General features: G+C 41.3%; 1 protein-coding gene and 2 long non-coding RNA genes across 3 annotated transcripts; 2 read left to right on the top strand and 1 right to left on the bottom strand.

The window, feature by feature from the left end:
- The first annotated feature begins 33,166 nt into the window (after positions 1-33,166).
- On the top strand, positions 33,167-33,719 carry LOC137030153 (uncharacterized). The gene is made up of 3 exons (XR_010896391.1): positions 33,167-33,217; positions 33,319-33,382; positions 33,655-33,719. It is a non-coding gene; the product is annotated as an uncharacterized lncRNA (long non-coding RNA).
- Positions 33,720-33,757: 38 nt separating this feature from the next.
- On the top strand, positions 33,758-35,036 carry LOC137030152 (uncharacterized). Its single transcript, XR_010896390.1, has 3 exons — positions 33,758-33,888; positions 34,053-34,127; positions 34,946-35,036. It is a non-coding gene; the product is annotated as an uncharacterized lncRNA (long non-coding RNA).
- A 14,144-nt stretch (positions 35,037-49,180) lies between these two features.
- shtn2 (shootin 2) lies at positions 49,181-121,905 on the bottom strand. Its single transcript, XM_067401040.1, has 17 exons — positions 121,802-121,905; positions 121,399-121,448; positions 120,664-120,724; positions 120,408-120,502; positions 119,689-119,857; positions 119,448-119,545; positions 114,924-115,005; positions 114,752-114,846; positions 74,243-74,377; positions 73,782-73,929; positions 70,018-70,174; positions 69,847-69,905; positions 60,875-60,975; positions 60,555-60,584; positions 60,247-60,300; positions 52,040-52,190; positions 49,181-49,554 (listed from the first exon to the last, which is right to left on the bottom strand). The coding sequence occupies exons 1-17, from the start codon at positions 121,833-121,835 to the stop codon at positions 49,406-49,408; spliced, it is 1,668 nt and encodes a 555-aa protein (XP_067257141.1). The 5' UTR covers positions 121,836-121,905; the 3' UTR covers positions 49,181-49,405.
- Positions 121,906-144,179: the final 22,274 nt, after the last annotated feature.

The following is a 144,179-nucleotide window of genomic DNA, read 5'->3' as shown; positions in this document are numbered from 1 at the left end:
CTGTAGCCCCTATTGTAATTGTACGTTTTCCCTTTTATTATTATTATTCTTCCTCCCGAATGGGAGTCTATGGCAGCCCTATCAACGGAACATGAGAAAATGATGAAATTTGGCACAGTTGTAGAGATGCTCATGAATAGTGATTGGACCAAATTTGGAGTCTCTAGAACCAACTCTATAGCGCCACCACCAGTTCAAAATTTCAACATTCTAACGGTTTTAACATTTGAACTGTTTGTCATAGAAAAATTAAATTTAGTTCATCTGATTCGTCTCTTCATGCTGATGCTATTCAACTTCTTACATTAAGTCTCCACCCATTACAGTAGCGGCCATTTTGAAAAGTACAGTATTTGTTTTTTTCGCTTCTCCTCCTTCAAAATTTGTCCAATTTTGTCCAATCTTTGATCAGATTATCTTTGGACTGAGCCACACAGAAATGACTGAACAGATTTTTTTTATTCATCTTTGTTCAAAGGTTATGAGGTCACGAAGTTAATGAGGTCGACCCGAAATTAGTATAGAGGCTGTATCTCGGCCAAACTTTGAGCAATCGAAACAAAAATTGGTACGCTTCATCAGAACCATGGTCTGAGGGACTATGCCAAACTTGGGAACAGCGCCACCTACAGGTCATGAGATATGAAAAATGGCTATTTTGGCCAATAACTTTTGAACAGTTTGTCAGAAAATCAAGATCTTGGTGTCTATGGATTCCTTGGATCATGCCGAATCCGACGATACCGATTCTGTCAATATTGGATGTATCACGTGTCCGCCATTTTGAATTTTGTCATAAATTGCGATATCTTTTAAACAATTTGACATATCTTCACAAAAATTGGTATGTATGACCTTTAGAAGGTCGTGAAGGTACCTGAGAAGTTTCAGCACAGCGCCACCTACTGTTCCACAGATGTAATGATTATTTCAAAAACGCTTATAACTTTTGAAAACACTTTCCAAAATGTGTATGCTTCATGTCATTTTATTCCCTGGCTTATGCCGATTCCGACAATGTATCATTTGCCATTTTCCTTAAATGTACCTGTCTGCCATATTGAAGTAAATGAAAAACAGTTTTTTCGCTACTCCTCCTACAAATTTTGGTCAATTTTGTCCAAAATCAGCTCAGATGATCTTTGGACCGAGCCGCACAGAAATGACTGAACAGATTTTTGATATTCACTACCATTTCCGAGATATTCATCTCTGAATGTGACCTTGCTTGTGTTTGTTGTCTTATGCTAGTTAGCTTAGCACAGTAATTGCTTAGCATGCTAAACTATTGCTATTCTTTCTAATGTGGTCTTCAGTCAACAGGTTAACCAAAACTTAGTTGGCATTAAATAACTTTGCATACTAATATGGTTAACATGCTATGAAGCTTTTTTTTTGTGAACTCTTTCTCACACTGAAACCTCTGCTTAGCATACTGATGAACTTGCATGGCTGATTAGCTCAATGTGTTACGCCACGGATCCCGAATGCTCTGCATCGTGGGTTCGAAACTCAGTGTGACACATGCCCAGACCGCATGAGGTACTGTGGCAGGAAAAGATGCAGAACTTGTGTCTGTTCTAGGCATTCTGCCTAAAACTGGTCTAATCTGAAGCTATCACATGCAATTCCTTTATGTCCAAATTCGTAGTTATTCTTCTTCCCCCTGTATGGTAATCAATGAACCATAAGAAGGAAAATTATCAAATTTGGCATGCTTGTAGTGATAGTAATTAAAATTAATTTGACCAACTTTGGAGTATCTAGGACTAAGTCTATAGTGCCACCACCAGTTCAAATATTCACTTTTGTAAAGGTTATAACTTTTGAACCCTTTGTTCCAGAAAAATGAATGTCAATACAACTGATTCCTCTCTTCATACTGATCACATTCAATATCTTACATTAAGTCTCCACCCAGTACAGTAGTGGCCATTTTGAAAAGTACAGTATTCCGTTTTTTCGCTACTCCTCCTTCAAAATTTGTCCAATTTTGTCCAAACTTTGATCAAGTGATCTTTGGTCTGAGCCGCACAGAAATGACTGAACAGATTTTTTTTTATTCATCTTTGTTCAAAAGTTATGATGTCACGAAGTTAACAAGGTTGACCCAAAATTGCTATAGAGGCTGTATCTCGGCCAAACTTTGAGCAATCAAAACTAAAATTGGTACACTTGATCAAGACCATGATCTGAGGTTCCATGCCAAATTTGGGAACAGCGCCACCTACAAGTCATGAGATCTGAAAAATGGCTATTTTGGCCAATAACTTTTGAACACTTTATTAGAAAATCAAGATCTTGGTGTCTATGGATTCCCTGTGCCATGCCGAATCCGAGGATATCGAATTCGTCAACATCGGATGAACCACGTGTCCGCCATTTTGAATTTTGTCATAAATTGCAATAACTTTTAAACAATTTGACATATCATCACAAAATTTGGTACATATGACCATCAGAGTGTCCTGAAGGTACATGAGAAGTTTCAGCACAGCGCCACCTAGTGTTCCACAGATATAATGATTTTTGCAAAATTGCTTATAACTTTTGAAAACATTATCCAAAATTTGTCTGCTTTATGTCATTTTATTCCCTGGCTTATGCCGATTCCGACAATGTGTCATTTGTCATTTTCCTTAAATGTACCTGTCTGCCATATTGAATTAAATCAAAAACAGTTTTTTCGCTACTCCTCCCACAAATTTTGGTCAATTTTGTCCAAAATCAGCTCAGATGATCTTTGGACCGAGCCGCACAGAAATGACTGAACGGATTTTTGATATTCGCTACCATTCCCAAGATATTCATCTCTGAATGTGACCTTGCTTGTGTTTGTTGTCTTATACTAGTTAGCTTAGCACAGTAATTGCTTAGCATGCTAAACTATTGCTATTCTTTCTAATGTGGTCTTCAGTCAACAGGTTAACCAAAACTTAGTTGGCATTAAATAACTTTGCATACTAATATGGTTAACATGCTATGAAGCTTTTTTTTTTTGTGAACTCTTTCTCACACTGAAACCTCTGCTTAGCATACTGATGAACTTGCATGGCTGATTAGCTCAATGTGTTACGCCACGGATCCCGAATGCTCTGCATCGTGGGTTTGAAACTCAGTGTGACACATGCCCAGACCGCATGAGGTACTGTGGCAGGAAAAGATGCAGAACTTGTGTCTGTTCTAGGCATTCTGCCTAAAACTGGTCTAATCTGAAGCTATCACATGCAATTCCTTTATGTCCAAATTCGTAGTTATTCTTCTTCCCCCTGTATGGTAATCAATGAACCATAAGAAGGAAAATTATCAAATTTGGCATGCTTGTAGTGATAGTAATTAAAAGTAATTTGACCAACTTTGGAGTATCTAGGACTAAGTCTATAGCGCCACCACCAGTTCAAATATTCACTTTTGTAAAGGTTATAACTTTTGAACCCTTTGTTCCAGAAAAATGAATGTCAATACAACTGATTCCTCTCTTCATACTGATCACATTCAATATCTTACATTAAGACTCCACCCAGTACAGTAGTGGCCATTTTGAAAAGTACAGTATTCCATTTTTTCACTACTCCTCCTACAATTTTTGTCCAATTTTGTCCAAAATCAGCTCAGGTGATCTTTGGACCGAGCCGCACAGAAATGACTGAATGGATTTTTGATATTCGCTACCATTCCCAAGATATTCATCTCTGAATGTGACCTTGCTTGTGTTTGTTGTCTTATGCTAGTTAGCTTAGCATGCTAATTGCTTAGCATGCTAACCAGTTGTCATTCTCTTTAATGTGGCTCTTCAGCTATCAAGTTAACCATGAGCTTCATTAGCATTAAGTTAGCTTAGCATGCTAATATGGTTAGCATGCTAAGTAATGCTTTTTTGTAAATTCTTTCTTACACTAAAAGTTCTCTTCCACAGATTGTTGAATGTGCATCCTCAAGTAGCTCAATGTGTAAAGCCAGTTACCTGATGAGCTCTGCACCCCAAGATAGTGGGTTCGAATCCCAGGTGGAGCGGTTTTATGAAATAGTGTGTTTTGATTCCTTTACTGCTTCTTGGATTAGAAATAAATGCTTTTTGTTTCATGCTGTGTTCATTTTCATCTAAGCTTATGTACATAAGTTCTGAGTTCATTTTCGCCCGTAATTCTGAACCAGCTGTTTCATGTTTGTTCATTTTCTGCTGTTTTTCCTCTTCCTGCTCTGTATTGCGCTACAGCATGATGAGCTGCAGAATGATCTAAAGTAGTTATTAAATATAACATTCAGTGCAGTTTTATAAAAATTCTTCATTTTGAGTTCATTTTCACATGAACTAATGAACTTCGGCAGCTGTGCCAACATTCACCTGCACAGTGGCGCAATGAGTTGAGAAATGGACATTGGACCCGGAGGTTGTGGGTTCGAATCCCGTGTGGGGTGCCTTTATACAATTGTGTGTAATGAGTCATTTTGATACCTTTTTTATCCAAATAAGCATTGTACTAATCTTTATTCCTCTTGAATGAGATACAAGTGTTTTTAGTTCATTCCGTGTTCATTCTCTGAACTTCTATTAATTTTCATTTCATTTCCACCTGTCCTTCTGAACGAGCTGTTTAGCATGTACATTCAATTTCTGCTGTTTTTGCTCTTCCTGCTCCGTATTGCGCTACTGCCCCTTCTGGGGCTTGGCCCCGAATTGCTGCTTGCAGCTATATTTAGGGCCCGAGCACCGATGGTGTGAGGACCCTATTGGAATTGCTCCGTTTATTATTATTATTATTATTATTATTATTATTATTAGGGCCCGAGCACCGATGGTGTGAGGACCCTATTGGAATTGCTCCGTTTATTATTATTATTATTATTAGGGCCCGAGCACCGATGGTGTGAGGACCCTATTGGAATTGCTCCGTTTATTATTATTATTATTATTATTATTATTATTATTATTATTAGGGCCCAAGCGAAAATTCGCGCAGGGCCCTCTTGTTCTTCTAAGGATTATTAGGGCCCAAGCGAAAATTCGCGCAGGGCCCTCTTGTTCTTCTAAGGATTATTAGGGCCCAAGCGAAAATTCGCGCAGGGCCCTCTTGTTCTTCTAAGGATTATTATTATTATTATTTTTTTTTTTTTTTTTTTTTTTTTTCCGTCTTCCGGGGCTTTTTGGGGGCCTTAACATGCTCAAAAACTCTTGAAAATTGGCACACACATTGGAATCCGCGGCCATTAGGACGCCGGAGAGGCTGGTACCCGGGCGTGGCAGGGGGGCTCGACAGCGCCCCCTTGAAAAAAGTCTGAAAATTTGGTCCATATATTAAACATGCTTGCACGTATTAGTATGAAACTCGGTACACATATAGACCTCATCGGGCCGAACAACTTTCGCGCTCTAAGTTAATCGCCACGCCAACAGGAAGTCAGCTATTAAGGGTTGTTTGAAAAACGCATGCTCTGGAATTTGATATACTCCTCCTAGACGATTAATCCGATCGCCACCAAACTCGGTCAGCATGAAGTCAAGACACTGATGATTAAAAATTGCCAGGGGATATTTGATATCTCGAACGGTTTGGCCGTGGCGAGGCAACGAATTTATGGCGAGAAAAAGGAAACAGGAAATGTGTTATAATGTCTTAATACATATATTGATCTTTATGAAACTTCACGAGTGTGTTCGTTATAGGAGTCTGATCACATGGATGTGACTATTGTGAGTCAAAGTTATAGCGCCACCAACTGGCAGCAGGAAGTGTATCACTTTTTGAAATGTTTTGAGATCACCCTCTTATTTTTACCTGATTTGCTTCAAACTTCATCAGTGTAATGTCAATACACAGCAGATGTAGACCTATGACAGGATTTTTGATATTTGAAATATTGTTGCCATGGCAACAGGTCAAACTGTAATAATATTCTTGAGTGTTTTTGAGGCTCTTAACATGCTTCAAATTGCATGAAACTCGACACACACATCAATATTGTCAACCAGTAGACATGGACAAAGCCATAGAAATGGGCGTGGTGGAGGGGCTCAGTAGCGCCACCTTTTGACAAAAGTGGGGGTTAGTTTTTCCTACAGTCACCAAACTCGGTACACATATTATTCTCATCAAGCCGGACAATTTTCTAATTTACATTCATTAGCTCCGACCAACAGGAAGTCAGCTATTTTGGTTTGAATGTTAATTTTTTGAAAAAACAGGCTATGAATTTTATACTACTACTCCTACAGGGTTTATCCAATTTACACCAAGCTTTTTTTAACTTGTTGCGAACACATTGAAGTTGTTTAATTGCAAACGGATTTTGGATATCTCAAACGGTTTGGCCGTGGCGAGGCAACGAATTTATGGCGAGAAAAGGGAAACAGGAAATGTGTTATAACTTCTGCATACATTGATTGATGTTTATGAAACTTCAGGAGTGTGTTGGTTGTAGTAGTCTGATCACATGGATGTAACTATTGTGAGTCAAAGTTATAGCGCCACCAAATGGCAGCAAGAAGTGTATCACTTTTAAAATGCTTTGAGATCACCCTCTTATTTTTACCTGATTTGCTTCAAACTTCATCAGTGTAATGTCAATACACAGCAGATGTAGACCTATGACAGGATTTTTGATATTTGAAATATTGTTGCCATGGCAACAGGTCAAACTGTAATAATATTCTTGAGTGTTTTTGAGGCTCTTAACATGCTTCAAATTGCATGAAACTCGACACACACATCAATATTGTCAACCAGTAGACATGGACAAAGCCATAGAAATGGGCGTGGTGGAGGGGCTCAGTAGCGCCACCTTTTGACAAAAGTGGGGGGGTTAGTTTTTCCTACAGTCACCAAACTCGGTACACATATTATTCTCATCAAGCCGGACAATTTTCTAATTTACATTCATTAGCTCCGACCAACAGGAAGTCAGCTATTTTGGTTTGAATGTTAATTTTTTGAAAAAACAGGCTATGAATTTTATACTACTACTCCTACAGGGTTTATCCAATTTACACCAAGCTTTTTTTAACTTGTTGCTAACACATTGAAGTTGTTTAATTGCAAACGGATTTTGGATACCTCAAACGGTTTGGCCGTGGCGAGGCAACGAATTTATGGCAAGAAAAGGGAAACAAAGTGTTATAACTTCTGCATACATTAATTGATTTTGATGAAACTTTGGCTTAGTCTTCGTTGTACAAGGCTGATCACATGGATTTGACTATTGTGATTCAAAGTCATAGCGCCACCAACTGGAAGCAGAAAATGTGTCACTTTCAGCATACATTGAGATCACCCTCTTATTTTTACCTGATTTGCTTCAAAATTCATCAGAATAATGTTAAAACTTGGCACATGTAATCCTTTGAAAATGGGCAGGGAGGAGGGGCTCTATAGCGGCACCTTGTAGTGCAGTAAATGTGGAGTGAATTTGACATAGTCCTTTGATGTTTAACCGTTTTAAGTGCCTATTGCCCGCTGTGCACAGTTGCCCTGAAGCCGCCGGGGTGGCGGTGCCACCGGGCTTGGGCCCGCCATCGCTGCTCGCAGCTATATTTAGGGCCCAAGCGAAAATTCGCGCAGGGCCCTCTTGTTCTTCTAAGGATTATTATTATTATTTTTTTTTTTTTTTTTTTTTCCGTCTTCCGGGGCTTTTTGGGGGCCTTAACATGCTCAAAAACTCTTGAAAATTGGCACACACATTGGAATCCGCGGCCATTAGGACGCCGGAGAGGCTGGTACCCGGGCGTGGCAGGGGGGCTCGACAGCGCCCCCTTGAAAAAAGTCTGAAAATTTGGTCCATATATTAAACATGCTTGCACGTATTAGTATGAAACTCGGTACACATATAGACCTCATCGGGCCGAACAACTTTCGCGCTCTAAGTTAATCGCCACGCCAACAGGAAGTCAGCTATTAAGGGTTGTTTGAAAAACGCATGCTCTGGAATTTGATATACTCCTCCTAGACGATTAATCCGATCGCCACCGAACTCGGTCAGCATGAAGTCAAGACACTGATGATTAAAAATTGCCAGGGGATTTTTGATATCTCGAACGGTTTGGCCGTGGCGAGGCAACGAATTTATGGCGAGAAAAAGGAAACAGGAAATGTGTTATAACGTCTTAATACATATATTGATCTTTATGAAACTTCACGAGTGCGTTCGATATAGGAGTCTGATCACATGGATGTGACTATTGTGAGTCAAAGTTATAGCGCCACCAACTGGCAGCAGGAAGTGTATCACTTTTTGAAATGTTTTGAGATCACCCTCTTATTTTTACCTGATTTGCTTCAAACTTCATCAGTGTAATGTCAATACACAGCAGATGTAGACCTATGACAGGATTTTTGATATTTGAAATATTGTTGCCATGGCAACAGGTCAAACTGTAATAATATTCTTGAGTGTTTTTGAGGCTCTTAACATGCTTAAAATTGCATGAAACTCGACACACACATCAATATTGTCAACCAGTAGACATGGACAAAGCCATAGAAATGGGCGTGGTGGAGGGGCTCAGTAGCGCCACCTTTTGAGTAATGTTTGGTGGTTAGTTTTTCCTACAGTCACCAAACTCGGTACACATATTATTCTCATCAAGCCGGACAATTTTCTAATTTACATTCATTAGCTCCGACCAACAGGAAGTCAGCTATTTTGGTTTGAATGTTAATTTTTTGAAAAAACAGGCTATGAATTTTATACTACTACTCCTACAGGGTTTATCCAATTTACACCAAGCTTTTTTTAACTTGTTGCGAACACATTGAAGTTGTTTAATTGCAAACGGATTTTGGATATCTCAAACGGTTTGGCCGTGGCGAGGCAACGAATTTATGGCGAGAAAAGGGAAACAGGAAATGTGTTATAACTTCTGCATACATTGATTGATGTTTATGAAACTTCAGGAGTGTGTTGGTTGTAGTAGTCTGATCACATGGATGTAACTATTGTGAGTCAAAGTTATAGCGCCACCAAATGGCAGCAAGAAGTGTATCACTTTTAAAATGCTTTGAGATCACCCTCTTATTTTTACCTGATTTGCTTCAAACTTCATCAGTGTAATGTCAATACACAGCAGATGTAGACCTATGACAGGATTTTTGATATTTGAAATATTGTTGCCATGGCAACAGGTCAAACTGTAATAATATTCTTGAGTGTTTTTGAGGCTCTTAACATGCTTCAAATTGCATGAAACTCGACACACACATCAATATTGTCAACCAGTAGACATGGACAAAGCCATAGAAATGGGCGTGGTGGAGGGGCTCAGTAGCGCCACCTTTTGACAAAAGTGGGGGGGTTAGTTTTTCCTACAGTCACCAAACTCGGTACACATATTATTCTCATCAAGCCGGACAATTTTCTAATTTACATTCATTAGCTCCGACCAACAGGAAGTCAGCTATTTTGGTTTGAATGTTAATTTTTTGAAAAAACAGGCTATGAATTTTATACTACTACTCCTACAGGGTTTATCCAATTTACACCAAGCTTTTTTTAACTTGTTGCTAACACATTGAAGTTGTTTAATTGCAAACGGATTTTGGATACCTCAAACGGTTTGGCCGTGGCGAGGCAACGAATTTATGGCAAGAAAAGGGAAACAAAGTGTTATAACTTCTGCATACATTAATTGATTTTGATGAAACTTTGGCTTAGTCTTCGTTGTACAAGGCTGATCACATGGATTTGACTATTGTGATTCAAAGTCATAGCGCCACCAACTGGAAGCAGAAAATGTGTCACTTTCAGCATACATTGAGATCACCCTCTTATTTTTACCTGATTTGCTTCAAAATTCATCAGAATAATGTTAAAACTTGGCACATGTAATCCTTTGAAAATGGGCAGGGAGGAGGGGCTCTATAGCGGCACCTTGTAGTGCAGTAAATGTGGAGTGAATTTGACATAGTCCTTTGATGTTTAACCGTTTTAAGTGCCTATTGCCCGCTGTGCACAGTTGCCCTGAAGCCGCCGGGGTGGCGGTGCCACCGGGCTTGGGCCCGCCATCGCTGCTCGCAGCTATATTTAGGGCCCAAGCGAAAATTCGCGCAGGGCCCTCTTGTTCTTCTAAGGATTATTATTATTATTTTTTTTTTTTTTTTTTTTTCCGTCTTCCGGGGCTTTTTGGGGGCCTTAACATGCTCAAAAACTCTTGAAAATTGGCACACACATTGGAATCCGCGGCCATTAGGACGCCGGAGAGGCTGGTACCCGGGCGTGGCAGGGGGGCTCGACAGCGCCCCCTTGAAAAAAGTCTGAAAATTTGGTCCATATATTAAACATGCTTGCACGTATTAGTATGAAACTCGGTACACATATAGACCTCATCGGGCCGAACAACTTTCGCGCTCTAAGTTAATCGCCACGCCAACAGGAAGTCAGCTATTAAGGGTTGTTTGAAAAACGCATGCTCTGGAATTTGATATACTCCTCCTAGACGATTAATCCGATCGCCACCGAACTCGGTCAGCATGAAGTCAAGACACTGATGATTAAAAATTGCCAGGGGATTTTTGATATCTCGAACGGTTTGGCCGTGGCGAGGCAACGAATTTATGGCGAGAAAAAGGAAACAGGAAATGTGTTATAACGTCTTAATACATATATTGATCTTTATGAAACTTCACGAGTGCGTTCGATATAGGAGTCTGATCACATGGATGTGACTATTGTGAGTCAAAGTTATAGCGCCACCAACTGGCAGCAGGAAGTGTATCACTTTTTGAAATGTTTTGAGATCACCCTCTTATTTTTACCTGATTTGCTTCAAACTTCATCAGTGTAATGTCAATACACAGCAGATGTAGACCTATGACAGGATTTTTGATATTTGAAATATTGTTGCCATGGCAACAGGTCAAACTGTAATAATATTCTTGAGTGTTTTTGAGGCTCTTAACATGCTTAAAATTGCATGAAACTCGACACACACATCAATATTGTCAACCAGTAGACATGGACAAAGCCATAGAAATGGGCGTGGTGGAGGGGCTCAGTAGCGCCACCTTTTGACAAAAGTGGGGTGGTTAGTTTTTCCTACAGTCACCAAACTCGGTACACATATTATTCTCATCAAGCCGGACAATTTTCTAATTTACATTCATTAGCTCCGACCAACAGGAAGTCAGCTATTTTGGTTTGAATGTTAATTTTTTGAAAAAACAGGCTATGAATTTTATACTACTACTCCTACAGGGTTTATCCAATTTACACCAAGCTTTTTTTAACTTGTTGCGAACACATTGAAGTTGTTTAATTGCAAACGGATTTTGGATATCTCAAACGGTTTGGCCGTGGCGAGGCAACGAATTTATGGCGAGAAAAGGGAAACAGGAAATGTGTTATAACTTCTGCATACATTGATTGATGTTTATGAAACTTCAGGAGTGTGTTGGTTGTAGTAGTCTGATCACATGGATGTAACTATTGTGAGTCAAAGTTATAGCGCCACCAAATGGCAGCAAGAAGTGTATCACTTTTAAAATGCTTTGAGATCACCCTCTTATTTTTACCTGATTTGCTTCAAACTTCATCAGTGTAATGTCAATACACAGCAGATGTAGACCTATGACAGGATTTTTGATATTTGAAATATTGTTGCCATGGCAACAGGTCAAACTGTAATAATATTCTTGAGTGTTTTTGAGGCTCTTAACATGCTTCAAATTGCATGAAACTCGACACACACATCAATATTGTCAACCAGTAGACATGGACAAAGCCATAGAAATGGGCGTGGTGGAGGGGCTCAGTAGCGCCACCTTTTGACAAAAGTGGGGGGGTTAGTTTTTCCTACAGTCACCAAACTCGGTACATATATTGATCTCATCAAGTCGGACAATTTTCTAATTTACATTCATTAGCTCCGACCAACAGGAAGTCGGCTATTTTTGTTTGAATGTTAATTTTTTGAAAAAACAGGCTATGAATTTTATACTACTACTCCTACAGGGTTTATCCAATTTACACCAAGCTTTTTTTAACTTGTTGCTAACACATTGAAGTTGTTTAATTGCAAACGGATTTTGGATATCTCAAACGGTTTGGCCGTGGCGAGGCAACGAATTTATGGCAAGAAAAGGGAAACAAAGTGTTATAACTTCTGCATACATTAATTGATTTTGATGAAACTTTGGCTTAGTCTTCGTTGTACAAGGCTGATCACATGGATTTGACTATTGTGATTCAAAGTCATAGCGCCACCAACTGGAAGCAGAAAATGTGTCACTTTCAGCATACATTGAGATCACCCTCTTATTTTTACCTGATTTGCTTCAAAATTCATCAGAATAATGTTAAAACTTGGCACATGTAATCCTTTGAAAATGGGCAGGGAGGAGGGGCTCTATAGCGGCACCTTGTAGTGCAGTAAATGTGGAGTGAATTTGACATAGTCCTTTGATGTTTAACCGTTTTAAGTGCCTATTGCCCGCTGTGCACAGTTGCCCTGAAGCCACCGGGGTGGCGGTGCCACCGGGCTTGGGCCCGCCATCGCTGCTCGCAGCTATATTTATTATTTATTTATTTATTTTTTATTTTTTTTTTATTTTTTTCGTTTTCCGGGGCTTTTTGGGGGCCTTAACATGCTCAAAAACTCTTGAAAATTGGCACACACATTGGAATCCGCGGCCATTAGGACGCCGGAGAGGCTGGTACCCGGGCGTGGCAGGGGGGCTCGACAGCGCCCCCTTGAAAAAAGTCTGAAAATTTGGTCCATATATTAAACATGCTTGCACGTATTAGTATGAAACTCGGTACACATATAGACCTCATCGGGCCGAACAACTTTCGCGCTCTAAGTTAATCGCCACGCCAACAGGAAGTCAGCTATTAAGGGTTGTTTGAAAAACGCATGCTCTGGAATTTGATATACTCCTCCTAGACGATTAATCCGATCGCCACCAAACTCGGTCAGCATGAAGTCAAGACACTGATGATTAAAAATTGCCAGGGGATTTTTGATATCTCGAACGGTTTGGCCGTGGCGAGGCAACGAATTTATGGCGAGAAAAAGGAAACAGGAAATGTGTTATAACGTCTTAATACATATATTGATCTTTATGAAACTTCACGAGTGTGTTCGTTATAGGAGTCTGATCACATGGATGTGACTATTGTGAGTCAAAGTTATAGCGCCACCAACTGGCAGCAGGAAGTGTATCACTTTTTGAAATGTTTTGAGATCACCCTCTTATTTTTACCTGATTTGCTTCAAACTTCATCAGTGTAATGTCAATACACAGCAGATGTAGACCTATGACAGGATTTTTGATATTTGAAATATTGTTGCCATGGCAACAGGTCAAACTGTAATAATATTCTTGAGTGTTTTTGAGGCTCTTAACATGCTTAAAATTGCATGAAACTCGACACACACATCAATATTGTCAACCAGTAGACATGGACAAAGCCATAGAAATGGGCGTGGTGGAGGGGCTCAGTAGCGCCACCTTTTGACAAAAGTGGGGGGTTAGTTTTTCCTACAGTCACCAAACTCGGTACACATATTATTCTCATCAAGCCGGACAATTTTCTAATTTACATTCATTAGCTCCGACCAACAGGAAGTCAGCTATTTTGGTTTGAATGTTAATTTTTTGAAAAAACAGGCTATGAATTTTATACTACTACTCCTACAGGGTTTATCCAATTTACACCAAGCTTTTTTTAACTTGTTGCGAACACATTGAAGTTGTTTAATTGCAAACGGATTTTGGATATCTCAAACGGTTTGGCCGTGGCGAGGCAACGAATTTATGGCGAGAAAAGGGAAACAGGAAATGTGTTATAACTTCTGCATACATTGATTGATGTTTATGAAACTTCAGGAGTGTGTTGGTTGTAGTAGTCTGATCACATGGATGTAACTATTGTGAGTCAAAGTTATAGCGCCACCAAATGGCAGCAAGAAGTGTATCACTTTTAAAATGCTTTGAGATCACCCTCTTATTTTTACCTGATTTGCTTCAAACTTCATCAGTGTAATGTCAATACACAGCAGATGTAGACCTATGACAGGATTTTTGATATTTGAAATATTGTTGCCATGGCAACAGGTCAAACTGTAATAATATTCTTGAGTGTTTTTGAGGCTCTTAACATGCTTCAAATTGCATGAAACTCGACACACACATCAATATTGTCAACCAGTAGACATGGACAAAGCCATAGAAATGGGCGTGGTGGAGGGGCTCAGTAGCGCCACCTTTTGACAAAAGTGGGGGTTAGTTTTTCCTACAGTCACCAAACTCGGTACACATATTATTCTCATCAAGCCGGACAATTTTCTAATTTACATTCATTAGCTCCGACCAACAGGAAGTCAGCTATTTTGGTTTGAATGTTAATTTTTTGAAAAAACAGGCTATGAATTTTATACTACTACTCCTACAGGGTTTATCCAATTTACACCAAGCTTTTTTTAACTTGTTGCTAACACATTGAAGTTGTTTAATTGCAAACGGATTTTGGATATCTCAAACGGTTTGGCCGTGGGGAGGCAACGAATTTATGGCAAGAAAAGGGAAACAAAGTGTTATAACTTCTGCATACATTAATTGATTTTGATGAAACTTTGGCTTAGTCTTCGTTGTACAAGGCTGATCACATGGATTTGACTATTGTGATTCAAAGTCATAGCGCCACCAACTGGAAGCAGAAAATGTGTCACTTTCAGCATACATTGAGATCACCCTCTTATTTTTACCTGATTTGCTTCAAAATTCATCAGAATAATGTTAAAACTTGGCACATGTAATCCTTTGAAAATGGGCAGGGAGGAGGGGCTCTATAACGGCACCTTGTAGTGCAGTAAATGTGGAGTGAATTTGACATAGTCCTTTGATGTTTAACCGTTTTAAGTGCCTATTGCCCGCTGTGCACAGTTGCCCTGAAGCCACCGGGGTGGCGGTGCCACCGGGCTTGGGCCCGCCATCGCTGCTCGCAGCTATATTTATTTTTATTTTTTTCCGTCTTCCGGGGCTTTTTTGGAGCCTTAACATGCTCAAAAACTCTTGAAAATTGGCACACACATTGGAAGCCCCGGCCATTAGGACGCCGCAGAGGCTGGTACCCGGGCGTGGCAGGGGGTTCGACAGCGCCCCCTTGAAAAAAGTCAGAAAATTTGGTCCATATATTAAACACGCTTGCACGTATTAGTATGAAACTCGGTACACATATAGACCTCATCGGGCTGAACAACTTTCGTGCTCTAAGTTATACGTAACCTCAACAGGAAGTCAGCTATTATGGGTTGTTTGAAAAACGCATGCTCTGGAATTTGATATACTCCTCCTAGGAGATTATTCCGATCACCACCAAACTTGGTCAGCATGAAGTCAAGACATTGATGATGAAAAATTGCCAGCGGATTTTTGATATCTGGAACGGTTTGGCCGTGGCGAAGCAACGAATTTATGGCGAGAAAAGGGAAACACGAAGTGTGTTATAACGTCTACATACATTAATTGAAGTTTATGAAACTTCAGCGGTGTGTTCGTTATAGGAGTCTGATCACATGGATGTGACTATTGTGAATCAAACTTATAGCGCCACCAACTGGCAGCAGCAAGTGTGTCACTTTCAAAATGCTTTGAGATCACCCTCTTATTTTCACCCAATTTGCTTCAAACTTCATCACAATAATGAGATGTGACAAGGAAACAACACAATATCACGTATGCAAGACCGGAGTTCTCAAGTGAGACTGGGTTTATTATTAAAAACGGTAACCCGCAAGAAGCTTGCAATACGAATGGCATGTGTGCTGATTTGCAGCGAAAACAAGAAAAAATATAGCTGCGAGCAGCGATGGCGGGCCCAAGCCCGGTGGCACCGCCACCCCGGTGGCTTCAGGGCAACTGTGCACAGCGGGCAATAGGCACTTAAAATGGTTAAACATCAAAGGACTATGTCAAATTCACTCCACATTTACTGCACTACAAGGTGCCGCTATAGAGCCCCTCCTCCCTGCCCATTTTCAAAGGATTACATGTGCCAAGTTTTAACATTATTCTGATGAATTTTGAAGCAAATCAGGTAAAAATAAGAGGGTGATCTCAATGTATGCTGAAAGTGACACATTTTCTGCCTCCAGTTGGTGGCGCTATGACTTTGAATCACAATAGTCAAATCCATGTGATCAGCCTTGTACAACGAAGACTAAGCCAAAGTTTCATCAAAATCAATTAATGTATGCAGAAGTTATAACACTTTGTTTCCCTTTTCTTGCCATAAATTCGTTGCCTCGCCACGGCCAAACCGTTTGAGATATCCAAAATCCGTTTGCAATTAAACAACTTCAATGTGTTAGCAACAAGTTAAAAAAAGCTTGGTGTAAATTGGATAAACCCTGTAGGAGTAGTAGTATAAAATTCATAGCCTGTTTTTTCAAAAAATTAACATTCAAACAAAAATAGCCGACTTCCTGTTGGTCGGAGCTAATGAATGTAAATTAGAAAATTGTCCGGCTTGATGAGATCAATATATGTACCGAGTTTGGTGACTGTAGGAAAAACTAACCCCCCCACTTTTGTCAAAAGGTGGCGCTACTGAGCCCCTCCACCACGCCCATTTCTATGGCTTTGTCCATGTCTACTGGTTGACAATATTGATGTGTGTGTCGAGTTTCATGCAAATTGAAGCATGTTAAGAGCCTCAAAAACACTCAAGAATATTATTACAGTTTGACCTGTCGCCATGGCAACGATATTTCAAATATCAAAAATCCTGTCATAGGTCTACATCTGCTGTGTATTGACATTACACTGATGAAGTTTGAAGCAAATCAGGTAAAAATAAGAGGGTGATCTCAAAGCATTTTAAAAGTGATACACTTCTTGCTGCCATTTGGTGGCGCTATAACTTTGACTCACAATAGTTACATCCATGTGATCAGACTACTACAACCAACACACTCCTGAAGTTTCATAAACATCAATCAATGTATGCAGAAGTTATAACACATTTCCTGTTTCCCTTTTCTCGCCATAAATTCGTTGCCCCGCCACGGCCAAACCGTTTGAGATATCCAAAATCCGTTTGCAATTAAACAACTTCAATGTGTTCGCAACAAGTTAAAAAAAGCTTCGTGTAAATTGGATAAACCCTGTAGGAGTAGTAGTATAAAATTCATAGCCTGTTTTTTCAAAAAATTTACATTCAAACCAAAATAGCTGACTTCCTGTTGGTCGGAGCTAATGAATGTAAATTAGAAAATTGTCCGGCTTGATGAGAACAATATGTGTACCGAGTTTGGTGACTGTAGGAAAAACTAACCCCCCCACTTTTGTCAAAAGGTGGCGCTACTGAGCCCCTCCACCACGCCCATTTCTATGGCTTTGTCCATGTCTACTGGATGACAATATTGATGTGTGTGTCGAGTTTCATGCAATTTGAAGCATGTTAAGAGCCTCAAAAACACTCAAGAATATTATTACAGTTTGACCTGTTGCCATGGCAACAATATTTCAAATATCAAAAATCCTGTCATAGGTCTACATCTGCTGTGTATTGACATTACACTGATGAAGTTTGAAGCAAATCAGGTAAAAATAAGAGGGTGATCTCAAAACATTTCAAAAAGTGATACACTTCCTGCTGCCAGTTGGTGGCGCTATAACTTTGACTCACAATAGTCACATCCATGTGATCAGACTCCTATAACGAACACACTCGTGAAGTTTCATAAAGATCAATATATGTATTAAGACGTTATAACACATTTCCTGTTTCCTTTTTCTCGCCATAAATTCGTTGCCTCGCCACGGCCAAACCGTTCGTGATATCAAAAATCCCCTGGCAATTTTTAATCATCAGTGTCTTGACTTCATGCTGACCGAGTTTGGTGGCGATCGGATTAATCGTCTAGGAGGAGTATATCAAATTCCAGAGCATGCGTTTTTCAAACAACCCTTAATAGCTGACTTCCTGTTGGCGTGGCGATTAACTTAGAGCGCGAAAGTTGTTCGGCCCGATGAGGTCTATATGTGTACCGAGTTTCATACTAATACGTGCAAGCATGTTTAACATATGGACCAAATTTTCAGACTTTTTTCAAGGGGGCGCTGTCGAGCCCCCCTGCCACGCCCGGGTACCAGCCTCTCCGGCGTCCTAATGGCCGCGGATTCCAATGTGTGTGCCAATTTTCAAGAGTTTTTGAGCATGTTAAGGCCCCCAAAAAGCCCCGGAAGACGGAAAAAAATAAATAAAAAATATAGCTGCGAGCAGCGATGGCGGGCCCAAGCCCGGTGGCACCGCCACCCCGGTGGCTTCAGGGCAACTGTGCACAGCGGGCAATAGGCACTTAAAACGGTTAAACATCAAAGGACTATGTCAAATTCACTCCACATTTACTGCACTACAAGGTGCCGTTATAGAGCCCCTCCTCCCTGCCCATTTTCAAAGGATTACATGTGCCAAGTTTTAACATTATTCTGATGAATTTTGAAGCAAATCAGGTAAAAATAAGAGGGTGATCTCAATGTATGCTGAAAGTGACACATTTTCTGCTTCCAGTTGGTGGCGCTATGACTTTGAATCACAATAGTCAAATCCATGTGATCAGCCTTGTACAACGAAGACTAAGCCAAAGTTTCATCAAAATCAATTAATGTATGCAGAAGTTATAACACTTTGTTTCCCTTTTCTTGCCATAAATTCGTTGCCTCGCCACGGCCAAACCGTTTGAGATATCCAAAATCCGTTTGCAATTAAACAACTTCAATGTGTTAGCAACAAGTTAAAAAAAGCTTGGTGTAAATTGGATAAACCCTGTAGGAGTAGTAGTATAAAATTCATAGCCTGTTTTTTCAAAAAATTAACATTCAAACCAAAATAGCTGACTTCCTGTTGGTCGGAGCTAATGAATGTAAATTAGAAAATTGTCCGGCTTGATGAGAATAATATGTGTACCGAGTTTGGTGACTGTAGGAAAAACTAACCCCCACTTTTGTCAAAAGGTGGCGCTACTGAGCCCCTCCACCACGCCCATTTCTATGGCTTTGTCCATGTCTACTGGTTGACAATATTGATGTGTGTGTCGAGTTTCATGCAATTTGAAGCATGTTAAGAGCCTCAAAAACACTCAAGAATATTATTACAGTTTGACCTGTTGCCATGGCAACAATATTTCAAATATCAAAAATCCTGTCATAGGTCTACATCTGCTGTGTATTGACATTACACTGATGAAGTTTGAAGCAAATCAGGTAAAAATAAGAGGGTGATCTCAAAGCATTTTAAAAGTGATACACTTCTTGCTGCCATTTGGTGGCGCTATAACTTTGACTCACAATAGTTACATCCATGTGATCAGACTACTACAACCAACACACTCCTGAAGTTTCATAAACATCAATCAATGTATGCAGAAGTTATAACACATTTCCTGTTTCCCTTTTCTCGCCATAAATTCGTTGCCTCGCCACGGCCAAACCGTTTGAGATATCCAAAATCCGTTTGCAATTAAACAACTTCAATGTGTTCGCAACAAGTTAAAAAAGCTTGGTGTAAATTGGATAAACCCTGTAGGAGTAGTAGTATAAAATTCATAGCCTGTTTTTTCAAAAAATTAACATTCAAACCAAAATAGCTGACTTCCTGTTGGTCGGAGCTAATGAATGTAAATTAGAAAATTGTCCGGCTTGATGAGAATAATATGTGTACCGAGTTTGGTGACTGTAGGAAAAACTAACCCCCCCACTTTTGTCAAAAGGTGGCGCTACTGAGCCCCTCCACCACGCCCATTTCTATGGCTCTGTCCATGTCTACTGGTTGACAATATTGATGTGTGTGTCGAGTTTCATGCAATTTGAAGCATGTTAAGAGCCTCAAAAACACTCAAGAATATTATTACAGTTTGACCTGTTGCCATGGCAACAATATTTCAAATATCAAAAATCCTGTCATAGGTCTACATCTGCTGTGTATTGACATTACACTGATGAAGTTTGAAGCAAATCAGGTAAAAATAAGAGGGTGATCTCAAAACATTTCAAAAAGTGATACACTTCCTGCTGCCAGTTGGTGGCGCTATAACTTTGACTCACAATAGTCACATCCATGTGATCAGACTCCTATAACGAACACACTCGTGAAGTTTCATAAAGATCAATATATGTATTAAGACGTTATAACACATTTCCTGTTTCCTTTTTCTCGCCATAAATTCGTTGCCTCGCCACGGCCAAACCGTTCGAGATATCAAAAATCCCCTGGCAATTTTTAATCATCAGTGTCTTGACTTCATGCTGACCGAGTTTGGTGGCGATCGGATTAATCGTCTAGGAGGAGTATATCAAATTCCAGAGCATGCGTTTTTCAAACAACCCTTAATAGCTGACTTCCTGTTGGCGTGGCGATTAACTTAGAGCGCGAAAGTTGTTCGGCCCGATGAGGTCTATATGTGTACCGAGTTTCATACTAATACGTGCAAGCATGTTTAATATATGGACCAAATTTTCAGACTTTTTTCAAGGGGGCGCTGTCGAGCCCCCCTGCCACGCCCGGGTACCAGCCTCTCCGGCGTCCTAATGGCCGCGGATTCCAATGTGTGTGCCAATTTTCAAGAGTTTTTGAGCATGTTAAGGCCCCCAAAAAGCCCCGGAAGACGGAAAAAAAAAAAAAAAAAATAAATAAATAATAATAATCCTTAGAAGAACAAGAGGGCCCTGCGCGAATTTTCGCTTGGGCCCTAAAAAAATAATAATAATCCTTAGAAGAACAAGAGGGCCCTGCGCGAATTTTCGCTTGGGCCCTAATAATAATCCTTAGAAGAACAAGAGGGCCCTGCGCGAATTTTCGCTTGGGCCCTAATAATAATCCTTAGAAGAACAAGAGGGCCCTGCGCGAATTTTCGCTTGGGCCCTAATAAAAGAAGAATATGGAGGAGAAAATGGTTGGAGAGACTGTGACAGAGCACTCGCATAACAGAGCACTGATTTGCCTGTGATTTCGGGCATTTGTCTGCGATTTCACAAAACCTGTTTGCGAGCTAAAATCGGGGCTAAAATCATGCAGCCTGAACTCGCAATGAGAAAAAACCCAGACATTTCAGATTATGATGATATTCTGCACTCATTTGAAATAGACTTATAACATTCTGTGACATGAAAGTCATCTCAATTTAAACGATCTCATGCATGTGGCTTTTGTGGTTTGTCATCATAGGAGCATCAGCCGCTGCAGTAAATGTGGTTTGAAATTGACATAGTCCTTTTATGTTTAATCGTTTTAAATGCACATTGCCCGGCGTGCACAGCTGACCTGAAGCAACCCGGGTGGCGGTGCCACCGGGCTTTGGCCCGTCATCGCTTCTCGCAGCTATATATATATATTTTTTTTCCAACTATTCGGGCATTTTTGGGGCCCTTACCATGCTCGAAAACTCTTGAAAATTTGCACACACATTGGAATCCGCGGCCAACAGGGCCGCGCAGAAGCTGGTACCCGGGCATGGCAGGGAGGCTCGACAGCGCCCCCTTGAATGAGGTCCGAAAACATGGTCCATATATCAAACATGCTTGCACATACAAATATAAAACTCAGTACACGTATAGACCTCATCAGGCCAAACAACTTTCGTACTCTAAGTTAAACGCCACCTCAACAGGAAGTCAGTTATTACGGGTTGTTTGAAAAACGCATGCTCTGGAATTTGATATACTCCTCCTAGACGATTAATCCGATCGCCACCAAACTCGGTCAGTCAAGATAAAATGATTAAAAATGAAATGATGATTAAAAATTGCCAGGGGATTTTTGATATCTCGAACAGTTTGGCAGTGGCGAGGCAACGAATTTATGGCGAGAAAAAGGAAACAGGAAATGTGTTATAACGTCTGCATACATATATTGATCTTTATGAAACTTCACGAGTGTGTTGGTTGTAGTAGTCTGATCACATGGATGTGAGTCAAAGTTATAGCGCCACCAACTGGCAGCAGGAAGTGTATCACTTTTTGAAATGCTTTGAGATCACCCTCTTATTTTTACCTGATTTGCTTCAGACTTCATCAGTGTAATGTCAATACACAGCAGATGTAGAACTATGACAGGATTTTTGATATTTGAAATATTGTTGCCATGGCGACAGGTCAAACTGTAATAATATTCTTGAGTGTTTTTGAGGCTCTTAACATGCTTCAAATTGCATGAAATTCGACACACACATCAATATTGTCAACCAGTAGACATGGACAAAGCCATAGAAATGGGCGTGGTGGAGGGGCTCAGTAGCACCACCTTTTGACAAAAGTGGGGGGGTTATTTTTTCCTTCAGTCACCAAACTTGGTACACATATTGATCTCATCAAGCCGGACAATTTTCTAATTTACATTCATTAGCTCCGACCAACAGGAAGTCGGCTATTTTTGTTTGAATGTTAATTTTTTGAAAAAACAGGCTATGAATTTTATACTACTAATCCTACAGGGTTTATCCAATTTACACCAAGCTTTTTTAACTTGTTGCTAACATATTGAAGTTGTTTAATTGCAAACGGATTTTGGATATCTCAAACGGTTTGGCCGTGGTGAGGCAACGAATTTATGGCAAGAAAAGGGAAACAAAGTGTTATAACTTCTGCATACATTAATTGATTTTGATGAAACTTCGGCTTAGTCTTCGTTGTACAAGGCTGATCACATGGATTTGACTATTGTGATTCAAAGTCATAGCGCCACCAACTGGAAGCAGAAAATGTGTCACTTTCAATATACATTGAGATCTCCCTCTTATTTTTATCCGATTTGCTTCAAAATTCATCAGAATAATGTTAAAACTTGGCACATGTAATCCTTTGAAAATGGGCAGGGAGGAGGGGCTCTATAGCGGCACCTTGTAGTGCAGTAAATGTGGAGTGAATTTGACATAGTCCTTTGATGTTTAACCGTTTTAAGTGCCTATTGCCCGCTGTGCACAGTTGCCCTGAAGCCACCGGGGTGGCGGTGCCACCGGGCTTGGGCCCGCCATCGCTGCTCGCAGCTATATTTTATCATTATTATCTCGATTTTTTATTTGTTGAACATCAATTAAATTTTTTCCATTAAATGGGTTTGGAAGTTTTTTGTTTTTATTAATTTGGGGTACAGACACAGTCTCTATGTGATAATATCTAGGTGTAAGAGTTTCTATGTGTTGGGATTTATCTGACTTCTGTAACGTGATGCAGCTAGCAGACGGTCAGTTTAGCCAGTCTGTCTGCTTCCTGACCTGAGCCGTAGTTTGTCATGTTTCAGCTCTAAGACTATGTGCCATATTACTAGAGAGAAGAGCAGCACCATCCCGGGAGGGATGAATACCATCTCTTTTCAACAGGTCAGGTCTGCCCCAAAAACTTTTCCAATTGTCTATGAAACCTATGTTATTCTGCGGACACCACTTAGACAGCCAGCCATTGAGTGATGATAATCTGCTAACTATCTCATCACCCCGACGAACATGAAGGGGATCAGAGCAAATTACTTCTCCTAACATTGTACTTGCGAGTTCACACACCTCTTTAATGTTAATTTTAGTGATCTCCGACTGGCGAAGTCGAACATCATTTGTGCCAACGTGAATAATAATTTTAGAGTATTTACGATTAGCATTAGCCAGCACTTTTAAATTTGCTTTGATGTCGGGTGCTCTGGCTCCCGGCAAACATGTGACTATGGTGGCTGGTGTCTCTATTTTCACGTTCCGTATAATAGAATCGCCAATTGCTAGGGCACTTTCAACAGGATTCTCAGTGGGTGCTTCACTGAGTGGGGAGAAACCTGTTTGATGTTCTTAAGTCTAGCTCATAATCTTTTTGAAAAATGCAACTTAAATGGGCGTGGTGGCTGTGAGAAGAGGGGAGGGGAGAGGAGAGGAGAGGAGAGGAGAGGAGAGGAGAGAAAACTCTCATCACCAGTAGCCCATGAATATCGACTCTCACTAAAAATCAGTGGTAAAACGTGAGGAAATACTACATTTTTTTAAAAAAAACTGGAAAAGTTCAAATCTAATGAAATACACTGACACTTTATTTTTGTCTTTTCAAGAGTTACTGAATGTCCTGCTACATATATCCTACAGTAATCGTAATTCTATTTAAAACATATTAATGTACATGTGTAATTACAGTCATTATAAAATATATAGTTGTTTATATACACACTATACATGCATATATTTGAAAAAAAAAAATAACGCTTAAAAAAAACCTTGCGTACATAGCATAGATCCACGCGCCGAACCTGCAACACGCTCAGTCAGTCAGGCTGCGTGTCGACTGGAGCAGAGCAAGCGACCAGAGCATTTTTAGATTCATTCCTAAGGAAGTTGAGCGTCACATTTAACTTACGCGCGGCTCAACTTCCATAGGAATGAACCGAAAACACTCGCGCTTACCCGCTCGCTCCGCGCCAACGGACACACACCGTCAGTCAGTCAGTCTCTCTCGCTGTTTAGTGCCGTTAACCGTCCTCGTCATTGGAAAGATCCACGTGGTGTCATGAATAATTAAGAGAGTGGTGTCATGAATAATTAAGAGAGTCTTCTCATTGGATAAAAAACTCAGTCTCCTTAATAATTATGAAACACCGATGAGTCATCAAAGTACTATCGTGCTCTGCCACATCACAGCCTGTGACGTGGACATGATGAAGATTTTAAACCCGGAAAACGAAAATAGCGTATAAAAACTAAAATTTAACCATTTCCCCCCTACTATGAAATCTAACAGATGCTAACATTGTCTTCAATGGTGTTCAACACACAAACGTCTGTTAAAATCTCAGAAATTTTGGTTTAGGGTTTCATGACCCTTTAATGGAACGGAAGAGTGGTGTTTTCCGCGACTAGGCCGCCTCACCGTTACCCAAGTGCACTGCTGCGCGGGCTCTACAGCTGGAACCGAACAATGTACAGAGTTCACTAAGCTAGTCGCATCCAAAACAGTATCTGAAGCCCCTGCATTCTTACTATCCTCGATTAAAGTTTGGATGCGTGTCTCTAATTCTGAGATTCTCTCTGTCAGCCTGACTATTTGCCTACATTTATGACATGTAAATCCCTCATCGCTGACAGAAAGGGCTATGCTAAACATGTGACAGATGGAACACGATATAACACTGGGAAAGGATGACATAACTCACCGTGTTTGTAGACTGATCCGAGTTGCCAAAGCTGTTTGATGAACGCGTTGGAAGAGGAGCGCGCAAGACTGATGACAAGTTAAACAAGCTAGCGAGATGCAAACGCGTTGTAACAGCGATATAGATTAAAAGATTACAAGCTGGCGACGTCAGATTGTGGTGGGCAATAGTATATATATATATATAAAGTAATGATAATATAAGCAACAAAAAGTATGAGATTCAATAAAAGTAAGAGAAAACAAAGCTATACGGAGATACAAAACACTGAGCAGCGAGGCAGACAGGAGCAATCGCAATCGTTTGCAATCGCCTAACCGTAAAACAAGGAAAATTAACGCCTGGTTTAAATTTTTTGGTTTTGCATTTGCATTGTATGGTCTGAAAACTGAATTGTGAAGCGTTAAATTTGCCTAAAAACCTCCTTTGCCATTGCCAGTTTGTCCACAGTTCTGAGCACTTAAAAACATCACGCTCTTATTTGAATATTAACAAGCAGTCGTCATTACTATGCACATATCCTAAACGGAATTCATGATATCTGTAATAATAATTTTTACTAGTGAAAATTACATTTTAACATGTAAGAATTAAGTTACAGATAACAAGTAGTATGTTTTTTACTAGTTGTGATTTCATTTTTAATATCATAAATGTATTTCTGCGAGTGATGACGTCATTGTTGATATCAGGAATTACATTTCTTGATATCAACAATCAGCATTTCCACTAGTGAAAATTGCATTTCTGATATCAAGAATTGAATTGTTGATATCAACAATTCATGTTTTTAAATGTTAAAAGGGTGAAAAAACCATTACAGATATCAAGAATTGAGTTCTTACTAGTTGAAATTCCAATTTCACATATCAGAAATAAATTCTTACTAGTAAAAATGCATTTTTGAATTCATTTTTGAATTCATTAATTACTTTGTTACTAGTGCAAATGTCTAGTCTTGATATCAACAATTGAATTCCTACTAGTAACAATGTTCATTTTTGATATCAATAATTTGATTGTCACTAGTGACAATGTTAGTTTCTGATATCATGAATGTGATTGTTACTAGTAAGAAAGCCATTTTACATATCTGAAATTATGTTGATATCAGAAATACATTTTCAGATATCAAAAATGAACATTTTTACTAGTAGCAATTCAATTATTGATATCAAGAACTGACATTTCAACTAGTGACAATTGAATTCTTGATATCAAAAATTTGCATTTTACTAGTAGCAATGTAATTTGTATTTTTACTAGTAGAAACTGCATTTCTGATATGTGAAATTGGGATTTCAACAAGTAAGAACTCAATTCTTGATATCAACAATTGAATTTGAATGGCAGCCTATGGCGACATTTCACTAGTGAAAATACAATTACAGATATCAAGAATTCTTGTTTTTACTAGTGTAAATTCAAATGTTGATATCAAGAATGAACATTGTTACTAGTGAAAATGTAATTCCTGATATCAAGAACTGAATTGTTGATATCAATAATTAAATTGTTGATATAAAGAAGTAACATTGTTACTAGTGTAAATGTAATTCCTTATATCAAGAACTGAATTGTTGATATCAAGAATTCATATACTGAGATGTGAATAAAAGTCAAAACGGCTTGCCATAAATGACATCATTGTTGATATCAAGCATTAACATTTTTACTAGTGGAAATGTAATTCTTTATATCAACAATTGTCATTGTTACTAGTAGAAATATAATTCCAGATATCAAGAATTAACATTTTAACTAGTGAAAATTGAATTGTTGATATCAAAATTTCATATCCTGGGAATGATTAAAGGTCAAAATGGCTTGCCTATTGCCTTTCCCAGGATATAAATTGCTGATATCAAGAATTCTAGTTTTTACTAGTGGAAATGTAATTCTTGATATCAAAAATTGCCATTGTTACTAGTGGAAATGTAATTCCTGATATCAAGAATTAGCATTTTAACTAGTGAAAACTGAATTGTTGATATCAAGAATTCATATCCTGAGAATGAATAAAAGTCAAAACGGCTTGCCATATCTACTTCCTTTCTAAGCTAATGCTGGGCTGCGTTCAGCCCTGACAAAACGTTGCGAAACGTTTTTTAAAACGGAAACGATGGTGCGTTGAACACCCCGTTCTGATTATAGGGAAAACACCCTAGGAAGTAAAATTAGCTCAAATGAAATATTTAGGGAATTATAAAGAGTTGTTTAGATTACGACCGAGCAACTGATTCGTCCAGCGTTCATTTGCTCGAGCCGTAATAAGCTCTTGTAACGGATATAAATATCCAACAATCGTGAAAACACTGATTAGAGCACGGTAACTTGATCACAGTTTAAGACATTAAATCATAAAGCACATAATACAAGACACTTTCCTTTTAAAATCTACAAGAGATTTTATTTATTCTAACACAAACTAATCTAACACAAAGGCACGCACATACACACACACACACACATTCATACGCGTTGCAGTAAGAAGGAAATGAGAGAGAAAGAGTTTTGAAAGAGAGAGAGAGAGACAGAGAGAGAGAGAGTGATCTGATTAACCGAATTCCTATCAATGCATTTCAAGGACCAGAACGAACCATGAATCATTCATTTATGCACCAGTTCAGTTTTGGTCTGGAGGTACTTGCTTGCGTTGACTTAAAGGTGAATTTCCCTCGTCGTGCAGAGAGGGGTTTCCCAAGTCGATGATTGGTCCAGATCAGGTCCGTGTGGAACAATGAAGGAAGTCTCTTTGTCGCTGGAGTTGAAGCGGCAAAAGTCGTTGGTTGAACTTTGCGGCGAAACGTAGGACACGAGACTTTCAGCGGTAAAGGAAAATTAAGTAAAGACAAGAAAAGTGAGTGAAGGTTGGATGGCTTGAATGGGCGGCTGGTCTGTTCTTCTTGTTACTCCATTGTTCTTGGTACTCTGGTCATGGTTTCTCTTACCAGAACTAACCAACTCCAGTTCGTTTACTAACCAACTTCAGTTCGTTTACTAACCAACTTCTCTCCTTCACTATCTTGCCATATGATTATTTAAACTGAGTTGTTTGTCACACCTCTGAGGAGTCTTGGCCAATCAGACATTGTCCTGTTTCAAGAGGGCCTTCCTCTGCCCCCAATAAAACATAAGTGTCACATCCCGGTCTGTCTCTGCTTTAGCAGATTGCCATTTTAACCTAATTGCTGTTAAATGGGATACAATACATTTTTAAACTGATTTCATTCAAGTCAGGATATAGGAAAGGGGGAAAGAATCAAATTAAGTCCAAATAAGGCATACTTTCAATCATTCAGTCAAGAGTTAACACATTTACATGAATTGTGAGTGTTTCTAAAGCCTAACTGTTTACAGGTAGTATTTGTGGACACATAATGCAAAATGTATGTAGTTAAAAGATGTTTGATAAGTCCGTTAAAATTGTTGGAACAATTTTGAAGCAGATTTATTTGTTCAACAGTCTCTTTGGCTCTCCTGTGAAGTAAGGAAACAAAAGGGTCTGGATTGTCTCTCTGTCTTCTTGGGTGACCCTTTGGTATGTCGCTTCTGCTATCAGGAAGCATGTGTCGTAAAAGTAATCAGCCTGGCTTTATCTGCAGACGGTTCGGAGCCGGAACCTCAATTCTGAATTAGAATTATGTTTTGAAAGAATCATCTAAATGATTCATTTGTCTGGTTCGTCCACAGTTCTTACAGATGACGCAAGAGATGCAACTATGGCAGCATAGATGGACATTCTTTGTGTTCTTTTTGAAGAATTTTCGGAGCCTGATGAAGTCGGTAAATACATGTTTAATACTGCAAAATACACTCGATGTTACAGTCACTGCCCCTTGCTGTCCAGAATAAAACATATCAAAAGAGTGAAGGGATTTGTGAAAACTGTGGTTTCTAATTATTGTGATCCAACATTTGTCTTTATGTTTATAAAAGTTTATGAAAGTATCTCTCCACAGTACAGTAACAAAATATATAAGTATAGAATTTTTTATGTTTATCACATTAATCAGTGTCTAGCACTAGAGGTGTGCGATACCGCTAGATTTGGTATCGATCCGATACCAAGTAAATACAGGGCCAGTATCGCCGATACCGATACCAATACCGATACTTTTTAATAATTAAGGTGGATGCGTCTTCAACCTAAATCTAAATGAATTTTCATGACTTTTAATTTGTTTTTGTGATTTGCATTTTGGGTTATTAATCAGTACTACAAAAGCTTTTGTTCAGAAACAACTTTTGGTTACTTCTGTTTTATTTAAATAAACAAAGTTACAAAATGATTAGTTCACAAATATAAAAAATGTAAAAACAAATTCTCTTTTCAAGTAGCATGTTAACAAAAAATGTTTCTCCTCTTTAGTGCACTTCTTTTCAGGATTTTTTTCTTAAATAAACAAAGTCACAAAGTTTTACTTCACAATAAATATAAAAAATGTAAAACAAATTCTCCTTGTAATACGATATGAGTACAAAATAACGTTTCTCCTCTTTAGTGCACTTCTTTTCAGGGTTTAAAAAAAAAAAAAATCATAAATAAAAACCAATTACTGTAAATACAAAATATAAAATGTAAAAATTAAGCAACACCCAAAGCCTTCAGTTCAAAGAAATACTCCCAGAATGCCCTGTGGTCCCTGTTCCCCTGTGCAGAAAAGAGGTTTTGGTTAGAGGTTTTTGTTCAGGAACAGAATCATGTTCACATTTTTTGCCTTTATTGCAGATCGCCTGTGACTAATTAACTGTCCTGCCTTTGAAAAAATCCTCTCAGCTGGCATTTGCGTTGCCTGCGTTGTAACTGCTGTTAGAAATGCGCGCCTGACTGCTGGTGGTAGCGCTAGTGGTGAGGGCCGGGGAAGCAGTGTCGAGCACGAGCAGCACTCTTGAGAGCTTGCTCTGCTCTGTGACAGCAGCAGCATTTTGACAAACACGGCCAGGTCGCATAACGAGAGAAACTGAAACTTAAGGATCGATATTTTCACGTTGGTATCGATCAATACCGATACCAACGTTGGTATCGATACTATCGATATTAGTATCGATCTGCCCACCTCTATCTAGCACACCTTCCTAAGGAAAGGATATGGACCAGAAGACATTGCAATTACTAAATGATATTTAGAAAGACTTAAAGAAGTTCCAGATCTATACTTGTGCTTTTATTATTTAAGTTTTGCCATTAATGTAAATAAACGTGCAAACAATATACTTGCTCTTGTAAATTTTGATGTTAATTACATTCACGAGCTGTTTCTTTAATACCGAGTGGTTTATATGCATGTTGATGCTGATTGGGCTAACATTTTTGACACACCCACCAAAAAAGAGAAAAGGTATCTCAAACCTGTTGCACACCGTTGCACACCGTTTCCAGGAAACATGTCGTTCAACCCGGAAACCGTAGCAAAACGTTGCGCACCGGTTTGAGCTTGAATGTGCCCCAGGAAAGCACTGTCCCGATTGTAAAGCAAAAAGTGCTTGGTTGTAGCGAGAGTGTGCTACGATTGTTCAGCGCCACGTGGCCGTTATCTGATTGGCTTGAGTAGTCGGTGGGTGGAGTCGACCTATTTGTGGATTTGTCTGAGGTCTTGAAGCTAGAATTGTGTCAGAATCCACAAATGCACAGGAAGAGATCTACAAATGCACAGAAAGCAATTCACAATTGCACAGGTGGTGATTCACAAATAAATGCAGGCAGAGTTGTGCTTGTGACATAAAAACATATTTGTGAATATGTTTTTTATTAGCAAATTTCATTTTATTTATTTGTGAATTTAATTAATTTTGTGAAACTCCTAACATATATTTGTGGATCTCATTCTATTCATTTGTGTATATGATTATTTTTTGTGAATATCTTTACATTTATTTGTGGATCATAATCTATTTATTTGGTATTTTGCTACAATTCTATTTCCATACCTTACAGTTAGCAAGTTTGTCAAGTTTAGCCAAGTGTCCAGACTCAAATCCACAGGGCCGACGACCCAGCTATTCCCTAAAATAATGTGGGAAAAAAACGCCAAAAAATGATCAAGACTGCTCATATACAGTCCGTCAAATTTACTATGAGTCCAAGCTCTGGATGAAGTTGTTGGCTTCCGCAACAGAAGCCAGCCATTTCTTCTCACTGTTTGGAAGTGTTATTCGCCGTCTAGCAGGGAACAGAAGCGCTGGCTTGAGTCCACATTTGTACAATGACGACATAACATCTTTATACTCAGCGCAAAGTTTCAAAACCTCAGGGCAGTAATCCTCAAAGATACAAATTTTGTGTCCTTCATACAGCAACTCACCTTTTTTTGCAAGATTCGCAGATGACCAGGTCCTTCACTTGAAAGCGATGAAATTGCAAGATGACGGGTCGCGGTCTCTGCCCAGGCGCTGGTTTAGGTACGAGGCTACGATGAGCTGTCTAGCTCGGGCGGCGAGGTTAACACCTGAGATCCAAGGACATAGACCAGAAGCTGAGAAAAAAAATGTACTCGGCCACAGCCCCTCGATTGACTCAGGTAAGCCCAGGATTCGAATATTTTGATTACCGTATTATTCAAGATTACAGATGCAAAGATCACGATCTGGCTTCGTTATCTAGCTTCATTGCCAAACTTTCGAAAGATGCTTTGAAGTCCGCGGCGATAGATGCTCTGAGATCATCATGTAAAGCACTGATAAGGTAATAGCGTAACGCTAACACCCGGTGAAGAGGCGCCTTCTCTGTCTTTATCGACTTGTTTGCCCTTTCGACATTTCAAGATCGGTTGAAGTCGCGAAACGGTTATAAAAACAAATGCTGTCAGATGCCAATGAAAAGGTTGAGGTTTATAAGGATAAACTTAAATGTTTTGGGAGCGAGTCGCGCACACGTCTACTTACCCTGCTGGAAAAACCAGCATAGACCAGCATAATTCCCATGCTGGTCTATGCTGGTATGTGCTGGTCCATGCTGGTTTTAGCTGGTGGACCAGCAAGACATTGCTGGTCTACCAGCATGGTCTTGCTGGTGATGCTGGTCTACCAGCATGGTCTCGCTGGTGATGCTGGTCTACCAGCATGGTCTCGCTGGTGATGCTGGTCAACCATCATGGTCTCGCTGGTGATGCTGGTCAACCATCATGGTCTCGCTGGTGATGCTGGTCAACCATCATGGTCTCGCTGGTGATGCTGGTCTACCAGCATGGTCTTGTTGGTGATGCTGGTCAACCATCATGGTCTCGCTGGTGATGCTGGTCTACCAGCATGGTCTTGTTGGTGATGCTGGTCTACCAGCATGGTCCTGCTGGTGATGCTGGTCTACCAGCATTTTCTTGTTTTATTTTAGCTCATTACCCAGCTAATGACCTGCCGGTCCGCCAGCGTTTTTTGGGCGGCACAAAGTCAGCGGCTTGAAACGGTCGGACCACCGTCGGCACACCATCGGCAAGCCGACCAATCTGAAAATGCCGTTGATCTGACAGCGTTTTTTGGGTGGCACGTCACCAGCGGTTTGCCGCTGCTGGGCCACCGTTGGTGCACCAGTGGCAAGCCGATAATCGGTCCAGTTTCTACTAAGCGCTTACAGGACATCTTTTTTGATAAGTGTGTATTTATTTTAGATTATTTTTTACAGTTAAAAAGAATCTGAAAGTCTGAATAAAAAATATTAATACTGACTTAATATCTATATCAAAAACTTGGTATAAAAAAACTGCCTATGGGCACGCTTTCAAATAAAATAACGTGGTTGAATGTTTGTAAAAAAATAAAAATAAATAAATAAATAAATAATTAAGTTATAAAAGTTACACACTTATTAAGTTATAAAAGTGCCACAATTGTCCCACTATGCTGGGGTGGCATTTTGCTCCTATAGGGTCATAAAACTTCAAAATGAGTTTTAAATTCATGATTTAATATTAATGAGATTTTTTTATGTAATGTTTTAATTCTAGATGTTTATTTATGTAAGTGCTGCATGACTGTGACGTGTTTTAATGCGTGTGCGCGCCGAACCGCTTTCAAACACTGGAGCGGCGCGGAGTTGCCATGGAAACGGAGAAACAACAACTGACAAGCAGCAAAAACAGCAGCCTCTCGCTGCTGTTTTCACTTCTTTCAGGTGAGTTTAGTCGCTAAAATCACACGAATAACACACACAACTGTTATTGACACTTCTCTAACATGTAATTGACACACTTATGTTGAATATTTACTTTACAGAAACAGTTTAGTGTCTTCGAAAAACTCCGTTATCATCTCCGTTAGCATCCCGTTTTCAGAAGAGGTAACTTAGGCTAACTCTAACGATCGATTTGTTTATAATAGTATAGACTTTTAATCACATCTTTAGATGATGTGTAGAGGTTTATGTGTAGAGGTTTTGATAGTTTTGTAAAGGTTTTGCTGTCAATGGGTGATTAGAAGCTGGCTAATTTATAAACGTAAATGTAGCCTACTGTTAATCGGTGACGTAACTTGCAGGGAGCACAAGTTTTCAAAAGCGTTTTGATCTCTCATGGTAAACAAATATTGATAAACATTGTTCTGTGATTTCAGCAGCGACAAAATAACCCCTCTACAACAGAGGGAAAGCTCCCAAGATTTCAGCATTTCTGAAGGAACCTGCTGACAGAAGAAGGAAACACAGTTGAAACTCACCAATTAACTCCATATGCATTTTTTCCACAATATTTTTTACCTACCATGCATCTGTTATTTTCTTCTTTTATTTTCTCAAATTTACAGTTTTTATTTATTTAATTTGTTTTAAGAAGGCTTTGACATCCAAATGTAAGTGACACTGTATGAGCAATATTTAATGAATAAGTAAACAAAAAAACATAAATTCAGTTTTCTGTGTATTCCATTTTCCTGCTGTAGCTTCTTTTCTTTTAATAAACCTGGCATTGAATAATAATATTGATGGCTCTGTGACAAATTGTTTATGTTCCTAGATCCTTCCCTGTTGATGCCCTGCACCATAGCAGAGTTGGAGCGGATAAAAAAGTTCCTGTCGGACCACATGACTAGTAAGTAAAGCCTCTTAAACATACACTAATGTTCAAAAGTGTGGAGTCGATAAGATTTTTAATGTTTTTAAAGTATCTTCTGTTCACAAAGGCTGCGTTCATTGGATCAACATACAGTAAAAACTTAAAAAAAAAATTAAAATACTTTTTATTATGTGAATATATAGTAAAGTGTAATTTATTCCTGTGATCAAAGCTGAATTTTCAGCATCATTACTCCAGTCTTCAGTGTCACGTGATCCTTCAGAAATCATTCTATTATGCTGATTTGATGCTCAAGAAACATTTCTAATTATTATCAATGTTGAAAACAGTTCAAACAGTTGAAAACAGTTGCTGCTTCGTTTTTTTTTTTTTCAGGATTCTTTGTTTAATAGAAGTTAAAAAAGAACAACATTTTTTTGAAACGGAAATATTTCCTCTCACTTTTGGTCAATTGAATGCATCCTTGCTGAATAAAAATGTGAATTTCTTTAAAAAAAAAAAAAAAAAAATATATATATATATATATATATATATATATATATATATATATATATATATATATATATATATATATATTGACCCCATTAGAGTACACTACAGTTTATAGGTTTGGGATCAACAAATCCTGTGGGGGAAAAAAAAAATAATAATAATAAAAATGGGTTTAAACTGTTAAAACAATTTTCACACCAATATTAATCAGCACAACTGTTTTCAGCATTGATAATAATCTGAAATGTTTCTTGAGCAGCAAATCATCATATCAAAGTCCATTAAAAGAGGAAGTTCTAATCTTTCTCTTGTTGCTGTTGCTGTTTTTCTTTCTATCTCAGGATGCCCAGCAAGGTTACTAGAGGTTACAACAGCTCCACTTTGGATCCAGCCTCACTTGTGAAGACTTCAGATGATGGAAACTATAGATGGACTTACAAAACTAACAGACAGGGTTCCTACGCGGTTTGGAAAAGTATGGAAAAGTATGGAATTTGATTTGAGTAATTTCCAGGTCTGGAAAAGTATGGAAAAAAGAAATCAGAGTATGGAAAAATATTTGTGTTTCCAGACTTTTGTCTCTATTCAGTTTTCTAATTTATTATACCTGCAAACTAGACACTTTACAGCGAAATTAGCACTTTTGAAACAAAATACATAATTTATGTGAATTGTGTAGATCCAAAGAGTTTTTTTTCAGGGCGAGTGCGTGTCTCAGGATTCTCACAAGAATGGAAAATGGGCTACTTTCCCATAGACTGGAGTGAGTCGTGATCTTTCTTGGTGCTCTGTGGCGTGATAGATCGCTGTAGTGCTCGTGAACCGACCATCTCTTCTGCTTTACTAGTTACAGCACAAAATAAACATGATTGAACATCTGAAGGTATGTTGAAAGATAAAGTACAACTTACTGAATTCTGTATCACATGCAATTGATCAATCATTGTTTCAACTGCAGAAAGGCATCAATAAAACAGCATGTAAAAATAACACATTTAGCCTACCTCAGAAAAGCCATTCAATGGCCAAAAACTCATTATTCAGCTACAAAAATGAACTTCAAGAGGAGCATTTTGCTAAATATGTGCACTATAGGCTATTGCATATTCATTGTATTTGTACTTAACATTTGCTTCGATATTAAATGTATAAATCATGACAGCCACCATTTAAATGTTTAGGCCTAAATAAAAAAAGAGTAGAAAAATAATTGTCATTAAACTTCCTTATGTGTAATTTAGCCTATATGAAAGTAGCTTGCAAATCAGTTTTAATCTAATATTATAATGATGTACCAGCTGTGGTTCCTTGTATAATTTACAGCATTAGTTGAGAGAGTTTTTTTTTTTCTTTGAGGAAATTTGCCATGTACCTGATAGGCCCCAAATAAATCAATATTGAATCGAAGTTAATCAAATCAAAATCAAAATTTTCAAAATCAAGCAAGCTTCTGAATCAAAATCGCATTCAATTGTGAAATTTGTGTCAATTCTCAGCCCTACTGTCAATAATTTATTATTATTTTTATTTATTTATTTATTTTTTTCTTGAAGCAAATGTTGGTTGTCCCATTTATTTTCTTGTCAGAGTGCACCAGAATGCTTAATTTACATGTTAAAATCACAAAAATCTTCTCCTGGGGGAGGATGCCCCCAGACCCCCCTACACATCACCTTTTACACCTTTTCACTTTTTACAGATGTTTATGAACTTATGCATTTCTAAAATATTACGGAAACTGATACTGCGCTTGTGTAGGCTACTCATACTCATAGGCTACTCTATAGAAATGTTTTGATACCAACAAATACTGACAACAGAACAGAATGGATAAATCAGAGAAGGATGTCTATGAAGTAAATGTGTCGAATTATTAGAATGTTAAACAAAATAAAATATTTACGCCTATGTAGCGAGTGGTATGGTCAGAAAGGGAAACAAAGTCACTAGAGAATGACGATCAGTGATGAACACTTAACTTAGATATTATGGAAGACACTGCTGGATTCGGTGGTCGAACGGTCCGTTGTCCAGTTTGAATAGGTCAAATGATAATATCTTACTGTACAGCCACAGCTGCAGGAGGTGTTGATGTCGTGTGAAGGATCTTCAAACAATTACCATTTGAAGGATATATTTTGAGGAAAACGGTAAGATTTGCATGTTTTCTTTTTAAAATACTTTGTCAGTGACGCGCCGAATCAGACAATTGTATTTACACTGCAATAAATAAGTAGTCCGATCTGTTTCCACTAAAAATAGCCTTTAAACTTCCTGAAAGATATGTTCACCTCATCAGCAAAACTGCATAAATTTGATTTGAATTGTTTAAAACGATTAAAATACTATCTGGCCAGTGGAAATGAATGAATCAACTCTATCCTAAAACCTTTATCTGAAGTATTTTATACAATTTTGTTTTTATGGATATTTTGATAAATTTATTCTAAAACATGAAGAGGATATTGGATGATCTTTATCTGTGTGGCACAAATGGCATTTATAGTCCATATCTAATATTTTCCAATGTCTTGTACCTTTGACGGTGTTAACCATGGTGTCACGTGGTTGGGAAAGCGTATAGAAATGATATGCAGATGAGGTTATGCATAGTAAAACTAGGCGTCGTAAGCTCCATATATGGTGATTTCGGGGAGGACACAGGGTGGAGATGCACGTACGCACAATCTTCCGCTGACTGGGATTTATAAAGGGATTTGTGCGTCGGTTCTGGCGTACGCATGGTTTTATAAATCTGATTTTTTTTGTGCATACGCAAAATCTAGCTTTTGCGCGTACGTACACTTTTAGTAGGGATCCTACGCACAGTTTTATAAATGAGACCCCAGAGCCGTACAGCTCTGACAAGCTGCGTATTAAATACACAGCCTTTGCCGGATCGCGTGCGATTTAATCACGATAAATCGTGCAGCCCTAGGTAATTGCGACTTTCTATCACACAATTCTGACTTTATCTCGCAATTCTGACTTTATAACTCACAATTCTGACTTTATATCTCGCAATTCTGATTTTATACCTCGCAATTCTGACTTTATATCTCGCAATTCTGACTTTATAACTCACAATTCTGACTTTATATCTCGCAATTCTGATTTTATACCTCGCAATTCTGACTTTATAACTCGCAATTCTGACTTTATAACTCGCAATTCTGACTTTATAACTCACAATTCTGACTTTATAACTCACAATTCTGACTTTATAACTCGCAATTCTGACTTTATTTCTCACAATTCTGACTTTATATCATGCAATTCTGACTTTATATCTCGCAATTCTGACTTTACAACACAATTTTGACTATATATCTCACAATTCTGACTTTATATCCCGCAATTCTGACTTTATAACACAATTTTGACTATATATCTCACAATTCTGACTTTATAACTTGCAATTCTGACTTTATAACTCGCAATTCTTACTTTATTTCTCACAATTCTGACTTTATATCATGCAATTCTGACTATAACTCGCAACTCAACAGACCAAAAAAACATAAAATCCTTAAAAATTTGAGCACTTACAATGAATTATTGTTGAATTAATGTTTTATTGTAATTTTCTTGCGGAGCCAGATGACTGTTGTTTTTGTTAAAAAATTATTATTATTGTGTTAATGTTGTTTACTGAACATTATATTATTATTAAATTAACTTATGTGTATTAATAAAAGCTTGTATTTTCATGATTTTCATCATAACAAAATTCAATGTAGTTGTAAATAGAATAAAATAAAACTGTATACCAGCACCAGCATCCCATTCCAGCAAGACCAGCATATGTTGTGTTTTGGTGCTGGTATGATGATGACCAGCATACCAGCACCAGCATCCCATGCTGGTGGTCACCAGCAAACCAGCACCAAAACACAACATATGCTGGTGACCAGCATACCAGCACCAGCAAACCAGCACCAGCATCCCATTCTGGTGGTGACCAGCATACCAGCACCAAAACACAACATATGCTGGTGACCAGCATACCAGTAACAGCAAACCAGCACCAAAACACAACATATGCTGGTCTGTGCTGGTCACCAGCATACCAGCACCAGCATCCCATGCTGGTGGTGACCAGTATACCAGCACCAAAACACAACATATGCTGGTGACCAGCATACCAGTACCAGCAAACCAGCACCAGCATCCCATGCTGGTGGTGACCAGCATTCCAGCACCAAAACACAACATATGCTGGTCTGTGCTGGTCACCAGCATACCAGCACCAGCATCCCATGCTGGTGGTCACCAGCAAACCAGCACGAAAACACAACATATGCTGGTCTGTGCTGGTCACCAGCAAACCAGCACCAAAACACAACATATGCTGGTCTGTGCTGGTCACCAGCAAACCAGCACGAAAACACAACATATGCTGGTCTGTGCTGGTCACCAGCAAACCAGCACCAAAACACAACTTATGCTGGTCTTGCTGGAATGGGATGCTGGTGCTGGTATGCTGGTTTTTCCAGCATGCGCCATAACCGGAAACCCCCAGCATCATATTAAAGATTTATTTTTTTGGTGTTTTTGCCTTTTATTGTGATAGGATAGTATGTAGACAGGAAGCAAGAGGGAAAGAGAAAGAGGGACGGGATCAGGAAATGTCCACGTGCCGGGACTTCATAAAAAATCAGTTTGCCTAAAGCACAAAAGCATTATATGTCAACTTACTGCCCACTAGGCTATTGGTGCCAACGATTCTGCCTCAGTTTGATAAATAATAGAACCTCATTATGTAAGATCCATGGGGGGAATAGAATCTGATGGCAAACAATCCAGCTGTCAGAATCCATTCCCCCAATCCCCATAATGAGAGATGTTTGGGTTGTGGATTAAAAAACACTGATTCTATTCTGGGTGTGGATGGAGTTTAACCAGCTTCAGTTTAAAGATTTATTTTTTTGGTGTTTTTGCCTTTTATTGTGATAGGACAGTATGTAGATAGGAAGCAAAGAAGGAGAGAGAGAGAGGGGGACGGGATCAGGAAAAGTCCATGAGCCAAGAGTATTATATGTCAGCATGCTACCCACTAGACTATTAGTGCCAACTACTTATCCTCAGTTTGATAAATATTATAACCTCATTGTGTAAGAAATATGGGGGAACAGAGTCCAATTGCAAAAATCCAGTTGTCAGAATCCTTTCCCCCAGCCCTATAATGGGAGATGTTTATGTAGTGGATTAAAAGATGCTGATTCTATTCTGAGTGTGAATGGAGTTTAACTAGCATCAATTTAAAGATGTATTTTTTGGCATTTCTTTTTTCTTTTATTGTAATAGGACAGTATGTAGACAGCAAGCAAAGTGAGAGAGAGGGGATCAGAAAAAAGTCCACGAGCCAGGACTTGAATTCGGGTTGCCCAAAGCACAAGGGTACTATATGTCAGCATACCCATTAGGCTATTGGCATTAACTAACCATCCTCAGTTTGATAAATATTAGAACATCATTGTGTTAGATCCATGTGGGGAAAAGAAATCTGACGGCAAACATTCCTGCTGTCAGAATCCGTTCCCCCAACCCCATAATGAGAGATGTTGATGTAGTGAATTAAAAGACGCTGATTCCATTCTTTGTGTGGATGGAGATTAACCAGCATCAGTTTAAAGATTTATTTTTTTGGCATTTTGCCTTTAATTGTGATAGGATGTTGGGAGTAAGTATCAACGTTATAAAAGTAATAAAACCTACTACACTTTTTGATACTGGTGTTCCCATCATGCACTGGGGTATGAACAATTAATAAGGTTGCATTTTTCACTGTTTTCCAGTTGTATTTACACTGTTCTATCTTTGCTTTTGTTGTTAGGTTACTGTTCTATCTTTGCTTTTGTTGTTAGGTTTAGTAACTTAGTAATTTGTGGCATTTTCTGTTAATTTTTATTATTTACTCAAAATGACACATTCATACTCAAAAACTATCCACTGATTGTTATCGTTATTGTGTACCAAGTATTGAAGTCTCTGTGTTCGATTGGGTACCTCCATACCTATAGCCTATTGTGTATATATGTTGTCTTATATGAAATGTAACATGAAATCTACCGCATTGTTTACTTAAATGTTTCTAAGTAAATCATATGCTTTAAAACATGGCTTAATGTAGTGCTACATTGTTTGAGTAAATTTTACAAACAAAGAGTGAGTAAAATGTACTTGATACAGAGTATTACAAAAGTAAACTTTATGGCCCGGTTTCACAGACAGGGTTTAGGCTAAGCCAGGATTAGGCTTTATTTCAATTAAGGTATTTAAGTAGCTTTTATAAACATACCCTAGACAAAACAACGGTTCTTGACATTTTTTAAGATATGTCAGTGCAAATTACTTTCAGTTAAAGCAGCTCAAACATGCATTTTAGTCTAGGACTAGCTTAATCCTTGACTGTGAAACCGGGGGTAAATGAGTAAATAGAATTACTCAAACTCTATCTGGCTCTAAGTTTCAAACTCTAAGTTTAATTAGCTTATTCTCTTTGTTAATTAACTTAGTAGTTTTTACTTAAAAGGTGCCCTAGAATTAAAAATTGAATTTATATAGGCATAGTTAAATAACAGTACATGGAAATGACATACAGTGAGTCTCAAACTCCATTGTTCCCTTTCGATACTTCACTCGTACTGCGTATGGGGAAAGGTCTCCCTTTTTCCCCGCTGCTGAAGCCTTTTTCAATAACGCAGTGTAACTGCACCGTCATTGGTTCACTCATAGACAAGTTGTTGAACCAATGGCGGCGCGGCATAGCTGCGCGGCCTATGGCGACAAAGCGCGCGAATATTCCCGCCGAAATGGGCGGGGTATAGGGCTATATAAGCAGGCGTTTCGCCATAGGATTTCAGTGTTTTCTCCTTCAGCGACGACATCTACTTCTCTTCGCTGATCTCCGCCTGAAGCCGAAGAAGCTCGCCGCCTTCTGCTCTCGCCGCCGTCTGAAGAGGCTCCCGCAGCGGACTCGCCTGGACTCGCCGGTGGAAGAAAGCGCCGGCGCCCTCGTGGACTGCAGCTTCTAGCGCCGTCGCCGAGCCGCCGCCTCCCGCTTCCCGCTTCCGGCCGCTTCCTGTGCGTCCCCTGCCGCCATCCGGCGCGCCGCCTGAGAGCTTCATCCGCGGCTTAAACGCCGCTCTAAAAGAGCGATTTCCAGCGGTTTTCACCGCTTTAAGAGCTTCCGCGGCCCTCGCCGCTCTAAAAGAGCCACCCAATTGCCGTTTTCACGGCAGCGGCGTCTCACGATGCCCCGCCACTCATGTGGTACTTGCAGGGCCCCCCTGCACGACGACGATGGACACAGCGAGTGTGTCGCTTGCCTGGGCAAGCCCCACGCAGACGAGCGCGCTCGCTGGAGACTCATGCCCGCACTGCGAGTGTATGGAGTCTCGCTTCCCTGCGCTCGCGGGTCGCCTTCTTCACTGAGGGCGATCTCGCCGCTCGCGCCCTCCCGTCTCCTTCCTCCCGCGGTCCGGCGAGGAAAAGACAGCGGGGTAGAGCGACTCAGCGCCAGGAGTTGAGCGAGCTCACGCCGGCCCCAGCCCCGCGTGCCTCGCCCTCTCCTCCCAGGGAACTCTCTCCAGTTCTGTTCTCTCGCCCTGAGCAGCGTCCCTCCGCAGAAGCGAGTGACCTCGTCTCATTCGGGGGAACAGACGACGAACAAGACGACTCCATGTCTCTTGCGGCTTCCGAAGCGGAAGGATGGGCTGGCGAGCCGGAAGACCCCGCTCCACCGCCTCCCTTGGAACCCATCGAGCATGGCCAGGGCATGGATGCCGAGCTCTTCCGCATCCTGTCTAGAGCCGTTGAAGAGCTGGACCTCGAGTGGGCCCCTCCAGAGGAGCCGTCTCGCAGCCGCCTGGACGAATGGTTTCTGCCAGGCCGCCGCCAAGCACCTCGCCAGCGTTCAGCGCCCTTCTTTCCTGAGGTCCACGAAGAGCTGACGAAGTCGTGGCGCGCTCCTTACTCTGCCCGCCTCCACACTACGCACCGCTCCGCCCTCACCGCCGTCGACGGCGCCGAGGAGAAGGGATACGAGCGCTTGCCACCCCTAGATGAAGCGGTGGCTGCTCACCTCTGTCCTCCCGCGGCTGTGGGTTGGAAGACGAAGAGGGCCCTTCCTTCCAAGCCCTGTCGGACCACCTCTACTCTGGCTGGACGGGCTTACACCTCGGCGGGCCAAGCTGCCTCTGCGCTCCACACCATGGCCATATTTCAAGCATTCCAGGCCAAACTCCTCCGCTCTCTGGATGAGTCTGGAATCGACGCGCCAGCCTTCAAAGATCTCCGCAGCGCCACGGATCTTGCCCTGCGAGCTACGAAGGCTACGGCCCAGGCCATCGGTCGTTCCATGGCCAGCCTGGTCGTGTTGGAGCGCCACCTGTGGCTCAACCTAACGGAGATCAAAGACCTAGACAAGACGGCCTTCTTAGACGCCCCGGTCTCGCCTTCTGGTCTCTTCGGGCCTGCAGTGGATGGCTTCACTGAGCGCTTTACTGCCGCGCAGAAATCGTCTCAGGCTATGAGGCATTTCTTGCCTAAGCGCTCCAGCTCCGCTTCTGCGTCTAGCCGCCCCAGGACTGCGCCGGCTCAGCAGAACAAACCAGCCCCACCTGCAACACAGGCAGCGCCGCCCCAGGAGCATCGCCAGCGCTCGCGCCTGCGAAGCGCCCTCCCTTCCCGAGGCGCCAGGGACCCCGGCCCAGGATTGTGCTGGACCCGGTGCCTCCGAAGTCGTCCTGATTCGTCGGACAGGAAGAGGATGGGGACCGTCCCGTTACGACCGGACCACCCCAAAAGCTCCCACGGGTAATTTCCCCTCCGCCTCGTTTATTTCCGGGCGTGGGAAACATACTTCAAGTGACAGCTGGGCCCACACCTGTTGCGCCCACTCCAAACGCCGTTTTCACGGCGGAAAAATTTTACCTCATCACAAAAAGAGCAAATTTCCTCTTCCACCCCTCGCGGTGTACGACCCTCTCAACGGCGGTCTGTCACCCAACATTATTCAACCCCTAGCCACTCGGGCCGAGGCCTGGCAGGCCATCCCCGATGTGTCAGAATGGGTCATGGGGATCGTAAACCAGGGCTACTCGCTCCAGTTTGCACGACGGCCCCCCGCTTCGCCGGGGTGCTTCAAACATCGGTCAATCCGGACGACGCTCATGTCCTCCGGGCCGAAGTCATGTCGTTGCTGGAAAAAGGAGCTGTGGAAATGGTTCCTCCGTCAGAGAGCGAGACAGGCTTTTACAGCCGCTACTTTCTGGTCCCCAAAAAGGATGGCGGTCTCAGACCCATCCTAGACCTCAGGCTTTTGAATCACTCCCTCACGAGACGGAAGTTCAAAATGCTGACGCTGAAGCAGATCCTCGCGCACATTTGCCCCGAGGACTGGTTCTGCTCGCTGGACCTGAAGGATGCGTATTTTCACATCCAGATAGCCCCCCGTCACAGACGATTCTTGAGATTCACATACGAAGGGGTGGCATACCAATATACGGTCCTGCCCTTCGGGCTGTCTCTGGCTCCCCGCACTTTCACCAAGTGCATGGACGCGGCGCTTTCCCCTCTGAGACAGATGGGAATCCGGGTTCTGAATTATCTCGACGACTGGCTCATCTTAGCCCGTTCGCGAGACGAGCTGGAACGCCACAGATCCGTGCTCCTCAGCCATCTACAATGCCTGGGTCTCAGGGTCAACTTAGCCAAGAGCTCGCTATGCCCCACTCAACGAATCTCGTTTCTGGGAGCAGTTTTCGACTCGGTCCGTATGACGGCAGTAGTCTCGCCAGAGCGCGCCCTGGCAATTCAGCAGCTCACGGCATCTGTCACGAACAAAGCCTATCTCCCTCTGAAGTTTTTCCAGAGGCTGCTAGGGCTGATGGCTTCCGCCTCCCCGGTGCTGCAGCTAGGCCTTCTTCGGATGCGGCCTCTTCAGTACTGGTTGAAGTTCCGGGTTCCTCCCAGCGCATGGCGGCACGGCCGCCTATGTCTCAAGGTCAATCGGGCCTGTCTTCTAGCCCTGAAACCTTGGATGGATCCAGTATGGTTCCAACGCGGAGTCCCTTTACAGGCGGTCTCACGGAGGACGGTGCTCTCAACAGACGCCTCCAACTTGGGCTGGGGCGCTGTGTGCGAGGGCAGACCGGCCTTCGGCTCGTGGAGCCACGAGGAAAGCCATTTACACATCAACTGTCTAGAGATGCTAGCAGTGATGAAAGCCCTTCAGTTCTTTCAGGCTTACTTGACGGGACGTCATGTTCTAGTTCGGTCAGACAGTATGACGGTGGTGTCATACCTGAACCACCAAGGCGGTCTTTCGTCCAGCCGCTTATGCGCTCTGGCGAAACGTCTGCTGGAATGGGCTCTTCCGAGGCTTCAGTCGCTCAGAGCGACTCATGTTCCTGGCAGGAACAATCTGGGTGCGGACATGTTGTCACGGAGCAACATCCCCTCCGACGAGTGGATGCTCTACCCCCAAGTGGTCCTCACGATCTGGGAGTTCTTCGGGAAGGCAGAGGTAGACCTCTTCGCCTCAGAAGACAACTCTCATTGCCCAACATTTTCTCGAAGGAAGTAGATGCTCTGGCCCACACATGGCCCAGCACGCTCCTTTATGCTTTCCCTCCGATCGCACTGATCCCCCAGGTCATCAGGCGTATCAGAGAAGACCAGCACAGAGTCCTTCTGGTGGCCCCGCTCTGGAGGAACCAGGTTTGGTCCTCAGAGCTATTCAGGCTCTCTCTAAGAGCCCCGTGGCCGATTCCCCTGAGACGGGACCTCCTCTCTCAGGCAAACAGAACAATCTGGCACCCACAGCCGCAGCTCTGGGCTCTGCACCTCTGGTCCCTCGATGGGAGCCGACTAGCCTCCCCGAGGACGTCCTAAATACCATTTCTCAGGCTAGAGCCCCATCTACGAGGCGCCTCTACGACCAGAAGTGGTCAGTCTTTGTTGATTGGTGTTCAACACGCAACATAGACCCTGTGGAGAGTGACGTATCTTCCATACTGTCTTTCCTCCAAGAACGCTTGGAAATGGGGCGCTCCCCTTCCACGCTTAAGGTTTACGTAGCAGCCATTGCAGCGTTCCACGCTCCTATTGCTGGCCAATCGGTGGGACGAAACGGGCTCGTGATCCGTTTTTTGAGAGGTGCTAGGCGTTTGAATCCTCCTCGCCCTCTCACTATTCCCTCCTGGGACCTCTCGTTGGTCCTCAGGGCCTTGAAAAGGAGCCCCATTTGAACCAATGGGTTCAGCCGACCTCAGGCCCCTAACGCTAAAACCGCTCTGCTACTAGCACTAGCATCGGTAAAGCGTGTTGGCGATTTGCAGGCCCTCTCCGTGAACCGTGCGTGCCTCGGGTTCGGGCCTGGTGACTCTAAGGTCGTTCTGAAACCTAGGCATGGCTACGTCCCTAAAGTGCTCTCAACTCCGTTTAGAGCTCAGGTCATCTCGCTCTCTGCTCTTCCTCCCTCGGCGGACGAACCAGAGCTGCAGCTACTCTGCCCAGTCAGGGCATTGAGGACCTACATAGACCGATCACAGTCTTTCAGACAGTCAGATCAGCTCTTTGTTTGTTTTGGCGGCCGCACCAAAGGGTCTCCGGTCTCGAAACAACGCATTTCCCGTTGGATAGTGGATGCTATTAACCTGTGCTACTCCTCACTGGGCACTAATTGCCCCATAGGAGTCAGGGCCCACTCCACTAGAGGAATGGCTTCCTCGTGGGCTTGGTCCAACGGAGTTTCCATCCAAGACATCTGTGAGGCGGCCGGCTGGTCTTCGCCGTCCACCTTTGTCAGGTTCTATCACCTCGATGTCCCGACCTTACAAGCTCGGGTCCTGTCGGTGTGATTAGCGGCTTCCAACAGGTCCCGCTTCACGCCACCATAGGAAGTATCTTCCTTCAGTGTAACCATGGGTTCGGTTAGGCTTTGCCTCCGCTTGTCCTTTTGCCCCCTCTGGGTGGCCAAATGCAAGCTATATCGTTCCCAGCCGTGGCACGGCGTGGTTGAATTCGTTCCCCATACGCAGTACGAGTGAAGTATCGAAAGGAACGTACTCGGTTACTAACGTAACCTCGGTTCCCTGAGATACGGAACGAGTACTGCGTCACTTGCCGTGCCACGAGGCTGCGGCTCAGGGTCGTCGCTTCAGTCGATTGACACTGAAATCCTATGGCGAAACGCCTGCTTATATAGCCCTATACCCCGCCCATTTCGGCGGGAATATTCGCGCGCTTTGTCGCCATAGGCCGCGCAGCTATGCCGCGCCGCCATTGGTTCAACAACTTGTCTATGAGTGAACCAATGACGGTGCAGTTACACTGCGTTATTGAAAAAGGCTTCAGCAGCGGGGAAAAAGGGAGACCTTTCCCCATACGCAGTACTCGTTCCGTATCTCAGGGAACCGAGGTTACGTTAGTAACCGAGTACGTTTCCTCCTTCTTATATAAATCTTATTTGTTTAAAAGACCTCCAAAGAACAGGCGAATCTCAACATAACATCGACTGTTATGTAACAGTCGGGGTGTACGCCCCCAATATTTGCATATGTCAGCCCAATGAGCCCATGATCGAGGCATTACACAAGGGCAGCCAGTAACGTCTGGATGTGCACAGCTGAATCGTCAGACTAGGTAAGCAAGCAAGGACAACAACGAAAAATGGCAGATGGAGCAATAATAACTGACATGATCCATGAGATTATGATATTTTAGTGATATTTGTAAATTGTCTTTCTAAATGTTTCGTTAGCATGTTGCTAATGTACTGTTAAATGTGCTTAAAGTTACCATTGTTTCTTACTGTATTCATGGAGACAAGAGCCGTCGCTATTTTCATTTTTAAACACTTGCAGTCTGTATAATTCATAAACACAACTTAATTCTTTACAAACAGTGTGTAATGTTAGCTTTAGCCACGGAGCAAAACCTCGAACTCATTTAGAATCAAATATAAACATCCAAATAAATACAATACTCACATAATCCGACGCATGCATGCAGTATGCATGACGAACACTTTGTAAAGATCCATTTTGAGGGTTATATTAGCAGCGTAAACTTTGTTTATGCTGGTTAAAGCAAGCACGAGCTCTGTGGGCGGGGGAGCACAAGAATTAAAGGGGCCGCAACCTATATATCGGTGCATAGTTAATAATGCCCCAAAATAGGCAGTTAAAGGTCCCGTTCTTCGTGATCCCATGTTTCAAACTTTAGTTAGTGTGTATTGTTGTTGTGATAATAAATAAAATCTGTAAAATTTTAAAGCTCAAAGTGCAATGCCAAGCAAGATATTTTATTTAACAGAAGTCGCCTACATCGAACGGCCAGTTTGGACTACATCCCTCTACTTCCTTCTTTAATGACATCACTAAAACAGTTTTTTGACTAACCTCCGCCCACAGGAATACACAAAAAAGGGGGCGTGGTCTTGTTGCGCTCCCACGGAGAAGAGCAAGAATTGCGTTTGTAGTGTGTTTGTCGCCATGTCGTCGAAACTGTGTTATTTTCATCCCGCAGTCCAATCACCTTTGTTTGGCCTTCCCAGGGACGCTGTACTTAGAGATCAATGGTTACAATTTATGTTTAACTCGGTTCCCGAAAATTATAATTGTGGTATCCTTACTGCAATAGTTAATGTTGGACTGCAGTGCACATAATGGCCACAAGAGGGGACTATGTTTATGTATATGGCTGTTTTCCGTATGAGGTCGAATCACAACACAGGAACCTCTGGCACAATCAGAACTCGTTATGTATTTCAGAAGGAGGGACTTCATAGAACAAGGAAGTCATCAGCCCGTTTTTATGACAGTGGAAACAGCGGTATACAGATAAGTAAATAATGTGAAAAATACTGTGTTTTTTTACACGCGAAACATGAACACATGTTATATTGCACACTATAAACACAATCAAAGCTTCAAAAAAAAACACAAAAAACGGGACCTTTAAAAAAATTAATAAAAAAAATCTATGGGGTATTTTGAGCTGAAACTTCACAGACACATTCAGGGGAAACCTTAGACTTATATTACATCTTGTAAAAAAAAAAAAAAAAACGTTCGATGGCACCTTAAATTCCATACATGTGAAATGTACTTAAAAAATAGTAGTGCAAAAAATTTGCAATAGAAAAAATAAATTAAATTGTCTGTTTTTTCAGTGTTGACTACATTATATTCTTTAATGATTGAGTTGTAGCCTTGATTCTAATCCAAATTAGATTCTTTGGTATTATTATAACATTGCTGAACGTGAGCAACAGACTCACCAAGAATGGTACACAATCACACCAGAGTGCAATGCTGGTTTTATGAATATAAAACAATGCCATGTTAAAGTAATTTTGAGTTTCAATGCTTTGAAAATGTCAGTGTCTGATTTGTGATTCAATAAAATGAAAGAATCATTTAAAGGTCCACATACTTGAGCAAATCAAGTATTCAAGCAATAGAATGGAAGAATTCATGCCTCAAAAGAACAAACGTCCAACACAACAGCAAACATAGACCAAGGGTAAAGAAAAGACAGTCTGAATATGTGCAGAATGTCTTTTATTTCTTTCATAATTCATTTTTGAATGCAAGGGTCCTTGGTTTTTCCATGGCTGCTTTCATACCATAGTTAACAGGGTTAACGTTTTATTCAGCATTTATGTGACATTTACTCTAAACAAACTCCAAAAGGCATATGACAGAAGAAAATAGGTGTTGAAGTCATACTTAGTTCAACATCGTGTTTCTCAAAAGTGCAGAAGGTCAAAATAAAAGACCCCTCAAATCTCACTTTTCTTCCCATATAATGGACTCCGAAGCCTTTATGCGAGAGACTCTCTTCTCGCGGTTCTGCTGAAGTCTGCGGAGGACAGGGGCGCTTCCACTCTCCCCCGCCCAGGGTGAAGAGCTCGAGACCGGCACGGCAGCGAGAGAATCTGAGGAAACATTGACTTAAAGTTTTAGTTAAGTGGCTGTGTTGTAATGCAGCTCACACAAACATTCATAACCGATCAATAAATGAGGAGGCAGCTTTTAAGCACCACTGTGAAGGATAATTGCTTCGAAGTGCAACCAATTTAACCAGTAAATCTGATTCTGATACAAAAACCCTTTTAAAGTTTACTTATAAACTGTACGATACTAATAAACTTCTATTTATTTATTTTTTTATCTTTTTATCCCAAAATACCCTACGGTGGGCGAGAGAGCTCAACGTGCTGCAAACGAAGAAAACACGCAAATAGAAAAAACACCAGCAAATAAAGAAACATCTTCATCAGTTTGACAACACATGCGCTGCAAACTCCACAACACTTAAAAATAGTGAAACGCGCTGCAAACTCCACAACACTTACAAATAGACAATCGCGCTGCAAACTCCACAACACTTACAAATAGTGAAACGCGCTGCAAACTCCACAACACTTACAAATAGACAAACGCGCTGCAAACTCCACAACACTTACAAATAGTGAAACGCGCTGCAAACTACACAACACTTACAAAAAGACAAACGCGCTGCAAACTCCACAACAAACGCGTTTGTCTTTTTGTAAGTGTTGTGGAGTTTGCAGCGCATTTCACTATTTGTAAGTGTTGTGGAATTTGCAGTGCGTTTGTCTTTTTGTAAGTGTTGTGGAATTTGCAGCGCATGTGTTGTCAAACTGATGAAAATGTTTTTTTTATTTGCTGGTGTTTTTTCTATTTGCATGTGTTTTCTTCATTTGCAGCGCGTTGAGCTCTCTCGGCCACTGTAAAATACAGTAAAAATATCGGAAAATTCTAAGATAACCTAAGAAGCAAAATTGCATAAAACATTATTAACTTGTTTTCAGAGAGTGTATTTTAAGTTTGGAATATATTTTTCAGTTGTTTTAAGCATAAAACTCACTTCATGTGGACTTATTTTATTTCCCCTGTGGAATAATTTATTTCTTATTTACTTGAAGACACTTCTGTCATTTGTGGGTTTAGCCTACTAATGAACTCTTTATGTCGAAATTAAGACTAGTAAATTTTTTAGCTTTAGACTAGCTTCCGTAAACATCCATTTACGGTGAAAGAGTAACCTCTGACCCAACACATGATGTATTGATGAATGCGGAAGCACAGAGGATAGAGTAAAACAAAACGCTGGTCATGAGTTAGAAGTATAAAATAAGAATTTTTAAAGAGAATTGTTGGAGGATTTCGATATAAGAGAAGAGGAGCTTGAGTTTGTTGCCCAGCCCTATTTGTTTGAACCGCGTGAGGCGTCTAAGCTTACGATACTCCTACATCCCACGTCACGTCAGAGGTCACTCTTTTGGTGTAAAACGATGAGTACGGCCGTCTGCCGGAAGCAAGTTATTATAGTTTATAAGGTTTTAAATATAGATATTTTTCTTACAAAAACGCATCGCTTCAGAAGGCATTTATGAACCATCTAGTATGGATTATTTTATGATGGATGGATGCACTTTTTGGGCTTCAAAATCTCATGCCCCTTTACTAACATTATCAAGCTTGGAAGATCCAGGATATATTTTAATATAACTCCGATTGTGTTTGTCTGAATGAAGACAGTGATATACACCTAGGATGGCTTGAGTGTGAGTAAATCATGAGATAATTTAATTTTTTGGGTGAACTATACCTTTAACTGAAAAATCACCTGTATATTTACATTTACATTTATGCCAGATGCTTTTATCCAAAGACACTTATGTTGCATTGAAGGTACACATTTTATAAAATTAGATCATCTGCAAATAAATTCAGAATTCACTGTTTTCATCTGTGTGTGCTGATTTTTTTCAGTAGTAAACTGTAGGATTGACCTAGTACATTTAAATGAATTAGCAGTTTAAAGGGTTAGTTCACCCAAAAATGAAATTTCGTTCTTTAAGTACTCGTCCTCATGTCGTTCCACACTCGTAAGACCTTCGTTCATCTTCGGAGCACAAATTAAAATATTTTTGATAAAATCCAAGGGTTTCTGAACCACACATAGGCAGCAATGTCATTACACCTTTTGAGTTTGAGAAAAGTATTAAAGACATTGTTAAAATAATCCATGTGACTACAGTGGTTCCAATTAATGTTTTGAAGCGACGAGAATACTTTTTGTGCACAAAAACAAAACAAATATAACAACTTTATTTAACAATTTATTCTCTCCCCTGTCAGTCTCCTACACAGTTGACGCAGTGAACGCAATGCAGCGCTTCTGTGTTTACGTCCGAATGCCGGCTCAGTATTGGCCAACGCTGTACATGTGAGCACCAAAAATATCTTAATTTGTTTTCTGAAGACGAAGGTCTTACTGGTTTGGAACGAAATGAGGGTGAGTAAATAATGACAGAATTTTAATTTTTGGGTGAACTAACCCTTTAAATTAAGCTGTTCAGGTCTGTGATGGAGTAAAGGAAGAAACAGTACCTTTGGGTTTAGTTGGAGGAGGTGGGGTCCCTTTTTCGTCCCCCATGGCCCGCCTCCTTCTCTGAAGCACCATCTGAAGCTCCGCCTCCCCAACATTACGGCTGAAGCGTTTCGATTCCACCCTTCGAGGGCCAGGCCTCCTCATGGAAACCTGAGGAGAACCAGCCAATAAAGTAACATTAATACAATAAGCCATCATGAGAGTTGATGATAGTGATTTTACAGCGGTTAAAGAGTCCCAAGAATTCCCTTAATTGTGATAAAATCACCAACACATGACCCTTTTATAAAATGAATACAAACAGTACTATGATTAAATGTACCAATATTTAATAAATCACAGTATAGTTTATTAGCTTATGATGTTTGCTACATGTACAGTTCAAAAGGTTGGGGTCAGTAAGATTTTTTTAAGGAAAAAAAATACTTTTGTTCAGCAAGGATGAAGAATTGATGACAGTGACAGTAAAGTAAAAGTGACAGTAAAGACATTTATAATGTAGAATTTTTTTTTTTTTTTTTTTTTAATAAATTATGTTGTTTTGAACTTTCTATTCATCTAACAGTCCTGAAAAAAAATGCATCACGGTTTCCACAAAAATATTAAAAGAGCAGCACAACTCTTTTTAATACTGATAATAATTATAAGAAATGTTTTTTGAGCAGCAAATCAGCAGTGACACTGAAGACTGGAGTAATGATGCTGAAAATTCGGCTTTACATCATAGAAATGAATTATATTAAAACAGAAGACATTTATTTTAATTTGTAATAATATTTCACAATTTTTTACTGTATTTTTGATCAAATAAATGCAGCCTTGATGAGACTTCTTTTAAAATAAACATGAAAAAAATCATACTAACCATGGAAATTTTAACTGATGCATCAAATGTGTGTATGTGGACTTTTTAAATCAATAGTTTAATCCCAGATTTTATTTCCTATTTGAAAGTATATGAACTATGTATAACGCCCCGGGTTACTTCACTGTAACCCTGTTCCCTGAAAAGGCGGGAACGAGAAGCTGCGCTTTTTTCAGCGCTATGGGAACGTCTTTTAGTCGTGACCAGCTGTGAATATATGTGTAAAACAACATCAATGAAACTGACCTATATTTATAGCCTTGCATGACTTCATTGGAATGCATCGTAGCGAGGCTATAATTAGATGATCCACCTGTGCATCAGCAGATATTTTGTCTGAAGAGCAGTCCTGGGACATCTCAGTGCGGCAAAGAAGCGCAGCTTCTCGTTCCCGCCTTTTCAGGGAGCAGGGTTACAGTGAAGTAACCCGGGGCGTTCCCTTTCAAAGGCTACACTCTAAGCTGCACTTTATTTAGCGCTATGGGAAAGAGAATACCCACGCCGCTGCACTGTGTGTCCGGACCCCCTGGCTGTGAAGTGTGTCTCAAGCACAGAGAGTCTCAGACACTAGCTTGCGATGTCGACTCAAGGACATGAGAGCCCGGAGTACCATGACCATCCAAACTATAAAACCTTATGAATGTGTGCGGAGAGGACCAACCTGCCGCATCACAAACATTTTGTAAGGGGGGCGCCCCCCGCCAAAGCTCTAGAAGAGGCAACTCCCCTGGTGGAATGAGCCCTGATGACTGTTGGCGAAGTATGACCACCTCATAAGCCTCATAAGCAAGGGCAATAGCATCTCTCACCCAAAGTGACATGGTCTGTTTCGTGGCGGCTGCACCCCTGTTATGGCCGCCATGACAAACAAACATGGCGTCTGTGAAGTCTCTCCTGATCCGGCCTTGTGAACGGCGGAGGGCAGAAGGCTTCAAGAGTGACCAGATGCAAGTTCGAGAAAGGAACCATAGGCAGATAGTCAGGATGAGGATGCAAAATAGCTTTCCCCATTCCTGAGGCAAAGTCTAAGCAGGATGGCACAACCGACAGAGCCTGCAAATCCCCAATTCTTTTGAGAGAAGTTATAGCCATAAGAAAAACCATTTTCAGAGTTAACAGCTTGTCAGAAACTGACTTCAAATGGTTCAAAAGGGGTCTCAACCAGGCCCTCCAGGACTATTGCTGGGTCCCATGAAGGGATCCTGGTTCTAGAAGGAGGCTTAAGCCGCCTAGCTCCTCGAATAAAGTGAGAGAGAAGGACATGCTTGCCCAAAAAGCACCCCATCAATCAGAGTGTGGTAAGCCGAGAGAGCAGCTACATAAACCCTGAGAGTGGCGGGGCATGTACCTGTCAAATTTTTCCTGCAGGAAGTCCAGAACTGTAGCAGTTTGGCAGTTTACTGGATCTGCATTGTGTGCAGTACACCATCTTACAAAGACACCCCATTTGTTTGTATAACTTGCTCTAGTAGAGGGAGCTCTAGCATTTAAAATAATCTCGATAACTTCAGGTGAAAGCCCTGTGTCCCTCAGTTGGTTCCCCTCAGGGGCCAAACATGAAGATTCAACATCTCTGGCCGGGGATGAAATATTGTCCCCTGCACCTGAGACAGTAGGTCCCTCCTGCTCGGTATCGCCCAAGGCGAGCCGTCGAGGAGAGATATCTCTGAGAACCATATTCCATTCAGCCAACAAGGCACTATCAGAAAGAGGCAAGTCACTTGTTGGCGAAATTGGCTAGAACTTCTGGGAGCACAGAAACTGGAGTAAACGCATACAGGCACATTCTGGGCCACATATGCTCATCACATCCAGACCCAGGGGAAGCTGGGTGACAGAAATAAAGTGGACATAGCGCTGCCTGTTGGGGCGAAGAGGTCCATCTGTTTCATAAAATCTTTACCAGATTTGATTCTCTGTCTGGACCGATATCTGGGGATATAAATCGCCATGAGGTACAGAAACTTGTCCTGAGCCCAGAGCAGAACGCGCTGCACTAGCCTGTCTAAGACGTTGCAACGCAGGCCACCCTGGCGATTCATATTAGAGGCTACCGCAGTAATGTCCACCCGCACTTGGACATGGTAACCCCTTAACTGGTGGAGGAAGCACTTCAGGGCCAGAAATACAGCCATCAATTCGAGGCAATTGATGTGCCAATGGAGATGATGACCTCACCATATCCCTTTGGACTGGACGGCCACCTAAGGCCGCTCCCCAACCTGTACGGGAAGCTTCTTTTGTTGGCATCTTGCAACATCAACGCGGCTAGAGTGGGACCCAGGGTAAAGAACCGAGGTCTGAGCCACATAGAAAGGGAACGAAGCCGCAGTGCGTAACCCTTACCATAAACATGGATTTTAGAAAGTGCACGAAGCGTTAGCACGTGACTTACCATAACATGGATTTTAGAAAGGGCACAAAGCACTCAGCGTGTGCCCTTGCCCTTATTTGCCGTAGAGAATTGCCTAGACAAAACCTCTCGGCTCTGAGCTACAACTGAAACTTAACATTTCTTGATATTGCAGAACAGTGGAATCTTGGCCTAGCCTGACATTGTTCAGGGTGGTTAGAATGGTCTCGACTTGAGCGGAAGACATTTGTGCCCGCATCATGGTCGAATCCCATATGACCCCTAAATATGTCGTTCTCTGGGTAGGACAGAGAACACTTTCTCTTGTTTAATCTCAAACCTAGAGAAACTAGATGGGCTAGTACGACGCCTGTGTTGTAATGCCATCTCTTGCGACTGTGCTAGTATTAACCAGTCGTCTATGTAGTTCAAAATACAAATGCCCTGGAGTCGCAACGGAGCCAGTGTGTTACGGATGCTGGTAGAGATGAGGCTGATACGGATTTCCACAATACGAATGATACGTTTATTCAACAGAAAGCAGGGAACACCAAACATACATCTTAACAAAACAGAGAACGGACCAGGAGTGAAGGGAGTGAGTGCAATATATGGGGAGTGCTGACAATAGAGTCCAGGTGCAGGTGATCTGTGATGATGAGGAGCTGATGAGGGAAGTGAGTGCAGGTGACGAAACAGGAGGATCATGGGAAATGGAGTCCAGGGAAACAAGGGATCTGTAACAGTACCTCCCCCTCCCGGTAGGCGCGTCCTCGCGCCGTAGATGTAACAACCGGGAGGGGGGCGGGCGCCCTGGAGACCTCAAACCGGAGCAGGGGGATGAGTAGACTGGAGTGGAGGTCTCCAGGGCGGGCTCAAAAGCCATGGCGGGTCAGGAGCCAAAGGCAGCCATGGCGGGTCAGGGGTTGAAGGCAGCCATGGCGGGTCAGGAGCCGAAGGCAGCCATGGCGGGTCAGGTGCAGCGGGCAGCCATGGCGGGTCAGGTGCAGCGGGCAGACATGCAGCGGGCATACATGGCGGGTCAGGTGCAGCGGGCAGCCATGGCGGGTCAGGTGCAGCGGGCAGCCATGGCGGGTCAGGAGCCGAAGCCTTCGAGGCGTTGAGCCCAGGCGGCGCTGAAGGACTGGCGGGTGATGGCGGAACCGAAGGCTCTGCCGACCGAAGCGCAGCCGGGACTCCAGAAGGCCGCAGTAGAAGCAGTAGGACAGCCAACAAAAAGAACACCGGGGGGAGTGAGGAAGCCAACTGAAACTGAGGGACGGAGTGACGGAGCGGAGACGGAGGAGTGTAGTCCAGAGGGAAGGGCAGGCTGACGAGTGCACAAGGTGTGAGTGGAGGCAGGATGGATACTGGTGACGCTGGTGGACTGATGGGTAACGGTGGAGCAGAGGGAGGTTGGAGCCGGGGTGTAGGTAATCGCCCAGAGGTCCGAGGTGGAGATCTGGGCGAGGGGGCTTGAGGTGAAGGTTCAGTGCTGAGACATATGGACGGAGGCGGGAGAGGGAGGCAGGGAGGGGAAACAGTCTTTGGGCTGGAGGTTTCTAAAACACAGTTCATAGGAGCAGTAGGTTCGGCGGCGGCGGCGGCTGGAGCGGCTGGCTCGGCGGCGGCGGCTGGAGCGGCTGGCTCGGCGGCGGCGGCTGGAGCGGCTGGCTCGGCGGCCGGGGCTGGAGCGGCTGGCTCGGCGGCGGAGACTGGAGAACTTTGCTCGGCGGCGGAGACTGGAGAACTTTGCTCGGCGGCGGAGACTGGCGCTGCTTGCTCGGCGGAGACTGGAGAACTTGGCTCGGAGGAGACTGGAGAACTTGGCTCGGAGGAGACTGGAGAACTTGGCTCGGAGGAGACTGGAGAACTTGGCTCGGAGGAGACTGGAGAACTTGGCTCGGAGGAGACTGGGGTTGAGGGCCATTTCATCCCCTCAAATACAATTAAAATCCCCACAGGCACTGGAGCTGGCTCTGTGGGGACTGGAGCTGGCTCTGGAGATACTGGAGCGGGCTCTGGAGATACTGGAGCGGGCTCTGGAGACACTGGAGCGGGCTCTGGAGACACTGGAGCGGGCTCTGGAGACACTGGAGCGGGCTCTGGAGACACTGGAGCGGGCTCTGGAGATACTGGAGCGGGCTCTGGAGATACTGGAGCGGGCTCTGGAGACACTGGAGCGGGCTCTGGAGACACTGGAGCGGGCTCTGGAGACACTGGAGCGGGCTCTGGAGACACTGGGGCCGCTTTCTTCCTCCTCCTCCGCTTACTGGGCCCAGTAGCGGAATATGGGTCCAGCCTGGGGCAGGCAGGGAGTTCGCTGGAGCGGTATGCGGAGGAAGCCGGAGGTTGACTGACTGGCCCGGCCAACCGTGTTTCTGGATGGACCGGACGACAACACTGATCCTGAACCTCTTCTACTAAGAATTTGAAGCCATTCAACCACAAAATTAAATTGATAGTATCGCTTAAGGAGAAACAAAAAACAGGTTCATCAAAACGGATAGTGTCGTCATCCAATCCATCCAAAAACAAGGAGATCAACTGAGCATCAGGCCAGTCAGACAAGAAAGCAAGCTCCACGAACTCCTCCACATACCTCTCCAGCGAACGACCCACCTGTAGGAGCCCGATGAGGCGATCGCCGGTTGTCAGGAGAGTGAGAGGCGCTGGAGGAGCAGGAGCCAGGGAGCTGGTGGAAGTCTCCATATTTTTTTTTTGTGGAAAATCCGGTCGTATAAGGTCCGTTCTTCTGTTACGGATGCTGGTAGAGATGAGGCTGATACGGATTTCCACAATACGAATGATACGTTTATTCAACAGAAAGCAGGGAACACCAAACATACATCTTAACAAAACAGAGAACGGACCAGGAGTGAAGGGAGTGAGTGCAATATATGGGGAGTGCTGACAATAGAGTCCAGGTGCAGGTGATCTGTGATGATGAGGAGCTGACGAGGGAAGTGAGTGCAGGTGACGAAACAGGAGGATCATGGGAAATGGAGTCCAGGGAAACAAGGGATCTGTAACACAGTGCTGCATCCATACATTTTGGCTAGGCCGAATGGAAGAACCTGATATTGGTAAGCTTTGCCCCCGAAAGCGAACCTCAGGAACCTCCTGTGTTGTGGCAAAATTTCTATGTGAAAATATCTTGTGATTGATCGTGACAAACCAATCATGATGTTGGATTTGCGACATGATCATTTTTACGGTTAACATCTTGAACTTGAGAGCTTTGACTGAACGGTTTAAACCTTGAAGATCTAAGATTGGACGCAGCCCCCCGTCCTTCTTGGGAACTAAAAAGTATCTGCTGTAGTAACCTGACACTCTCTCTAGAGGGTTAACATGCTCTATGGCCCTTTTCTCCAGCAGAGATTGCAGTTCTTATGACAGTAAAGTCGCTTCCCCCGGCTTCACGGTAATGGAGACCACACTGTTTAAACGCAGAGGACGACAAATAAATTGGATTCTGTATCCTAATTCTACTGTCTTTAGAACCCACACAGGCACCCCTGGCAGTAGTTTCCATGCTGCCAGGTTCTCTGAAATGGGCACTGATTTTGATACTTCCCTTGAGGGGATGTTAGTCCACGTCCTGATATGTTACAGAAATCAACGGAACACCTAACATGTCCCTGAAAACCGCTGCCCCCCCTGCTTCTCCAGAGGTGGCGGGGAAGGAGGGTTTATGTGAAGATATTGAAAAGGGGCGGGTGTTAGATATTAGGCTGTTGAACGTGACGAGCTGGTCCCTAGATTTATAAGGGGAAGCACAACTCGCCACAGCCTTCTTAGCAGGTCAGCCTGGTCCACCTTCAACACTGCCATAGTGTGCAGCAGTACCAGTCTGATACACTGATCAAAACACCTTCCCACCAGTATGGATGTTATTATGCATAGCTTGGTGGGGAGTGCTGTCTCTTTAAGTAACTATGAGCTCAAGAGAAGAGATAGCTCGCAAGCGTCTCTTCAAACTGGAGCATCATTGTTTAAATCACATGCCCTTGCACCCACGATAGTCCAATAGAGTGCCTCAGGGATGACGCAATTTTGTAGGCAAAACCCAGAAGCGAGTTAGCATTTTAGGACTTCCGGTTCAAACGCCGTAAAGTCTATGGGTTTTTTGAATGGGTTTTTGCTAAATCGCCTGAAATAAGGTCTGTGGTTAACAAAGCCTCTAAATGCTTTCACGTTTTGATCTATGACATAAAACACACCAGTTATAACCCACTTGTGATTTTTTTAAACTATTACTGTGTCTTAAAATCGGTGGTTGCTAACAATATGCTCGTTTAAGCATCATTTAAATAAATGAATCGACTTTCTCAGTGTGTTAATCACATAAATTTATTTGGATATTCATACGATGGCTGAAGCAGAGCGTCCAGTGTGTGACACAGTAAACAGATCAACGTTGTAAACGAAATTCTACAAAACTTCAGTGAAAATAAATAAATAAATAAGATTATGCGACGCGTGCAAACGATACCATTAAAAATGTTAACGTTCCACTTAATGGCAGAAACAAAACAAAAGGTAGGCAAGAATCCATATTAATTTCGGTATGAGTAATAGAGGACGATCCTGTCAAAATGGCGGCGCCGCCCCGGCATGCAACGAGGCGTGACGTCGGTTCGTATTCTCTATATATATATATATCATATATTTTGCAGTATTCATATATGACCTAAAAATCCCATATAAGTTTTATGTGTGCATTTTAGTATGAAAGTGGCCATAATCTGTCTGATTTTGTATATGACATGTATTGACTTATATGAAACACATAAGGAAATTCTGGCTGATTTGAGTAAAGAATATATATGGTTGCTGTATATGAAACATACAGGTTTTTTTTTCATATGGGAGGGAACCACTAGTATATTTCATTTTTGACCTTGCAAACAGCTAAAGCCTGACTAATAACAGTTGCTGTTGTAATCATACAGTAGTTCAGGTTTTAAAAGATATTATTTTACCAGCATCCCCTGTAATTCCAGCACAGCTGACTTCCGGTTCTCAGACCTCTGCTCCTGTTATACAAATGTCAATATTTTTTATTAATAATATTTTGTCATTTCTGAACAGTTACACTGTGAACATATAATTCACAAGCAATGTAGCAAGTGGTTAGGCATGAACTAGTTTCACAGAGAGAGAAAATAGGAAACCTCTTCATTCTTTAAAATTCATTAGTTCAAGGGCACTGTGCATTGCAGGATGACCTGATAGACCATTATAATGTGCAATTGCAGAAAACAATCTGAAATAGTGTAGTATCACTAACCTTCCATGCAGTTTCATCCTCTGTTACAACCTATAGAGAAGAGAAACCAAATGTCAAATATTTCAGTTTGTACTTCTATCAAAATTAAATGTCTCCATTGGCACTGGCACAATCAAGCACAATATTTAAGGCATATTATCTTTGAAAAAAAAAGGTCTATTTTCATATATAATTGAAATGATTGCCCTACTGTATATTTGTTGTGCACATTCTCATACTGTTTCATTTCCTTCACACGTTTATTGTCATACAGATGGTGCCTTGCTCCCCGACAATTTATTTCAGCAAAACATGTTATAATTCAACTGTGACAAACCCACCTGTGGTGGTTTGAGAATAGGTTTAAGAACAATGCCTTTCTTGATTCTTTCCATCATTTCATCCACAGCTCTGGACTTCATGTCCTCCATAATTGCAGGTTCTGTAAGAAAATCAACACAGTATTCATTGAGGATTGAAGAGCAGGGTTTACTTTCCTTGATTCAGCGTCAACTTCTAAATTACTCTATTGTTTCGGTAACACTTTAGATTACAGCCCGGAAAGTACTGCGTAATTACAACAAATTTACAGCGTAACTTTCAATAATTATAGTGTAACTATACAGTAAGTATGTGTAAGTATAGGGGAACAATATGTGAAGTATTGGGAATAAAGGGGTAACAACCAGGAAAAATAACAAATTATTCATACTTTTAATATTTTATAACTAAGGGGTACGTATGACATAACTAAGGGGTAAATATGACATTACGGGCCGTAAATTAAAGTGGTGCTTGTTACCCTCTTATTTCATGTAGTTACAGGGTAAGTATGACATTACGGGCCGTAAATTAAAGTGGTGCTTGTTACCCTCTTATTTCATGTAGTTACAGGGTAAGTATGACATTACGGGCCGTAGTGGAGCTTGTTACCCTCTTATTTCATATAGTTACAGGGTAAGTATGACATTACGGGCCGTAAATTAAAGTGGTGCTTGTTACCCCCTTATTTCATGTAGTTACAGGGTAAGTATGACATTACGGGCCGTAAATTAAAGTGGAGCTTGTTACCCTCTTATTTCATGTAGTTACAGGGTAAGTATGACATTACGGGCCGTAAATTAAAGTGGAGCTTGTTACCCTCTTATTTCATGTAGTTACAGGGTAAGTAATTAATAAAAAAATAAAAAAATAAAAACGCAAACAGTCATATCACTTGGAAAACTTTATTTGAAAAACAACTTATTTCAAAACAGATTTAAAGTTACAACACTTCTTATTTGTTTCTCTTGCTTGGCTTCCTCCTCCTCTTGTTCCTCTTCGTTCGTTCTTACCACTGATGAATCTTAAGAGGGAATCCCATTTGCTATTCTGTATTTAAAAATTACAGAACACCCGGAAATGTGCTCACCGTTTACTCATCTTTTACCCTCATGCCATCTGAGATGTATACGACTTTCCTTCTTAAGATGAACACAAAAAGGATTTTAGGAAAAAAATAAATCATCTGGGAACGCTTTATAATGCAAGCTCACGTGTTCCTAAAAGTCGAAGCATCAAACAGCACAAACAGCAATAACTACAGTAATCCATACGACCCTAATGGATGAATCGATGTCTTCTGAAGTGAAACGATACGTATTTGTAATAAAAATGCCAAATATTTGAATATTTTTAAAACTTTCGACCAACTGTCTCCTTGCGCGTGCATGCGAGGGTTGAGAGTTCATGCGTGACGTAACTTGAAGCGTGACGTAGGCATGCCGAGAAACTCACGCAGATGTTGGATGCCGTCAGTTTTTTTTTTTTTTCATTATTATTATTTTAGTAATGCTCACAACAAAATACACAGAATAACAGATAATGAAAATGAGAAACAAACAAGACAGAATAACAGAGACGGCAGTTCTCGCGCGAGTTTCACACGAATCTCCCGCGAGAACGTCATGAAAGCTTCACGCTGCTTCATCGAACCGCATCGAACGCAAAGTTGACTCTCATGCAGGCGCTGGTGACAGTTGGTCAGAAGCGAAAAGATGAATAGCCTAAACCATGAGAAAATTTCGGGGTGTACTGTATTTTCTTATAATACAGAATAGCAACGGGATTCCTTCTTAAGATTCATCAGCTGAGAAACAAGAGCATGTGGAAGCCAAGCGAGAAAAAACAACAACCAAAAAACGGACAAAACTTGTTACTTTCTGTCAGGACTTTAGAGTTTGAAATGAAAAGTTGATTTAAAAAAATGAATAATAAGTTATGGAAGTAAATTAATGCCAAATGTTTTTGAAATAAAAAGCTTGTTGAATTGCTCTAACTGAAAAAAAAATATGCATTACATTAGCTGTACTTGCATTTAGATGCACTGTATTTTTAAGGCTTGCATTTTTATGGGATGAAATTCAACACAGTCGTATATTTAAGCTGTGAATATTTCAATTAAAAATATTTCACACACATTTTCATTATTAAAAATTAAATAATTCATATTCACATTTCAAATTTCACTTCCAAGATATTTATTCTGTTTAAAAATACAACCTATAAAATTCGACTAGCAATTTTCAGTCCATTTTATTTCACTTTACAAATTCGCTTCCACAAATTCAGTGGCTCAAATTCGGCAGAAAATTCAACATTTCACATCCGGGAACTGCAGGAAGAGCAGTAGAGTGCCGATGCATCATCTCTATCTGCTGTTGGTCTTCTTCACCAGCAGGTGCCGCTAGCGGCTGTTTAGGAGGACCAAAGCAACGCTAGTAAGTCATTCATTCATAAAAACGGATTTACAGAATTAGAGCAAGCGGTAAGTGAATGTGTGATGATTATCAGGGCCAGTATAAATGCAGAAAAGCTGATAAAGACACAAAAGCTGCATTTATGTTTAATTCAGTGTATTTACGCTTACTTTCCCTGTGTAGCTACAGCTTTCTCTACAGTGAACAAGATAACGTTATTGCCCGATGCTGGTGTATAGATCAAACGTTAAATCTGAGATAGACATATATTTCTCTCTGTTGTTTAGTTTCCTTAACTTTGTATCGCAGCCCCAGCTAACCAAAATACGTGACTGTTACGTAACTGCAACGTAATTTGGTGACCAAACTTTCGTCGTGGCGACGTAACTAGTTACGTCGTGGCAACCGGAAAAGTGAAAGGTGCCTATACGTCGCCACAACGTAACTTTGTGACGTTGCCAGTTAGTAACTGCGACGTCGTGGCAACGTTGTGTATCAATAGTTGTGTGTTGGTCATCAGTTGGTAATTCTTATAGGGCAATTCCAGCGTTATGGACGTGACATTTGGAGTCAAAACTTGAAATATAAACGCTCAAAGAATGCATTTAATAGTAACATATTGAACCGTCTATTTATATATTCATAATCCCTTACTAAAGGAGTCCAGACATTAGAAAAATGTCAGTCTATTCAACTGTTTTATATTTTAGATGAGGGAAATATACAGCGTTACGGACGTGACAAAAAAAGTCACTAAGATTTGGGTGACAACATATTTTTTAAGAATTCTGTGAATTACATTGAGCAAACCAAAAGTAATACTGCCCACTGAATGAAGAAGGGTTGGCTCTCCACAGAGCATAAAATAATAATTTTATTTAATTTTTCATGTTCGCATTAATGAGGAAAAAACAATGTTACGGATGTGACAGTTTTCCGTTACGGATGTGACCGGTCTGAAAGCGGCACAAAAGACTTGGTTTAAAACTGCTTTAAAACTTTCACAGAGACCTCAAGCAAGCATTTAAACCACCAAATACTGAAATCTGGGATACCAGTATGGTAAGACTCCACAATTTATCAAGTTTTTACTAAACTTTATACAAATGTAACGTTATACTCTGTAGTGCAAAAGGTTATGGATTAGACCTATTTCTCATGTTGACCAGCATGTGCGTTGTTCAAGAATCAATTTAGAGACCATGATTTTCCTTCTTACAGAACTGCTTGCTAAAATACATTGACAAATATTTATGTTTATCATAAAGCAGTTTAAAATCGCATGTTTTCCCCACAGTCAGGTGAACCGATTGACACTATTGCCAATCGCAATCATGTCAGTTTTATGTTTTGTGTCTAAATGACCACACGGTTTTTCGTCTAGTTTTCAGAGTTTAAAGCGGAGTCTTGAGTCAAAATGATCAAACTTTATTTCAAGTCAAAATTATTGCAATCTTATTATTTTCATTTTGTCAGCTTGATCGCGCGGATTGTGATCAATATAGGCTAGGCTATTCATTTTTAACCAACCGGTAACGCGACATCCCAATTCTCGAGGGAAGTGTCCTATGAGACACAATGCTCTTCTATAAGTTGTACTGTATCATATAGGCCTACCTTTTGATGTTCATATTTCGTTCTCTGGCAAGAGGAAGAGAAGATCGGTTCATGTGCACCTGATCCGCCGCTTACAGGCGCTGCAGTAGCTAATCTGTCACGCGCCGTAGGCTATTAAAGAGCGACATCTATTGTTTAAATTTTGTTATAAAATCGACTGAATTTGAAAGTTAAACCTTTTTCATATTAAAACTAACAAAGCACAAAGAGTATTGCGATTATTGGATATGTTCTGATATGGTAAGCCTGAAACAGATGATAGCAATATAAAGAAGCAAACTCATAGGATTTAATATGAAGCGTCCGTAACGGTCACGTCCGTAACGCTTATTATGGTTGTTCAGAGCAACGTAGTGAAATGAATTGTTGATCCTAATAAGCATAAACATAATTTAGCTTTGCATATAAAGTTTCAAGTTATTTGCATTTATAATTGTTATATGACATAAACTTAATCTTTAAAACGTTACGGACGTGACAGAGTTCTGAAGCGTCCTGACCTCTTTATTCTAGCTCTTATAAATTCATCAGGCAGTGCTGTTATGACTAAATGAGTGTATTTATTTCTCAGGCATGCCTCCATCTTTCTACACAATGCTTACTGCTAAAATAAAGTTTAAAAAATGGGGTCTTTGATCCCTTTTTTGAAAGCATGAAATATGGTTGGTTGAAAATTTAATTTAAGCATTGTTGCTTACCACATATATTGTGGATAAACAAGGCAATTTTCTTAAAATTTCTGTTAGAGCACATTAATACAGTATATTACAGACCTAAATGGACAATTTAAAAAGGGTTTTGTTCTTTTGGTTAAAACTTTTTTTTTTCATGGTAAAGATGACCTTTGCGTGGAATTGCCCTATATTTATTTATTTTTCTATGGGTGGACATGCAGTAGTTTAACCTAATTTATGTCCTCATTTGCCCAAACTAATGTAAAGGCTATTCCAACAGCTGTGAACGATGAATGCAGACTCGAAATTAATTCAATTCATTTATTTTGAAAAACACAGAACATGAACAAAACTCCAAATAAAAATAATGAAATACACTCAAACTATAAATAAAAACATATAGCCTACAGCGAAACATAAAATAAAAGCATTCAAGACGTTTTGCTCTCAGTATCATTAAAAACATATGTTATGCTAACGTAACATTTTGCATAACATATATTTCAGACGATCAAGGAAATCACAAAGGTAAAAATATTAACAAAAGTACTTAAAGTAGACTGTGGGTAATGTTACTTAACCAATCTGACGCAGTTGTTGAACTTTATTGCTATAAAACTGACGAGAAACACGGAGAAACTTCGACGCTGTCCTCTCCAGCAGCTTGAATGTTTTCCCGGTTGCCATGGCAACTCTAACGGCCACCTGCACTAACGTAAACATAACAATAAAAAAAGGTTTTGCGTCTTTCCAAAGTTAACTTTATACATTTTTATAAAAGCCATTTATTCGTTGTCACCTCGGAAAAATAAATTCTTCTCTCAGAAAAATTAACTTTACACTCTTATCAACATACTGTGGGCACGCGCGCACTACATTTGTGGAGGCGCGCGCTGTATGTCACGTCACTATATATAAAAAACAGTCATCCATACTCTGATTTGGTGAAAAGAAACATTTTTTTTCTTAAGGGGACATTTCAGTCTTGTGTCTGACATTTAATTGCACGTTTTATATTGCAAATTCTGGTAATAATAACATATAAAGAATGTGTAAATGATGGTAATGAAATTACGAGCACATGACGTTGCTGTTACGTTGCCAGTAAGTCATGGAATGACCATTATATTACGAATAGAGGACGTATCTGGAACGTCCTTGGTAATCTTGTAACGTTTGGAGAACGTACTGACGACGTTGTGATATGGTAATTTGATGGTAATATTATTACGGGCATACAACGTTGTAGTTACGTTACTAGTAAGTCATGGAATTACCAATATATCACGAATAGAGGACGTATCTGGAACGTTCTGGGTAATCTTATAACGTTAGGAGAACGTACTGACGACGTTGTGAGATGGTAATCTGAAGGTAATGAAATTACTGGCATGCGACGTCGTAGTTACGTTGTCAGTTAGTAAGTCATGACATTACCAAAAAGTACGAATACATTACGTAACTCTTACGTCGTGTGTTAGCTGGGGCGCTGTGTTGTAATACTAGGGCTTCCCTCATCCGTCATAGCTGCCATCAGGACATATAAACTCTTAACACAGCTTAATGGACTCGTACAGTGATATAAAAGACCAAACTCGCACCTCATTTGTGATGTAGGTTAGACTATATAGGCTCCAAGAAAGCAGATACTGGCATAAAGTTGATTTGACGCTGAACGTTTGATTATGATATTCGCAAATTTAGGGACTGTCTCTAAAGTTACGACATTCTGTATTCACGTTTCTACCTTCTACCAAACTCTTGTAGACACACATGCACATATACATATTCAAACACACCCCACTCAAAGTACATGCATATATACTATTTCTTTTTTTTTCTTTTTTTACACGTTCATCACACAATTTTTTTTTTACTTTGTTCATTTTTTATTTTACCTGATCATAGATTATCCTGCTTATACAAATTTTAAATTAAATTTAGAAATAAAATTAACTAAGTAGAACTAATTGTGTGATGAATGTGTAAAAAAAAGAAAAAGTATATGTGCATGTACTTTGAGTTGAGTGTGTTTGAATATGTGTGTGTGTGTGTGTGTGTGTGTGTGTGTGTGTGTGAGAGAGAGAGAGAGAGAGAGAGAGAGAGAGAGAGAGAGAGAGAGAGAAGGGTGCATCACTCTTCGACCTGGCACCTATAGATGAACACTTCACAGGTAGTTTTGGTGATTGTAAATCATTCTCATCAAATGCTATTGAGCTTTAAATTATGGCATTTTTTTGTATGATCCAATACAGTAGTGAAATACATAGCAATCTTTACATATTACTTGACAGATTATTTGGAAACACTTTACAGTAAGGTTCATAATGTATTAACTAATGTGAACTATCCATGAGCAACACATTTGTTGTTGTATTTGTTAATCTTTGTTAACGTTAATAAAAATACAGCAGTTCATTGTTCATGTTACTTCACTGTGCATTAACTAAAGTTGACAAATACAACTCTTGATTTTAATAATGTATTAGTAAATGCTGGAATTAACATTAACAAAGATTAGTAAGTGCTGTAGAAGTGCAGTTCATTGTTCGTTCATATCAACTATTTAATATAAAGTGTTACCTTTTATTTTAATAAACATCAAAAATCTAAAAGGTTTGCATTATACCTGACACCTAGATGAACAATTTACAGTTGGTTTTGTGACTAAGTCATTCTCTTTAAATGCTATTGAAGGTAGAAACGTGAATATATAATGTTGTAACTTTAGAGACAGTCCCTAAATTTGCGAATATCATAATCAAACGTTCAGCGTCAAATCAACTTAATGCCAGTATCTGCTTTCTTGGAGCCTATATAGTCTAACCTACATCACAAATGAGGTGCGAGTTTGGTCTTTTATATCACTGTACGAGTCCATTAAGCTGTGTTAAGAGTTTATATGTCCTGATGGCAGCTATGACGGATGAGGGAAGCCCTAGTATTACAACACAGCGCTGCGATATAAAGTTAAGGAAACTAAACAACAGAGAAAAATATATGTCTATCTCAGATTTAACGTTTGATCTATACACCAGCATCGGGCAATAACGTTATCTTGTTCACTGGAGAGAAAGCTGTAGCTACACAGGGAAAGTAAGCGTAAATACACTGAATTAAACATAAATGCAGCTTTTGTGTCTTTATCAGCTTTTCTGCATTTATACTGGCCCTGATAATCATCACACATTCACTTACCGCTTGCTCCATTTCTGTAAATCTGTTTTTATGAATGAATGATGACTTACTAGCCGTGATCTCGTCTTAAACAGCCGCTAGCGGCACCTGCTGGTGAAGAAGACCAACAGCAGATAGAGATGATGCATCGGCACTCTACTGCTCTTCCTGCAGTTCCCGGATGTGAAATGTTGAATTTTCTGCCGAATTTGAGCCACTGAATTTGTGGAAGCGAATTTGTAAAGCGAAATAAAATGGACTGAAAATTGCTAGTTGAATTTTATAGGTTGTATTTTTAAACAGAATGAATATTTTGGAAGTGAAATCTAAAAGGTGAATATAAATTATTGAATTTTTAATAATGAAAATGTGTGTGAAATATTTTTAATTGAAATATTCACAGCCTAAATATACGACCATGTTGAATTTCAGCCCATAAAAATGCAAGCCTTAAAAATACAGTGCATCTAAATGCAAGTACAGCTAATGTAATGCATATTTTTTTTCAAATAGTGCAATTCAACAAGCTTTTTATTTCAAAAACATTTGGCATTATTTTACTTCCATAATAAGTGTTGTAGACCTGTTTTTAATAAAGTTGTTTTTCAAATAAAGGTTTCGGAGTCAGTGATATCAGATTGTTTGCATTTTATTAATAACTTACCCTGTAACTAAATGAAATAAGAGGGTAACAAGCACCACTTTAATTTACGGCCCGTAATGTCATACTTACCCTGTAACTACATGAAATAAGAGGGTAACAAGCACCACTTTAATTTACGGCCCGTAATGTCATACTTACCCCTTAGTTATATGTCATAGGTACCCCTTAGATATAAAATATTTACAGTATAAATAATTTGTTATTTTCCTGGTTGTTCCCCCTTTATTCCCAATACTTTACATATTGTTCCCCTATACTTACACATACTTACTGTATAGTTACACTATAATTATTGAAAGTTATGCTGTAAATTCGTTGTAATTACGCAGTACTTTCCGGGCTGTAATCTAAAGCGTTACCATTGTTTCTTCCTGTCTGCCATGATGATTTTGCATCTTTCTATCTGGAATCACATAGTTGAACATAAGGTATGATTGTCTTACTCGCAGTTTGAGTGGTGCTGTCTCCATCCTTTTTTCTATTCCTCAAGGCCTTCAGCGGGCTAAATATACAATTGATTTGCCATTAATAATATTTTGAAGAATTTATGTTGTATATGCTGTAACATTTTTATGTTTGGAATATCTCAATATCAAAAGGTATTGAAGACTCACTCAGTGACAGCTGAAGATGGAGGAGGAGGTGGAGGTGGTGGAGGAGGTGGTGGCAGTGATGGTGGATCAGCTGGATTTTCATTCGCCTCTTTCGATTGGTCATATTGGATTGAAGGAATTTGCTCCATTTCTCTCAGTTTATCATGAAGCACAATGACTAGTTTAAAAATAAACATTCCGATTAAAATATATATATATTTTTTTATAAATAAAATTCAGTCTGTTCAACAAAATATAGCACTATAGAACACTGTAAACCTAATAAGTTGGCAGAAGTTAACAAACTCCAAGACTAAGCTAGTGGAACCTAAATATTTGGATTTTTACTACACAAACATGCCAAATGCAATATAACTAAAATGTTAACTAAGCTAACTCATTCAATTGATTTAAATGTCATTAACTCACATCTTTTACAATTAGCTGCTAGCTAGCAATAGCACACTTGCTATTCTAATTTTATTATAACTTAATATAATTAGCAAAGAAATTAACACTATACATGTGCATGCATGCAGCAGTCTTTAAATTATGCAGTCCATCCTTGACCTAATCACAGGCTCTACTGTTCACCACAAAGTTAACATTAAAAACTGCAACATAACATAATCCCAAATCCCTTCATAACAGAAGTTTCACCAACACATCTGTCTGTCCCTATATTAATGGGTCAATGATGTGACGGGTCATTTTTTATCCAAAGGCCTTAATAATAATAAAAAACAAAGATCTGACATCCAAAATGTTTTAATTATATTTTGCTACATATAAAGTTATTTTTTTGAAGTGTCAAAAGGTCATTCGGTTTAAAATTAAAAGTCCAATACATTTCATTTGTGATTAAAATATCTTAAAATGTAATAAATGTATATATGTTTTATTCTGGCATGATTTTATAACATCATATATCAGCAAAATGGTATTAAAATTTGGTGGAGAAGTCATTGCTTTGTTATGAGAAAGAATGTCAGGAAAAATACATTTCATTGATGTCATTCGGAGTAACCAATATAAAGGGATCATTTTGGATCAAGTCATGCGGTCAGTATCATGTGACAGGATGTGACATCATTCAGACATCTGCAAAGGACCACATGGTCGTGAAGTAAAGTAACTAACTCTCTCTTAACTATTTGTTAATAATTAATGTTTTCACTTGCTCATACACATGTCCCAAAACATCATGTCATTCGGTACAACCGCTATAAAACATGGAAAATGTCGTAATATTTTAAAAACTTGTACTAAATATCAGTCTGTTAGCATTGTTTGAAAACATTTTCATTAAGTGTCATTTGGTAAAACCGAAATTTTGGTTAAACTCAATTACTTTTTTGGTGACAAATTTTGTCCGTCTTGTAAAAAATGACAAAAGCAATGTTAATTGATATAAAAAAATTACATTGTTAACACTTAATCTCCAATATGATTTTTTTTTTGCAATTTTAAAAAACCTATTCGTCAATGACCCTAATATTGTGCAAAAACATACAAACTCGATTCCAAAAAAGTTGGGACACTGTACAAATTGTGAATAAAAAAGGAATGCAGTAATTTACTAATCTCATAAACTTATATTTTATTCACAATAGAATATAGGTAACATATCAAATGTTGAAAGTGAGACATTTTGAAATGTCATGCCAAATATTGGCTCATTTTCATGAGAGCTAAACATTCCAAAAAAGTTGGGACAGGTAGCAATAAGAGGCCAGAAAAGTTAAATGTACATATAAGGAACAGCTGGAGGACCAATCTGCAACTTATTAGGTCAATTGGCAACAAAACGAGCCTCTCAGAGTGGCAGTGTCTCTCAGAAGTCAAGATGGGCAGAGGATCACCAATTCCCCCAATGCTGCGGCGAAAAATAGTGGAGCAATATCAGAAAGGAGTTTCTCAGAGAAAAATTGCAAAGAGTTTGAAGTTATCATCATTAACAGTGCATAATATTATCCAAAGATTCAGAGAATCTGGAACAATCTCTGTGCATAAGGGTCCAGGCTGGAAAACCATACTGGATGCCCGTGATCTTCGGGCCCTTAGACGGCACTGCATCTCAAACAGGAATGCTACTGTAATGGAAATCACAACATGGGTTCAGGAATACTTCCAGAAAACACTGTCGGTGAACACAATCCACCGTGCCATTCGCCGTTGCCTGCTAAAACTCTATAGGTCAAAAAAGAAGCCACATCTAAACATGATCCAGAAGCACAGGCGTTTTCTCTGGGCCAAGGCTCATTTAAAATGGACTGTGGCAAAGTGGAAAACTGTTCTGTGGTCAGACTAATCAAAATTTGAAGTTCTTTTTGGAAAACTGGGACGCTGTGTCATCTGGACTAAAGAAGACAAGGACAACCCAAGTTGTTAACAGCGCTCAGTTCAGAAGCCTGCATCGCTGATGGTATGGGGTTGTATGAGTGCGTGTGGCATGGGCTGCTTACACATCTGGAAAAGCACCATCAATGCTGAAAGGTATATCCAAGTTCTAGAACAACATATGCTCCCATCCAGACGTTGTCTCTTTCAGGGAAGACCTTGTATTTTCCAACATGACAATGCCAGACCACATACTGCATCAATTACAACATCATGGCTGCGTAGAAGAAGGATCCGGGTACTGAAATAGCCAGCCTGCAGTCCAGATCTTTCACCCATAGAAAACATTTGTTGCATCATAAAGAGGAAGATGCGACAAAGAAGACCTAAGACAGTTGAGCAACTAGAAGCCTGTATTAGACAAGAATGGGACAACATTCCTATTCCTAAACTTGAGCAACTTGTCTCCTCAGTCCCCAGACGTTTGCAGACTGTTATAAAAAGAAGAGGGAATGCCACACAGTGGTAAACATGGCCTTGTCCCAACTTTTTTGAGATGTGTTGATGCCATGAAATTTAAAATCAACTTATTTTTCCCTTAAAATTATACATTTTCTCAGTTTAAACATTTGATATGCCATCTATGTTGTATTCTGAAAAAAAAAAAAATAAATTAAATTTGAAACTTCCACATCATTGCATTCTGATTTATTCACAATTTGTACAGTGTCCCAACTTTTTTGGAATCGGGTTTGTAAAAGAACACCTAATTTCAACATTAATTCTCCTTACACAGTCTGATGCAAAGCATGCTTGGAACTAAAACTCTGCTGCACTCATTTTGTTTAAGTTTAGCATAATAAAATCAGTTACTGAGTTCATTTAAATTTTTCTATTAAGTACAATGAACTTTCAGTAATATTTTAGCTAAATAAACTCATTTAATTTGGTTTATGTCAGTGTTTGGGTTTACAGCAATGGAAAATTCAGTTGTTCAGCAATGGCTCTTTCAAAGCTCTGGATACATGATAGATGTCTCAAACATGTTTAATGTAAGCATCAACTTATATTTCTCAAATTGTCTCAGATGTTTCTCGTAAAATTCCATAAAAAAATCATTTGGTAAGAACATGATGAAAAATGTTTGAGTTCACATGAAACTTTGGCTGCAGACTTTAATATCTCGGCCAATTTGAGTTCGAGACATTATTGAGATCTCTTCTGAAACTTATGAGGAGACAGATGTGAGATGACATGGGCCTTTACTCAGGTGAAAAATCTGAGTAGCAAGAGAGCAAAAGTCTGCCTCCATTTCAACTCACTGATGTCTTGGTGAAACATTTGAGATCTCAAGTGTTTTTTGTCTTTTCATTTGGGGACCCTTTCATGAAATTTAAGGTACTTTTTCAGCATTATAATGTAGATAACTTTAATATAAGACCTACTTTCCTTCTGAAGTGCAGTAACAGATTGCTGTGAGTCTCTCAGCTGAGACTCAATCTCGCTCCTCTCTTTCTCACTGATCTCCAGCTTTGTTCTTACTGCAGTCAGATCTGTCAGAGCATTAAGATCCTCAGCTGCTGTCTGTGACATCTATATTGTGTCAAATTAGAAAAAAGACACCATTAAAGCTAATTTTTTTTATTAAAAAAAAAAATAATATATATATATATATATATATATATATATATATATATATATATATATTTTTTTTTTTTTTTTTTTTTTTTTTTTTTTAATGCACAGCTGTTATTTATTTGCACATGATGTAAAGAACAGGGGAAACTGGATTGGGTAACTTCATGAGCTGGAGTCAAACATTTGCCACCCACATAATCATCACAACTTCCTGTCTCCAACACAAAATCTGGAGTGTTATCATGCGCAGATACACTGAAACACTCACCTGGTTTTGGTAAGAGAGTCGTATCTCTTCCAGAGCTTTGCTGATGTCAGTCACTTGACTCAGGGCCTGTTGTAGTTGTTTCTCGGTCTCTGCGTTTTGTATCTGTCTCTGGGTTTCTCTCTGTTTCACCAGCATCTGTAGAGGTTGACCAATCAATTGATAAATCACCTGATCAATTGATCAATATCCATACAGCAAATCTAATATTCTACTAAACAAATAATACAAATGACTGTCTGTCTATCCATCTCTCTTTAAATAACCTTCCAGACATTTTTCCTCATTTTTAAACATGCTAACATTCAATGCTCATTTTGACAACCTTTCCTACTTTTCCTTTTACAGGGCTCTCAAGTGTCACGCATTGAGCGTGACAGTCACTCATTTCGGTCTTTTGTCACGCACTCCCGCCACACATTGTATTTCTCACGCAGAAAAACTATTTATCATATATTTAATATTCCGCAGCGCCCAAAATGTATCTGGCCGCGCCGGCCGCTCTCTCTGGAACCGGGAAGGAATCAAGCGCGTCTCGAACCTGCCACTTATCAGCCAATCAAAAAAAAAAAGAAAGAGGCTACACAATAGCCAATCAGAAAATAGCACTATTGTATCTGGGTAAGATTTAACGCAACAACCAATGAAAAAAAGCATATCCTGGAATTGTTCACCATCATCCTCGTTCACCCACAGAGGAAACCACTGGAGCTCTGAGCATCACTTTGAGCACAGAGTAAGTCATGATCTCCTGTTTTAATGTTACAACAAATTCACAACTTGTTTGACACAAACAATGACAACTTGACTGCTGTTAGATAATCAGATAATCAGAATCAGTTTGTGTCTGAACTTAGCCAACAGTTTTACTTTTTTAGTTCATTGACACCTGCTCAGAACAAGTAGTCTAGGCCTAGTTCCCTTTCGATACTTCACTCGTACTGCGTATGGGGAAAGGTCTCCCTTTTTCCCCGCTGCTGAAGCCTTTTTCAATAACGCAGTGTAACTGCACCGTCATTGGTTCACTCATAGACAAGTTGTTGAACCAATGGCGGCGCGGCATAGCTGCGCGGCCTATGGCGACAAAGCGCGCGAATATTCCCGCCGAAATGGGCGGGGTATAGGGCTATATAAGCAGGCGTTTCGCCATAGGATTTCAGTGTTTTCTCCTTCAGCGACGACATCTACTTCTCTTCGCTGATCTCCGCCTGAAGCCGAAGAAGCTCGCCGCCTTCTGCTCTCGCCGCCGTCTGAAGAGGCTCCCGCAGCGGACTCGCCTGGACTCGCCGGTGGAAGAAAGCGCCGGCGCCCTCGCGGACTGCAGCTTCTAGCGCCGTCGCCGAGCCGCCGCCTCCCGCTTCCCGCTTCCGGCCGCTTCCTGTGCGTCCCCTGCCGCCATCCGGCGCGCCGCCTGAGAGCTTCATCCGCGGCTTAAACGCCGCTCTAAAAGAGCGATTTCCAGCGGTTTTCACCGCTTTAAGAGCTTCCGCGGCCCTCGCCGCTCTAAAAGAGCCACCCAATTGCCGTTTTCACGGCAGCGGCGTCTCACGATGCCCCGCCACTCATGTGGTACTTGCAGGGCCCCCTGCACGACGACGATGGACACAGCGAGTGTGTCGCTTGCCTGGGCAAGCCCCACGCAGACGGCGCGCTCGCTGGAGACTCATGCCCGCACTGCGAGTGTATGAGTCTCGCTTCCCTGCGCTCGCGGGTCGCCTTCTTCACTGAGGGCGATCTCGCCGCTCGCGCCCTCCCGTCTCCTTCCTCCCGCGGTCCGGCGAGGAAAAGACAGCGGGGTAGAGCGACTCAGCGCCAGGAGTTGAGCGAGCTCACGCCGGCCCAGCCCCCGCGTGCCTCGCCCTCTCCTCCCAGGGAACTCTCTCCAGTTCTGTTCTCTCGCCCTGAGCAGCGTCCCTCCGCAGAAGCGAGTGACCTCGTCTCATTCGGGGGAACAGACGACGAACAAGACGACTCCATGTCTCTTGCGGCTTCCGAAGCGGAAGGATGGGCTGGCGAGCCGGAAGACCCCGCTCCACCGCCTCCCTTGGAACCCATCGAGCATGGCCAGGGCATGGATGCCGAGCTCTTCCGCATCCTGTCTAGAGCCGTTGAAGAGCTGGACCTCGAGTGGGCCCCTCCAGAGGAGCCGTCTCGCAGCCGCCTGGACGAATGGTTTCTGCCAGGCCGCCGCCAAGCACCTCGCCAGCGTTCAGCGCCCTTCTTTCCTGAGGTCCACGAAGAGCTGACGAAGTCGTGGCGCGCTCCTTACTCTGCCCGCCTCCACACTACGCACCGCTCCGCCCTCACCGCCGTCGACGGCGCCGAGGAGAAGGGATACGAGCGCTTGCCACCCCTAGATGAAGCGGTGGCTGCTCACCTCTGTCCTCCCGCGGCTGTGGGTTGGAAGACGAAGAGGGCCCTTCCTTCCAAGCCCTGTCGGACCACCTCTACTCTGGCTGGACGGGCTTACACCTCGGCGGGCCAAGCTGCCTCTGCGCTCCACACCATGGCCATATTTCAAGCATTCCAGGCCAAACTCCTCCGCTCTCTGGATGAGTCTGGAATCGACGCGCCAGCCTTCAAAGATCTCCGCAGCGCCACGGATCTTGCCCTGCGAGCTACGAAGGCTACGGCCCAGGCCATCGGTCGTTCCATGGCCAGCCTGGTCGTGTTGGAGCGCCACCTGTGGCTCAACCTAACGGAGATCAAAGACCTAGACAAGACGGCCTTCTTAGACGCCCCGGTCTCGCCTTCTGGTCTCTTCGGGCCTGCAGTGGATGGCTTCACTGAGCGCTTTACTGCCGCGCAGAAATCGTCTCAGGCTATGAGGCATTTCTTGCCTAAGCGCTCCAGCTCCGCTTCTGCGTCTAGCCGCCCCAGGACTGCGCCGGCTCAGCAGAACAAACCAGCCCCACCTGCAACACAGGCAGCGCCGCCCCAGGAGCATCGCCAGCGCTCGCGCCCTGCGAAGCGCCCTCCCTTCCCGAGGCGCCAGGGACCCCGGCCCAGGATTGTGCTGGACCCGGTGCCTCCGAAGTCGTCCTGATTCGTCGGACAGGAAGAGGATGGGGGACCGTCCCGTTACGACCGGACCACCCCAAAAGCTCCCACGGGTAATTTCCCCTCCGCCTCGTTTATTTCCGGGCGTGGGAAACATACTCCAAGTGACAGCTGGGCCCACACCTGTTGCGCCCACTCCAAACGCCGTTTTCACGGCGGACAAATTTTTACCTCATCACAAAAAGAGCAAATTTCCTCTTCCACCCCTCGCGGTGTACGACCCTCTCAACGGCGGTCTGTCACCCAACATTATTCAACCCCTAGCCACTCGGGCCGAGGCCTGGCAGGCCATCCCCGATGTGTCAGAATGGGTCATGGGGATCGTAAACCAGGGCTACTCGCTCCAGTTTGCACGACGGCCCCCCGCTTCGCCGGGGTGCTTCAAACATCGGTCAATCCGGACGACGCTCATGTCCTCCGGGCCGAAGTCATGTCGTTGCTGGAAAAAGGAGCTGTGGAAATGGTTCCTCCGTCAGAGAGCGAGACAGGCTTTTACAGCCGCTACTTTCTGGTCCCCAAAAAGGATGGCGGTCTCAGACCCATCCTAGACCTCAGGCTTTTGAATCACTCCCTCATGAGACGGAAGTTCAAAATGCTGACGCTGAAGCAGATCCTCGCGCACATTTGCCCCGAGGACTGGTTCTGCTCGCTGGACCTGAAGGATGCGTATTTTCACATCCAGATAGCCCCCGTCACAGACGATTCTTGAGATTCGCATACGAAGGGGTGGCATACCAATATACGGTCCTGCCCTTCGGGCTGTCTCTGGCTCCCCGCACTTTCACCAAGTGCATGGACGCGGCGCTTTCCCCTCTGAGACAGATGGGAATCCGGGTTCTGAATTATCTCGACGACTGGCTCATCTTAGCCCGTTCGCGAGACGAGCTGGAACGCCACAGATCCGTGCTCCTCAGCCATCTACAATGCCTGGGTCTCAGGGTCAACTTAGCCAAGAGCTCGCTATGCCCCACTCAACGAATCTCGTTTCTGGGAGCAGTTTTCGACTCGGTCCGTATGACGGCAGTAGTCTCGCCAGAGCGCGCCCTGGCAATTCAGCAGCTCACGGCATCTGTCACGAACAAAGCCTATCTCCCTCTGAAGTTTTTCCAGAGGCTGCTAGGGCTGATGGCTTCCGCCTCCCCGGTGCTGCAGCTAGGCCTTCTTCGGATGCGGCCTCTTCAGTACTGGTTGAAGTTCCGGGTTCCTCCCAGCGCATGGCGGCACGGCCGCCTATGTCTCAAGGTCAATCGGGCCTGTCTTCTAGCCCTGAAACCTTGGATGGATCCAGTATGGTTCCAACGCGGAGTCCCTTTACAGGCGGTCTCACGGAGGACGGTGCTCTCAACAGACGCCTCCAACTTGGGCTGGGGCGCTGTGTGCGAGGGCAGACCGGCCTTCGGCTCGTGGAGCCACGAGGAAAGCCATCTACACATCAACTGTCTAGAGATGCTAGCAGTGATGAAAGCCCTTCAGTTCTTTCAGGCTTACTTGACGGGACGTCATGTTCTAGTTCGGTCAGACAGTATGACGGTGGTGTCATACCTGAACCACCAAGGCGGTCTTTCGTCCAGCCGCTTATGCGCTCTGGCGAAACGTCTGCTGGAATGGGCTCTTCCGAGGCTTCAGTCGCTCAGAGCGACTCATGTTCCTGGCAGGAACAATCTGGGTGCGGACATGTTGTCACGGAGCAACATCCCCTCCGACGAGTGGATGCTCCACCCCCAAGTGGTCCTCACGATCTGGGAGTTCTTCGGGAAGGCAGAGGTAGACCTCTTCGCCTCAGAAGACAACTCTCATTGCCCAACATTTTTCTCGAAGGAAGTAGATGCTCTGGCCCACACATGGCCCAGCACGCTCCTTTATGCTTTCCCTCCGATCGCACTGATCCCCCAGGTCATCAGGCGTATCAGAGAAGACCAGCACAGAGTCCTTCTGGTGGCCCCGCTCTGGAGGAACCAGGTTTGGTCCTCAGAGCTATTCAGGCTCTCTCTAAGAGCCCCGTGGCCGATTCCCCTGAGACGGGACCTCCTCTCTCAGGCAAACAGAACAATCTGGCACCCACAGCCGCAGCTCTGGGCTCTGCACCTCTGGTCCCTCGATGGGAGCCGACTAGCCTCCCCGAGGACGTCCTAAATACCATTTCTCAGGCTAGAGCCCCATCTACGAGGCGCCTCTACGACCAGAAGTGGTCAGTCTTTGTTGATTGGTGTTCAACACGCAACATAGACCCTGTGGAGAGTGACGTATCTTCCATACTGTCTTTCCTCCAAGAACGCTTGGAAATGGGGCGCTCCCCTTCCACGCTTAAGGTTTACGTAGCAGCCATTGCAGCGTTCCACGCTCCTATTGCTGGCCAATCGGTGGGACGAAACGGGCTCGTGATCCGTTTTTTGAGAGGTGCTAGGCGTTTGAATCCTCCTCGCCCTCTCACTATTCCCTCCTGGGACCTCTCGTTGGTCCTCAGGGCCTTGAAAGGAGCCCCATTTGAACCAATGGGTTCAGCCGACCTCAGGCCCCTAACGCTAAAAACCGCTCTGCTACTAGCACTAGCATCGGTAAAGCGTGTTGGCGATTTGCAGGCCCTCTCCGTGAACCCTGCGTGCCTCGAATTCGGGCCTGGTGACTCTAAGGTCGTTCTGAAACCTAGGCATGGCTACGTCCCTAAAGTGCTCTCAACTCCGTTTAGAGCTCAGGTCATCTCGCTCTCTGCTCTTCCTCCCTCGGCGGACGAACCAGAGCTGCAGCTACTCTGCCCAGTCAGGGCATTGAGGACCTACATAGACCGATCACAGTCTTTCAGACAGTCGGATCAGCTCTTTGTTTGTTTTGGCGGCCGCACCAAAGGGTCTCCGGTCTCGAAACAACGCATTTCCCGTTGGATAGTGGATGCTATTAACCTGTGCTACTCCTCACTGGGCACTAATTGCCCCATAGGAGTCAGGGCCCACTCCACTAGAGGAATGGCTTCCTCGTGGGCTTGGTCCAACGGAGTTTCCATCCAAGACATCTGTGAGGCGGCCGGCTGGTCTTCGCCGTCCACCTTTGTCAGGTTCTATCACCTCGATGTCCCGACCTTACAAGCTCGGGTCCTGTCGGTGTGATTAGCGGCTTCCAACAGGTCCCGCTTCACGCCACCATAGGAAGTATCTTCCTTCAGTGTAACCATGGGTTCGGTTAGGCTTTGCCTCCGCTTGTCCTTTTTGCCCCCCTCTGGGTGGCCAAATGCAAGCTATATCGTTCCCAGCCGTGGCACGGCGTGGTTGAATTCGTTCCCCATACGCAGTACGAGTGAAGTATCGAAAGGGAACGTACTCGGTTACTAACGTAACCTCGGTTCCCTGAGATACGGAACGAGTACTGCGTCACTTGCCGTGCCACGAGGCTGCGGCTCAGGGTCGTCGCTTCAGTCGATTGACACTGAAATCCTATGGCGAAACGCCTGCTTATATAGCCCTATACCCCGCCCATTTCGGCGGGAATATTCGCGCGCTTTGTCGCCATAGGCCGCGCAGCTATGCCGCGCCGCCATTGGTTCAACAACTTGTCTATGAGTGAACCAATGACGGTGCAGTTACACTGCGTTATTGAAAAAGGCTTCAGCAGCGGGGAAAAAGGGAGACCTTTCCCCATACGCAGTACTCGTTCCGTATCTCAGGGAACCGAGGTTACGTTAGTAACCGAGTACGTTATATTTTGCTATCACACGATGACTGACATTTTGTTACATTAAACATCTCTCTCTCCAAATAGTTTTAATAATTTTATTTTGAATTACCATTGTGTATGAAATGTGCTATACAAATAAATTGTCTTGCCTTGCCTATATTCAAAGTCATCTGAAGCCATTCCATAGCTTTTTTTCTTCTTCCAAGAATTAGGCTAGAATACTTTTTGCTGCTGAATTATATACTCACCTAGTTTACGTATTTATTTATTGGTCAGCTTATGATTATATATTTTTATTCATTTGTTATTTTTATCTATAATGAGATGTTGTGTTTAGTGCATTCTGTATTGGTTAACAAATCAAAGATACAGGCTCCCACAAATAAATTAATTCAACAAAGGTAACCTCTTTTGCTACATATTTTTAATGGTTTAAATGTGTACTCTACATGTTTGACCACTTACGAACTCTCATTTAGCCTACTATATGTTGTGTACATGACTATGTGCCCAACCATCAGCTATTAATTAATTACTTTTAGAGCACAAAATTGTTTACAAGAGAACACATTTCTTCATTGATCTAGTCACTTAATTTTGCTCTTAGAATGCACTAGATTCATGCATTTAAATTTAAAATGTACAAATTTTTCCTCCGGGGGGCCATGCCCCCGGACCTCCCTAGAGGAACCGATGTCCACCCACTACAGTCTCACAAAATCCTGTGGGAAACACTGTGGATGCATTAATCATTGCATCTGTCTTTCAAAGATGTCAGGTAAAAGGCAACTAATAAACATCATCTCATTCACCCTGAGGTTACAGGATGCTGGCCCAGATAAGGTGGCGAAAGTTTTTTTTTTTTTTTTTAATGTGGGGGTTTCACTCTTGCCTGTCTCCAAAACTTGAGAGCCCTGCTTTTAATTGTTGAGCTTAGTGGGCATGTTAATTATTCATGCAGTGATTCATCTGAAAGACTTTCATTCAACAGAACAAAACATCAATTGAATCAATTCACACAGCAATTAAAAAAATATATATATATTGGTTTGGGAAACCAAAAATCAAACCATCCATTATCCATTATAATTTTAGATAACAAGAAGCATGCTTGCTTGCTGAACAGCAGAAATGGCGAGCAGGAAAGGGAAGTGAAAGTTTGTCATGCATCGGACTGTTTGGACTCTCACTTCTCACCTCCATTTACTGCCCTTTCGTTCAGCTTGCAAGAAACGCAGACCTACACCACCAGGCACCCAACCCCTGTGGAGGTACGATTATAGGAAAAGCGCATGTACTTGATGAGTAAACGGGCGAGTCTCTTTGTTCAATGACGGCTACTTTTTTCTCCCTTTCGAATTATTCCGTCATTTAGACTCTCTGTGACTAGAGAAAAACACTGAACAAGGAAAAGATGAATGTGTTTTCAAAACAGAGGGAAAACAGACAAATGGAAGGGGTGGTGATAAAGAATGTCATTCAAGCTGTGTGGTGTGTGGCCACACATTCAGACTGAGTTTGAGTGGTGCACGAACCGTCGGGGGTCCCTTTCACAGGTGAAGGCCCCCTGTTGGGACCCCCATTATGTCTGTGTCTGCAAATGGGGAACAATATACACAAAGCCGACAAAAGAGAAGGCAGATAGGAAGTGTCAAACAAGGACAGGGGTTTAAACAGCTGCCGATTTTCAAACTGCCATCTCGATGGGTGCTAATTACCACAGGAAGAGATGAGGGATGTAAAGACAGATGCCACTTTTATGCGGAGATGCTCATTTAGATTGAATGAACGTTAAATCTACTAGTATTAACAGAGCCAGTGAGACTGGCATGGTCAGTGAATGTGTGCTTGTCTGTGTTATCTCAATCCAGTGTTTTCTTTTCTTTGTTTCATTAATGCAAGTCCATAGTCGTAAGTATGAATTGACCCGTTCCAGCCCAAAACTCCCATGGCCCTTGTACACACTCGACTAAATCGGAAGATACTGCACTTCCTTCCATCGACTGTCTATTGATTCAGATATTGCCGTGTTGTCTGCCAGGGCTCTTAGGCCTATGAGTGAGAAGTGTGTTTTTATGTCCTGTCTTGAGAACAAACATTTGATAATTGTGATTAGATTATGTTAAATTAACATACCTTGTCAGTATCTGCTTTGCCTCTTGCTTTGTAGACTATCACCATTTCTATTTGTTTTGTTTTTTTCTACATTTGAAATCTATTTTATTTTCTACTTTATTTCTTATGTATCTGTTATGATTAGCTATTTTGTGATTATTTTGAAGTCCTTTTATGTAAATCACTTTATATTACCTTTGTGTAGCCTATGAAATGTAGTAGCCTATATGAATAAACTTTGCCTTTAAAAACTTGAATAAAGTCCTTGTCAGCAGCTTCAGAGTTAGGTGTGAAATTCGCCGCGGAATCAATCCAGGAAAATTTATGTCAGGAAAACAGGTCTTGTCGCATCGGCTTGTCTGAGAAAGTGTTATGCAGCAGTATGAATGGCGATATCTATTGAAGTTTAAGGTAATCAGCTAGCCTAGCTTGCTAGTTTTTATTGTTAATATTTTATTAAATTTTAATATCCAAAAGTTAGTAGGAAGAATAAAAATAATCTTTTAGATATCAATCTGCATGCAATGGATGTCGGTTCAGCTCATATTTGGTTGCTCCTTTGAAGGCATCTTCTTCTTGTATGATTTAAAGTCCGCGTGAACTGGAAGTTGCAAACAACTTTTCTACAGTGTTGTGACATATTTTCCAAGTGAAGTGGAATATTGAATAGAGGGCAGAGTTTTACTTCAGCGCTCCTCCTCCTGCAAGGAAAAGATGGAAGTCCTGCAACTTTATATTCATGAGTTCTTTCATTCTTCCTTTTATTTCTGCTTTACATAGTGCAAGTTGTACCTCAATGTTCACATGTTTTATTGCATGTTTGGCCAGTTCATCTACTATTTAATTTTCTTGTACTTGTACATGTTCAGGAACCCGAACCTCAGGACTATACCCATTTCCTGAATCCTAAGCAGATTTATAAGTACCTCATAGATTAAATCCTTTCTTGATGTTGATGTTCACTAACTATTTAAAGCTGACAAAGAATCAGAACAAATTACTACCCTTGAAGGCTTAACTTCCTCCACCCATTGAATAGCTAATAAAATTGCTATTAGCTCTGTTGTAAATACAAATACAGAATTAGTTATCCTTTTCTGAATGTTGATCTGTAATTTGAAGGCATCTTGAGTAGCTAAAACAGCTTTATATTTAATGAAGCATATAAAAGACCTGAACCGGAAGCAATGCAACCCGTTTTACAGAATAAGGAAGTTTGTTGCGCATAACCCCCTTCCCTAGTTTCGGTTGAGAGAGAAATGGTTCCCAATGCAGATTTCGCTCATGTTCACGCGAAATCATATCATTCACCAACAGGTTTGAAACTGATCTCTGTGTGGACCTTCTTCCCTACAAAATCTCTTTGAAATTTCTTGAATGTGACAGCAGCTATAAATTGTTATTTTTAAATGCTGGTAACCCTTATACTATCATGCCGTTATTGTTTTCATGCAACCAAACAATAAGAATGATTAATTACCATTTAAAAAATGCACCGTTTCCTGTTGGTCGCGCGCTCTTTTGAACGGCCTACACACGAGAGTCATTTCTACAAGATGGTGTCAAGCGTTTCTGCCTAAACAGAAGATAATGTGATTTCTGGTTCGTTTCCGCAATTTAATTACGGTCAAATAATGATTAATTTACGCGGAACTCAACCCAAAGCCCAAAGTATATCTATAAAACACTCAAGTTTTTTATTTTTAAATTTAATCAGATTTACCAACTGCCACTGCGTGTGGAATTGATGTCTTGTCTCTTGTTTCAAATAACGGGTGAGTAGTTTGCTCCATTTTTGTTTGTTGCTTTCTTCATAAAACCTTATGTTGCAAAATATTGTTTAAAGTGCTTTTTCAATTAGTTATCTGCTGGGTTCACTGTCTTCACCGCAGCAAAAATAGGCTCTGCTTCGTGAATGAATTTGCAGCGCTATTTGCACACCACAGATGTGCAGCTATGTAAAACAAGTGAACACATCGGGTGTTTCTCTAACGCAAGGCTGTGTCCAGTCCTTTGGAGACATAGGCTATCTCTTCAGCATTAAACGCTAGATTGACACTGACGGTTTAGTAAGTGTGCATGGCTATATAATAAGTTTTCCGCCCCACGAAGATTCTATTAAAATTATAATTTGAAAAACACTTTTATTAAAACCTTTAGTTTAACTGCCTTTATATTAAATCATTAGTTCACTTTGAAATGAAAATTAGCCCAAGCTTTACTCATCATTTCTTCTTTCTGATGAACACAATCGCAGAAATATTATCCTGATGCATCCGAGCTTTATAATGGCAGTGATAGGGATTAATAAGTATGAGATGAAGAAGTGCTTCCATCCACATCCATCCATGATAAATGTGTGCTCCACACGCCTCCGGAGGGTTAATAAATTAATTATGTAAAAAAAAAAATTCCATATTTAACAAGATATGAAGTAAAATATTTAGCTTCCGCACAAGCCGCCTTCTGTATTCAACGTACACAGAAAGTGTAAAACTCTTGCAGTTCACAAAGCTTACGCTATGTCCTACGCCTTCCCTATTCAACTTATGGAAAAAGTGTAACTGAAGTGACGTCAGTTTACACTTTCTTCGTAACTTCAATGCAGAAGGTGGATTGTTTGGAAGCAGGATATTTTACTTCATAACTTGTTAAATATGGATATTTTTTTAACAAAAATGCATCGTTTCACTTCAAAAGGCCTTTATTAATCCTCCAGAGCCATGGAGCACATATTTATGATGGGTGGATGTGGACCGAAGCACTTTCTCTGAAAGCCAACTCATACGTAAACATGGAAGCCTGCACTGTGCTTACTGAGTCAACTGCGTAAAGGTGATGATACACAGAGCAACTTTTTGTACAATGTTGGGCAATTTCCCATTGAGAATGAGCAACAAATTTATATCTGGATTGGAGATTTCAGAAAAAAAATCAAACAAGATGGCGGCCTCTCAGCGACAGTAGAACGAAGAACAAGAGAGTGAACTTGTATCTTTTTACGCAGGTAAGTTGTCATGTGTCAACCCAAAACAGGTTACCTAATTTAATGCTTAAAATACCAACAGGTGTCCAATTTAATGTGCATTGGCTGTAATTTAGTCATTGACTGTTTTCAGTTAAATAATAAAAATGTGCATTCTGTTAAATGTCTGTAGTGGCGTAGGCTGTAGGGCGTATGGCACGTACAAAGTAGCTTTTGACATGATCGACGTGGATTCGAATCTGCCTTATGCCAAACACGCTCTTCTCCCTTTTCTCATCACAAATCAGATCGGAAAGGCAGTTATATTTAATAAAAATTAAGAAAATATTTGAAAAGTTGAAATAAAGTGTCTAACTAGTGTTTTTTATAAAGTATTTATTGGGTTGGCAATAGATTTGCTCCTCTCTGACTGGTTGCTGCCAACTGTCTGTTGCCCTAATTAGTTGACCTGTGTCACACCAGGTTGCCCGTTGATGGCAACATTGCCCAGCAGCATTGCACAAAAAGTTGCCATTTGTATCATCACTTTAAGAGACTGACAGGGAAGAGATTGTTAAATAAATTTGTTATTTTTGTTTTGTTTTTGCGCACAAAAAGTATTCTCATCACTTCATAAAATTAAGGTTGAACCACTGTAGCCATGTAGGCTATTTAAAGAATGTCTTTAGTATTTTTCTGGACCTTGAAAGTGGTAATTAAATTGCTGTCTATTGAGAAGTCAGAGAGCTCATGAATTTCATCAAAATGTCATAATTTGTTTTCCGAAGATGAACGAAGGTCTTACGTGTTTAGAATGACATGAGGGTGAGTAATTTATGACAGAATTAAAATTTTTGGGTGAATTAACTCTTTAAATTGAGACGTCCTTTGACAGAGCTTGATGACATGGCAGTTGAGAAATGCAGCCTAAAGGTGATGATACACGTGGCAACTTTTTGAGCAAAGTTGCTGGGCAATGTTGCCATCAACGGGCAACCTGATGAGACACAGGGCAACTAATTAGGGCAACGGACAGTTGGCTGCAACTAATCAGAAAGGAGAAAATCTATTGCCAACCCAATAAATACTTTATTATAAACACTTGTTAGGCACTTTATTTCAACTTTTCAAATATTTTCTTCATTTTTATTAAAAATAAATGCCTTTCCGATCTGATTTGTGATAGGAAAAGGGAGAAGAGCGAGTTCAGCAAAAGGCGGATTCGAACCCGCGTTGATCGCATCAAAAGCTACATTCATGTTCCTTACGCCCTACAGCCTATGCTACTACAGACGTTAAATAACTCTCGTCTTTTTAGTATTTAATTGAAAACATTCAATAGTTTAATTACAGCTTATATGCATTACATTGGATGGTTGTTGGTATTTTTAGCAATATATGATGTAAATTCCCTGTTTTAAGTTGACGCATGACAATTTGCTAGCGTAAAAAGATATAAGTTCACACTCCTTTTCTCTGCTTCACTGCCGCTGAGAGGCCGCCATCTTGTTTGAATTTTTTCTGAAATCTCCGAACTGGTCACATGATCGGCTGCTAACATTCTGATTGGAGGATCTCAAAATATTGCCCCCAACTGATCTAACGTATTCAGATATAAATTTGTTGCTCATTCTCAGTGGGAAAGTGCCCAAGCAACGTTGCTTGGCAACATTGCCTGACAACATTGCTCAAAAAGTTGCCACGTGTATCATCACATTAACTAGGGCCCTGTCCAAAAAAAACACCCTAAACCCTTACGGTCTTCCTCTGAGTCCGCTCTTTCACAACGTAATGCCACTTTGACTGCTGGGTAAAGTCCTCTGCGTAGCTCACAGAATTTTTCTCTCCAGACACTGTAAGGGCCAGATACTCGTAATATAATATAAAATTCGAATTGTATCCTAATATGTTATTATTTGATATACTAATTCTAATTCCAAATTTATGTTATTTTTTACATATTAGCTGTACTGCAGCAAGCCACCAGGGGGCGATAGCGATATTTTAGGCTTCATATTTGTGAAGCTGTCAAGCTGTCCATCACTGTCACGCAATTGTGCGCAAATCACAGGCAAGGAAAATTTTGAAATTTGTGAAAAAATGAGCATGTGAAACAATAAAAGATGTTCAATGAGAGCAACGCGTTTATCGTCATTCTTGACTGAAGGCAGGCTATGGCACAAGCTACTTTTCAGAAGGCTTTTTTTTTTTTTTTTTTTTTTTTTAGATTTAAGAATAAATAAATATGGAACGGACCCGAATATTAATTCGGTGGGTTGGTATTCGATTTTAAAATTTGACATTCGAATAATCTTCTTTTTTTTTTTTTTTGCACACCTGGGATCCCCCGCGAAACGGTTCTCATTCCCCCTTGAATAAGGCACACTGGCTTCGTGAGCGTCTCAGCTGCGTGGCATGTCAGTTTTTATTTCGGCTCCCATATTTAACAGGTTGGAGTTTGCACACTGAGACACGTGTCTCAGGTGCGCTCGAGCCACGCGGAAATGCGTGCATGCTAGAAATAGGCCCGACGCGTGTTCCAGCAACGGGAGTGTTCTCTGGCTAGAGCGCAGAACAGCGGAGTTTGTATGGACCGAAGTGCATGTCTGAGCTTGTGTTTTGTTGCTTTGACATTGTGGAAAATAGAATAATAGAAACAAAATGTATTAGCATTTTTACCCGTTATTATCAATCTAAATTAATCTCGTTTTTAATTTAACTTAATTTCGTTTTTCTTTAGGCCTATTTAAATTTAGTTTTTTCTTTATTTAAATTTAGTTTTTTCTTTACTTAAATTTTGTTTTTCTTTATTTAAATCTACCCTTACTGTGCCAATTTGTTAGTCAGAAAAATATTAGACTACCTTAAAAGTATTGCTTAATTTAACAGACCTGTGTGTGTGCGTTTTATATCACTAGTGCAGTGTCCGTTTTCGGAGCATAAGCCCTGCCCGTGTGAGGTGCGCCGCTTCCCGCTCGCGCTGTTCTGACCGTAGTTTACTAAAAGTTTATTTATTCTGAATGTGTCGTGTCACGCGTGTCCATCTATATTGCATCAAATGCGGCACTGCACTCCCTTGTGAAGGACCAGCCCTAAACTTTTTCCTCTTACAAGGCTATTCCTGAATTCAGTATTATTCTGGGGGCCGGATGGAAATCTCTGGCGGGCCGGATTTGGCCCGCGGGCCGCCAGTTGACGTTGCATGCCCTACGGTCTTGTGAACTTAACGGACATGCGCATGCAGTGGCCATTGTGAGTCCACAAGGCTGAAAGTGCACATGAAGTGTGCCATTTGGGACAGGGCCTAGGACACAGGCTTCTTTACTCATGAAAACTGCCAGACTGACCACATCTTTTATTCATGTATTCAGTGGCTTGCTGTCTTTTATCAGACAGGTGTATTTCATCATACTTTACAACAAAACTGTGTGGATTTATTGCATCAGCTCCTTCATAAAATAGACCGTATTCAGGTTAGACACCGTACTGAATTTAACATGGATGAAAACAAGGCTGTGAGGGATAGACTAGACTAAAGTCTTTACAATGGCGGGCACTGCATAAAGGTCATTAGGGCCCAATTCGCGCAGGGCCCTCTTGTTCTTCTAAGGATTATTAGGGCCCAAGTGAAAATTCGCGCAGGGCCCTCTTGTTCTTCTAAGGATTATTATTAGGGCCCAAGCGAAAATTCGCGCAGGGCCCTCTTGTTCTTCTAAGGATTATTAGGGCCCAAGCGAAAATTCGCGCAGGGCCCTCTTGTTCTTCTAAGGATTATTATTATTAGGGCCCAAGCGAAAATTCGCGCAGGGCCCTCTTGTTCTTCTAAGGATTATTAGGGCCCAAGCGAAAATTTGCGCAGGGCCCTCTTGTTCTTCTAAGGATTATTAGGGCCCAAGCGAAAATTCGCGCAGGGCCCTCTTGTTCTTCTAAGGATTATTAGGGCCCAAGCGAAAATTCGCGCAGGGCCCTCTTGTTCTTCTAAGGATTATTATTATTAGGGCCCAAGCGAAAATTCGCGCAGGGCCCTCTTGTTCTTCTAAGGATTATTTTTTTTTTTTTTTTTTTTTTTTACGTCTTCCGGGGCTTTTTGGGGGCCTTAACATGCTCAAAAACTCTTGAAAATTGGCACACACATTGGAATCCGCGGCCATTAGGACGCCGGAGAGGCTGGTACCCGGGCGTGGCAGGGGGGCTCGACAGCGCCCCCTTGAAAAAAGTCTGAAAATTTGGTCCATATATTAAACATGCTTGCACGTATTAGTATGAAACTCGGTACACATATAGACCTCATCGGGCCGAACAACTTTCGCGCTCTAAGTTAATCGCCACGCCAACAGGAAGTCAGCTATTAAGGGTTGTTTGAAAAACGCATGCTCTGGAATTTGATATACTCCTCCTAGACGATTAATCCGATCGCCACCAAACTCGGTCAGCATGAAGTCAAGACACTGATGATTAAAAATTGCCAGGGGATTTTTGATATCTCGAACGGTTTGGCCGTGGCGAGGCAACGAATTTATGGCGAGAAAAAGGAAACAGGAAATGTGTTATAACGTCTTAATACATATATTGATCTTTATGAAACTTCACGAGTGTGTTCGTTATAGGAGTCTGATCACATGGATGTGACTATTGTGAGTCAAAGTTATAGCGCCATCAACTGGCAGCAGGAAGTGTATCACTTTTTGAAATGTTTTGAGATCACCCTCTTATTTTTACCTGATTTGCTTCAAACTTCATCAGTGTAATGTCAATACACAGCAGATGTAGACCTATGACAGGATTTTTGATATTTGAAATATTGTTGCCATGGCAACAGGTCAAACTGTAATAATATTCTTGAGTGTTTTTGAGGCTCTTAACATGCTTCAAATTGCATGAAACTCGACACACACATCAATATTGTCAACCAGTAGACATGGACAAAGCCATAGAAATGGGCGTGGTGGAGGGGCTCAGTAGCGCCACCTTTTGACAAAAGTGGGGGTTAGTTTTTCCTACAGTCACCAAACTCGGTACACATATTATTCTCATCAAGCCGGACAATTTTCTAATTTACATTCATTAGCTCCGACCAACAGGAAGTCAGCTATTTTGGTTTGAATGTTAATTTTTTGAAAAAACAGGCTATGAATTTTATACTACTACTCCTACAGGGTTTATCCAATTTACACCAAGCTTTTTTTAACTTGTTGCGAACACATTGAAGTTGTTTAATTGCAAACGGATTTTGGATATCTCAAACGGTTTGGCCGTGGCGAGGCAACGAATTTATGGCGAGAAAAGGGAAACAGGAAATGTGTTATAACTTCTGCATACATTGATTGATGTTTATGAAACTTCAGGAGTGTGTTGGTTGTAGTAGTCTGATCACATGGATGTAACTATTGTGAGTCAAAGTTATAGCGCCACCAAATGGCAGCAAGAAGTGTATCACTTTTAAAATGCTTTGAGATCACCCTCTTATTTTTACCTGATTTGCTTCAAACTTCATCAGTGTAATGTCAATACACAGCAGATGTAGACCTATGACAGGATTTTTGATATTTGAAATATTGTTGCCATGGCAACAGGTCAAACTGTAATAATATTCTTGAGTGTTTTTGAGGCTCTTAACATGCTTCAAATTGCATGAAACTCGACACACACATCAATATTGTCATCCAGTAGACATGGACAAAGCCATAGAAATGGGCGTGGTGGAGGGGCTCAGTAGCGCCACCTTTTGACAAAAGTGGGGGTTAGTTTTTCCTACAGTCACCAAACTCGGTACACATATTATTCTCATCAAGCCGGACAATTTTCTAATTTACATTCATTAGCTCCGACCAACAGGAAGTCAGCTATTTTGGTTTGAATGTTAATTTTTTGAAAAAACAGGCTATGAATTTTATACTACTACTCCTACAGGGTTTATCCAATTTACACCAAGCTTTTTTTAACTTGTTGCTAACACATTGAAGTTGTTTAATTGCAAACGGATTTTGGATATCTCAAACGGTCTGGCCGTGGCGAGGCAACGAATTTATGGCAAGAAAAGGAAACAAAGTGTTATAACTTCTGCATACATTAATTGATTTTGATGAAACTTCGGCTTAGTCTTCGTTGTACAAGGCTGATCACATGGATGTGACTATTGTGATTCAAAGTCATAGCGCCACCAACTGGAAGCAGAAAATGTGTCACTTTCAGCATACATTGAGATCACCCTCTTATTTTTACCTGATTTGCTTCAAAATTCATCAGAATAATGTTAAAACTTGGCACATGTAATCCTTTGAAAATGGGCAGGGAGGAGGGGCTCTATAACGGCACCTTGTAGTGCAGTAAATGTGGAGTGAATTTGACATAGTCCTTTGATGTTTAACCGTTTTAAGTGCCTATTGCCCGCTGTGCACAGTTGCCCTGAAGCCACCGGGGTGGCGGTGCCACCGGGCTTGGGCCCGCCATCGCTGCTCGCAGCTATATTTAGGGCCCAAGCGAAAATTCGCGCAGGGCCCTCTTGTTCTTCTAAGGATTATTATTTAGGGCCCAAGCGAAAATTCGCGCAGGGCCCTCTTGTTCTTCTAAGGATTATTATTTTTTTTTTTTTTTTTTTTTTTTTTTTTTCCGTCTTCCGGGGCTTTTTGGGGGCCTTAACATGCTCAAAAACTCTTGAAAATTGGCACACACATTGGAATCCGCGGCCATTAGGACGCCGGAGAGGCTGGTACCCGGGCGTGGCAGGGGGGCTCGACAGCGCCCCCTTGAAAAAAGTCTGAAAATTTGGTCCATATATTAAACATGCTTGCACGTATTAGTATGAAACTCGGTACACATATAGACCTCATCGGGCCGAACAACTTTCACGCTCTAGTTAATCGCCACGCCAACAGGAAGTCAGCTATTAAGGGTTGTTTGAAAAACGCATGCTCTGGAATTTGATATACTCCTCCTAGACGATTAATCCGATCGCCACCAAACTCGGTCAGCATGAAGTCAAGACACTGATGATTAAAAATTGCCAGGGGATTTTTGATATCTCGAACGGTTTGGCCGTGGCGAGGCAACGAATTTATGGCGAGAAAAAGGAAACAGGAAATGTGTTATAACGTCTTAATACATATATTGATCTTTATGAAACTTCACGAGTGTGTTCGTTATAGGAGTCTGATCACATGGATGTGACTATTGTGAGTCAAAGTTATAGCGCCACCAACTGGCAGCAGGAAGTGTATCACTTTTTGAAATGTTTTGAGATCACCCTCTTATTTTTACCTGATTTGCTTCAAACTTCATCAGTGTAATGTCAATACACAGCAGATGTAGACCTATGACAGGATTTTTGATATTTGAAATATTGTTGCCATGGCAACAGGTCAAACTGTAATAATATTCTTGAGTGTTTTTGAGGCTCTTAACATGCTTCAAATTGCATGAAACTCGACACACACATCAATATTGTCAACCAGTAGACATGGACAGAGCCATAGAAATGGGCGTGGTGGAGGGGCTCAGTAGCGCCACCTTTTGACAAAAGTGGGTGTTAGTTTGTCCTACAGTCACCAAACTCGGTACACATATTATTCTCATCAAGCCGGACAATTTTCTAATTTACATTCATTAGCTCCGACCAACAGGAAGTCAGCTATTTTGGTTTGAATGTTAATTTTTTGAAAAAACAGGCTATGAATTTTATACTACTACTCCTACAGGCTTTATCCAATTTACACCAAGCTGATTTGAACTTGTTGCGAACACATTGAAGTTGTTTAATTGCAAACGGATTTTGGATATCTCAAACGGTTTGGCCGTGGCGAGGCAACGAATTTATGGCGAGAAAAGGGAAACAGGAAATGTGTTATAACTTCTGCATACATTGATTGATGTTTATGAAACTTCAGGAGTGTGTTGGTTGTAGTAGTCTGATCACATGGATGTAACTATTGTGAGTCAAAGTTATAGCGCCACCAAATGGCAGCAAGAAGTGTATCACTTTTAAAATGCTTTGAGATCACCCTCTTATTTTTACCTGATTTGCTTCAAACTTCATCAGTGTAATGTCAATACACAGCAGATGTAGACCTATGACAGGATTTTTGATATTTGAAATATTGTTGCCATGGCAACAGGTCAAACTGTAATAATATTCTTGAGTGTTTTTGAGGCTCTTAACATGCTTCAAATTGCATGAAACTCGACACACACATCAATATTGTCAACCAGTAGACATGGACAAAGCCATAGAAATGGGCGTGGTGGAGGGGCTCAGTAGCGCCACCTTTTGACAAAAGTGGGGGTTAGTTTTTCCTACAGTCACCAAACTCGGTACACATATTATTCTCATCAAGCCGGACAATTTTCTAATTTACATTCATTAGCTCCGACCAACAGGAAGTCAGCTATTTTGGTTTGAATGTTAATTTTTTGAAAAAACAGGCTATGAATTTTATACTACTACTCCTACAGGGTTTATCCAATTTACACCAAGCTTTTTTTAACTTGTTGCTAACACATTGAAGTTGTTTAATTGCAAACGGATTTTGGATATCTCAAACGGTTTGGCCGTGGCGAGGCAACGAATTTATGGCAAGAAAAGGGAAACAAAGTGTTATAACTTCTGCATACATTAATTGATTTTGATGAAACTTTGGCTTAGTCTTCGTTGTACAAGGCTGATCACATGGATTTGAGTATTGTGATTCAAAGTCATAGCGCCACCAACTGGAAGCAGAAAATGTGTCACTTTCAGCATACATTGAGATCACCCTCTTATTTTTACCTGATTTGCTTCAAAATTCATCAGAATAATGTTAAAACTTGGCACATGTAATCCTTTGAAAATGGGCAGGGAGGAGGGGCTCTATAACGGCACCTTGTAGTGCAGTAAATGTGGAGTGAATTTGACATAGTCCTTTGATGTTTAACCGTTTTAAGTGCCTATTGCCCGCTGTGCACAGTTGCCCTGAAGCCACCGGGGTGGCGGTGCCACCGGGCTTGGGCCCGCCATCGCTGCTCGCAGCTATATTTATTATTATTTTTTTTATTTATTTTTTTTTTTTTTCCGTCTTCCGGGGCTTTTTGGGGGCCTTAACATGCTCAAAAACTCTTGAAAATTGGCACACACATTGGAATCCGCGGCCATTAGGACGCCGGAGAGGCTGGTACCCGGGCGTGGCAGGGGGGCTCGACAGCGCCCCCTTGAAAAAAGTCTGAAAATTTGGTCCATATATTAAACATGCTTGCACGTATTAGTATGAAACTCGGTACACATATAGACCTCATCGGGCCGAACAACTTTCGCGCTCTAAGTTAATCGCCACGCCAACAGGAAGTCAGCTATTAAGGGTTGTTTGAAAAACGCATGCTCTGGAATTTGATATACTCCTCCTAGACGATTAATCCGATCGCCACCAAACTCGGTCAGCATGAAGTCAAGACACTGATGATTAAAAATTGCCAGGGGATTTTTGATATCTCGAACGGTTTGGCCGTGGCGAGGCAACGAATTTATGGCGAGAAAAAGGAAACAGGAAATGTGTTATAACGTCTTAATACATATATTGATCTTTATGAAACTTCACGAGTGTGTTCGTTATAGGAGTCTGATCACATGGATGTGACTATTGTGAGTCAAAGTTATAGCGCCACCAACTGGCAGCAGGAAGTGTATCACTTTTTGAAATGTTTTGAGATCACCCTCTTATTTTTACCTGATTTGCTTCAAACTTCATCAGTGTAATGTCAATACACAGCAGATGTAGACCTATGACAGGATTTTTGATATTTGAAATATTGTTGCCATGGCAACAGGTCAAACTGTAATAATATTCTTGAGTGTTTTTGAGGCTCTTAACATGCTTCAAATTGCATGAAACTCGACACACACATCAATATTGTCAACCAGTAGACATGGACAAAGCCATAGAAATGGGCGTGGTGGAGGGGCTCAGTAGCGCCACCTTTTGACAAAAGTGGGGGTTAGTTTTTCCTACAGTCACCAAACTCGGTACACATATTATTCTCATCAAGCCGGACAATTTTCTAATTTACATTCATTAGCTCCGACCAACAGGAAGTCAGCTATTTTGGTTTGAATGTTAATTTTTTGAAAAAACAGGCTATGAATTTTATACTACTACTCCTACAGGGTTTATCCAATTTACACCAAGCTTTTTTTAACTTGTTGCTAACACATTGAAGTTGTTTAATTGCAAACGGATTTTGGATATCTCAAACGGTTTGGCCGTGGCGAGGCAACGAATTTATGGCAAGAAAAGGGAAACAAAGTGTTATAACTTCTGCATACATTAATTGATTTTGATGAAACTTTGGCTTAGTCTTCGTTGTACAAGGCTGATCACATGGATTTGACTATTGTGATTCAAAGTCATAGCGCCACCAACTGGAAGCAGAAAATGTGTCACTTTCAGCATACATTGAGATCACCCTCTTATTTTTACCTGATTTGCTTCAAAATTCATCAGAATAATGTTAAAACTTGGCACATGTAATCCTTTGAAAATGGGCAGGGAGGAGGGGCTCTATAACGGCACCTTGTAGTGCAGTAAATGTGGAGTGAATTTGACATAGTCCTTTGATGTTTAACCGTTTTAAGTGCCTATTGCCCGCTGTGCACAGTTGCCCTGAAGCCACCGGGTGGCGGTGCCACCGGGCTTGGGCCCGCCATCGCTGCTCGCAGCTATATTTATTATTATTATTTTTTATTTTTATTTTTTTTTTTCCGTCTTCCGGGGCTTTTTGGGGGCCTTAACATGCTCAAAAACTCTTGAAAATTGGCACACACATTGGAATCCGCGGCCATTAGGACGCCGGAGAGGCTGGTACCCGGGCGTGGCAGGGGGGCTCGACAGCGCCCCCTTGAAAAAAGTCTGAAAATTTGGTCCATATATTAAACATGCTTGCACGTATTAGTATGAAACTCGGTACACATATAGACCTCATCGGGCCGAACAACTTTCGCGCTCTAAGTTAATCGCCACGCCAACAGGAAGTCAGCTATTAAGGGTTGTTTGAAAAACGCATGCTCTGGAATTTGATATACTCCTCCTAGACGATTAATCCGATCGCCACCAAACTCGGTCAGCATGAAGTCAAGACACTGATGATTAAAAATTGCCAGGGGATTTTTGATATCTCGAACGGTTTGGCCGTGGCGAGGCAACGAATTTATGGCGAGAAAAAGGAAACAGGAAATGTGTTATAACGTCTTAATACATATATTGATCTTTATGAAACTTCACGAGTGTGTTCGTTATAGGAGTCTGATCACATGGATGTGACTATTGTGAGTCAAAGTTATAGCGCCACCAACTGGCAGCAGGAAGTGTATCACTTTTTGAAATGTTTTGAGATCACCCTCTTATTTTTACCTGATTTGCTTCAAACTTCATCAGTGTAATGTCAATACACAGCAGATGTAGACCTATGACAGGATTTTTGATATTTGAAATATTGTTGCCATGGCAACAGGTCAAACTGTAATAATATTCTTGAGTGTTTTTGAGGCTCTTAACATGCTTCAAATTGCATGAAACTCGACACACACATCAATATTGTCAACCAGTAGACATGGACAAAGCCATAGAAATGGGCGTGGTGGAGGGGCTCAGTAGCGCCACCTTTTGACAAAAGTGGGGGTTAGTTTTTCCTACAGTCACCAAACTCGGTACACATATTATTCTCATCAAGCCGGACAATTTTCTAATTTACATTCATTAGCTCCGACCAACAGGAAGTCAGCTATTTTGGTTTGAATGTTAATTTTTTGAAAAAACAGGCTATGAATTTTATACTACTACTCCTACAGGGTTTATCCAATTTACACCAAGCTTTTTTTAACTTGTTGCGAACACATTGAAGTTGTTTAATTGCAAACGGATTTTGGATATCTCAAACGGTTTGGCCGTGGCGAGGCAACGAATTTATGGCAAGAAAAGGGAAACAAAGTGTTATAACTTCTGCATACATTAATTGATTTTGATGAAACTTTGGCTTAGTCTTCGTTGTACAAGGCTGATCACATGGATTTGAGTATTGTGATTCAAAGTCATAGCGCCACCAACTGGAAGCAGAAAATGTGTCACTTTCAGCATACATTGAGATCACCCTCTTATTTTTACCTGATTTGCTTCAAAATTCATCAGAATAATGTTAAAACTTGGCACATGTAATCCTTTGAAAATGGGCAGGGAGGAGGGGCTCTATAGCGGCACCTTGTAGTGCAGTAAATGTGGAGTGAATTTGACATAGTCCTTTGTTTAACCGTTTTAAGTGCCTATTGCCCGCTGTGCACAGTTGCCCTGAAGCCACCGGGGTGGCGGTGCCACCGGGCTTGGGCCCGCCATCGCTGCTCGCAGCTATATTTATTATTAGGGCCCAAGCGAAAATTCGCGCAGGGCCCTCTTGTTCTTCTAAGGATTATTATTATTATTTTTTTTTTTTTTTTTTTTTTTTCCGTCTTCCGGGGCTTTTTGGGGGCCTTAACATGCTCAAAAACTCTTGAAAATTGGCACACACATTGGAATCCGCGGCCATTAGGACGCCGGAGAGGCTGGTACCCGGGCGTGGCAGGGGGGCTCGACAGCGCCCCCTTGAAAAAAGTCTGAAAATTTGGTCCATATATTAAACATGCTTGCACGTATTAGTATGAAACTCGGTACACATATAGACCTCATCGGGCCGAACAACTTTCGCGCTCTAAGTTAATCGCCACGCCAACAGGAAGTCAGCTATTAAGGGTTGTTTGAAAAACGCATGCTCTGGAATTTGATATACTCCTCCTAGACGATTAATCCGATCGCCACCAAACTCGGTCAGCATGAAGTCAAGACACTGATGATTAAAAATTGCCAGGGGATTTTTGATATCTCGAACGGTTTGGCCGTGGCGAGGCAACTAATTTATGGCGAGAAAAGGGAAACAGGAAATGTGTTATAACTTCTGCATACATTGATTGATGTTTATGAAACTTCAGGAGTGTGTTGGTTGTAGTAGTCTGATCACATGGATGTAACTATTGTGAGTCAAAGTTATAGCGCCACCAACTGGCAGCAGGAAGTGTATCACTTTTTGAAATGTTTTGAGATCACCCTCTTATTTTTACCTGATTTGCTTCAAACTTCATCAGTGTAATGTCAATACACAGCAGATGTAGACCTATGACAGGATTTTTGATATTTGAAATATTGTTGCCATGGCAACAGGTCAAACTGTAATAATATTCTTGAGTGTTTTTGAGGCTCTTAACATGCTTCAAATTGCATGAAACTCGACACACACATCAATATTGTCAACCAGTAGACATGGACAAAGCCATAGAAATGGGCGTGGTGGAGGGGCTCAGTAGCGCCACCTTTTGACAAAAGTGGGGGGTTAGTTTTTCCTACAGTCACCAAACTCGGTACACATATTATTCTCATCAAGCCGGACAATTTTCTAATTTACATTCATTAGCTCCGACCAACAGGAAGTCAGCTATTTTGGTTTGAATGTTAATTTTTTGAAAAAACAGGCTATGAATTTTATACTACTACTCCTACAGGGTTTATCCAATTTACACCAAGCTTTTTTTAACTTGTTGCTAACACATTGAAGTTGTTTAATTGCAAACGGATTTTGGATATCTCAAACGGTCTGGCCGTGGCGAGGCAACGAATTTATGGCAAGAAAAGGAAACAAAGTGTTATAACTTCTGCATACATTAATTGATTTTGATGAAACTTCGGCTTAGTCTTCGTTGTACAAGGCTGATCACATGGATGTGACTATTGTGATTCAAAGTCATAGCGCCACCAACTGGAAGCAGAAAATGTGTCACTTTCAGCATACATTGAGATCACCCTCTTATTTTTACCTGATTTGCTTCAAAATTCATCAGAATAATGTTAAAACTTGGCACATGTAATCCTTTGAAAATGGGCAGGGAGGAGGGGCTCTATAACGGCACCTTGTAGTGCAGTAAATGTGGAGTGAATTTGACATAGTCCTTTGATGTTTAACCGTTTTAAGTGCCTATTGCCCGCTGTGCACAGTTGCCCTGAAGCCACCGGGGTGGCGGTGCCACCGGGCTTGGGCCCGCCATCGCTGCTCGCAGCTATATTTATTATTATTTTATTTTTTTTTTTTTTTTTTTTTCCGTCTTCCGGGGCTTTTTGGGGGCCTTAACATGCTCAAAAACTCTTGAAAATTGGCACACACATTGGAATCCGCGGCCATTAGGACGCCGGAGAGGCTGGTACCCGGGCGTGGCAGGGGGGCTCGACAGCGCCCCCTTGAAAAAAGTCTGAAAATTTGGTCCATATATTAAACATGCTTGCACGTATTAGTATGAAACTCGGTACACATATAGACCTCATCGGGCCGAACAACTTTCGCGCTCTAAGTTAATCGCCACGCCAACAGGAAGTCAGCTATTAAGGGTTGTTTGAAAAACGCATGCTCTGGAATTTGATATACTCCTCCTAGACGATTAATCCGATCGCCACCAAACTCGGTCAGCATGAAGTCAAGACACTGATGATTAAAAATTGCCAGGGGATTTTTGATATCTCGAACGGTTTGGCCGTGGCGAGGCAACGAATTTATGGCGAGAAAAAGGAAACAGGAAATGTGTTATAACGTCTTAATACATATATTGATCTTTATGAAACTTCACGAGTGTGTTCGTTATAGGAGTCTGATCACATGGATGTGACTATTGTGAGTCAAAGTTATAGCGCCACCAACTGGCAGCAGGAAGTGTATCACTTTTTGAAATGTTTTGAGATCACCCTCTTATTTTTACCTGATTTGCTTCAAACTTCATCAGTGTAATGTCAATACACAGCAGATGTAGACCTATGACAGGATTTTTGATATTTGAAATATTGTTGCCATGGCAACAGGTCAAACTGTAATAATATTCTTGAGTGTTTTTGAGGCTCTTAACATGCTTCAAATTGCATGAAACTCGACACACACATCAATATTGTCAACCAGTAGACATGGACAAAGCCATAGAAATGGGCGTGGTGGAGGGGCTCAGTAGCGCCACCTTTTGACAAAAGTGGGGGGGGTTAGTTTTTCCTACAGTCACCAAACTCGGTACACATATTATTCTCATCAAGCCGGACAATTTTCTAATTTACATTCATTAGCTCCGACCAACAGGAAGTCAGCTATTTTGGTTTGAATGTTAATTTTTTGAAAAAACAGGCTATGAATTTTATACTACTACTCCTACAGGGTTTATCCAATTTACACCAAGCTTTTTTTAACTTGTTGCTAACACATTGAAGTTGTTTAATTGCAAACGGATTTTGGATATCTCAAACGGTTTGGCCGTGGCGAGGCTACGAATTTATGGCAAGAAAAGGGCAACAAAGTGTTATAACTTCTGCATACATTAATTGATTTTGATGAAACTTTGGCTTAGTCTTCGTTGTACAAGGCTGATCACATGGATTTGACTATTGTGATTCAAAGTCATAGCGCCACCAACTGGAAGCAGAAAATGTGTCACTTTCAGCATACATTGAGATCACCCTCTTATTTTTACCTGATTTGCTTCAAAATTCATCAGAATAATGTTAAAACTTGGCACATGTAATCCTTTGAAAATGGGCAGGGAGGAGGGGCTCTATAACGGCACCTTGTAGTGCAGTAAATGTGGAGTGAATTTGACATAGTCCTTTGATGTTTAACCGTTTTAAGTGCCTATTGCCCGCTGTGCGCAGTTGCCCTGAAGCCACCGGGGTGGCGGTGCCACCGGGCTTGGGCCCGCCATCGCTGCTCGCAGCTATATATATATATTTTTTTTTTTTTTTTTTTTTTTTTTTTTCGTCTTCCGGGGCTTTTTGGGGGCCTTAACATGCTCAAAAACTCTTGAAAATTGGCACACACATTAGAATCCGCGGCCATTAGGACGCCGGAGAGGCTGGTACCCGGGCGTGGCAGGGGGGCTCGACAGCGCCCCCTTGAAAAAAGTCTGAAAATTTGGTCCATATATTAAACATGCTTGCACGTATTAGTATGAAACTCGGTACACATATAGACCTCATCGGGCCGAACAACTTTCGCGCTCTAAGTTAATCGCCACGCCAACAGGAAGTCAGCTATTAAGGGTTGTTTGAAAAACGCATGCTCTGGAATTTGATATACTCCTCCTAGACGATTAATCCGATCGCCACCAAACTCGGTCAGCATGAAGTCAAGACACTGATGATTAAAAATTGCCAGGGGATTTTTGATATCTCGAACGGTTTGGCCGTGGCGAGGCAACGAATTTATGGCGAGAAAAAGGAAACAGGAAATGTGTTATAACGTCTTAATACATATATTGATCTTTATGAAACTTCACGAGTGTGTTCGTTATAGGAGTCTGATCACATGGATGTGACTATTGTGAGTCAAAGTTATAGCGCCACCAACTGGCAGCAGGAAGTGTATCACTTTTTGAAATGTTTTGAGATCACCCTCTTATTTTTACCTGATTTGCTTCAAACTTCATCAGTGTAATGTCAATACACAGCAGATGTAGACCTATGACAGGATTTTTGATATTTGAAATATTGCTGCCATGGCAACAGGTCAAACTGTAATAATATTCTTGAGTGTTTTTGAGGCTCTTAACATGCTTCAAATTGCATGAAACTCGACACACACATCAATATTGTCAACCAGTAGACATGGACAAAGCCATAGAAATGGGCGTGGTGGAGGGGCTCAGTAGCGCCACCTTTTGACAAAAGTGGGGGTTAGTTTTTCCTACAGTCACCAAACTCGGTACACATATTATTCTCATCAAGCCGGACAATTTTCTAATTTACATTCATTAGCTCCGACCAACAGGAAGTCAGCTATTTTGGTTTGAATGTTAATTTTTTGAAAAAACAGGCTATGAATTTTATACTACTACTCCTACAGGGTTTATCCAATTTACACCAAGCTTTTTTTAACTTGTTGCGAACACATTGAAGTTGTTTAATTGCAAACGGATTTTGGATATCTCAAACGGTTTGGCCGTGGCGAGGCAACGAATTTATGGCGAGAAAAGGGAAACAGGAAATGTGTTATAACTTCTGCATACATTGATTGATGTTTATGAAACTTCAGGAGTGTGTTGGTTGTAGTAGTCTGATCACATGGATGTAACTATTGTGAGTCAAAGTTATAGCGCCACCAACTGGCAGCAGGAAGTGTATCACTTTTAAAATGCTTTGAGATCACCCTCTTATTTTTACCTGATTTGCTTCAAACTTCATCAGTGTAATGTCAATACACAGCAGATGTAGACCTATGACAGGATTTTTGATATTTGAAATATTGTTGCCATGGCAACAGGTCAAACTGTAATAATATTCTTGAGTGTTTTTGAGGCTCTTAACATGCTTCAAATTGCATGAAACTCGACACACACATCAATATTGTCAACCAGTAGACATGGACAAAGCCATAGAAATGGGCGTGATGGAGGGGCTCAGTAGCGCCACCTTTTGACAAAAGTGGGGGTTAGTTTTTCCTACAGTCACCAAACTCGGTACACATATTATTCTCATCAAGCCGGACAATTTTCTAATTTACATTCATTAGCTCCGACCAACAGGAAGTCAGCTATTTTGGTTTGAATGTTAATTTTTTGAAAAAACAGGCTATGAATTTTATACTACTACTCCTACAGGGTTTATCCAATTTACACCAAGCTTTTTTTAACTTGTTGCGAACACATTGAAGTTGTTTAATTGCAAACGGATTTTGGATATCTCAAACGGTTTGGCCGTGGCGAGGCAACGAATTTATGGCGAGAAAAGGGAAACAGGAAATGTTATAACTTCTGCATACATTGATTGATGTTTATGAAACTTCAGGAGTGTGTTGGTTGTAGTAGTCTGATCACATGGATGTAACTATTGTGAGTCAAAGTTATAGCGCCACCAAATGGCAGCAAGAAGTGTATCACTTTTAAAATGCTTTGAGATCACCCTCTTATTTTTACCTGATTTGCTTCAAACTTCATCAGTGTAATGTCAATACACAGCAGATGTAGACCTATGACAGGATTTTTGATATTTGAAATATTGTTGCCATGGCAACAGGTCAAACTGTAATAATATTCTTGAGTGTTTTTGAGGCTCTTAACATGCTTCAAATTGCATGAAACTCGACACACACATCAATATTGTCAACCAGTAGACATGGACAAAGCCATAGAAATGGGCGTGGTGAAGGGGCTCAGTAGCGCCACCTTTTGTCAAAAGTGGGGGTTAGTTTTTCCTACAGTCACCAAACTCGGTACACATATTGTTCTCATCAAGCTGGACAATTTTCTAATTTACATTCATTAGCTCCGACCAACAGGAAGTCGGCTATTTTTGTTTGAATGTTAATTTTTTGAAAAAACAGGCTATGAATTTTATACTACTACTCCTACAGGGTTTATCCAATTTACACCAAGCTTTTTTTAACTTGTTGCTAACACATTGAAGTTGTTTAATTGCAAACGGATTTTGGATATCTCAAACGGTTTGGCCGTGGCGAGGCAACGAATTTATGGCAAGAAAAGGGAAACAAAGTGTTATAACTTCTGCATACATTAATTGATTTTGATGAAACTTTGGCTTAGTCTTCGTTGTACGAGGCTGATCACATGGATTTGACTATTGTGATTCAAAGTCATAGCGCCACCAACTGGAAGCAGAAAATGTGTCACTTTCAGCATACATTGAGATCACCCTCTTATTTTTACCTGATTTGCTTCAAAATTCATCAGAATAATGTTAAAACTTGGCACATGTAATCCTTTGAAAATGGGCAGGGAGGAGGGGCTCTATAGCGGCACCTTGTAGTGCAGTAAATGTGGAGTGAATTTGACATAGTCCTTTGATGTTTAACCGTTTTAAGTGCCTATTGCCCGCTGTGCACAGTTGCCCTGAAGCCACCGGGGTGGCGGTGCCACCGGGCTTGGGCCCGCCATCGCTGCTCGCAGCTATATTTATTATTATTATTATTATTATTATTTTTTTTTTTTTTTTTCGTCTTCCGGGGCTTTTTGGGGGCCTTAACATGCTCAAAAACTCTTGAAAATTGGCACACACATTGGAATCCGCGGCCATTAGGACGCCGGAGAGGCTGGTACCCGGGCGTGGCAGGGGGGCTCAACAGCGCCCCCTTGAAAAAAGTCTGAAAATTTGGTCCATATATTAAACACGCTTGCACGTATTAGTATGAAACTCGGTACACATATAGACCTCATCGGGCCGAACAACTTTCGCGCTCTAAGTTAATCGCCACACCAACAGGAAGTCAGCTATTAAGGGTTGTTTGAAAAACGCATGCTCTGGAATTTGATATACTCCTCCTAGACGATTAATCCGATCGCCACCAAACTCGGTCAGCATGAAGTCAAGACACTGATGATTAAAAATTGCCAGGGGATTTTTGATATCTCGAACGGTTTGGCCGTGGCGAGGCAACGAATTTATGGCGAGAAAAAGGAAACAGGAAATGTGTTATAACGTCTTAATACATATATTGATCTTTATGAAACTTCACGAGTGTGTTCGTTATAGGAGTCTGATCACATGGATGTGACTATTGTGAGTCAAAGTTATAGCGCCACCAACTGGCAGCAGGAAGTGTATCACTTTTTGAAATGTTTTGAGATCACCCTCTTATTTTTACCTGATTTGCTTCAAACTTCATCAGTGTAATGTCAATACACAGCAGATGTAGACCTATGACAGGATTTTTGATATTTGAAATATTGTTGCCATGGCAACAGGTCAAACTGTAATAATATTCTTGAGTGTTTTTGAAGCTCTTAACATGCTTCAAATTGCATGAAACTCGACACACACATCAATATTGTCATCCAGTAGACATGGACAAAGCCATAGAAATGGGCGTGGTGGAGGGGCTCAGTAGCGCCACCTTTTGACAAAAGTGGGGGGGTTAGTTTTTCCTACAGTCACCAAACTCGGTACACATATTGTTCTCATCAAGCCGGACAATTTTCTAATTTACATTCATTAGCTCCGACCAACAGGAAGTCAGCTATTTTGGTTTGAATGTTAATTTTTTGAAAAAACAGGCTATGAATTTTATACTACTACTCCTACAGGGTTTATCCAATTTACACCAAGCTTTTTTTAACTTGTTGCGAACACATTGAAGTTGTTTAATTGCAAACGGATTTTGGATATCTCAAACGGTTTGGCCGTGGCGAGGCAACGAATTTATGGCGAGAAAAGGGAAACAGGAAATGTGTTATAACTTCTGCATACATTGATTGATGTTTATGAAACTTCAGGAGTGTGTTGGTTGTAGTAGTCTGATCACATGGATGTAACTATTGTGAGTCAAAGTTATAGCGCCACCAAATGGCAGCAAGAAGTGTATCACTTTTAAAATGCTTTGAGATCACCCTCTTATTTTTACCTGATTTGCTTCAAACTTCATCAGTGTAATGTCAATACACAGCAGATGTAGACCTATGACAGGATTTTTGATATTTGAAATATCGTTGCCATGGCGACAGGTCAAACTGTAATAATATTCTTGAGTGTTTTTGAGGCTCTTAACATGCTTCAAATTGCATGAAACTCGACACACACATCAATATTGTCAACCAGTAGACATGGACAAAGCCATAGAAATGGGCGTGGTGGAGGGGCTCAGTAGCGCCACCTTTTGACAAAAGTGGGGGTTAGTTTTTCCTACAGTCACCAAACTTGGTACATATATTGATCTCATCAAGCCGGACAATTTTCTAATTTACATTCATTAGCTCCGACCAACAGGAAGTCGGCTATTTTTGTTTGAATGTTAATTTTTTGAAAAAACAGGCTATGAATTTTATACTACTACTCCTACAGGGTTTATCCAATTTACACCAAGCTTTTTTAACTTGTTGCTAACACATTGAAGTTGTTTAATTGCAAACGGATTTTGGATATCTCAAACGGTTTGGCCGTGGCGAGGCAACGAATTTATGACAAGAAAAGGGAAACAAAGTGTTATAACTTCTGCATACATTAATTGATTTTGATGAAACTTTGGCTTAGTCTTCGTTGTACAAGGCTGATCACATGGATTTGACTATTGTGATTCAAAGTCATAGCGCCACCAACTGGAAGCAGAAAATGTGTCACTTTCAGCATACATTGAGATCACCCTCTTATTTTTACCTGATTTGCTTCAAAATTCATCAGAATAATGTTAAAACTTGGCACATGTAATCCTTTGAAAATGGGCAGGGAGGAGGGGCTCTATAGCGGCACCTTGTAGTGCAGTAAATGTGGAGTGAATTTGACATAGTCCTTTGATGTTTAACCGTTTTAAGTGCCTATTGCCCGCTGTGCACAGTTGCTCTGAAGCCACCGGGGTGGCGGTGCCACCGGGCTTGGGCCCGCCATCGCTGCTCGCAGCTATATTTATTTTTTTTTTATTTTTTTTATTTTTTTTTTTTTCGTCTTCCGGGGCTTTTTGGGGGCCTTAACATGCTCAAAAACTCTTGAAAATTGGCACACACATTGGAATCCGCGGCCATTAGGACGCCGGAGAGGCTGGTACCCGGGCGTGGCAGGGGGGCTCAACAGCGCCCCCTTGAAAAAAGTCTGAAAATTTGGTCCATATATTAAACACGCTTGCACGTATTAGTATGAAACTCGGTACACATATAGACCTCATCGGGCCGAACAACTTTCGTGCTCTAAGTTAATCGCCACACCAACAGGAAGTCAGCTATTAAGGGTTGTTTGAAAAACGCATGCTCTGGAATTTGATATACTCCTCCTAGACGATTAATCCGATCGCCACCAAACTCGGTCAGCATGAAGTCAAGACACTGATGATTAAAAATTGCCAGGGGATTTTTGATATCTCGAACGGTTTGGCCGTGGCGAGGCAACGAATTTATGGCGAGAAAAAGGAAACAGGAAATGTGTTATAACGTCTTAATACATATATTGATCTTTATGAAACTTCACGAGTGTGTTCGTTATAGGAGTCTGATCACATGGATGTGACTATTGTGAGTCAAAGTTATAGCGCCACCAACTGGCAGCAGGAAGTGTATCACTTTTTGAAATGTTTTGAGATCACCCTCTTATTTTTACCTGATTTGCTTCAAACTTCATCAGTGTAATGTCAATACACAGCAGATGTAGACCTATGACAGGATTTTTGATATTTAAAATATTGTTGCCATGGCAACAGGTCAAACTGTAATAATATTCTTGAGTGTTTTTGAGGCTCTTAACATGCTTCAAATTGCATGAAACTCGACACACACATCAATATTGTCATCCAGTAGACATGGACAAAGCCATAGAAATGGGCGTGGTGGAGGGGCTCAGTAGCGCCACCTTTTGACAAAAGTGGGGGGGTTAGTTTTTCCTACAGTCACCAAACTCGGTACACATATTGTTCTCATCAAGCCGGACAATTTTCTAATTTACATTCATTAGCTCCGACCAACAGGAAGTCAGCTATTTTGGTTTGAATGTTAATTTTTTGAAAAAACAGGCTATGAATTTTATACTACTACTCCTACAGGGTTTATCCAATTTACACCAAGCTTTTTTTAACTTGTTGCGAACACATTGAAGTTGTTTAATTGCAAACGGATTTTGGATATCTCAAACGGTTTGGCCGTGGCGAGGCAACGAATTTATGGCGAGAAAAGGGAAACAGGAAATGTGTTATAACTTCTGCATACATTGATTGATGTTTATGAAACTTCAGGAGTGTGTTGGTTGTAGTAGTCTGATCACATGGATGTAACTATTGTGAGTCAAAGTTATAGCGCCACCAAATGGCAGCAAGAAGTGTATCACTTTTAAAATGCTTTGAGATCACCCTCTTATTTTTACCTGATTTGCTTCAAACTTCATCAGTGTAATGTCAATACACAGCAGATGTAGACCTATGACAGGATTTTTGATATTTGAAAAATCGTTGCCATGGCGACAGGTCAAACTGTAATAATATTCTTGAGTGTTTTTGAGGCTCTTAACATGCTTCAAATTGCATGAAACTCGACACACACATCAATATTGTCAACCAGTAGACATGGACAAAGCCATAGAAATGGGCGTGGTGGAGGGGCTCAGTAGCGCCACCTTTTGACAAAAGTGGGGGGGTTAGTTTTTCCTACAGTCACCAAACTCGGTACATATATTGATCTCATCAAGTCGGACAATTTTCTAATTTACATTCATTAGCTCCGACCAACAGGAAGTCGGCTATTTTTGTTTGAATGTTAATTTTTTGAAAAAACAGGCTATGAATTTTATACTACTACTCCTACAGGGTTTATCCAATTTACACCAAGCTTTTTTAACTTGTTGCTAACACATTGAAGTTGTTTAATTGCAAACGGATTTTGGATATCTCAAACGGTTTGGCCGTGGCGAGGCAACGAATTTATGGCAAGAAAAGGGAAACAAAGTGTTATAACTTCTGCATACATTAATTGATTTTGATGAAACTTTGGCTTAGTCTTCGTTGTACAAGGCTGATCACATGGATTTGACTATTGTGATTCAAAGTCATAGCGCCACCAACTGGAAGCAGAAAATGTGTCACTTTCAGCATACATTGAGATCACCCTCTTATTTTTACCTGATTTGCTTCAAAATTCATCAGAATAATGTTAAAACTTGGCACATGTAATCCTTTGAAAATGGGCAGGGAGGAGGGGCTCTATAGCGGCACCTTGTAGTGCAGTAAATGTGGAGTGAATTTGACATAGTCCTTTGATGTTTAACCGTTTTAAGTGCCTATTGCCCGCTGTGCACAGTTGCCCTGAAGCCACCGGGGTGGCGGTGCCACCGGGCTTGGGCCCGCCATCGCTGCTCGCAGCTATATTTAGGGCCCAAGCGAAAATTCGCGCAGGGCCCTCTTGTTCTTCTAAGGATTATTATTTTTTTTTTTTTTTTTTTTCCGTCTTCCGGGGCTTTTTGGGGGCCTTAACATGCTCAAAAACTCTTGAAAATTGGCACACACATTGGAATCCGCGGCCATTAGGACGCCGGAGAGGCTGGTACCCGGGCGTGGCAGGGGGGCTCGACAGCGCCCCCTTGAAAAAAGTCTGAAAATTTGGTCCATATATTAAACATGCTTGCACGTATTAGTATGAAACTCGGTACACATATAGACCTCATCGGGCCGAACAACTTTCGCGCTCTAAGTTGATCGCCACGCCAACAGGAAGTCAGCTATTAAGGGTTGTTTGAAAAACGCATGCTCTGGAATTTGATATACTCCTCCTAGACGATTAATCCAATCGCCACCAAACTCGGTCAGCATGAAGTCAAGACACTGATGATTAAAAATTGCCAGGGGATTTTTGATATCTCGAACGGTTTGGCCGTGGCGAGGCAACGAATTTATGGCGAGAAAAAGGAAACAGGAAATGTGTTATAACGTCTTAATACATATATTGATCTTTATGAAACTTCACGAGTGTGTTCGTTATAGGAGTCTGATCACATGGATGTGACTATTGTGAGTCAAAGTTATAGCGCCACCAACTGGCAGCAGGAAGTGTATCACTTTTTGAAATGTTTTGAGATCACCCTCTTATTTTTACCTGATTTGCTTCAAACTTCATCAGTGTAATGTCAATACACAGCAGATGTAGACCTATGACAGGATTTTTGATATTTGAAATATTGTTGCCATGGCAACAGGTCAAACTGTAATAATATTCTTGAGTGTTTTTGAGGCTCTTAACATGCTTCAAATTGCATGAAACTCAACACACATCAATATTGTCAACCAGTAGACATGGACAAAGCCATAGAAATGGGCGTGGTGGAGGGGCTCAGTAGCGCCACCTTTTGACAAAAGTGGGGGGGTTAGTTTTTCCTACAGTCACCAAACTCGGTACACATATTATTCTCATCAAGCCGGACAATTTTCTAATTTACATTCATTAGCTCCGACCAACAGGAAGTCAGCTATTTTGGTTTGAATGTTAATTTTTTGAAAAAACAGGCTATGAATTTTATACTACTACTCCTACAGGGTTTATCCAATTTACACCAAGCTTTTTTTAACTTGTTGCGAACACATTGAAGTTGTTTAATTGCAAACGGATTTTGGATATCTCAAACGGTTTGGCCGTGGCGAGGCAACGAATTTATGGCGAGAAAAGGGAAACAGGAAATGTGTTATAACTTCTGCATACATTGATTGATGTTTATGAAACTTCAGGAGTGTGTTGGTTGTAGTAGTCTGATCACATGGATGTAACTATTGTGAGTCAAAGTTATAGCGCCCCCAAATGGCAGCAAGAAGTGTATCACTTTTAAAATGCTTTGAGATCACCCTCTTATTTTTACCTGATTTGCTTCAAACTTCATCAGTGTAATGTCAATACACAGCAGATGTAGACCTATGACAGGATTTTTGATATTTGAAATATTGTTGCCATGGCAACAGGTCAAACTGTAATAATATTCTTGAGTGTTTTTGAGGCTCTTAACATGCTTCAAATTGCATGAAACTCAACACACATCAATATTGTCAACCAGTAGACATGGACAAAGCCATAGAAATGGGCGTGGTGGAGGGGCTCAGTAGCGCCACCTTTTGACAAAAGTGGGGGGGTTAGTTTTTCCTACAGTCACCAAACTCGGTACACATATTATTCTCATCAAGCCGGACAATTTTCTAATTTACATTCATTAGCTCCGACCAACAGGAAGTCAGCTATTTTGGTTTGAATGTTAATTTTTTGAAAAAACAGGCTATGAATTTTATACTACTACTCCTACAGGGTTTATCCAATTTACACCAAGCTTTTTTTAACTTGTTGCTAACACATTGAAGTTGTTTAATTGCAAACGGATTTTGGATATCTCAAACGGTTTGGCCGTGGCGAGGCAACGAATTTATGGCAAGAAAAGGGAAACAAAGTGTTATAACTTCTGCATACATTAATTGATTTTGATGAAACTTTGGCTTAGTCTTCGTTGTACAAGGCTGATCACATGGATTTGAGTATTGTGATTCAAAGTCATAGCGCCACCAACTGGAAGCAGAAAATGTGTCACTTTCAGCATACATTGAGATCACCCTCTTATTTTTACCTGATTTGCTTCAAAATTCATCAGAATAATGTTAAAACTTGGCACATGTAATCCTTTGAAAATGGGCAGGGAGGAGGGGCTCTATAGCGGCACCTTGTAGTGCAGTAAATGTGGAGTGAATTTGACATAGTCCTTTGATGTTTAACCGTTTTAAGTGCCTATTGCCCGCTGTGCACAGTTGCCCTGAAGCCACCGGGGTGGCGGTGCCACCGGGCTTGGGCCCGCCATCGCTGCTCGCAGCTATATTTATTTATTTATTTTTTTATTTTTTTTTATTTTTTTTCCGTCTTCCGGGGCTTTTTGGGGGCCTTAACATGCTCAAAAACTCTTGAAAATTGGCACACACATTGGAATCCGCGGCCATTAGGACGCCGGAGAGGCTGGTACCCGGGCGTGGCAGGGGGGCTCGACAGCGCCCCCTTGAAAAAAGTCTGAAAATTTGGTCCATATATTAAACATGCTTGCACGTATTAGTATGAAACTCGGTACACATATAGACCTCATCAGGCCGAACAACTGTCGCACTCTAAGTTAATCGCCACGCCAACAGGAAGTCAGCTATTAAGGGTTGTTTGAAAAACGCATGCTCTGGAATTTGATATACTCCTCCTAGACGATTAATCCGATCGCCACCAAACTCGGTCAGCATGAAGTCAAGACACTGATGATTAAAAATTGCCAGGGGATTTTTGATATCTCGAACGGTTTGGCCGTGGCGAGGCAACGAATTTATGGCGAGAAAAAGGAAACAGGAAATGTGTTATAACGTCTTAATACATATATTGATCTTTATGAAACTTCACGAGTGTGTTCGTTATAGGAGTCTGATCACATGGATGTGACTATTGTGAGTCAAAGTTATAGCGCCACCAACTGGCAGCAGGAAGTGTATCACTTTTTGAAATGTTTTGAGATCACCCTCTTATTTTTACCTGATTTGCTTCAAACTTCATCAGTGTAATGTCAATACACAGCAGATGTAGACCTATGACAGGATTTTTGATATTTGAAATATTGTTGCCATGGCAACAGGTCAAACTGTAATAATATTCCTGAGTGTTTTTGAGGCTCTTAACATGCTTCAAATTGCATGAAACTCGACACACACATCAATATTGTCAACCAGTAGACATGGACAAAGCCATAGAAATGGGCGTGGTGGAGGGGCTCAGTAGCGCCACCTTTTGACAAAAGTGGGGGTTAGTTTTTCCTACAGTCACCAAACTCGGTACACATATTATTCTCATCAAGCCGGACAATTTTCTAATTTACATTCATTAGCTCCGACCAACAGGAAGTCAGCTATTTTGGTTTGAATGTTAATTTTTTGAAAAAACAGGCTATGAATTTTATACTACTACTCCTACAGGGTTTATCCAATTTACACCAAGCTTTTTTTAACTTGTTGCGAACACATTGAAGTTGTTTAATTGCAAACGGATTTTGGATATCTCAAACGGTTTGGCCGTGGCGAGGCAACGAATTTATGGCAAGAAAAGGGAAACAAAGTGTTATAACTTCTGCATACATTAATTGATTTTGATGAAACTTTGGCTTAGTCTTCGTTGTACAAGGCTGATCACATGGATTTGACTATTGTGATTCAAAGTCATAGCGCCACCAACTGGAAGCAGAAAATGTGTCACTTTCAGCATACATTGAGATCACCCTCTTATTTTTACCTGATTTGCTTCAAAATTCATCAGAATAATGTTAAAACTTGGCACATGTAATCCTTTGAAAATGGGCAGGGAGGAGGGGCTCTATAGCGGCACCTTGTAGTGCAGTAAATGTGGAGTGAATTTGACATAGTCCTTTGATGTTTAACCATTTTAAGTGCCTATTGCCCGCTGTGCACAGTTGCCCTGAAGCCACCGGGGTGGCGGTGCCACCGGGCTTGGGCCCGCCATCGCTGCTCGCAGCTATATTTTCAAATTGGAGTTTTATGGAGTTTTTGTATGCTGGAATTTTTAAATTTGCTTTGCTCATTCTTTGACAGCAGACCTCGTATGTCCTTTCAAAAACCTTTCAAACCGCTGAAACTGATTCATTTGATGCTTTGTTCACAGATATACAGAACTTTTCCAGACAATGTTACAGCTACTCAATTCAGCGAATTGCTGTAGCTCATTTGCTGTCATTTTGACAATACATGGCCTCTAAATGAAAACAAAGGTTGTGTCTGAAATAGCGTACTATCTTGAGTAGGTACAGACATACTACATTCACCATGTTGTCATTAATGTGTGACTTACCAGCGTCAGACACATTGCTTCACTGCCATTCACAAATCCTCTCCCGTGGCCTCATGGGATAAAGTGTCCATTGTATGCACACTTCAGAATCTTGCCAGAAGTAGTATGTCATCCGGGTACTTTTTTGTCTACTCTTTTATGAGTACTGTGAATTCAGACATACTACTTTGGTCACATACAGTTTTTCGCCTACTATATAGTAGGAAAGTATGCAATTTTGGATTCAGCCAAATTTGAAATTAAAAGCAGTATGTTTGAATGAATGGCCAGTGAGCTGCTGTAGTTTTCGGGTGTCTGTGTTGTGCTATCTAACTTCAGTCATCCTGACCCCACTGTCAAATTAGATTATTTCTGATTTCTCCAATTCAAAGAGTACCTGGTGTGCAAAAACTTCAGCATGCTGTCTGAGTCCTTGCTCCATTTCAAGCTTCTGAGACATCTCTGTAAACTCTTCTGTAACCAGCTGGGACACTGGGGACAGAGAAATTACAGTGAATCTGTCGTTCTGTATGTGCTCATCAGTGTTAAAATCTATTCAGCTGACTCACCTCTCTTCATTTTATTCACAGTCCTGCTCTGCTTACTGAACTTTCTCAGAAGGGCCTCTTTCTCCCCAACTTCCAACACCAACTTAAGAATAGAAAAAGAGTTTGAAGTTCAAAGTTTTTGGATTTAAGCCCACATATAATGAAAGTAGAGCACTGACAAGCCCCATAACGATCTGTAAAATCGAAGGGAAAAAACGTACTCGGTTACTAACGTAAGCTCGGTTCCCTGAAATACGGAACAAGTACTGCGTATGGGGAAAGGTCTCCTTTTTCCATGTTACTGAAGCCTTTTTCAATAACGCAGTGTAACTGCATCGTCATTGGTTCACTCATAGACAAGTTGTTGAACCAATGACGGCGCGGCATAGCTGCGTGGCCTATGGCGACAGAGCGCGCGAATATTCCCGCCGAAATGGGTGGGGTTTAGGGCTATATAAGAGGGCGTTTCGCCATAGGATTTCAATGAAGCCGCAGCCTCGTGGCACGGCATGTAACGCAGTACTTGTTCCATATCTCAGGGAACCGAGGTTACGTTTGTAACCGAGTACGTTCCCTTTCGATACTTCACTCGTACTGTGTATGGGGAACGAATTCAACCGCGCCGTGCCACGGCAGGGAACAACTGGACTTGTCTTGGGCACCGTGAGGGAACCAGAGGACAAGTGAGAAGGCCGGAGCCGTCGAACCCTCGTTACACTACAAAAAGGGAGTTAACTCCCAGAGTGGCATGAAGCGGAGCTCGATAGAGGCCGCTGGATCATACCGAGAGGACCTGAGCTTGTAAGGTCGGGACGTCCAAATGATAAAATCTGACAAAAGTGGACGGTGAGGACCAGCCGGCCGCCTCACAGATGTCTTTAATCGAAACTCCACTAGACCAGGCCCAAGAGGAAGCCATTCCTCTAGTAGAGTGAGCTCTAACTCCTATGGGGCAGTTGAGGCCCATAGAGGAGTAACAAAGAGCAATAGCATCGACTATCCAACGCGAAAGACGTTGCTTTGAGACCGGAGACCCTTTGGTGCGGCCACCAAAGCAGATAAAGAGCTGATCAGATTGCCGAAAAGGCTGTGAGGTAGGTCCTTAATGCCCTGACAGGGCAGAGTAGTTCCAGCTCTCGCTCGTCCGACGAGGGAGGAAGCGCTGAGAGGGAAATAACCTGTGCTCTGAATGGAGTCGAGAACACCTTAGGGACGTAGCCATGCCTAGGTTTCAAAACGACTTTGGAGTCGTTGGGCCCGAACTCAAGGAATGCAGGGCTCACGGAGAGGGCCTGCAAGTCACCAACTCGCTTAACCAATGCTAGTGCAAGTAGCAGAGCGGTTTTGAGCGTCAAGGGCCTGAGGTCAGCTGAACGCAGTGGCTCAAAGGGAGGCCCTTTAAGAGCTCTGAGGACCAAAGAGAGGTCCCAGGTGGGAACAGTGAGAGTACGAGGAGGATTTAATCGCCTAGAACCTCTCAAGAAACGCACCACGAGGTTGTTTCGTCCCCCTGACTGGCCAGCGATAGGAGCATGAAACGCTGCAATGGCTGCTACGTAAACTTTGAGCATTGAAGGGGTGCGACCCAGATCCAAACGCTCCTGGAGAAAAGACAGTATCGGAGATACGTCACACTCCACTGCGTCTATGCTGCGTGTAGAACACCAGTCAACAAAGACCGACCATTTCTGGGTGTAGAGGCGTCTCGTGGACGGAGCTCTCACCTGAGAAATGGTATTCAGCACATCCCCGGGGAGGTTAGCAGGCTTCCATTGAGGGACCAGAGGTGCAGAGACCAGAGTTCTGGCTGGGGATGCCAAATCGTCCTGTGGAAAGCCTGAACAGCTCTGAAGACCAAACTTGGCTCCTCCAGAGCGGGGCCACCAGGAGGACTCTGTGCTTGTCTTCCCTGATTCGTCTGATGACCTGTGGGATCAGAGCGATCGGGGGAAAAGCGTAAAGGAGGGTGCTGGGCCAGACATGGAAATAAATTGGGCAGTGAGAGTTGCCTTCTGAAGCGAAGAGGTCTACCTCCGCCTTTCCGAAGAACTCCCAGATCATGAGAACCGTCTGGGGGTGGAGCATCCACTCGTCTGAGGAGACATTGCTCCGAGATAGCATGTCTGCTCCCAAGTTTGTTCTCCCGGGTATGTGAGTCGCCCTGAGCGACTGAACCCTCGGTGATGCCCATTCCAGAAGATGCTTCGCCAGAGCGCATAAGCAGCTGGACGAAAGACCGCCCTGTTTATTTATGTATGACACTGTCATGCTGTCCGACTGGACTAAGACGTGGCGCCCTGTCAGGTGTGCCTGGAACGCATGAAGGGCTCGAATCACTGCCAACATCTCGAGGCAGTTGATGTGCAGATGGCATTCCTCGTGAGTCCACGAGCCGAAGGCCGGTCTGCCCTCGCAAAGAGCGCCCCAACCTGTGTTGGACGCATCCGTTGAGAGCACCGTCCTTCTGGACACCGCCTGTAGGGGTACCCCTTGGCTGAACCATACAGGATTCATCCAGGGTTTCAGAGCTTCCAAACAGGCCTGATTGACCCTGAGACGCAGGTGGTCGTGCCGCCAGGTGTGAGGAGGGACCCGGAACTTCAACCAGTACTGCAGAGGCCACATCCGAAGAAGGCCGAGCTGCAGAACCGGGGAGGCGGAAGCCATCAGCCCTAGCATCCTCTGGAAAGACTTCAGAGGGAAATAGGCTCTGTTCCTGCCCGATGCCGCGAGCTGCTGAATGGCCAGAGCGCGCTCTGGAGAGACTACAGCCGTCATACAGACTGAGTCGAAAACCGCACCCATGAACGTTATATGCTGGCTGTGGAGCAGTGAGCTCTTGGCAAAGTTGACCCTAAGACCCAGGCACTTCAAGTGGCTGAGTAACATGGATCTGTGATGCTCCAGCTCAGCTCATGACTGGGCTAGGATGAGCCAGTCGTCGAGGTAATTGAGAACCCGGATTCCCATCTGTCTCAGTGGGGAAAGCGCCGCATTCATGCACTTGGTAAAAGTGCGAGGAGCTAGGGACAGTCCGAATGGAAGGACCGTATATTGGTAAGCCACACCCTCGAACGCGAATCTCAAGAATCGCCTGTGATGGGGGGCTATCTCAATGTGAAAGTATGCATCAGTCCCCGGGGCAAACCTGCGCAAGGATCTGCTTCAGCGTTAGCATCTTGAACTTCCATCTCATGAGGGAGAGGTTCAAGAGCCTGAGATCTAAGATGGGTCTGAGACCGCCATCTTTTTTGGGAACTAGAAAATAACGGCTGTAGAACCCCGAATTGCTCTCTGAGGGGGAGACTATTTCTATAGCTCCTTTCCTCAGAAGAGACGTGACTTCGGCTCGGAGGACATGAACGTTCTCCGTGTTGACTGAAGTCTGAAGCACCCCGCAGAAGCGCGAGGGCCTTCGGGAAACCGAAGGGAGTAGCCTCGACTTATGGTTCCCAGAACCCAGCTTGACACTCCGGGGATGGCCCGCCAGGCCTCGGCCCGTGTGACAAGGGGCTGAATGGTATCAGGTGATGGGCCGCCAATCGGGGGCCCGTGCACCGGAGAGAGTGGAAGAGGAACTTCGCTCTTTCTTAGAGAAGGTAGAATATTCATAGTTTTTCCATAAGAATGGCGTTTTGCATGGATGCAGCCCTGGGCCCAGTTAGCACAACACTGAACATATCTCCCACGCCAGCTTATATAGCCCTAAACCCCGCCCATTTCGGCAGGAATATTTGCACGCTCTGTCGCCATAGGCCGTGCAGCTATGCGCAAAAATCAGGAGGGCTTAGGAGGAGTCGGGTCCAGCGTGATCTTAGGCCGGGGTCCCTGACATTGCCTCGCGAAGGAGGAGTGCCGTCATTGGTTCAACAACTTGTCTATGAGTGAACCAATGACAATGCAGTTACACTGCATTATTGAAAAAGGCTTCAGTAACGGGGAAAACCTTTCCCCATACGCAGTACGAGTGAAGTATCGAAAGGGAACATTGTCTTTTGAGGCAAATTTTGTCAGAATGCTCTGACATGAACATGTACCTTTATATGAATATACAATTGCAGAATCTGCAAACACCTACATACACCTTGCAGAACCTGCAAAATGTTAATAATTTTCACAAACTAAGATGGTAAAAAAAAAGAGTCATTGATTATCCAGTTAATGCACAGTATTAAGAATCAGGTATATGTAAACTAAACCTTTTAACAGGGTCATTTTTCTAACATGACCATATTTTATGCAGAACCTGATTTCACCAAGTGCAAAACGTTCCTGGATCAACATTCCAATCAACTAATCAGATTTGAGGGACAAGTTAAAAGTTTGTCAAGTTTAGGCTTACAACCAGGGTTAGGTGCTTCTACATTAGTGTTATTCACCTATCATTTCCCTTTTATTTTTGGGATAACTTATGGCCAGGTTAAGGGAAGGGATATGGTTAGTATTACATTTTCGGACAGGAATTTTGGTGAAATCAGGACGTCCATATTTTATCTGGGCTTTCATGTGATTATGGTCCCATTTGCAGACACTAGGCCATTATACCTTTTCCGTCAAATCTTCCTTCTCTTTCTTAAGAAGCTCCACCTGCTCACTGAGTTGAAATTTCTCCCCAAGTAACCAGTCTACAGAAGACTGCAGTTCTGTAATTACAAACAGATTGGAGAAAAAAAAAATGTGCCAAAATCCTTACTTTATCTATTCTTGGACATCCTTATTATGGGAATGTATATTTTTAACAGCTTTCAAGGCTTGTGTTATTTAGAAATGAGGTTATGGGTCCCACCTCTAATTTGGTTCTGACTCATGAGAAGCGGATCTTCACCACCCTCTTCCTCGGGGACCAGCTCAGAGCTGGGATCAGCCTCGAGGATGGAGAAGTTTTCTGGCATTTCTTGAATCAAGGGAAGTATAGCTTGGCTTTGCCTCTTTAATGTCTTGAAATCTTTTGTCACCTGTGGGTTCAAAAGTCCCAAAGATTGAGAAAGGGTGGCATGGTGACTTTTTTACAGTGTTAAACCTCAATATGAGGTTTGTCTCGCCATTTTCTTTATTAATCAAATATGAACAATATCCTGTATACTGTATAATATTTGAAGGTGAATGAGTATATGGCACCATTGGCCATGTCCATAATCCATTCTTGTTAAACTCAGTTTCACGCTTAAAAATAAAAGTTCCAAAAGAGTGTTTTCACCACAATGCCATAAGAACTATTTTTGGTTCCCCAAAGAACTTTTCAGTGAATTAATTTTTTCTCAATGCGAAGAACATTCTAAAAATCTAAAGAACCATTTTCCACTATAAAGAACCTTTTTTGGAATGGAAAGATTCTTCCTCTTGGAACTACAGATGCCAATAAAGAACTTTCATTCTTAAGAGTGTTGGATAAATGATTCAGTTTGAAAAACATAATAGAGCTTGTAACCAATATGGGGGATGTGAAAATAATCAACAGAACAAATACAAGCTGTTAGACTTATGGGAAAAGGGAAGTGTACCTACCTTCAGTGCAAAGGCCTCTGCAGTCTCCCTGCAGGACCGCTCAATCTGAAACTGCATCTCTAAAACATCCAGCTCCTTGAGCAGTTGAGAAGAGGCTGAAAGTTATGTAAATCTAATTAGGGACACTTCAAGTAGTTTATATTGCATTGAGTTATGCCAAGGTTTAGCCATAAATGTTTTTTTTTTTTTTTTTTTCACAATAGATGAGTTGATATGAGGATAATGCAATACTAAAAGACTCCCATAGATATCTCACCCTCCTCCATCCTTGACAGCTTTTTATTTGCCTCATCTCGCTCTTTCTCCAGAATCTCGCACTGTATATCAGATTATACAATGACAAAGTCATTTAAAAAAAAAAAAATGCATAAAAATCCATTACTGAAATATGGGTGCAGCATTTAAGCAAAGACTCTGTTTGCAGAGATTTATTGGCTATGTTTGAAATGGCACACTAAAAGGACAAATAATGCATGATTATGTGCATCATATTGTATTTTTAAACTCACAATTGCAAATTTATTTCTCATATTTCTGATATTAGTTCTTGTTATTTAGGCATTGATTGTAGTTGCAACAAGAAGGGGCCTGATTTTATTCGCCTCCACTTACTGTTTCTATAATATGAGGTACGGATATGCTGTGTTAAAATGCTCTGGAATAGCAAATGACCGGCTAAATATTTACAAAAGAGCATGCTGTAGAAAAATAGAAATTTTTAACCTAAGAAAAATTTCTATCATTGGCGATAGGCAATAAAGTTTCTCAGAACTCTGTAGAATACCATATCCCACAATGCAATCTGCTCAACCAGGACACAGCTCCATTATGCAAAAATGTCATGTGACATTAATCTAGCGTATTGTTTAAAATATGTTGCATGTTTTATATACTATTTTTAAAAAAGACACATATAGTGTATACTGTGCTGTATAAGTAGTGCTATCATATGCATTCTGAACAAAGCCAGATTAAGTTGAGCATAAATTACCTCAATATCTCTTTCATCTTCTGAAGACAGGGCGTTCTCCTCCTCAGAATCTAAGAGGACAACAGCTGAAGTTTTCAGATTGTTCATGCGTTTCATCTATATTTATAGTATTAGTGAAAGGCAGCCATATTAATCTAAAAAAAGCATTCTGAATGTTTCTTTATTGAACTTGTGTGCTATAAATGTAATGTTATTATTACAGAAAACTGTAAAATTGGTCATTAACGAAATTCTGTGGTCAAATGTTTTGTATGACCATTGTTCCAAGTAATTGTCAGGACTAATGACTGACTTTTATCGGTTACTATTAACATAGTTAATTACCCATCTTATCCCGTAGAATAAAAGACAATTTTTACAGTTTAGAACGAACATTTCAAAACAAGAAAAAAATGTATCCAACCTGAAATTATTTCATCTGATCCAAGATTCCACATCCTTTCTCAAGCTTCTTGTTAGCGTCTAAGCTTCTAAATCCTTCTCTGCTTCTGTGTCTGTCACTCTCTGTATGACAGTGTACTTGGTAGAAAGAACTGAAACTAAGGTACCGCTCTGCTTTTAATTCTTCCTATTTTGTTACGTAAAATGATACAAAAGTCCATTCTGCGTTGCCCTTTATGGTTAACTGAGTCAACAATGGCTGTTTAGAAAAGATTTGATAAAGCAACATTCATCATGCTTGTCCTTTGTGAAAGTATGAGCAGTCTTATTTTAGTGACAATGTTGTCTGAACAAATGTAAACATGTTTATGCACTTATAAGATGATTAATTCCGAAGCATTTAAGGTCAGGATGTGTGTTTCCTGATATTGGCTTTTTGTATTATGCTTTAGCTGTTAAGCTTTTGCACTTATAATGTCCTGCAATGGTTGAATTTTACAGTGTAGAATTTATTGTTAGTTTTGTTTTCATGAGGTTGTTGAAGTTGCTAAACTACTGATTCATAGAATTTAGTTGCAATGCAAAGAGCGATTATAATTAATGTCCATATCAATTCAATGCTTTCTCTTGCATAACCAGTAAAGAACAGATTTGTCTGGTATCTTGAAAGCTATAGATGGTTTCATGGTATTCAACTTAGGAAGAAAGTGTAATGCTTATCGCAGTTCAAAACGCTTTTGCTTTGTTCTACACCTTCCGTTTTCAATTTACGAAACAACTTACAAAGCTTTTTCGTAAGTTACATATGGAAGACGGTCTGGCGGTAGTTATTTTACTTAATAATGTGTTAGATATGGATAACTCCGATTGTATTTGTCTGAATGAAGAAAGTCATATACACCTAGGATGGCTTGAGGGTGAGTAAATCATGGGGTAATTTTCATTTTAAAGTGAACTAATCCTTTAAAGCAATTACTGATTCTACCACAAAAGCCAGCAAATTTATGCACAAGCAATATAAAAAACAAAGACAAGGATGCGAAAAAGAGAGTTTTCAAACATTTTTGATGTTTTGCTTGTAGAGCTGTCACTGTAATATGAGTTTTGACACAATGTTGATCTAGAGTGCGTTAAGTCACATAAATTCTGATTTGACTTTTCAGACTGGGGTCGCATTGCAAAACATCTTGTATCGGATTTAGGACCACATATTTGGAAGTGGCCCTAATCGGAATTAAAAAGATCAGATTCTATGTGGTTTGTGCTGTTCGCACTGTTATGGCAAAAAATGTCACATATGTCAAATATGAACCAAAAAAAAAATGCCACTTTTTGGGGTTGAGCAAAAACACGCCGTTTCAGTGTGTGCCCTTTAAATGCAAAGAGCTGCTGCACTCGGCCTATGAGGGCGGAGCTTCAAGAGCTCATTCTCTGGTGTCAGTCAGGAGTCAGTCAGGATGCACTATAATGTCAGAAACTGCGAATATATACTGCATGGAGATATGACTTATATTGTCTTCTTGTTTTTATTCACTATATTAGTACAAGCCTGTTGTACCGGACCCCATTTGACTTTACCGATGAGTTTTATGACGTTTATTGTACTTCACACAAAAAGATGAAGCGTCCGTTTTCACTCAAGAAAATCACTGAAAGAGCTGAATAAAACACAGTGCAAGTATGCATTAAAATATTGTCCATAAACTCTCTCTCATTCTTAAGAGTGTTGGATAAATGATTCAGTTTGAAAAACATAATAGAGCTTGTAACCAATATGGGGGATGTGAAAATAATCAACAGAACAAATACAAGCTGTTATACTTATGGGAAAAAGGGAAGTGTACCTACCTTCAGGCCAAAGGCCTCTGCAGTCTCCATGCAGGACCGCTCAATCTGAAACTGAATCTCTAAAACATCCAGTTCCTTGAGCAGTTGAGAAGAGGCTGAAAGTTATTTAAATCTAATAAGTGACACTTCAAGTAGTTTATATTGCATTGAGTTATGCCAAGGTTTAGCCATAAATGTTTTTTTTTCCACAGTAGATGAGTTGATATGAGGATATTGCAATACTAAAAGACTCCCATAGATATCTCACCCTCCTCCATCCTTGACAGCTTTTTATTCATCTTGCTCTTTCTCCAGAATCTCGCACTGTATATCAGATTATACAATGACAAAGTCATTTTAAAAAAAATTGCATAAAAATCCATTACTGAAATATGGGTGCAGCATTTAAGCAAAGACTCTGTTTGCAGAGATTTATTGGCTATGTTTGAAATGGCACACTAGCATAAATGGACAAATAATGCATGATTATGTGCATCATATTGTATTTTTACACTCCCAATTGCAAATTTATTTCTCATATTTGTGATATTAGTTCTTGTTATTCAGGCATTGATTGTAATTGCAACAAGAAGGGGCCTGATTTTATTTGCCTCCACTTACTGTTTCTATAATATGAGGTACGGATATGCTGTGTTAAAATCCTCTGGAATAGCAAATGACCTGCTAAATATTTACCCCATTCGACTTTACCGATGAGTTTTATGACGTTTATTGTACTTCACACAAAAGATGAAGCATCCGTTTTCACTCAATCACTGAAAGAGCTGAATAAAACACAGTGCAAGTGTGCATTAAAATATTGTCCATAAACTCTCTCTCTCTCTCTCTCCCCCTTGCATTATCTTAAACATACACAGCGAAGTACACAGAAACACCCGTTCGGGTGGTGCTTAATAAACTGGGAAACTTTACATCTGTAAATCAACTCTGATGAACTGTAATAAAGTGCTCTCACCTTCATTACTGCCTTATCCAGTATCACTCTGGAGACCAGGGCCGGATTGGGACTCATTTTCAGCCCTGGAGTTTCATGCCTTAGACCGGCCCACTTTAATTCATGACTGACAATATTAAAATAATGTTATTAAAACCTCAGTATATAAGTCTGCAATAGTGCATTGTTCTCTACAGCCTTGTAATTAATTGTATTTTTCAAAAATATCTTCAAAAATTATAGTACAAAAAATGCTAAAATTTGATATAGTCATTTTTATTGTTATAATAATGATTTTATAATGTGAACCATTGATTAACCATCTAGTGGCTGCAGTTAAAAATTCATGTTATTTTAATTTTAATTTAATTAAGTGTTTGCTTTCCAGTAGGTGGCAGCAATCGTCCACTAAACCCAGGCACATTTTTCATGTCTATCACTATAAATGAAATTGAGAAATGTAGATCTTTATTAAAGTCGATTTAACAAAAAAAAAAATGCTATTTTATATAAATGTATATACTTAATTTATTACAAATTGAGGCAAATAAATAACACAGAATACCATAAATCCCACAAAATTGCACAACTTTACAGTAAAATATTAAAGTATTACGTTTGTTTAAAAAAAGTTACAGTATGTTACAAAATCACATTTTACTGTCTGGTTATGTAAGCTAGTTGGACAGAAAAATGAATATTGTTGGCCAATGTGTAATAGCATAGCTAGCAACATAAGTGATAGGCCCTATATTTTATTATTTGCCTACTTTTTTTATTTTTTTTTATTTTACATGACAAATATAAGACATTGTAATACATATCCGAGCATATAAAACAAAGAGTGCCAACAATAACTAAAATAAAAAAAGAAAATGTATACAAAAAAAGAAAAAAGAAAAAAAAAGGATACAAAGTACTATATATTATTAGGGCAGTTACATGAACTTGAAAAGCTTCAAAATTTGTATTGTTTTTATAAGCTTTTTGTTTTGTGATCTCATGTTTGAAAGAGTTTCAAAATATATTGTGAGATCGGTGTTATAAAATGTAATATATGAGGGTTTCTTTTGAGTTATTTTTGTCTTATGAATATAAGATTTTGCCAAAATAATTAAAAGATTAATAACAATTTTGTTTTTGCGAAAAATATGGGTTTTGAAAACAAAGTAAAATGTCATGGGGTTCTAAATTGAGATTTCTGTTTAATTTTTTTGTTATGTCTATTTTAAAGTCAGTCCAAAAAGAAATAGAAAAAGGGCAATAAAGAAATAAATGTTCAATATCTTCAGATGAGGTGTTACAAAAAGTACATTTATCACAGACAGTATGGATATATCTACTAATGGCTGCATTTACAGGATAACATCTATGAATAATTTTGTAAATGATTTCTTTTACTTTATTAGAAATGATATATTTATATGGTAAAGTCCAAATGCTATGCCAAGATATACAATGAGGTTTAAGCCATTTTGATTGACATGAAGGAATGGATTCAACATTAAAAGAATTTCTTATAAAATTGTTATTAAAATGTTTATCAAAAAAGGAGAGACCATTTACAAAAAGTTGAGGATTTTGTAAGGTTGTATTACTAACATCTACGTCTGATAATTTGGTTAACATTATTATGCCATTGGGTATAGCCTTAATTACTCTGTTGTATTCTTTTTCATTCACAAAAAGACCATATTTTGAAATAAAGTTAGGGTATGTATATAATTGCCCATTTTTGTCAATGAGCTGGTTAACAATTAAAATGTTGTGTTGAACCCAATTATCCATGTACAATGACTTCTTATTATGAATGACATTACCATTGTTCCATATAAAACATCTGCTAGGAGAAAAATTCTTTGTATAAAAGTGACCAAAAGAGTAATCCTTGTTTATGATAATTTGCCAAAGTAACAGGAAATTTACCAGTTATATAAGGACATTGCAACAAAAAATTTAAACCCCCAAGTTTTTTAAATAAAAAATATGGGACTATATTGAAAATACTTGTTTGATTTTTTACAAAGTTTTTAAGCCAATTAATTTTTAGAATTTGGTTGAAAGTAGTAAAATTAAGAACATTTAACCCACCTTTAGATAATTTATTAACAAGGATGTTCTTTTTAATTTTATGAGGTTTATTTCTCCAGATGAATTTAAAGAGTAATTTATCCATTTGTGAACATATATCCTTTGGAGCACTAAGAGAAGAAAAAAGGTATGCTGCTCTTGAGAGACCTTCTGCTTTACTCAATAAAATTCTCTCTTGAATAGAAAGATCTCTTGTTAACCATGAGTTATATTTCTTTTGCATCTTTTCAATAACAGGCATAAAATTAGAGTTGACCATTACATCAGTATTTTTAGAAATTTTAATTCCCAAATAGGTTACTATACTTTTAACAGGAATATTACACACATTGGATCGGTTGTTGTTTTTGAGTTGTAAGATCTCACATTTAGACAAATTTAAATACAAACCAGAGAATTTTGAAAAGCTATTGATTACATTCAGAGCCAAAGGTACCTTCTATCGCCAAGAAAAATTGTCGTGTCATCAGCAAGTTCAGGGACGTGCACAGACATTTTGGGGGGCAGGGGCTCAAGTGGAAAAAAGGGCACATCTCATAATTATTTATTTAAAAAATAATGAACCCTTAAATATATTAAGACAACTTTGACTTCACTTACACTCACACAATTGTTTTATACTCCACAGATTTCTACAAAATAATTAGTTCACACAGAGACCATGGTCTTCTTTAGTATTCACTAGGTTTATCACCAGAGAAGTTTATATATATATATATATATATATATATATATATATATATATATATAGAGAGAGAGAGAGAGAGAGAGAGAGAGAGAGAGAATAAAAAATGACTGCACCAAGGAGAGGGACATAGTTTCACTAATAATTTTTTTTTAGTTTATTTTGCACAAATCAATAAATTGTTTTAAATTGTTTTGGTGTTATTGGAATACTTCTTTCATGAAGTGGACAATTTTAAGATTTTACAATTTTAAGGTCCTTTTTTTCTGCCATGTCTTTTACTCTAATGGAAAGAAAACTTAACCATAACCCCACATTTAGATGGAGTTTGTTTTAAGCCTACTACCCTCCATCTGTTTGCATCTGTAGATTTCTTCTAAACTAACCAAAATAAGCTACTCTGCATATTTAAACACATCAAGAATTTCCTGAACTATTATATATTATAACAAATGCCTGCAGAGGGCGCCAAAAGCCTGCTGATTTTTGTTGTTAGACAGCACAGCACGATCAAATCCACGATCAAAGCCAACCATGATTAAAAAATATATATCATTAGTTAAATAATAATATTCGCCCACTTCTTTGTGATAGAAATGCTACAGCCACTGTAATTTCTTCAACAAGAATATGTGGACATTAAAGAATAGCATTATGTAGCTGATGCTGTATTATGATTTTTAAATAGTTTTAATAAACAATGCATCCTTAGAAAACTGTCTAATAATGTGGTTCATGGATGTGCGTCCATGAAATGCTTCTCTTCTTGTATTGACAGCCCAACCTATCGGTCAAGTGTTTACCATGGTTCAAAACGCAATGCAGAGCACAATACAATAATTTAAATTATAATAATATAGCTGCAAGCAGCAATTCGGGGCCAAGCCCCAGAAGGGGCAGTAGCGCAATACGGAGCAGGAAGAGCAAAAACAGCAGAAATTGAATGTACATGCTAAACAGCTCGTTCAGAAGGACAGGTGGAAATGAAATGAAAATTAATAGAAGTTCAGAGAATGAACACGGAATGAACTAAAAACACTTGTATCTCATTCAAGAGGAATAAAGATTAGTACAATGCTTATTTGGATAAAAAAGGTATCAAAATGACTCATTACACACAATTGTATAAAGGCACCCCACACGGGATTCGAACCCACAACCTCCGAGTCCAACGTCCATTTCTCAACTCATTGCGCCACTGTGCAGGTGAATGTTGGCACACCTGCCGAAGTTCATTAGTTCATGTGAAAATGAACTCAAAATGAAGAATTTTTATAAAACTGCACTGAATGTTATATTTAATAACTACTTTAGATCATTCTGCAGCTCATCATGCTGTAACGCAATACAGAGCAGGAAGAGGAAAAACAGCAGAAAATGAACAAACATGAAACAGCTGGTTCAGAATTACGGGCGAAAATGAACTCAGAACTTATGTACATAAGCTTAGATGAAAATGAACACAGCATGAAACAAAAAGCATTTATTTCTAATCCAAGAGGCAGTAAAGGAATCAAAACACACTATTTCATAAAACCGTTCCACCTGGGATTTGAACCCACTATCTTGGGGTGCAGAGCTCATCAGGTATGGCTTTACACATTGAGCTACTTGAGGATGCACATTCAACAATCTGTGGAAGAGAACTTTTAGTGTAAGAAAGAATTTACAAAAAAGCATTACTTAGCATGCTAACCATATTAGCATGCTAAGCTAACTTAATGCTAATGAAGCTCATGGTTAACTTGATAGCTGAAGAGCCACATTAAAGAGAATGACAACTGGTTAGCATGCTAAGCAATTAGCATGCTAAGCTAACTAGCATAAGACAACAAACACAAGCAAGGTCACATTCAGAGATGAATATCTTGGGAATGGTAGCGAATATCAAAAATCCATTCAGTCATTTCTGTGCGGCTCGGTCCAAAGATCACCTGAGCTGATTTTGGACAAAATTGGACAAAAATTGTAGGAGGAGTAGTGAAAAAATGGAATACTGTACTTTTCAAAATGGCCACTACTGTACTGGGTGGAGTCTTAATGTAAGATATTGAATGTGATCAGTATGAAGAGAGGAATCAGTTGTATTGACATTCATTTTTCTGGAACAAAGGGTTCAAAAGTTATAACCTTTACAAAAGTGAATATTTGAACTGGTGGTGGCGCTATAGACTTAGTCCTAGATACTCCAAAGTTGGTCAAATTACTTTTAATTACTATCACTACAAGCATGCCAAATTTGATAATTTTCCTTCTTATGGTTCATTGATTACCATACAGGGGGAAGAAGAATAACTACGAATTTGGACATAAAGGAATTGCATGTGATAGCTTCAGATTAGACCAGTTTTAGGCAGAATGCCTAGAACAGACACAAGTTCTGCATCTTTTCCTGCCACAGTACCTCATGCGGTCTGGGCATGTGTCACACTGAGTTTCAAACCCACGATGCAGAGCATTCGGGATCCGTGGCGTAACACATTGAGCTAATCAGCCATGCAAGTTCATCAGTATGCTAAGCAGAGGTTTCAGTGTGAGAAAGAGTTCACAAAAAAAAAAGCTTCATAGCATGTTAACCATATTAGTATGCAAAGTTATTTAATGCCAACTAAGTTTTGGTTAACCTGTTGACTGAAGACCACATTAGAAAGAATAGCAATAGTTTAGCATGCTAAGCAATTACTGTGCTAAGCTAACTAGTATAAGACAACAAACACAAGCAAGGTCACATTCAGAGATGAATATCTTGGGAATGGTAGCGAATATCAAAAATCCGTTCAGTCATTTCTGTGCGGCTCGGTCCAAAGATCATCTGAGCTGATTTTGGACAAAATTGACCAAAATTTGTGGGAGGAGTAGCGAAAAAACTGTTTTTGATTTAATTCAATATGGCAGACAGGTACATTTAAGGAAAATGACAAATGACACATTGTCGGAATCGGCATAAGCCAGGGAATAAAATGACATAAAGCAGACAAATTTTGGATAATGTTTTCAAAAGTTATAAGCAATTTTGCAAAAATCATTATATCTGTGGAACACTAGGTGGCGCTGTGCTGAAACTTCTCATGTACCTTCAGGACACTCTGATGGTCATATGTACCAAATTTTGTGATGATATGTCAAATTGTTTAAAAGTTATTGCAATTTATGACAAAATTCAAAATGGCGGACACGTGGTTCATCCGATGTTGACGAAATCGATATCCTCGGATTCGGCATGGCACAGGGAATCCATAGACACCAAGATCTTGATTTTCTAATAAAGTGTTCAAAAGTTATTGGCCAAAATAGCCATTTTTCAGATCTCATGACCTGTAGGTGGCGCTGTTCCCAAATTTGGCATGGAACCTCAGATCATGGTCTTGATCAAGTGTACCAATTTTAGTTTTGATTGCTCAAAGTTTGGCCGAGATACAGCCTCTATAGCAATTTTGGGTCAACCTTGTTAACTTCGTGACATCATAACTTTTGAACAAAGATGAATAAAAAAATCTGTTCAGTCATTTCTGTGCGGCTCAGACCAAAGATCACTTGATCAAAGTTTGGACAAAATTGGACAAATTTTGAAGGAGGAGTAGCGAAAAAACGGAATACTGTACTTTTCAAAATGGCCACTACTGTACTGGGTGGAGACTTAATGTAAGATATTGAATGTGATCAGTATGAAGAGAGGAATCAGTTGTATTGACATTCATTTTTCTGGAACAAAGGGTTCAAAAGTTATAACCTTTACAAAAGTGAATATTTGAACTGGTGGTGGCGCTATAGACTTAGTCCTAGATACTCCAAAGTTGGTCAAATTAATTTTAATTACTATCACTACAAGCATGCCAAATTTGATAATTTTCCTTCTTATGGTTTATTGATTACCATACAGGGGGAAGAAGAATAACTACGAATTTGGACATAAAGGAATTGCATGTGATAGCTTCAGATTAGACCAGTTTTAGGCAGAATGCCTAGAACAGACACAAGTTCTGCATCTTTTCCTGCCACAGTACCTCATGCGGTCTGGGCATGTGTCACACTGAGTTTCGAACCCACGATGCAGAGCATTCGGGATCCGTGGCGTAACACATTGAGCTAATCAGCCATGCAAGTTCATCAGTATGCTAAGCAGAGGTTTCAGTGTGAGAAAGAGTTCACAAAAAAAAAGCTTCATAGCATGTTAACCATATTAGTATGCAAAGTTATTTAATGCCAACTAAGTTTTGGTTAACCTGTTGACTGAAGACCACATTAGAAAGAATAGCAATAGTTTAGCATGCTAAGCAATTACTGTGCTAAGCTAACTAGCATAAGACAACAAACACAAGCAAGGTCACATTCAGAGATGAATATCTCGGAAATGGTAGTGAATATCAAAAATCTGTTCAGTCATTTCTGTGCGGCTCGGTCCAAAGATCATCTGAGCTGATTTTGGACAAAATTGACCAAAATTTGTAGGAGGAGTAGCGAAAAAACTGTTTTTCATTTACTTCAATATGGCAGACAGGTACATTTAAGGAAAATGGCAAATGATACATTGTCGGAATCGGCATAAGCCAGGGAATAAAATGACATGAAGCATACACATTTTGGAAAGTGTTTTCAAAAGTTATAAGCGTTTTTGAAATAATCATTACATCTGTGGAACAGTAGGTGGCGCTGTGCTGAAACTTCTCAGGTACCTTCACGACCTTCTAAAGGTCATACATACCATTTTTTGTGAAGATATGTCAAATTGTTTAAAAGATATCGCAATTTATGACAAAATTCAAAATGGCGGACACGTGATACATCCAATATTGACAGAATCAGTATCGTCGGATTCGGCATGATCCAAGGAATCCATAGACACCAAGATCTTGATTTTCTGACAAACTGTTCAAAAGTTATTGGCCAAAATAGCCATTTTTCATATCTCATGACCTGTAGGTGGCGCTGTTCCCAAGTTTGGCATAGACCCTCAGACCATGGTTCTGATGAAGCGTACCAATTTTTGTTTCGATTGCTCAAAGTTTGGCCGAGATACAGCCTCTATACTAATTTCGGGTCGACCTCGTTAACTTCGTGACATCATAACCTTTGAACAAAGATGAATAAAAAAAATCTGTTCAGTCATTTCTGTGCGGCTCAGTCCAAAGATAATCTGATCAAAGATTGGACAAAATTGGACAAATTTTGAAGGAGGAGAAGCGAAAAAACAAATACTGTACTTTTCAAAATGGCCGCTACTGTAATGGGTGGAGACTTAATGTAAGAAGTTGAATAGCATCAGCATGAAGAGACGAATCAGATGAACTAAATTTAATTTTTCTATGACAAACAGTTCAAATGTTAAAACCGTTAGAATGTTGAAATTTTGAACTGGTGGTGGCGCTATAGAGTTGGTTCTAGAGACTCCAAATTTGGTCCAATCACTATTCATGAGCATCTCTACAACTGTGCCAAATTTCATCATTTTCTCATGTTCCGTTGATAGGGCTGCCATAGACTCCCATTCGGGAGGAAGAATAATAATAATAAAAGGGAAAACGTACAATTACAATAGGGGCTACAGCCCCTTCGGGGCTTGGCCCCTAATGACATATATTTCATTAGTATCAAATCAGGCAGATGTGTTGATGGTAGTCAAACGATTAATGCAGCGTTAATAAATAACCCTTAAATAGACAAAACTTCCAGGTTTGTGAACATAGGCTAGCCTACCTGAAAGAAATGCACGGGATGGATCCATCTAGGGCCTTTTTTCTTTTTCGCTTCTTATCGCCGGACAGCAGTTGCATTTTCGCGGGAATAGTTGTCACAAGTTTTCAGCCAGCAGCAAACTCGAGGTGAGGTGGGGCGTGGCGCACGTGCGTGCGTGCGGGCATGAATGGCGTGTTGCGGAGTGAGGGCATCTGATCTGAACTCGACAAAGCCGACCTGATATAGTATTTTTTAAATTTGTTTTATAAAGTAAATATATTTGTTTGACAGGGAAGCTGTGCGCAAACAGTAATATATATTCATTTATTAAAAATAAAAAAAGCACCCCAGAAAAAAGGGCACTTTCTCTCCAGGAAGAAAAAGGGCAGGGGCTCAAGCCCCCTTTTATGTCTATGTGTGCACGTGCCTGAGCAAGTTGCGATATTTGAATTTGCCTTTCATGAATTTTAATTCCTTTAAATGGGTGTTGGTTTATCATATTACTTAACACTTGAGCTACAACTAAAAAAAGAAATGCAGAAATTGGACAACCCTGACAGATGCCACGGTTTATTTCAAACCTGGGAGATATTCCATTAGCAAGTTTAATAGAGCTATTACTGCCATAGTACATAGTTCCCTTTCGTGGGAACTATCAACGCTACGTCAGTGACGTGATGGGAATCCTCTGCATTTTTGTGTTCGTGAAGCACTATTGTATCTAACCAATGCGAGAACGCGACGTCAGAGGCGGGTGACGTCACGAACCGGAACCTATAAAGCATGCCCGGAAACAAAGAACGCTAGCTTCTGTTGTCTTCAGTAAGCGCTATTTGTATCTTGTCTGTCTTATTTACTGTTGTCTGTCTACCATCTCGCCAGAAAGTGATCTCTTTGTCTGAGGACAAGAGTTTCTAAACAAGTGAAATAAGACACATAATAGACATATATATATATATATATATATATATATATATATATATATATATATATATATATATATATATATATATATATATAATGACGGAGAAAAGCCAGCGTTTCACTAAGTGTGCACCTCCTTGCCCGCGATTCATCGTGGAGGGAGATACACATGAGATGTGTGTGAAATGCCTGGGAGTTGAGCACGCACAGGCAGCTCTTGAGGGGGCTGTCTGTGTGCACTGTGAGCGGCTCACTCTCAGGGCGCTGCGCTCACGCCGGGCGCTCTTTGAGGAGGGCGCCGCGGCGAGTGTTCCCCGCGGGTCTGGTCCCGCTGCTGCCGAGGCACAGCGAAGGCTGCACTCGTGGGGTTCACAAATGGATCTAGCAGAGGGGGGAGAGACGGGCTCTGCCTTATCGCTTCCCTTACCTGCTAGATCTAGTGTCTCTCCTTTGGTGGTGGAAGCACGCGCTGCGGTTTCTTCCCCGCAAAGGGAGTCACCGACACTGAATATATCTTCCTCCGAGGAGGTTGATGTTGAAGGTGTCGAGGGTGGTGATGAGGGACCGTCATCCTCATCTCCAGCCCATGAGGAAGTATGCACTAGCGGGAGTTTTGTAGCTCCACTCCTGTTGGCTTTATTCTCGAGGGAATAAAAGTCTAAGCTCGGATCTCGCGCTTTCCGAGGCAGCGCGTGGATTGGGTTTTAATTAAAGAATATATGGCTCGGATCTCGCGTTGCCGAGGCAGCGCGTAGATTAAGTCTGCAAGAATGAATATACGGCTCGGGTCCTGCGTTTGCCGAGGCTGCGCATGTATCACGTGTCCGTAATTATGCATGTGTGTGTATGTATATGTGTATATATATTTATATATTAAGGGATCTGAGCAGACGGGAGTTTCCCTTTCTCTCTTTCCCTAAATGCCTTGCGAATTATTACGAGCTATAATTCTTTTTTGTATTCTAAATATATTCAGTCTGTTCAAAAATATGTATATTTATATAAGAACTGGCTGCATTTAATTTGAGGATTAAATGAAATATTGAATACATTAAATTCTGAGGAATTTAAAAGAAAGCGTCGCCACCCTTGGTCCCCCGCAGAAAGCTTGGGGACAGGGACAGGCGACACAGCCGAAGTCTTTGTGGGGTAACACAGATCTGCGGACTGTAATTACTTCCAAGAAGGCTTCGAAGAAGTCCTGATGCCAGTGGCGCGGGACATTGGAGGGCAGTCCCCTCCAGAGAGGGTTGGGTATTAAAATACTTGGTACTCATCCCTCTTTGGCGCCCTCAGGGGGCCGTTCTGCTAACCCTGCCACCCAGTGTGTTTCAGGGCGCAGCGGTCTCCACCGATCCTCCGAGGAGGGCCGGTCATCATTTGATTCGGCTGTTCCTTGCCGGTTCGCCGCTTCAGGGTGCCGAGTCAAGTGTTAAAAAAAAAAAAAACACCAGAGGCCAGTCTCGAGAGACTGGTTCCCTTTGTAAATAAGGCAGAATGAAAACTTCTCCCAAATATTTCAAAATGGGTGCTGCTCACAATAGAAAAGGGTTACAAATTCGGGTCTCGCCCGCCCCAGTTTAATGGGGTCCTTCCCACAGTGGTGGCCCCGAGCAGTCTCTGGTAATGGAACAGGAGGTTATGACGCTCTTGCAAAAAGGAGCTATAGAAGGGGTTCTCCTCCCAGCAAGCTGTCAGGGTTTCACAACCTATACTTCATTGTTCCAAAGAAGGGACAGATCAGGTCCGAGGTGCTGGTTTGTTGTGATAGACCTGAAAGATGCTAACTTTCATGTGTCCATCCATCCTTCTCATAGGAAGTTCCTCAGGTTTGCTTTCGGGGACAAAGCTTACCAATACAGGGTTCTTCCTTTCAGCCTATCATTATCACCCCGCACGTTCATGAAGTGCGTGGATGCAGCGCTGGCTCCATTGAGACTCCAGGGCATCTGCGTGCTGAACTATATCGACGATTGGTTGATATTAGCTCAAACAGAACAGTTGGCAGTTCAACATCGAGATGTTGTTCTGTCGCACATGAAAAAGCTTGGGCTGAGGCTCAATGCCAAAAAGAGTGTGCTGGTTCCGAGTCAGATTGCAAACTATCTAGGAGTAATCTGGGATTCCACCACGATGCAGGCGCAGCTGTCTCCTGCTCGTGTGAATTCCATTCTCGGAGCCGTGAATGGGGTGAAGTTAGGCCAGTCACTCACTGTAAAACAGTTTCAGAGACTGTTGGGTCTGATGGCAGCTGCGTCCAACGTTATTACTATTGGCCTTCTGCACATGATACCCTTACAGTGGTGGCTCAGGACCAAGGGGTTTTCCCTGAGGGGAGATCCTTTTCACATGATCAAAGTCACGCGGCGATGCCTTCGTGCTCTGGTCATGTGGAAAAAGCCTTGGTTCCTGTCCCAGGGACCCGTGCTGGGAACTCCTCGTCGTCGCGTAATGCTTACGACAGATGCTTCCCTCACGGTCTGGGGGCGATCATGAGTGGTCGCTCGGCTCAGGGTCTAAGGGAGGACCATCAGCTCTCCTGGCACATAAATCGGCTGGAGATGATGGCGGTGTCTCTAGAACTGAAACACTTCCTCCCAGACCTGAGGGGCCACCACGTGTTGGTCCGTACGGACAACACGACGGTGGTCTCTCTTGACCAGTCATTCACTGTAAAAGTTTCAGAGACTGTTGGGTCTTATGGCGGCTGCGTCCAACGTGATAACTTTTGGCCTTCTGCACATGAGACTCTTACAGTGGTGGCTCAGGACCAAGGGGTTTTCTCCGAGGGGAAATCTTTTTCGCAAGATCAAAAGTCACGCGGCGATGCCTTCGTGCTCTGGTCATGTGGAAAAAGCCTTGGTTCCTGTCCCAGAACCCATGTGTGGGACTTCTCGTCGTCGCGTAATGCTTACGACGGATGTTTCTCTCATGGGCTGGGGGCGATCATGAGTGGTCGCTCAGCTCAGGGTCTCTGGGAGGACCATCAGTTCCTGGCACTTAAATCGGCTGGAAATGATGGCGGTATTTCTTGCAGTAAAATACTTCTTCCCAGACCTGAGGGCATTAAAATGTGGGAGCAGACGCCCTGTCGAGGCAGGGGCCGAGGCCCGGGGAATGGAGTCTCCATACTGAGGTGTGGAGCTCACTTTGGAAAACTTTGGTCGAGCTGAAATCGACCTATTTGCTTCAGGGGAATCGACCCAGTGTCCACTGTGGTTCTCCCTATCTCATTCAGCTCCACTGGGTCTGGATGCCATGGTACAGACGTGGCCGAGGCTGCGTCTGTATGCATTTCCCCGTTCGCTCTGCTCCCGGGAGTTCTGGAGTAAATACGCCAGGAAGGGGTCAGTCTAATATTGATAGCCCTGTACTGGCCAACCAAAATATGGTTCTCAGACCTAGTGCCACTTCTAGATGGCTCCCTGATGGAGCTTCCTCTCAGGCAGGACCTCCTGTCTCAAGCGGGCAGCATGATAATTCATCCATGCCCAGAGCTATGGAGACTGTGGGCCTGGCCTCTGAGGGGGCCAGGCTCATACATGCTGCTCTCCCAACTGAGGTTGTGGAGACCATACTCCACTCCAGAGCTCCCTCCACGAGGAAGTGTATGCGGCCATTTTTGGCCATAGTCCTCTGGGGGATTCCTCGGTAGGTCGAGACCCCCTTTTTTATACGCTTCCTCCGTGGTACTCTGAGGCTGGGGCCTTCAGTACCTACAAGGACGTTGGCCTGGGACTCGGCCGTGGTATTAGAAGGGTTAGCCGAGGCTCCCTTCGAACCACTAGAGGAAGTTTCAGAGAAATTCCTCACCTTTAAAGACCATATTTCTACTGGCTATTTCATCTCTTAAAAGAATAGGAGATCTTCAAGCACTTTCAGCTGCTTCTTTGTGTTTGGAATTTGCACCTGGAATGGTCAAAGCGTTCCTGCACACTAGACCAGGCTATATGTCTAAGGTCCCCACCAAAGTCCCAGGTTCCATCGTACTTTAGGCCTTCCATCTTCCTCCATTTACAACTTCGAATGTGAGTAGAACTCCGGGTGCTTTGGTTTTACAAGATAGTAGCCAGGCACTCGGAGGCACGGCGTAGTTGGGACAGCGTTCCCATCACGTCACTGACGTAGCGTCGATAGTTCCCACGAAAGGGAACGTCTTGGGTTACGAGTGTAACCCTTGTTCCCTGAGTAAGGGAACGAGACGCTACGTCACGTTGCCGTACCTCCAGCATGCCTGGAGCGCTTACTTCAGACATGTCACAGAAGCTAGCGTTCTTTGTTTCCGGGCATGCTTTATAGGTTCCGGTTCGTGACGTCACCCGCCTCTGACGTCGCGTTCTCTCATTGGTTAGATACAATAGTGCTTCACGAACACAAAAATGCAGAGGATTCCCATCACGTCACTGACGTAGCGTCTCGTTCCCTTACTCAGGGAACAAGGGTTACACTCGTAACCCAAGACGTTTTTACACTTTTGATGAAATATTGTCCAAAACCAAAGAATTTTAGGGAATCAAATATAAACTTATGGCTTACTGTATTAAAAGCTTTTCTAAAATCTAGAAAAAGTATTAAAGGGTCTCCATCTAGTAAATTGTTATATTGTACTAAATCAATAACTAAACGAATGTTAGATGATATGACGTCCTTTCATAAATCCACATTGAGTTTTATCAATTATCTCATTTAACACTAGAAGTCCCAGAGAGCAGCCATTTGGCTTTTCTACCTATAAAACCCGCAGGACAGCCGATGGGCTGGAAGGCTTTAGGCTAATATCCTTAATCAGCTGTGAACAGTTGCTTTTGTTATGTAAACAATGTGGGGCCATGCTGAGCCACTTCAAGGAAACTTGTGTTTCACTTTGCCATCTTAGGGAGAAATCAACACACATGTTTGTTTTTTTTCCATTGTTGCTGAGATCTATTGATAAAAATAGTACAAAATAAAATAAAGAAACCAACCATTTGTACACATATTTACAAATAATATTAAAAAGTGAGTGAGTACATTCCAGCAATCACTCACAATCCTGGCACTGCCTGGCAATATATTATAAATACATTTTGTATATATTCATTATATATTAATCTTATATTTGAAATATATCATAAGTCCATTTTTAAAAGTGTTTGAAAGATGGGTTCAAGTGTACTACAAGTTGTAACTAAATACATTTTTCTATACAGAGATAGTATGTTAAAAGCACATTTTAGTTCAAATTCATGGTGTCTCAAAATAGCACACTTAGATGTTCTTAAGATTATCTTAAGAAGTACTAAAGAAGAGCTTTTAGTATATTAAGTACAAAATAAGTGCACGGAAATAGAGCACTGTACATTATGGAAGTGTAAAAGTGTACTAAAATAAAGTGTATTTTACTGCACTTTTTTTTTTCACCTGGGTAGACACTCCAACACTTTCCGTTTGCATTAAGATTATTTTTATTACCACATTGGCAGATATTGATCATTTTACTTAAGTAAAATGCACTTAATTTAGATCCCCCCAGGAAACAACTTGAAATAGGATAAAAAAAAATACTTAGTATAAAAAAACATTTTTGCAGTGTGAATGAGTGAGTTAACTTTTTAAACATCACTTGCACTCCCTCATTTCAGGGTTAACATACTCAGAGTTTTCACTTAACCTCCTTTCTGAAACCGGCCCATGGTCAATAAAGTTCTCTGCTTTTAGCAGCCCTCCCTCCCCCACACATACAAACAAGCCACCAGCAACCATTCACACACACACCCCCAAACCCCCTGCAGATTGCTCAGGTAATGACCATATTTACACATGAATTGATGCTAATGATAGCCAAAAGACTAGCCAGTTAGCATCCACTTGGCTAAAGGAGGGTTACAAATCTCTGGGACTTCTAGTGCTAAGGCATTTTTCATACGTTTTGCAAAAACTGCTGCCATTATTTTATAATCTTTATTTAATAATGAGATAGGTCGCCAATTTTCTAATAATAACTTATCTTTTTGAGGTTTAGGGATCAAGGTGATGACACTCTGTCTAAGTGATGTAAGGAGCCTTTGTTGATGGCTTCTTCATATACCGCTAAGAGGAATTTAGATATATCATCTATAAAAGCTTTATACAATTCTGAAGTAAGGCCATCATTTCCAGGTGATTTGTTATTTTTTAGTGCTTTAATGGATATCTCAATTTCATTTAAAGAAAGGTTTTGGGAGCATTCAATTTGACTTTCTAAAGATAGGATTTTTGGATTTCTAATTGTTTAAAAGGAATGGAATTATCTTGATTTTCTTCTAATGAATAGATATCTTTATAATACTTAGAAACAAATTTAGAGATCATAACTAGGTCTTCAGTAACAATGTCATCAATTTTTAGCTTTCTAATCAGACACATTTCTGCATTTCTTTTTTCAAGACTAAAAAAGTATTTACTGTTTCTTTCACCTTCTTCCATCCATTTTCTTCTAGATCTTACAAAAGCACCTTTGGCTTTTTCTTGATAAATATTATTTAGTTCTTTCTGTAAATTTTCTAAAATATCAGTATTGGGTGGGTGGGGTGTTTGAGTTAAATTTGAAATCTCTCTGATTATTTCTTGAATACGTGTTCTTTTTTTCATAGCAAATTTTTTTCCCAAATTGAATGCTAAATGTTCTTACTTCAAATTTTAATAGTTCCCACATCATGCCATATTCCTTCTGAATATTTGCCTGTTTCCAGTATTTATTTATTAATAATTGGATTTGTTTCATATAAACTTCATGGTACAAAAGTGAATTGTTTAGTTTCCAATAACCTACATTTCTAGAATTATAACGTATATGTTCAGATTTAATTTTTAAGGTTAAAGTTTTGTGATCGGTGAGAATAGCTGGGCAAATTTCGGTTTCCAAAACTTTCTGTTCTAAATCAGAGGAAATCAGCCAAAAGTCAATTCTCGATTGCTGAGTTATCTGCTTATTGCTCCATGTAAATTGTCTAATGAGGGGGTTTCTATTTCTCCATATGTCTATGAGAGCTAAATTATCACAAAAATTCTGGAAATTGTTATTCTTATTAAAAACTTTGGTGGGGAATCTATCTAGAACATTATCATGAACCATATTGAAGTCTCCACCAATAATTATCTGTCACAGTTCCCGTGTTCCCCGGACTCCATTTCCCACAGTCCTCCTGTTCTCCACACCTGCACTCACTTCCCTCGTCATCTCCCCATCATCACTTATCGTCATCACCTGGACTTCCTCGTTTGCACTCCCTTTATATATGGACTCACTCCCTTCACTCCTTGTCTGTTCTAAATGTTATTTGATGTGTTGGATGTTGTTTCTAGCTCCTTTATGTTAATAAAGACCCATTTATTGTGGAAGTCCGTGAACGCCTCTTCTCTGCAACACCAGCACGTAACAGAAGAACAGACCTTAACCGCTGGACTTCCACAATTCTAAGGATGGGTATTTTCCTTGTTCCCGTACCCCCGAAGCCTCTCAATGCAGAGGAAAGACTTTGCCGTTTGCGGCAGGGTGGCGGGCCGTTGGAGAGGTATGTGGAGGAGTTTTTGGAGGTTTCTTATTTGGTGAGCTGGTCTGATGCTTGCCTTAATGCTGTTTTTCTGACGGGACTGGACAAGGAAGTTATTCGTTATAACGAACCAGCCTCTAATTTCTCCTTAGTCGATTCTCTAAATTTAATTCTCTTTTTAAATGGTTCTAATTTTGAAGTGGATAAAATTCAAAAGAACCAGAGTCCTTGTCCAGCCCCATCAGCAGCTTATCGGGCATCACCAGCTCACCTCACCCCAGAACCCTGCACATACCGCTTCAACGGTCCTGCCCACTCCTGGCCGCTAGCCGCCGCCGAGCCCTCAGCTCCAGCCGCCGCCGCCGCCGCCGAGCCCTCAGCTCCAGCCTTTCACGGGCCGCCAGAGGATGCTGGCTGGTTAATAGACTTTGTTACCGTCTCAGCCGCCGAGCCCTCGGCTCCAGTCTCAGCCATGCTCCTCCACCCACGTGTCCACGATGTTTTTGGGACTCCCTATGACTATCCAAAACCTCCCCAAGTATTTTTTGGGGGGGGGCCAAGTACCCATGGGTGGGGGACATGTGAGGGACACACATGTGGGTGGGTCTTTACCATGGCCGCCCAAGGCTCCTGACCTGCCGTGGCTGCCCACTGCACCTGACCCGCCGTGGCTGCCCACTGCTCCTGACCCGCCGTGGCTGCCCACCCCCCCCTCCCCGGTGTTCCATCTATGGCACGAGGTCGCGCCTACCGGGAGGGGGAGGTACTGTCACAGTTCCCGTGTTCCCCGGACTCCATTTCCCACAGTCCTCCTGTTCTCCACACCTGCACTCACTCACAGTAATAGCTGCTTTATCTTTTGTGTGTTTCCCCTCTTCCTTTTTATTTATTAACGTTACTTAAATCGCCCTCCGGTGGCTTAGACCTTTTGCCTTACCATAATTTAGTGTTGATTTAGAACTTGTCACACTCCCCCTACAGACATCACCTCATCCCTTCTTCTCGTATGCTTTTGAGTGAGTTGTGTTCTCTGGGCGCACACTCCGAGTCCCTCCTGACCAGGTTTACCCATAGAGTGACATGATATCATTGATGTTACGTACAAATGAGCGGTAAAAACCCAATAGCGCATTCGTTAGTTTGTTTTTTTCTTGCACGGGTGCCCCCTGGCAACATGTCACACTGGGCCGTTGCCCATGTCGTCCAGGCCTAAATCCGTCACTGACTGGTTTTAAGGAAAAAGACTACTCAGCTTAGTACATTTGGCCGTGTCGACAGTTTCTAGAGCATCCATATTTCAACCCAGTGCAGTGCCATACCAACACCGGCCCTTGCGGCCAAGTAAACAGACCGGCCCACCGGGAATTCTCCGGTGCTCCCGAATAGCCAATCCGGGCCTGCTGGAGACTGTAAGCTAGATCACGAACAGTTTACTGATCTATCCTTGAGTAACAATTTTTTTAGCACAGTCTCTGTTCCCTTTCATGGGAACTATCGACGCTACGTCAGTGACGTGATGGGAATCCTCTGCATTTTTGTGTTCGTGAAGCACTATTGTATCTAACCAATGAGAGAACGCGATGTCAGAGGCGGGTGACGTCACTAACCGGAACCCATAAAGCATGCCCGGAAACAAAGAACGCTAGCTTCTGTTGTCTTCAGTAAGCGCTATTTGTATCTTGTCTGTCTTATTTACTGTTGTTTGTCTACCATCTCGACAAAAAGTGATCTCTTCGTCTGAGGACAAGAGTTTCTAAAACAAGTGAAATAAGACACATACATATATATATAAATAATGACGAAAAAAAGCCAGCGTTTCACTAAGTGTGCACCTCCTTGCCCGCGATTCATCGTGGAGGGAGATACACACGAGATGTGTGTGAAGTGCCTGGGAGTTGAGCACGCACAGGCAGCTCTCGAGGGGGCTGTCTGTGTGCACTGTGAGAGGCTCAGTCTCAGGGCGCTGCGCTCACGCCGAGCGCTCTTTGAGGAGGGCGCGGCGGCGAGTGTTCCCCGTGGGTCTGGTCCCGCTGCTGCCGAGGCACAGAGAAGGCTGCATTCGTGGGGTTCACAAATGGATCTAGTAGAGGGGGGAGAGACGGGCTCTGCCTTATCGCTCCCCTTACCTGCTAGATCTAGTGTCTCTCCGTTGGTGGTGGAAGCACGCGCTGCGATTTCTTCCCCCCAAAGGGAGGCACCGACACTGAATATATCTTCCTCCAAGGAGATTGATGTTGAAGGTGTCGAGAGTGTCTTCATTGTTCCAAAGAAGGATGGGGGGTTGCGTCCGATCATAGATCTACGTATACTAAATCGATCTGTAAAGAGGTTGAAGTTCAAAATGCTTACACTCAGACAGATTATTCCACAGATCAGATCCGAGGACTTGTTGGTGGCGATAGATCTGAAGAACGCATATTTTCACATATCCATCCATCCTTCTCACAGGAAGATCCTCAGGTTTGCTTTCGGGGGCGAAGCATACCAATACAAGGTTCTTCCCTTCGGCCTATCATTATCACCCCGCACGTTAACGAAGTGCGTGGATGCAGCCTTGGCTCCTCTGAGACTCCAGGGCATCCGTGTGCTGAATTATATCGACGATTGGTTGATTTTAGCTCAAACAGAACGTCTGGCAGCTCAACATCGAGATGTTGTGCTGTCGCACATGAAGAGGCTTGGGCTGAGGCTCAATGCCAAGAAAAGTGTGCTGGTTCCGAGTCAGGTTGCCAAC

Source organism: Chanodichthys erythropterus, chromosome 11, assembly GCF_024489055.1.
Source record: "Chanodichthys erythropterus isolate Z2021 chromosome 11, ASM2448905v1, whole genome shotgun sequence".
Taxonomy (NCBI): domain Eukaryota; kingdom Metazoa; phylum Chordata; class Actinopteri; order Cypriniformes; family Xenocyprididae; genus Chanodichthys; species Chanodichthys erythropterus.
Note: the sequence above shows the minus strand (reverse complement) of the source record. Positions and strands in the feature narration are given on the sequence as shown.

Excerpts from the sequence above, each read along its gene's own strand:
- shtn2 (XM_067401040.1), bottom strand. The coding sequence starts at position 121,835 with ATGTGGAATCTTGGATCAGATGAAATAATTTCAG. Across the intron at positions 119,546-119,688 it reads GAGTCAGAACCAAATTAGAG|AACTGCAGTCTTCTGTAGAC; the intron begins GTGGGACCCATA and ends TTGTAATTACAG. Across the intron at positions 60,976-69,846 it reads CAGCACCACTCAAACTGCGA|AACCTGCAATTATGGAGGAC; the intron begins GTAAGACAATCA and ends ATTTTCTTACAG.